At 34.7% G+C, this 129,446-nt stretch overlaps 20 protein-coding genes, 1 long non-coding RNA gene and 1 pseudogene across 44 annotated transcripts; 13 read left to right on the plus strand and 9 right to left on the minus strand.

Annotated features, from left to right (window-relative positions):
- The first annotated feature begins 188 nt into the window (after positions 1–188).
- Positions 189–1,479, plus strand: LOC140824460 (protein MIZU-KUSSEI 1-like). Its single transcript, XM_073186047.1, has 2 exons — positions 189–1,224; positions 1,265–1,479. The coding sequence occupies exon 1, from the start codon at positions 261–263 to the stop codon at positions 1,164–1,166; it is 906 nt and encodes a 301-aa protein (XP_073042148.1). The 5' UTR covers positions 189–260; the 3' UTR covers positions 1,167–1,224; positions 1,265–1,479.
- A 1,275-nt stretch (positions 1,480–2,754) lies between these two features.
- On the minus strand, positions 2,755–5,527 carry LOC140817969 (protein NRT1/ PTR FAMILY 5.6-like). The gene is made up of 4 exons (XM_073177764.1): positions 5,273–5,527; positions 4,403–4,620; positions 3,775–4,319; positions 2,755–3,688 (listed from the first exon to the last, which is right to left on the minus strand). Exons 1-4 carry the CDS (start codon positions 5,412–5,414, stop codon positions 2,824–2,826), a joined length of 1,770 nt encoding a protein of 589 aa, XP_073033865.1. The 5' UTR covers positions 5,415–5,527; the 3' UTR covers positions 2,755–2,823.
- A 13,778-nt stretch (positions 5,528–19,305) lies between these two features.
- Positions 19,306–21,197, plus strand: LOC140817976 (uncharacterized). Of its 7 annotated transcripts, none has more exons than XM_073177785.1 (6): positions 19,306–19,796; positions 19,892–20,194; positions 20,279–20,450; positions 20,502–20,567; positions 20,834–20,935; positions 21,022–21,197. In XM_073177785.1, exons 1-6 carry the CDS (start codon positions 19,521–19,523, stop codon positions 21,150–21,152), a joined length of 1,050 nt encoding a protein of 349 aa, XP_073033886.1. In that variant the 5' UTR covers positions 19,306–19,520; the 3' UTR covers positions 21,153–21,197. The 7 variants fall into 7 exon arrangements, with proteins under 7 accessions (XP_073033886.1, XP_073033892.1, XP_073033872.1 ...); XM_073177791.1 differs by having other exon boundaries at positions 20,837–20,935; XM_073177771.1 differs by having other exon boundaries at positions 20,279–20,567.
- Positions 21,198–22,866: 1,669 nt separating this feature from the next.
- Positions 22,867–31,548, plus strand: LOC140818003 (peptidyl-prolyl cis-trans isomerase PASTICCINO1-like). The gene is made up of 20 exons (XM_073177801.1): positions 22,867–23,164; positions 23,252–23,336; positions 23,544–23,613; positions 23,746–23,843; positions 24,492–24,614; positions 24,891–24,923; positions 25,310–25,368; positions 25,529–25,613; positions 25,882–26,040; positions 26,307–26,364; positions 26,686–26,834; positions 27,028–27,125; positions 27,291–27,360; positions 28,267–28,326; positions 28,930–28,986; positions 29,652–29,720; positions 29,878–29,955; positions 30,592–30,693; positions 30,830–30,901; positions 30,977–31,548. Exons 1-20 carry the CDS (start codon positions 23,091–23,093, stop codon positions 31,226–31,228), a joined length of 1,851 nt encoding a protein of 616 aa, XP_073033902.1. The 5' UTR covers positions 22,867–23,090; the 3' UTR covers positions 31,229–31,548.
- A 914-nt stretch (positions 31,549–32,462) lies between these two features.
- Positions 32,463–37,045, plus strand: LOC140818009 (uncharacterized). 9 transcript variants are annotated; one of them, XM_073177817.1, is made up of 5 exons: positions 32,463–32,733; positions 32,816–32,885; positions 33,164–33,421; positions 34,007–36,419; positions 36,506–37,045. In XM_073177817.1, the coding sequence occupies exons 4-5, from the start codon at positions 34,161–34,163 to the stop codon at positions 36,785–36,787; spliced, it is 2,541 nt and encodes an 846-aa protein (XP_073033918.1). In that variant the 5' UTR covers positions 32,463–32,733; positions 32,816–32,885; positions 33,164–33,421; positions 34,007–34,160; the 3' UTR covers positions 36,788–37,045. The 9 variants fall into 9 exon arrangements, with proteins under 9 accessions (XP_073033918.1, XP_073033926.1, XP_073033914.1 ...); XM_073177825.1 differs by having other exon boundaries at positions 32,816–32,877; XM_073177813.1 differs by having other exon boundaries at positions 32,463–32,885.
- Positions 37,046–39,124: 2,079 nt separating this feature from the next.
- Positions 39,125–41,416, plus strand: LOC140824462 (laccase-7-like). Its single transcript, XM_073186048.1, has 5 exons — positions 39,125–39,289; positions 39,415–39,566; positions 39,644–39,888; positions 39,962–40,090; positions 40,216–41,416. The coding sequence occupies exons 1-5, from the start codon at positions 39,188–39,190 to the stop codon at positions 41,301–41,303; spliced, it is 1,716 nt and encodes a 571-aa protein (XP_073042149.1). The 5' UTR covers positions 39,125–39,187; the 3' UTR covers positions 41,304–41,416.
- A 370-nt stretch (positions 41,417–41,786) lies between these two features.
- Positions 41,787–42,541, minus strand: LOC140824463 (uncharacterized). Of its 2 annotated transcripts, none has more exons than XM_073186050.1 (3): positions 42,453–42,541; positions 42,035–42,361; positions 41,787–41,947 (listed from the first exon to the last, which is right to left on the minus strand). In XM_073186050.1, the coding sequence occupies exons 1-3, from the start codon at positions 42,520–42,522 to the stop codon at positions 41,832–41,834; spliced, it is 513 nt and encodes a 170-aa protein (XP_073042151.1). In that variant the 5' UTR covers positions 42,523–42,541; the 3' UTR covers positions 41,787–41,831. The 2 variants fall into 2 exon arrangements, with proteins under 2 accessions (XP_073042151.1, XP_073042150.1); XM_073186049.1 differs by having other exon boundaries at positions 41,793–41,950.
- A 1,862-nt stretch (positions 42,542–44,403) lies between these two features.
- On the plus strand, positions 44,404–46,515 carry LOC140818050 (large ribosomal subunit protein eL33y-like). 4 transcript variants are annotated; one of them, XM_073177885.1, is made up of 5 exons: positions 44,404–44,548; positions 44,720–44,755; positions 44,854–45,082; positions 45,188–45,236; positions 46,304–46,515. In XM_073177885.1, the coding sequence occupies exons 1-4, from the start codon at positions 44,517–44,519 to the stop codon at positions 45,227–45,229; spliced, it is 339 nt and encodes a 112-aa protein (XP_073033986.1). In that variant the 5' UTR covers positions 44,404–44,516; the 3' UTR covers positions 45,230–45,236; positions 46,304–46,515. The 4 variants fall into 4 exon arrangements, with proteins under 4 accessions (XP_073033986.1, XP_073033977.1, XP_073033970.1 ...); XM_073177876.1 differs by having other exon boundaries at positions 45,188–45,230; XM_073177869.1 differs by having other exon boundaries at positions 45,188–45,230; positions 46,308–46,515.
- Positions 46,516–46,937: 422 nt separating this feature from the next.
- Positions 46,938–48,042, minus strand: LOC140818042 (steroid 5-alpha-reductase DET2). The gene has a single exon (XM_073177856.1). It carries the CDS (start codon positions 47,898–47,900, stop codon positions 47,118–47,120), a length of 783 nt encoding a protein of 260 aa, XP_073033957.1. The 5' UTR covers positions 47,901–48,042; the 3' UTR covers positions 46,938–47,117.
- A 1,021-nt stretch (positions 48,043–49,063) lies between these two features.
- On the minus strand, positions 49,064–51,499 carry LOC140823983 (E3 ubiquitin-protein ligase APD2-like; annotated as a pseudogene).
- Positions 51,500–61,645: 10,146 nt separating this feature from the next.
- On the plus strand, positions 61,646–66,356 carry LOC140818072 (LIMR family protein At5g01460). Its single transcript, XM_073177903.1, has 14 exons — positions 61,646–62,222; positions 62,320–62,405; positions 62,942–63,057; positions 63,136–63,246; positions 63,566–63,664; positions 63,793–63,915; positions 64,038–64,100; positions 64,218–64,282; positions 64,648–64,757; positions 64,839–64,953; positions 65,072–65,137; positions 65,587–65,697; positions 65,775–65,841; positions 65,924–66,356. The coding sequence occupies exons 1-14, from the start codon at positions 61,873–61,875 to the stop codon at positions 65,969–65,971; spliced, it is 1,530 nt and encodes a 509-aa protein (XP_073034004.1). The 5' UTR covers positions 61,646–61,872; the 3' UTR covers positions 65,972–66,356.
- An 838-nt stretch (positions 66,357–67,194) lies between these two features.
- Positions 67,195–69,208, minus strand: LOC140824464 (GDSL esterase/lipase CPRD49-like). The gene is made up of 5 exons (XM_073186051.1): positions 68,984–69,208; positions 68,673–68,750; positions 68,070–68,205; positions 67,553–67,702; positions 67,195–67,238 (listed from the first exon to the last, which is right to left on the minus strand). Exons 1-4 carry the CDS (start codon positions 69,038–69,040, stop codon positions 67,641–67,643), a joined length of 333 nt encoding a protein of 110 aa, XP_073042152.1. The 5' UTR covers positions 69,041–69,208; the 3' UTR covers positions 67,195–67,238; positions 67,553–67,640.
- A 4,298-nt stretch (positions 69,209–73,506) lies between these two features.
- LOC140818095 (vacuolar cation/proton exchanger 3-like) lies at positions 73,507–76,502 on the plus strand. 3 transcript variants are annotated; one of them, XM_073177941.1, is made up of 10 exons: positions 73,507–73,932; positions 74,111–74,178; positions 74,307–74,335; positions 74,820–75,010; positions 75,117–75,329; positions 75,404–75,541; positions 75,742–75,858; positions 75,938–75,991; positions 76,079–76,195; positions 76,300–76,502. In XM_073177941.1, exons 1-10 carry the CDS (start codon positions 73,729–73,731, stop codon positions 76,405–76,407), a joined length of 1,239 nt encoding a protein of 412 aa, XP_073034042.1. In that variant the 5' UTR covers positions 73,507–73,728; the 3' UTR covers positions 76,408–76,502. The 3 variants fall into 3 exon arrangements, with proteins under 3 accessions (XP_073034042.1, XP_073034050.1, XP_073034057.1); XM_073177949.1 differs by having other exon boundaries at positions 75,938–75,988; XM_073177956.1 differs by lacking the exon at positions 76,300–76,502 and having other exon boundaries at positions 76,064–76,221.
- A 1,439-nt stretch (positions 76,503–77,941) lies between these two features.
- Positions 77,942–80,031, plus strand: LOC140818080 (uncharacterized). Its single transcript, XM_073177916.1, has 4 exons — positions 77,942–78,252; positions 78,567–78,639; positions 79,278–79,443; positions 79,741–80,031. The coding sequence occupies exons 1-4, from the start codon at positions 78,087–78,089 to the stop codon at positions 79,858–79,860; spliced, it is 525 nt and encodes a 174-aa protein (XP_073034017.1). The 5' UTR covers positions 77,942–78,086; the 3' UTR covers positions 79,861–80,031.
- A 632-nt stretch (positions 80,032–80,663) lies between these two features.
- Positions 80,664–82,697, plus strand: LOC140818087 (pentatricopeptide repeat-containing protein At4g21065). Its single transcript, XM_073177928.1, has one exon. The coding sequence runs from the start codon at positions 80,871–80,873 to the stop codon at positions 82,653–82,655; it is 1,785 nt and encodes a 594-aa protein (XP_073034029.1). The 5' UTR covers positions 80,664–80,870; the 3' UTR covers positions 82,656–82,697.
- Positions 82,698–82,991: 294 nt separating this feature from the next.
- On the minus strand, positions 82,992–83,982 carry LOC140818108 (uncharacterized). Of its 2 annotated transcripts, XR_012114916.1 has the most exons (3): positions 83,742–83,982; positions 83,427–83,657; positions 82,992–83,331 (listed from the first exon to the last, which is right to left on the minus strand). It is a non-coding gene; the product is annotated as an uncharacterized lncRNA (long non-coding RNA). The 2 variants fall into 2 exon arrangements; XR_012114915.1 differs by having other exon boundaries at positions 82,992–83,657.
- A 3,414-nt stretch (positions 83,983–87,396) lies between these two features.
- LOC140818118 (glycerol-3-phosphate 2-O-acyltransferase 6-like) lies at positions 87,397–90,518 on the plus strand. Its single transcript, XM_073177977.1, has 2 exons — positions 87,397–88,094; positions 89,480–90,518. Exons 1-2 carry the CDS (start codon positions 87,474–87,476, stop codon positions 90,356–90,358), a joined length of 1,500 nt encoding a protein of 499 aa, XP_073034078.1. The 5' UTR covers positions 87,397–87,473; the 3' UTR covers positions 90,359–90,518.
- A 2,214-nt stretch (positions 90,519–92,732) lies between these two features.
- On the plus strand, positions 92,733–97,933 carry LOC140818127 (tRNA (cytidine(32)/guanosine(34)-2'-O)-methyltransferase-like). The gene is given in 12 exon segments (XM_073177989.1): positions 92,733–92,945; positions 93,024–93,117; positions 93,261–93,310; positions 93,663–93,712; positions 94,013–94,121; positions 94,193–94,253; positions 94,349–94,401; positions 94,629–94,736; positions 95,450–95,507; positions 96,198–96,257; positions 96,260–96,304; positions 96,855–97,933. Coding segments are annotated over 12 exon segments (957 nt in total). The 5' UTR covers positions 92,733–92,918; the 3' UTR covers positions 97,097–97,933.
- A 2,009-nt stretch (positions 97,934–99,942) lies between these two features.
- LOC140818138 (protein FLUORESCENT IN BLUE LIGHT, chloroplastic-like) lies at positions 99,943–102,674 on the minus strand. Of its 3 annotated transcripts, none has more exons than XM_073178009.1 (4): positions 102,392–102,674; positions 101,145–101,313; positions 100,504–100,824; positions 99,943–100,372 (listed from the first exon to the last, which is right to left on the minus strand). In XM_073178009.1, exons 1-4 carry the CDS (start codon positions 102,611–102,613, stop codon positions 100,170–100,172), a joined length of 915 nt encoding a protein of 304 aa, XP_073034110.1. In that variant the 5' UTR covers positions 102,614–102,674; the 3' UTR covers positions 99,943–100,169. The 3 variants fall into 3 exon arrangements, with proteins under 3 accessions (XP_073034110.1, XP_073034101.1, XP_073034118.1); XM_073178000.1 differs by having other exon boundaries at positions 101,145–101,358; XM_073178017.1 differs by having other exon boundaries at positions 100,234–100,372; positions 100,449–100,824; positions 101,145–101,358.
- Positions 102,675–104,522: 1,848 nt separating this feature from the next.
- On the plus strand, positions 104,523–109,065 carry LOC140818156 (sulfoquinovosyl transferase SQD2-like). The gene is made up of 11 exons (XM_073178030.1): positions 104,523–104,868; positions 105,821–105,887; positions 106,797–106,867; positions 107,051–107,168; positions 107,285–107,358; positions 107,444–107,499; positions 107,584–107,667; positions 107,844–107,931; positions 108,006–108,083; positions 108,203–108,259; positions 108,416–109,065. Exons 1-11 carry the CDS (start codon positions 104,750–104,752, stop codon positions 108,909–108,911), a joined length of 1,308 nt encoding a protein of 435 aa, XP_073034131.1. The 5' UTR covers positions 104,523–104,749; the 3' UTR covers positions 108,912–109,065.
- Positions 109,066–110,437: 1,372 nt separating this feature from the next.
- LOC140818160 (uncharacterized acetyltransferase At3g50280-like) lies at positions 110,438–112,000 on the minus strand. The gene has a single exon (XM_073178044.1). The coding sequence runs from the start codon at positions 111,957–111,959 to the stop codon at positions 110,535–110,537; it is 1,425 nt and encodes a 474-aa protein (XP_073034145.1). The 5' UTR covers positions 111,960–112,000; the 3' UTR covers positions 110,438–110,534.
- Positions 112,001–119,193: 7,193 nt separating this feature from the next.
- On the minus strand, positions 119,194–120,952 carry LOC140818167 (transcription factor DIVARICATA-like). Its single transcript, XM_073178058.1, has 2 exons — positions 119,945–120,952; positions 119,194–119,868 (listed from the first exon to the last, which is right to left on the minus strand). Exons 1-2 carry the CDS (start codon positions 120,361–120,363, stop codon positions 119,406–119,408), a joined length of 882 nt encoding a protein of 293 aa, XP_073034159.1. The 5' UTR covers positions 120,364–120,952; the 3' UTR covers positions 119,194–119,405.
- Positions 120,953–129,446: the final 8,494 nt, after the last annotated feature.

Below are 129,446 nucleotides of genomic sequence, written 5' to 3' on the forward strand. Positions count from 1 at the left end.
CCCATTCCCCGTAATTTTTCCACACGTTGTATCCCATATTGAATCAAACAATTTGGTCAACGGTCAAGTTCTGCATTTTCCTGTCACTGTGAAACCTGCACACAGAAAACCATAGCTTCGAATTTCTCCTAGTTATCCAGCTAATTTCGGATATTTGAAATTGTATTATTATTATTACAGAAAAAACCCATTTTTAACGGCTATTGCCGTTTCCCTCCATATTTCATGCGCATATTTCAAGCTTGGCCTATACATGGGCCATGCAGCAACTCCTCCTCCTTCACATTACCAAAATTCTCAACTTTAAAAATCAAAAAGAAAAAAAAAATCCTCTCTGCTCGGTTTCGTTCTTCCATTTCATCAAGAAAACAAAACAAAATCGAAAAATAATGACGAAAATCGACAACCTCCGTCGATTCCTTCTCTCATGCCTCAACCCATCTCCCACTTCCCCCACTCCACCACCTCCCTACTCCGCCGTTAAGAAACGCCTGAGCACCTCACTCCGGGACGACCTTGATGACAAGAAACCCTTCGCCAATCAAGAAACCACAGAACAAGAACGAGACCCCCAGGAAGAAGGTGATTCATCTTCCTCCGATCCTACCACCCCCACCCCCACCTCTGCAGCTATCTCCCATGCGCCGCCGCGTTGTTCCAGAACGATGGTTATTGGAACCATCTTCGGCAGCCGTAAAGGCGGGCACGTGCGGTTCTGCATACAACACAGCCGCCTCAATACTCGGCCCTCTCTCCTACTCGAGCTGTCGATCCCCACAACCACTCTTATCCAAGAAATGCAATGTGGGCTAGTGCGAATCGCTCTCGAGTTCAATGCCGCGGAATCAGCCGAATCTGAGCTGAATCGATGCCCCCTTCACTCAATCCCCCTGTGGACTCTCTGCTGCAACGGGCGAAAGCTCGGCTTTGCCGTCCGCCGCAAGGCCACACAGCAGAATAGGCTTATGCTGAAGACCATGAAGAATATCACATTCGGGGCGGGCGTAATCCCATGCGGGTATGGGTCGGGTTCAGAGGGAATCATGTACATGCGGGCTAACTATGAGTGTGTTGTTGGGAGTGCTGACTCTGAGTCTTTCCATTTGATCAACCTTGATGATGGCCCGGGTCAAGAACTCAGCGTTTTCTTGCTTAGGACGAGCTGACGCTTCTTTTACCCACCAAGTAAAAGATGGGGATTTTTGTGAAAGATCGGAAAATTGAGTTTTTTTTTTTAATATCCTCTGCGATTTCTGAGATTAAGTTTATCTTTTACTTTGTGAAAAAAGATCTGAAAAAATTGTGGGACTAGTGGGAACGTACTTGACTTCCTAGCATAGAGTGTTAGAAGTTACGAGTGAGTTTTTGTTGGCGATTTTTCATTAGAAATAGCTTCGAGTATAGCGTCTTTTGTTTACTTCCTTTCTTTGCTCATATTCTCTATGTTAAATTTTGATTTGCCCTTCAAGAACAGATCTTTGGCCCTATATGGCTATACTTAAATACCATCACTGCTTCGATAATGTGATCTAAAGTTCATTTGTTAGAGAAGATTCTTATATTTTTTCTATGTTACAGTTTGCTTGTTCTGTTACTTGCCTCGAGGAGTGCTTTTAATATCTACAAACTCCGATTTTAAATGATACTGATATCTCTATGTTAGGACCAATACAATCTGGATATCTCCACACTGGTATGATATTGTCCACTTTGGGTTTTAACCCTCATGGTTTTGCTTTTGGAACCACCAAAAAAGCCTCATAAGTCATATCAATGGAGATATCATTTCATCTTTATTAACTCATGATCTTTCTCTAGATCTTCCAATGTAGGACTTTAGTTACATCCCAGTAATCCTCCCCTCAAACGAAGTTCCACTATTATTCTCATGGTCCGAGCCTCCCCTCAAGCCGTATCCGTCCTCCAATCGAGGTTACTCCACTTCACTGCATTGGAGTGCACGCCTTACATGAATACTGAGAACATAAACCACCTCGAGAGTTTAATCAAGGATTTTTACCGAGAGTCCTCACCTCCTTCGTTTAGGTATCGAGGATTCAGCCCACATGGCTCGATCTAGACCATGACTCTGATAGCACTTGTTAGGACCAATGGAATCTGGATATCTCCACACTGATATGATATTGTCCACTTTGGGTTTTAACCCTCATGGTTTTGCTTTTGGAACCACCCAAAAGTCCTCATACCAATGGAGATATCTTTCCATCTTTATTAACCCATGATCTTTCTATAGATAGGACTTTGGTTGCATCCCAACATTCTAATGGGTTGAACCTTTTGCCTCTATTTTAACCATGTGGACAGTAGACACAATATTTTGATTAAGATACAGTTTTAGTATTGATGTTGGGTCGCTCTGTGTTATGCCAGGAGAAACATTATCCTGTGATGGTTCTTCATTAATACACGTGGGATCCAACGAGGTGTAGCATAGTCAAGACAAATTGGATATTATTTAAACCTGCATGATGTTACACAGAAATTGTGGATGCTGACCATATTCACAGCGTCTATGTTTTGGTATTGCGAGCCCTGAAATTTTTTAAATTTTCAAATGGTTGCACGATCTTGGCAGTCATGGGGTGAAACTTTGAAGCCCAATGAACACTTTTCTTGATCTTCCATATGTTTATATCTCTCATTCAAATACTTCGATATGATTCACTCCAGTATCATACTATTTCATTAACCACCCACAGCAAATATTCTTGTGGGGGTGTGAGATATGCCCAGTGAATTCGTAAATATGACAATGTTTACAAGGGAATCAATAGGTTATTCATCGAAGTCTTATTTTTAATCCTAAACAGAAACAACGCTACCTTCACGACCATTGGCCAATGCTAATGTTGTTACTCGTATATTCTTGTAAGAATATTGACTAGCAAGGAAGGTATAGGCACAAAGATTCAATGCTGTAATTCCTGCTAACAACCAGTAGAAATAGTCGAGCCGGCTGCTATTTAAATCTTTGCCGAACCAACTTTTTCCGTCCTGTTCTGTAACATGGTCCACTATAGTTATCAAAAGACTGCTGAGAAAGTTTGCAACACCGAGCACGCTGAGGTAAAATGCTATGCCTAAGCTTCTCATTGAATCAGGAACTTGATCATAAAAGTACTCTTGCAGTCCCACAAGTGTGAATCCATCTCCTATTCCGATTATAATAAATTGTGGTGCTAGCCAAAATACGCTCATCGAAACTGAACCCTCAAGTGGATTTTTCTCCACAATGTTTAGTCTTTTCCTCTCCACCAAGGCAGCTACAACCATAGTCGCAACTGAAAATATCATCCCTATACCAATTCTTTGGAGAATGTTGATTCCTCTCTCGTTGCCTGTTACTTTTCTTAAGAAGGGTACAAGGATTTTATCGTATATTGTGACAGAAAATATCATCCCAATGGCTGTCATAGCATATATTGAGGCTGGTGGGATTGTGAAATCTTGAGTGATTGTACGATTCATTGTTGCTCCTTGTTTGATGAAGAATGTAGCAGCCTGTGCTACACAAATACCAAATGGCAGGGTGGTTAACCAGATTGGCACCATGTTGACTATAAGCTTCATCTCCTCCACTTTGGTTACAGTTGCTAATCTCCACGGATTTTTTTCATTATCTGACAAGTTTTGTCTGTTACTAATTATTGCCGCTCTGTCGAGAAACCTGATACATGTGAAAAGATGATTAGTTTCTTAAAATCCGAACAAAGAATAAAACCACTAGTCTATGAAGGGAAATGATTATCCTACTTAAGCTTATTGGTATGCGAAACAAGCCTCCCCTGTTTCATGTCTGATTTAGGAACCTCATATAGTTGGTCCGATTCCGATGGATATGCAAGATTTCTCTTGGCAGTAGCTGCAACAAGTACTTGTAACATTGGCGTTAAGGGACTCCCCTTTGGCTTTTGAAAACGATAAAATGGTCGTCCCATACAAAATATCACCGTGCAGGAAGTTAAGACTGCTGCAAGAATAATATCTGCTGTGGCATAGCCAATGTGATCTTGGATGTAAACTATAATGGTCACCCCAAGTAGAAGACCACAGCAAAGCCCGAAATTCCACCAATTGAAAAAGGACATTTTCTTCTTTCTTTCTTCAGGATGATCATCATCGAATTGGTCAGCCCCAAAGCTTTCAAGTGACGGCTTATGCCCTCCAGTGCCTATTGAGATCAAGTAAATGGCAAGGAAGAAGAACACTTCATGGATTCTGCGAGGTTTTTGACAAAAACCCGTATCACAGGGCTTTAAATGCGGGATGGTTCCAGACATCGTCAAAAGTAGCAAGCCCTGTACGTAGCATCAAAAGTTGCTATATTTCAATTTCAAGATTTTGTTCTGACATCATTTGGAAGAAAAATATATTCAGTTACCAGGAGATAAACAATTGATGAGACTAGAACCGTGGAGAATCGACCAAGATACGCGTCAGCTAAAAACCCTCCAAGCAAAGGCATGATAGTCGTTAGACCAGACCAATAGTTGACATTCTTTGCTGCTGTCTTTAAGTCTTGATGGATCACCTTAGTGAGATATATGATCAAACTTGTAGCTATCCCAAAATAACTGAGCCTCTCACCGAACTCGATTGCTGCAAACAATACCCAAAATAAACGCATCATCAAACACTGTAACAAGGAACAAATGTCACGTTTAATCGGTAAAAATGGCATCTAGCAGTAAGAAAATAAGCCTGTCTTCCTTATACTTGTTATGATCTTATTGGCCTGAAAATTCTTATTTTCACTATCTCAAATGTTCTTTTTCATGCTATCTGAATACTTTCCCACTTTTTTATTATAGTATTATTACCATTTCCTAGGTCAAATCAACAGATTCTTGGCCTAGTAATTTATTGTGCTTCACTAACTTGGAAAGAGTGGAGAATCATCTAGTGCTTTGAAAAAGGCTCATATCCTTCGAGTGTGAACAGACAGAAATCCAGTTTCTGTTCAAATATGGTGAACATGTAATAGCATTATAGTAACAACTTCGTTCAGTTTCAGCCATTAATGAATAACACAGATCATCCTTGTAACACATGCTGTACAAGAATCTGTAAAGAAGTTAGGTGCATCAACCAGCATGCAATTTTTAAGAAATATGCACTCGTTTTCAAGACAAAGGGCCCGTAAGTTAGTCTAGTGGACACGACTATCCTAGTCACCCCTGTAATTTATGAATGAAAGCGTGCTTAAACTATATATATCCTAATGAAACATTTTGCCAATTAAATTCAATACCTATAATGAAAAGAGAGGCTTTCCAAGTGCCGGTGGAAGCTCGAAGAGGAACCCTTCCTTTATGATCTACAGAAACATCGAATACCCATTTTTCCTCATCTATTGCTTCTGATTCTTGTTTCTCGATTTGCTCTATGTGCATTTTTTCTTGGTAGTGTTATTATCTCTCAAGTAATCTTGTCGTGGGTTGGCAATCTTGCTTGCTTCTTCTTATATACTGGCATAATCTAGAATAGACTAGTATTCGTGTCAAACCATGATTCGACACAGGAACGGTCTCCGTTTTTTTTCAGAAAAATGTTTAGGTTGATTTATACTTTCATTTGGTTCGAACCCTGTTCATGTTATTATCTTATAATATAATCATTTTTCAAAATTAAATTAATTGACTTGACAGAACGAGTACTTCAAAAGCCACGATACAATTTTTTATTATTATTTATGGATCATTAATATTCATAAATGAATAAGTGGGTCTCATATGAGACCGTCTCACGGATCTTAATCTGTGAGATGTGTAAACCCTATCGATTCACAATAAAAAGTAATACCCTTTGCATAAAAAGTAATAATTTTTCATGGATGACCAAATAAGAGACTCGTCTCACAAATCTGTCTCACACAAGTTTTGTCTAAATAGATATTAAAATGATTTTGAATCGCATCCAAATTATCATTACTCAATATCTTGTCTAGTTTCACTATTTCAGTCTACTTTTTGTTGAAATTAGAACCGTTGATATGGAAAGTATAACGAGGTCTAGCAGGATTCTATGTTTGTGGACATAACACGGACACGATGTCCAAATTAATACAGAATTTGATAAAGTCGTGTGTTTGAGCTAAAAGAAAGAGAGATTCCATCCCCCGTAACCTTATTTGTTGGTATGGTCAAATTGAAGACAAATTTGGTTTCAAATATTCACATGCATGTGCACTGAATTTTTTTTATCCACGTTGTTAATCCATGCTCACAATAGAGAATAATACCCGACGTAAAAAGCCCTTAAAGAAAATAAAATCATTAAAGTGGATTTGACAAGTAACAAGCACCAATGGACTCAAAATATATATGATGCTTTTCTTGTAATCTTTGCATGGGGTTCACATTGATTCGTTCCTTTTTTTCAATCATTCTTGATTATACGGGTTTAATATTTATTATATATAATGTTATATATGGTCAACTCTTCAAAGGTGTTCGAGTTTGTAGAGTAGATAAACGTTTGATCAATGATTATAGATTCGATTATCTACCAACATTTTATCAGACGAATATGTCATACATGTTTGCTTGATTAATACTATTGCGTTAGTCTGGAGGTTTACCAAGTATCCACTCAAAGATAATGGTCATATGTTACATAGTAGTCCAAAAAAAAAATATGTCAAATGGAAAAAAAAATGTAAAAGTACTACACCTTAGGGCTTGTTCTTAATTAATTAATTTCATCATTTTATTTATTATATAAAAACTTTATAAAAAGTTGAGAGGCAACTAGCTCTACCTCGAGCTCCGTATTGATTATAAAAATCAATATTTAGATACATTGAGGAGTGATTTATTGTGTTTTTTTGAACAATAGTTATCACATATAAACAACGAAGGGGAAAATATATTTTTGGTATGGTAAAATGCAAGTTTTGTATTTTTTTTTTATATTGTAATAGTTTAATTTATGATTTTAATCCATTCTTTTTTGTTATTTCAATTTTAGTTATTTTTCATCAGAATGCTGACGTGACACTATAAAATAATGATATACCACGAGAAAACGATGTCACATCAACACTCCGAAGAAAAATATTTGAAATCGAGGAGAATCCAAGTTAATGGAAATAAGACCTTAACTTGATCGATAAAATGGTAAAAAAAATAAACGTGATATATCGAAAACATAATTTTCTCAAAAAAATCGACATATTTATATGATAAATAAATTTTTAGTTATATTTCGTATACGATTCGAAGCTCAAAATAGGAGTACTTCAAACAATTGGTGACATTCAAATATTTTTTTATGAATGAAAATTTTTCTAACACTTGACATATGAAATAGCCACAAAACAATTAAAATATATAATAACTCAAAGTATTCACAAAAAAAAAAAACCCCAATTGATTCTAATATCATTTTTATATTTTTCTTTTAAAAATGAAAAATTTGAAAAAATCTTAAATTTTTGGCTTTTATCAAAGACGACAATGGTGGAAGACAGTGAATTAAAAGATGAGTGCATGGCTGTGTTACGTCGATGTCATAAAATGCGATTTATGGGTCTCACACTAGCAACTTTTGTGTTATTATTAATCCACTTTAAAATCTTTTTTCTTTTTCTTTTTATTAAAACCATTATCCAAACGTTAAACACGTTTTTTTTTTCAAGTTAATCAGTTGTCTGACGCGCTTATAAATTATTAGAACATTTTATAAAAAGACCAAGCATTTATTATTTTTCCATGAAAAAATATGTTCATCATTTAATTCAATGCAACAAATATAAGTACAGGAAAATACATAGTTTTTCTTGTTTTGTCTGTTGAAATGAAAAAGAACATGACGGTCTTACGAATCTTTATTTGTGAGACTGGTCAACCTTACAGATAGTCACAATAAAAAGTAATATTTTTCATGAATGACCCAAATAAAATACATGTCTCATAAAATACGACTCGTGAGACCGTCTCACACAATTTTTTGCCAATGAAAAATGTGTATCTCTAATTTTCCAAAAATATTTACTCATAACAAGTTGCTAATTCTACATCTTCGTCTAAATGTCAACTCGTTAACCATGGTAAGCAGAAGCCAATTCAAATTGAACCAAACTAGAAAATCAGATCAAATAGTTTGTTTGGATCGGTTTTTAGTTAGTCACGGTTTAAATTTGCTTCAAATAATCAAATTAAAAAAATTGTCGCCGTTCAAAATTTTCAAACTAAACCGATTTGCAAGTGTAAAAATGATATGAAAGATTTTGTTAATTTTAATTTTTATGATGTTTCAGTGATAGAAATATTTTATATGATTTTAAATATTATTGTGCTTTTTTTTAATGTAATTATCGAGTCATATGATTGTTTAAATTTACTCTTATTTCCCGAACAAAAAATCTGTTCATGATGATAATTAAGATAAAATCGAAGCCCAAAAAATTTTTAAAAAATCTATTCATAATGATAATTAGTGATAATTAGTCAATGATAATGTTATTGCCATAAATTTAATTAAATTATATCGATATTTATTTATGAGTATGATTTCTATGATATGACACAGTATCAAGGATCTTTACATGTGAGGAATCAATAGGTTAATACTTACAATTAAGAATAGGCAAAAATTTGTGTGAGACGATATCACAGATCGCATTTTGTGATACAGATATTTTATTAGGGTCATCCATGAAAAACATTACTTTTTATGGTAAGAGTATTACTTTTTATTGTGAATATCGATAAGGTTAACCCGTCTCACAGATAAAGATTCATGAGAACGTCTGACAAGAGACCTACTCTTAAAATAATATTATTGAAAATATATTTCATCATAAAAAAAATATATTTTTCATAGGTCGAGTCGGGTTAGAGATTCGTCTCATAAAATTGATAATTGAGATGGTCTTATAAGAGTTTTTGTGTTTATTTATTTAAGTATGTTTCTTGTGAGACTGGTCGCATGGATTTCTATCCATGAATATGTGAAGCGAATCAACCCGGTCCATATATAAAATGAAAATAATAATTTTTTTTATTTGCAATTTCTTAAAACCAATAAACTTAGGTTGTTCAAAACCCAAACTAATCTGCGCTTGCTGGCCCTGGCCCCCTAAACACAACCACCAAATTACTTATTATAACAAGTTATTTATATATGTATCAATAATATCAATACCATATCCCTCAGAAATTTATAATATTAAGCCGACCTGAACTTTACTGCCGATGATTTGTTTTATGCCATAATTAAATAGTCGATGGCATCACAACTTTAAAATATATTAAGACATTGTCTGACAGCAAAGTTTAGCATAATTTAAAATATATTAAGACATTGTCTGACAGCAAAGTTTAGCATAATTAAAAAAATGACAATTTACTGTGCTTTCTCCCTCTCCAGTGTGTCTGAAATACATTTTGTTTCTCATGAGACGGCACGATTATCATTCAAATCAAGAAATTTAGCTAATATAGTTTGTTATACAGCAACTAGTCATTTCCTCCTCAATCATCAGAAGCTTCGTCTGTCTTTTATTTTCTAAGCACAAAATCATACTGGATTCCTGTTTCTTTCCTCACATATTTTGTTGTTATGGTTTGATGCATTAAAACAAGGCAGCGATTATTTTCACAACCTTGTTTTATCAAGACTTCTCATTTTGTTATCTTCATATTATATCACTTTATCATCTTATTTCACGAATTAACCAGCGGGTTGAAGGACTTTAATTTCTATTATTTTGTTAATTTTCAGAGCACCTTGTACTAATGTTTTGAGCTAAATGACTCTGACATGGAAATGAGTTCGTAGAAGCAAGAATAAAACATCAAGCCGCGGTATGAAAATAGCAAATTTTATGGGTCGAACAGTAATTATATGAGTGTTTGACCAATAATCAGATATTTAATTTCTCTTATTACATTAGTTCTGTGTTTACCGAGTATGTATAAAAAAGAGGTGGTTGTGGGTTCTATAACTTTAATTGGCAAGATAAAGAGTCGAGCAGTGTAAAATAATACTTATACACAGAAGTATAAATAAAGCAAAAATCCTTTTTGTGGAAAAATTCCTAAATATTTTCGTGAAAACAAAAACAATTTTCCGAGACTCAAAGGAGCATCGCCCCAACTTATTAACCTCTGCCTGCGAATACAAAAATGGAACGACATTATTGCATGCCAATTTACAAACAAACACAGCAGAGATCATGTTACCTTGTTTGAATATCAAGTTGTTTTCCGAATACATTAGTTACCCCACGTGTATCATTGTTGGTCTCCCCGAGACAACACCTCGCTGGGTAGCACATAAAGAATAGTGTAAATCCTAAGGAACAGAGTCCTATATATGCGCGAGGCCTTGTCTGAAAAAGTGTTAGATTCAAATTTCAGGAAGCCATCGGATATTACGTCAGCATATGCTAAAAATGATCCGATTTCTTGTTGGCTTCTTGATTCTTGCGAATGCCCATTCAATCACAGCAATGGCAGGTGACAAAGACCAGTATTTCATTGCGGAGGCACCAATGCCAGCGCGGAAGCTTGGAAAGCATGATAAGATTGCTGCATCATGGTCCAGTTCAATCCCGTCTGAATCACCAAAATCGGAAGAAAATGTAAAGAATTTAACAGAAGCAATCGTCTCCGGAGTGGTAGATGGAGCTTCATCAGTGCTGAAAATCAATCACCACCACGACCACCACCGTTGGATTGATGAACCAGTTGTTGGCGGTGTGGTGATTCTTGGTGGTTTAATGGCTGCTTTCTTGGTGACGGTTTTCTGGTACATTCGTGTTACTCGAAGAAGAAATGCAGTGCAGCCCAGTTCGCCTACTAATTTGTCGATTCTTATCCCCCAAAAAGAAAGATCATAGGAAACAATTGATCCAACTTTTTTTTTTGCTTGGATATCTGGCATTTAGAATTCATGTAAGGAATTGACTTTTTGACACAATGGCCTGCCTGCCCTTCGTTTTCAGCAAATATATCTTGTTCTATAAAAGAATTAAATACGCTTGGTTTATTTTTTGCTTTAATCATCAACTTACATAAGTAGATCCATCGAACACAATTAAAACACCGCGAACTCGAAAAATTGAGTAAATCCAATAAACTCGAGGACAAATAAAACAAGGATCTTACACAAACAAAATCTTCTAAAAAGTACAACATTGCAAAATCTTTTTTTTCCCGCTTCAGAAAAATATATACGGTGGGAAACGAAATATAGTTCTTCGTGCATGAAATCAGATAGCTATCACGTTGCTTCAAACTTTAAGACTGACAAATGCATAAAGGGGATTACGAAGTACTCGGCTCATGAAAATCTTGATATCAATGTACTAAAAAACATCATGGTCCATGGCATTTTTTAGAACTTAGCGACACTCTTTCTGCATATACAAACAAAGAATATAACTGAGTAACATAACTAAACAGAGAACAAATCGATCAAACATGTTCACTCTTCCACTGATGACTCATGCAGGTCTTGAGGACTAACGGCTACTTTTGAACATTCGACTGATAGAGACGCTGATATCTCTCTTCTCCTACTAGAAAATGGATCTGATTTCCTGATGCTGCTACTCGGTTCCTTCCCTTTTGCATCCATGCTCAGATAATCTGCCAATATTCTTTTCACGCCGAGCCCACGAAAGGAAAGGTTGCTACTTTCTATATATGGTGATTTTTCTATCTTAACAGGGCTAATTTGCTGCGAAGGAGAAAAGCTAGGCGTTGCAAAAGCTGTCCTGTATGGATTGCTAGATGCCACGAGGGGAACACCAATGCTTTCACAAAAGATCACGCCGACCTTGGAGATCGACACAACTTGAGTGTCCAATCACCTTACCTAGAAACACAAGACCCTCCCTCCCGCCTGATTTTTGGATCCTTCCCGCCCATGATCAGTCTTATAGAAATCTAACGGGTTCAATCCGAGTTTTTAGAATAAAATTGCATGTGTTTAGCCCTCTCATCAACTAAATTACTCCAAATCGAATGTCATGCAAGCAACTTGATTTAGATTGCAAGGGAACATTTTTCTAACAATAGAGCTGATTTTTTTCTCACAAGAACAAAAAACGAGATTCAAATTTGAATTTATTTTTTATATTTACACGCGAGTTTAAGTTCATTATGTTTGATATATTTTTTTATGTTTCCGAAGATACAATTCAATCGACTTTGGTGAGGTGATCCGGGTCCATGAGAAAAGACAGGAACCGAAAGCCGTCATGAAAATGGCAGCCGTTAAAACAAACGGAATGCAGTTCACAAAATATAGGCAGGTAGTTGAGCTGCCGTATCTGCGTTAACCCCTCCGTCTGCTATGTCGAACTGGACTATTATTAGGGATATAAATGAACCAAACGGTTTGTGAGCTATTCGAAGCTCAGCTCGATAAAAAGCTCGTTTGAGTTTGTTTGTTAATCATATCAAACCAAGCTCAAGCTCGATTTTTAGCTCGAAAATTTAATCAAACCAAGCTCAAGCCTAAGGATATTCGGCTCGTGAGTTCGCAAACATGTTTGATAATAGGCTCGCGAGCTCGAGCTCGAGCTCGGCTCGTTTAGGTGGCTCGCAAACATGATTTTGGAATATTCAATAATATACTTATTTATGTTTTTTTTTGCTCTTATTTGTGTCGTTTTGGTTATTTATGAATGAATTTACATTTTTATTTCTGATTTAAAATTAGTTTATAGATATATTTAATTTTTAACAAGCTCGATTCAAACTCAAACTCGAGCTCTATTCTATGTTTATCGAGCTCGAAAACGAGACGAGCTCCAGCCAGGCTTGTTAAACATGTTAAATCAGCTAATAATCAATCAAGCTCGAGTCTGGCTTGATTAACATGCTAAACGAGCTTTTAACGAGCCGAGCTCGAGCCTAGCTTGATTAACATGCTAAACGAGCTTTTAACGAGCCGAGCTCGAGCTTTTAACGAGCCGAGCTCGAGCTTTTAACGAGCTCAATAATTTCAATACAAACCAAGCTCGAGCCTGATAATAGAAGCTCGAGCTCGAGCCTCAAACAGTTTTAAACAAACCAAGCTCAAGCCTGATACTGTTTGGTTTGGTTTGGATCGTTTACATCCCTAACTATTATATGGATAGCAGTTATATTAGATATGAAACCTCATTTGTATAAAAAAGTTATATATTTTTTCAAAAAACTTTCATTAAAAAAATGGCAAAAACTTGTGTGAGACGGTCTCACGGGTCATATTTTGTGAGACGGATCTTTATTTGGATAATCCATGAAAAAGTATTACTTTTTATGCTAAGAGTATTACTTTTTATCGTGAATATGTGTAGGGTTGACCCGTCTCACAGATTGGGATCCGTGAGACGGTCTCACATGAGACCTACTCTAAAAAAATAGTTGGTCTCATGTAAGACCGTCTCACGGATCATAATCTGTGAAACGGGTCAACCCTATCCATATTCACAATAAAAGTAAAACTCTTAGCATAACAAATAATATTTTTCTATGGATAACCCAAATAAGAAATTCATCTCACAAATACAACTCGTGAGACCGTTTCACACAAGTTTTTACCTTAAAAAAAATCGATATCACTGCCACACTTGATTTCGATTTCTTGTGATTTTTTTGATTGATTTGACTACCACCGTTTTATAATAGACGATTAGAATATAGTCTTATTAATGACAAAAATCGTAGGGATATTTGATACATGTTGCATGTTTTTATAAAAAAAAATTATAATTAATTTGATTTGTATTAAATTGTATTATATATAATTGTGAAAATTAATTAGAGGTTGAACTATAATTTGGAATGAGATCGTGCCATAATTATGAAAATAGAGAGAAATTAAATTACAATGTTAAAATAATGAATTAAAAGTTCTCAATTTCATGAGTTCGATGTATAAGTAGACTGATAAAAATATCAAAAATATTATAAATAAATAAATATAAATTTAGGAGAGAGTTTTAGGGGGGAAAAAACATTCGGGAGGAAAAAAAATCAAAAGGTGGAGTAGGCAACTTTGAACGGTGGGATTGCCATTTCCGTGCTTATATGCAGAAAAAAAAAAATTGTTTCAGGTCCTTTTGCTGTATCAGATCATTCGTACACCGGTCTTTCACACCACCCCGGCGAATGGCGCCACGCCTATGCCTCCGGTTGGGCAAGAAGGCCACGCGCCACCTCCGCACTTGGCTTAGCCTACACGGCCCTTGGGGTTCGATCCCTCCCCCTTGCCACAATCACGGTTCGTTCGACGCTACCACTTGGGGCACTGCCCCAAGCCATTCATTGTGTGACACGTGGCATTAATATTATATATTTTGTTGAACGCAAAACTCAACCATGGTTCCGTTTCACAACATCAAGCAACCTCTCTTTCAGATTCCCCCGTGATATTTGAAATATTTGAAACAACCTCTCATACAATAAAGCAAGCCCTCTCTTAAAAAATCAAGCAACTCTTTCTCCACAAAAATCACGGCAGAGTCATAAAATCAAGCAAGCTGTCTGAAGACAAAATATTCTCACTTCCCGTTCATTTTTTCCAGTCGACGAATCAGGCAAGGTGAGGAATTTATTTGCCACTGTACAATTTTTTATATATATAATGTAGATAGTTGTGTTTGTTTCAAGAAATTAGGGATTTGTTTCTGCTTTAATTCGGGTATGTAAACGTTTATGTCTGCTTTAATTCGGGTGGAAAACCCGTGAAAGCCTCTCTTGTTTAGGGTTTATTCCTTCCTACCCCTGCAGGCACTGCCTGCAGGTGTACATCCAAGGACCAGAATTTTTTCTGGCCCAATTTTTATTTTTTTAAAAAAAAATTTTCCTAATGAGATTGAATCTCAGCCATTGATCCTGGGTGTGGGCACTGCCCCCACACCCAGGATCGAACTTACCTTTGTTTAGGATTCCTAAAATTTCTGTACGTGTTCGTTTGTTGAATATTTTTTTTTTTTTTTTTTTTTTTGCTATAGAGCTTTTTAAAAGTTTTGAAACTAGTTTTACATTTTCTTGAACTGACATTTCTTGTCGAATTGCTGGTCCAAATGAAATTAGCGGTAGATTGGAGAGAAGATCGTTAAATTAATGGTAAACTGCTTTCTTTCTGGGAAGTTCATTGCCACCATACAACCTAACTCGAGATTAATAATATTGGCCATATATTGGCGTAAGGTCGGTTTCTTTTTGAGAAAAATTTGATTCAATTTTTCATTTGAGAAATTAGTGAACAAAAGAAAATAAATATTAGTTTTATTCAAGGTCCGACTATATATATAGAAATTGAATTTCTTTGTATTATATATACTGATGTCACAGTTTATGCATCATGGTAGGAATTAGGGTATTTTTTTTCCCGAATGTTTTTAGTTATGTCAATTTTTAATAATTAGTTTGTGGAATAAGGGTACTTATTTTATAATTCGGGTGGAAAACCCGTGAATCTCGTCTGTTTCTGCATTTACATATGTGCGCGAAGCTTTTCTGTACGAGCATCCTTTTCTTGTGGTAAAGGAGATTTTCTGTAATGTTTTGACCTGATTTGTGGAAAATCTGGTTTTCTTTTTTTGAGTTAACAATTTCTTTGTTAAGTTGGGCACCTTTTCTCTTTAGTCATCGGTTTATCGAATTGTTCTACTTTGGTTTTGTTTTTTAATGTCTGAACGATGTTGATTGAGAGTGTCTTGCATATTGATTCTTTTTTGTTTTGGTTTTCTGGTGATTCTTTTTCCGGTGTATATTCTAAAAAGTGAAATTTTTTAGTTAATCTATAACACTGAAAGAAAATCTTGGCTCAAAATTTGGTGGGATTGAGTTGTTGTATGGTGATTCATATATTGAAAATTTCATTTTCTGAAACTGAATCGTGTATTTTGAAGAAAGATGAGAGATACATGGGCCCAATGGTGCTAAAGGTTTTGTGCTCCTCTGGAAATGTTCCTGAATATCTCGGTGGTTTAAAGGGGGTTTTGCTTGAATCCAATTCCAGTCATTACTAAAACAAGATGGTGGTTCAACCGATTTGCAATTCAATGAATTAACCATTTCAACTTCGAATAAATGATATATAGACATTGTATAAACATTAGAAGCATTGATCAACAATGGATGGTTTTTCAATATCTGTGAAGGATTACCATGGCGACAACGAGTATCTTCAGTCTTCTCCCTTTCCCGCCAGTTATTTTAAATCTTCTCATAATTCAGCACAAAGTCATACAAAGAACTCATTTTGTTACCTGCCTTTTTTAAAACCATATTCGTCACTTCACTTCTTGAGGTAGCCAAAAGTCCCGCACTAAACCTTCCGTTCATAAAAGCAGTAGACCATTTCTTCTTAAGCTTGTACATATCATTCAACCATTTATGACCAGCCAAATCATATGTTTCAATCATATACTTCCATGTGCTCTCAAATTCATCTTCACAATCACAATGACTCATGCATTTATACCACAATCCTTTAAAAACAGAATCACCATTTAAACTCCCAAAATGTGAAGGAGCATTTTGATTTATATGTCATTGACATAAACGATGATGTGATAGTGGAAAAATTGTTTCTATGGCATTCATCATGGCTTGACATTGGTCTGAAAAGATAGTTTGTGGTTGTCGTCCATTCATAGAATCAAGAAATGTTGCAAACAACTATTCAAAAGAACTTTGAGTTTCATCTGACATAAAGGCCAAGCCAAACAATACATTCTGCATATGGTGATTTAAACCAACAAATGGAGCACATATTAAATTATACTTATTTGTCCTATATGTTGTATCAATCGATAAGACATCACCAAAATATTCATAATCAACCTCGCATCTGTAGTCCCTAAAGAAAAAGTTCATCACTCTATCATCATCATCCAATTGAACATTCTAGTAAAAATAATTCTCCTTATTAGCCTTGTTTATAAAATATTGAATAAGTGCAGTGGCATCTCCATTCTCAACTTTGGTATGTTTTTTCAACCGACTCATATGGTCATATGCGTCATTTCTAATAAAATCTATATTTTGTGGCCTACATGCTTCATTTTCCATAAAAGAGACATCATTAGAGACGGATATTCCAGCATTTACCATAGCTTCTAGAGTAGACTTATTTGCATGTGATATATTACGTGCCGATCTTAGCAAATGAGTTTGATCAGGTGCAAACATCTCATGGTTATATGCTCTTCAAAAAATCTACTCACCCGCCATTCACACCCTTTTTCCCTTGTAATCTTCAATTTGGCTTTACATTGTGTTCTAACGACCGGCTTTTGATAAACTGGAATCCTTTTACTTGAACATTTCTCATCTTTTAAACCTTCACATGAACAATGAAATTCTTTTGATTGAAGTTCATTGGTTTGGGAAAAATATCGTTGATCACCTTTCCTCACACTAAATCCCTTGGCATGCACATATTGACAATACAATAAATAAGCATCTTCAACGCTGTTCACAACCTGACCCACTTCCAATTTACTCTCCAAAACATGGACAAAAGAGTTTTCATTCGGTACCTCAACATTTCCAGCTTCTTGATTGTTGTCTCCTCCCAGCTCTTCAAGTGACAGTTGATTGTTATCTTCCATTCTCAAGCAGCAAATGAACTTCATCAACTTGAGTCGTGTCATACCGCAATTCTTTCTACTGTTATGGAGAAATCTTTGCATACATATATATTTTAAATATTTAAAAAGTTGTATAATACGACATATTTTAACATTGGGGCAGCGGAGCAAGCAGATCCCAATTCCGCGGACAAAAAGAATCAACCCATTGGGGCAGCGGAGCAAACAGAAGATTCTACCATGGAGTTCATGGAAATTATTTCAACAAATGTATTTGTTAGATTGTTTCCGACTAGATAAGACAATGAATCATTCACCAATACCATTTGATGTCTCCAAGTCAAGTAATTAACACTGATGGAAAATATCAAAAGTACAAGAGTAATATGCGAATCGACAAGTCGTCCACTTAGAAAGTTCAACCCATGGCAAAATAAAATTAACAAATGTACTTCCTTGTGATACTGAACGACAATGCAAAACAAGTAGTAGGGGGTGGAATATAAATCTCTAATAGATCCACTGGACTCGATACATGCCCTAGATACCATTACCACTTCAAGAACATTAGATATGGTTCCAAACAGTCATATTACTAGTGTCAAAAAAGAGGGAAAAAATCGATGCAAAAAATTTGTACAGTGGCTTCTTGCTTAGGTTTATTTACATTTACATGAACCTACGCAATGCAATGAAGGATTAATTTAGAAAACATCTAAAGAAAACTCTCACCTTCAGGTTGTATCCGTCGACTGAGAAAAATGAACGGGAAGTGAGAGAGTAATGTGGAGAGACAGCTTGCTTTCTTTTGAAAAATAACGAGAAGTGAGAGGCACCTTTGTGGGGTTTATTTCACCCTACTTTGTGAGGCACTGTCCTCATGAGGTGATCAAAGGCCCAGATTTAATCACCATGTAAAATCAATGACTAAAATCTTGTGAAGACACTGCCCCCACAGAAAACATATGCTCTACCTCTTTGTGGGACCCGGATCCCCTACAGTGCACAGCAACATGCTGTGCACTTACATGGAATTTTTTTTATTTTTTTAAAATTTTTCTCTTTTTTTTTTTTTTTCCACTTTTTTCCCTTTCTTTATCTCTTTTATTTTCCCTCTATTTTTCTCCAAATGTATGAATTATTTATTTTTGATGAAAATATGATGTTGAATTTTAGTTTTTGATATTGCATGATGGAAATATTTTAAATTTTAATTTAAGTATTAATATATTAATAGTTTTATATTGTTAAAAATTTTGTTCATTGAAAAAAAAATTAATAGTACTCATCAAATTCGAAAAAAATGATACGGTTTTTCACATGTAAAAATTTAAAATTGTAATTTTTAATTGTAAAATTATTAATTCAACATCATATTTTCATCAAAAATAAATAATTCATACATTTGGAGGAAAACAGAGGGAAAATAAAAGAGATAAAGAAGGGAAAAAAGTGAAAAAAAAAAAAGAAAAATTTTAAAAAAATAAAAAAATTTCCATGTAAGTGCACAGCAACATGCTGTGCACTGTAGGGGATCCGGGTCCCTCTTTGTGGGGATAATTGGAGGAGAGAGGTTGCTTGTTGTGAAATGGAACCATGGTTGAGTTTTGCGTTCGAAAAAAAAAAAATAATATTAATGCCACGTGTCACACAATGAATGGCTTGGGCAGTGGTAGCATCGAACGAACCCACAATCACACGGAATGTGACATTATAAAAGCCACTAGAACCTACCAACTTGATTCTCTCTCACACGCTATCGTCTTTTCTGGTCTTCTCTGTTGTTGTGATTTGCTGGGTCCCTGGGATTTTTCTCCCGGTGGGGAACCAGCAAGCACTTTTCTGCATCTATAATTAACTACAGCAAACAGTCCCATTTATCCTGTTTCTTAGACGGACCACCAGGTAATTAATAAACTAGAGTTCGTGTTATACCCACCGATATCGTCTTCTCATGGCTCATATGGTGGACGAAGGGAAGTCCTGGCTGCCGTCGCAGTTTTTGACCGATGATGAAGTATTGATGGGTTTCAGAGCGAAAGGGTTAAATGATTCTCGTCACGGGTATGCCAACTCGTTTGGTTTTAGCTCTGATCTAAGTTCACCTGCTGAATCGATGTTGGGCTCAGCAGAGACTGAGAGCGATGAAGATGACTATGTCACAGCGTTAACCCAGAAGCTTGCTTACGCTACCTTTGGAGACTCGTACCTCTCTGCTGAAAACACCATGGTGGGATTGAGTACTTCGCAGCTTTTTTTTCCCTTTTTTCTTCTCTTTTATAAACTGTGTTCGTATTTGGTTTTTTCTTCATTTGTTTTTGGTAGGGTTGGAAGTTGTCCCGTTCACCTCAATCGACTCTCTGCAGTACCGTGTCTGGTTGCGGGTGCATGCCCGGCGTTTCTCTTGTTTCTCTTCCACTGGATGGCGCAAATGGTGCTGCATGGCATTCGTTGTTAGCGGCTGAGGAGAGGGGTGCGCGGATAAGATTAATCGAAGAAACCTCTGCCTTTTGTTCTGGAAATCCCTTTGCTCGTTCAAGAAAACCTGATACCACCAACCCGAGTCATGGTTCTGGGTCTTACCCGGATCAATCCCGCGCCTCCTATCAACAATTGCAAGCAGCACAAGTGAGAGCTTTCCTTTTTATGAAATTACGTTTTCACTGGAAGTTGCTTTATTTATTGTTTTGTATTGTTTTTTGTGGGCGGTAGTTTCAGCAGTTGAAACAGCAGCAACAGGCGGGTAGCTATCTGGAGCAAGGGAAAATAGCTCACCAACATATGGTTCAGAATGTGAAAAAGAACGGAGGTTCAGGAAATCAGAGCTTATCCGCGGCGTCTTGGCCGGATATACCGCATTGCCAACCACAACCGCAGCGTAGTTCTGGCATGATTGCCGTTTTTCTTGGAGAATGCGAGACCAACAGTAAGAGAACTGGAACTGGTGTTTTCTTGCCCAGAAACTTTGGAGCAACCTCGGTCGAAACTCGCAAGAAAACAGGTCTCTATCACTTCCTTACTCAAGATGCCCTCCATTAAATACCTGATTCCTCGAGCCTGTGCACGGATATTTGCTGAACCATTAAATTTTCTGGGGCCGAAATTTTGGGTGGCAATTAGTTCTCGGATTAGTCGATCCTTCTTGTGTGGGTTATATGTTTGAGCATATTTCGTATGGTCGGTCTGTCTTCTAGTCATTCATCGGTTTTGACATAAATTCCTTTGAATAATTTTGTCGTTTGTTCTGATTTGATTTGAAATTATAAGTAGGATGTCCTGTTTTAGTACCAGACACAGTGGTGCGAGCGTTGAACATCAATCTAAAATCCATGAATCTCCAGCAACCACAGAGCCTGACCAAAAGAAGTGGTAAATGTGAAATATCTCCCATCATTAACATTTGATAAAAAGTTTCTCAGCAACTTACACTGAATTGGAATTAATTTTTTTATCAGATCTCTTGGAGGCTAATGAAGCTTTAAAGCATGGAAATATGGTTTCAACAGCCGAACAGAGGAGAACTCTGCGACCAGTACCTCCAAGGATGAATCAAGCGCTCAAGCTCCCTCAAGAATGGACCTACTAACCCACCCACGAAATATTTTGAATGTTGTTTTGTCGAACCTGAAACCCAATCAAAAAGGTTATATGAAGTAACTTTGATTAGTGATGAATTGATCATTGAAAAGAAAAGAAGTTTTAGGTGAATGGGTTTTTGGCCGGGGTAAATAAGATTTTGTACATGGTGGTTAAAATCTATGGGAAATAAACCAAACTTTTAATTCTTATTTAGTTTTAATTTCGGAATGCGTAAATTTCATCAAAATTATTTCTGTAAAAATAGTTATTTCTATAATCGTGGAAAAATTGTGAAAATTAGTTCTTTACATAATTACTGGTACGTACGAAGCGCTGGACGTTTCTGTTCGCGTGTTAAATACTGTAATAATTATGATCATTATCGAGCTAATAAATGTGTGTGATCAATGCATGGGTAAGATCAAAAGCCTGCGCCGGATAACTTTTTCGACCATCGGGATTGCGCATTCATCCTGTTGCCTTTCCTAAAACATGATTCTCAAGGTTGCTCAACTACCATAAGGAATTCTCAACTATTCTTTGAGGTTGTTACACCAATAAGTTGAAGTTTTAATAGAAGGTGTCATATCCATCACTTGTGGCTTAATCAACTCATTTTTATTATTTTTTGAGCTTCATGAATTAAATTATATAGCTTTCAGCAGAATATAATTTATAATAAAGTACATGTAAATTCTAAAAAAAAAAAGAAAGTACACGTAAACCCAATTATTTATGTAGTTTTTGATTTTTGATTTATAGATTTATGTATCAAAAAAGGATCAATTAAAAAGAAACAAATTTAGCCAAGATATCCTCTCTTTTTAAACAAATTTAGTGGGGTATATTCAATTCAGAGTTTTGATGACTTTTAAAGACTTTTTTAAATGATAGACTTTTATGGATTTGATAAATTTTTATTGACTTTTATGGAATCTCACAGATTTATAAACAGATTTATGTGGATTTATGTAGATTTTTTTGCAAGATTTTTATAGACCTTTGTAGATTTTTTTTTAATAAAATTTTATAAATTTTGTACTTAACTATAACATGTGATTTTTTATTAATTTCTTTGAACCAATAATTAATTGACATATATAACATATTCAATTTGAAATTATTTTTACTATTTATATTAATAAATAAATTTACTTATTTAAAAGTTAAATCGTTTAATCCTTACATGTATATATGTGGGTTTATAACATATTTGTAAATTTTTTAAAATACATCAATTGATTAACATGTAATCTTATTTTTAAATTGATAATATAAATGTAAAAATAATATTATTTATTATTGTGTGAATATAATTTTGTATAAAAATATCATAACTTACATATTAATTAAAAATACGAAAATGAATTTAAAAAATCATTGTTGTTACGAAACTATTCAATTATTAAAAATTAAACAACATTTTTTTTATCGTCTTTTATCATTATTGAATATTACATTAATTTGTATAAATCATAAATTAAAAATCACAAAATCAATTTTATAATTCAAAATTTCCCCGTGTTTGATTTATAGATTTATGTATCAAAAAAGGATCAATTAAAAAGAAACAAATTTAGCCAAGATATCCTCTCAAAATTCTTGGGACTTGAAGGCCCATCATGTACTTATATTAGGCTGGGGTATATTTCGGCCCATACATTTTGATCCGGTTCAGTCGAACATGATTCGAGTAGTAAATTTCATAAAAAAAACACGGTTTAGAGACCGGTCGGCATTCACTTGGCATTGTCCCTAACGTCTTTCACCTAATTTATCAATGGCTTCTTCATCTTACACCACTTGATATTAATTTCTGCTAAATTATTGCCTTAGATTTTTTGCCATTGTTTGTACTTTAGTTCGGCTTTTGCATGTACTCGTGATTTGGCAGATAAATTGGAGCTCCGGAGCTGGTTGCCAGTTTTTGGAATTCCAGGAGAAAATGGCTGTTGTTGATGAATCAGAGCAAGAATTTAAACCCCAGAAGAAAAAAATAGATTCTGAAGATGACAAAAGGCTCGCTCGACCCTTTTTCATTTTTTCTCTCCATTTTCTCCTTTTAGTAGGTTCCGCGAGTTCTGACGTCTGAGTTATGTTATGTAGGAAGAAAAAGATTACACCTGGAAGTTTGATGAAAGCTTTGATAAGGCCTGGAAGCGGGGAAAAACATCCTACCGATGGTGATCAGGTTTGGTTGGTGCAATTCTTTGTCTTTGTTACTGTTCTTTGATAGTAAACAGCAAACTTCGGAGATAGTGTCTGTTAGTTTTTGTCAATGATATTGGGATTTTAACAATTTCCCAGTAGCAAAGTTTTATGGGAAATGATTTTTTCTCTTGAGGTAGAGAAGAAAGAGATCACATGAATAATTACGGCCTTGTTCAATATTTTGCAGGTTATATATCACTGCACAGTTCGGACTTTGGATGGGGTAGTTGTCGAGTCAACCCGTGCACAGATCGGAGGTGAGTTCATGCTACTGCATTTTTTTCCTTTATCTCTCACTTACTGTTGCTATAGTAAATTATTTTGGTGCTTCAAATTATATACCTGTATGGAATGAAATCACCTTACAAGTCATGTTTATTGTATGTCAGGCAACGGTATACCAAAGAGGCAGGTGTTGGGTAAAAGTAAGATGATATTGGGATTGTTAGAAGGCATTCCAACAATGTTGAATGGTGAAGTTGCAATGGTATGCTCTGGAACTTTTTATTGTCAATGAAGTAGCGTGCTTCCCGTTATTCTGTTAATGAGAGTTATGTTGGCATTTATAACTTGTATCGTCCATGTTTGAGGTGAATAAGCTCACTCTTGTGTATTTGTGGGTTTGGATATCTTCACTTCTTTTTGTCATTTTTACTGGTCCACATCGATAAAGATGCCTCTCTCATATACATTATAGATACAAATTTAAATTATGTGAATAAAAAAGAAATTCATATAATAAGGAGGGTTTGCACGATTAAAATGACAAAATTGATGAAATATCTAGTTTTCGGCCATACCTGTTGGGTGCTTTTCCAATAAATCCATTTTCCACTTCTTAAAAAACAAGTTTGCTATGTGCTTTTGTATTGGTGAAATTTGTCTTGGCAGTTAATTATTTTTCGCTGATGTTCACAGATGTATACAGCATACTCAGTTCTTGAGCCCTTTGAAAGCTTGTTTTATTTTCCTACATTTTCTGTAAGAATAAACATAATGGCCGTAAAAAGTTATTAGTATTTCTTAGGTTGTCAGATGAAATAGAGAGCGACCCTGAAATCTCTGATGTGCTCTTATAAATGGTGATACATATACGTCCTATTTCATTTTGACATTATGTAATCTCTGATGTCAGTTCAAGGTTAAACCTGAGCTGCATTATGACGAGGAGGATTGTCCAGTTTCATCTGCCGATGGCTTTCCGAAGGATGCCGAACTTCATTTTGAGATTGAGCTGATTGATTGCTGTAAAGTCAAGGCAAGGCTTTTAAATTTCCTCTCAAGTAGTGGCTGAAATTCATTCTAAGTTTTATCATGTGTGACATCTCACAATTTGTCTTCATGCTAATAAAATTTTCTATTAGCACTCTTTCTTTTCAACTCTATATAACCTAATAAAAAATCTTCTCAGGCGTCTGATCCTGTTGTTGCTTCTTATGATTTTCCAAAACACGATGTTTGGCCATTTTCTTGAAAATGCGAAAGTTCTATCTAATATTTATTGTATATTATGTTGTGCCTTCATTTTTTTCAGGTTATCACCGAAGATTTAGGTGTCATAAAAAAGGTAATGAGCGTAGAAACATCTTTTTTACTTCATAGAAACATCTTTTTTACTTCATACCATCTGTTCCTTTGATTAACTGGATTGAATGTGCTATGGCGAGTACTTTCATCAAATGCTTGGCAAAATACCCACTTCTTTCTTGTTACTTTATTCTTTCTTTAAGACTTAGAATGGAGTAGTTTACACTTATCTCCTTGCACATGAGCAGTTTCAAATTGAGTATTCAATTCTTCTACTAGAAAATATCAACCACATAAATAAATAATGCATCCCAAATTTGTAAACATGTTATGCTCTTTTGTCAAATTAGTGTGTGTAAGATTACGGCATGTCGTTCTGGATATTAATTGAAACATTAAGATGATTTATTTCATTTCTTTCAATAGGTAACACAGGAAGGACAAGGTTGGGAACAACCTAGAGAGCCCTATGAAATTAAAGCTTGGTATGAAATTTCTCGTGCTGTTTCTCATTTGCATCCATTTTGTATTCACCTGGAGAATATGGTGGAGGGTTTCTGGTTAATGTTCTTTATGCAGAGTACGATGCACTTTTATCTTTGTTTTTACACTCCACATGACTGAGCCTAATCAACATGATACTAGGATTTCAGCAAAGTCGGGAGATGGAAAATTGATTTTTAGTCATACTGAAGGAGAACCGTTTTTCTTTACATTTGGAAAATCTGAGGTACATTCCATGTGCTGTACTTCTAATTGATGCCATTTGTCGTAGATTGACATTACTTGGTCTTCTGTATGCATTCTCTGTATTTTCTCTTTTGTGAAATCTAACTGGTAATGTCTTCTTCAAATTTTTTTGGCTTTGATCTAGGTGAATTTTACTTTTGAGACTCCCAAGTTTTTTCGAAAGTTTTGGTTTATTATGACGTTATGTCTGAATTTTGAGGTATGAATGTGAATTCAAACTGTCATGTCCATTGTTGTTTCTTAGCTAGGTTACAAAAGGTCTTGAGATGGGAATCGGAACAATGTCAAGGGGAGAAAAAGCAGTAATATATGTCGACAAGCAGTATATCACTCAAGGCCCTCTGATTCCCTTGGTAGAAGGTCTTGCAGAAGTCCACTTTGAGGTCGAGCTGGTACACTTTGTGCAGGTAAACACATAATAATTTATGAAATTGTAGTTATCTTCCAGTCATTCATTAATGTGAGAAGAGAGATACTGCTTTGAGATTATAGCATGATACCTCAAAAGTTTCAAAGAATACTTTGTTTGTGTCGATAAATTCTGTAACAGATCATTATCTTTCAAAGATTTAGCACATTTCCATATTCATTTAACTTTGTTATTAGCCTGGGAAAGTTCATAGATACCTTCTAGTTTCAAGTTCCTTTGAGATGATTGAGTTTGGATTTATAGGTGCGGGATGTGCTTGGAGATGGACGCTTGATAAAACGCCGGATTCGTGATGGAAGAGGTGCTGCTTCAATATTTCTGAATTCTAGAACTAGAATGGTCCAACTGCTTGTTTCTTCAATTCCATTAGGAAAGTTAAGTTACTGCAAAAATCACCCATAAAGTAGTCATCCCTAAAGCTTTTCACGCATTTTTAGTCCCTAAAGCTCCCACTAACAATTGAGGTCTTCCGGTGCGGTGTGCCTTTGTAGTTGTTTGATTCATCTATCTGTTCCATTTATCTCTTTGCTTCCATTCACTGATTGTGTTCTTCAAGCTATTTAGATTGATTCCTGATTTCTCTATGATTAATTGGAATCTACTTTCCATTTTTATTGATCAGGTGAATTTCCTATGGATTGCCCACTTCAAGATAGTCTGCTTCACATTCACTACAAGGGAATGCTTCCAAATGAGGAAAAAACTGTTTTCTATGATACAAGAGTTGATAATAATGGGCATCCTTTGGAATTTAGATCAGGAGAAGGGCTTGTAAGCCACCTTTAAGATCTAGCATCATAACTTGGCCTATTTATGTACATATATGCCTCTTCTCGTTCTTTTGAAAGTAATTTTTCTGTGGTCATAAAGAGAGGCCAAATATACTGTCTAAAGCCCTCTATTACTTCTTTTTTACGGTCTTTTGACTTATTTGGGTGACTTATGACGTGCCTTTGAATGCTAGGTACCAGAAGGGTTTGAAATGTGCACCCGCCTGATGTTACCTGGAGAGATAGCTCTTGTGACGTGCCCCCCTGATTATGCTTATGACAAGTTTCATAGGTTAACTATGAGTAAACCAATACTGACTTGTTTATTTTGTAGTATGTTCGGAAATAGTGCTTAAAGCATAGCATGCTTTTTTTTCAAGTTCTCATATTAATTTTTTCCTTTTCTTTTATAAACTAAACCTTGTTTTTTAAACTTTTTTCCTTTTTACATTAAAAGGCCAGATAAAGTACCTCAGGGATCCTATATTCATTGGGAGATCGAGCTTCTTCATTACGAGAAGCAGAAGGTGTGGAAATTTAACTCCATCGAAATAAAACTATGAAGTGGACTAAGAGAAAAATCTATTCTATGCCCATGTGATTAATATTGATGCGAATGACATAAATTTGGTTTCTGTTTATTTAGACGTGCGATTTAAGTATAAATTGGTTTATATGAATACAAAAGCTTACACCGGTAAAAAAATGCCATAGATTTTTTCAATAGAAGCACATAATGCATGCGAAGTGTCAGTAATTGTAATGCCTTGGTCTTGGCTTGCCAGAGTGTGGTTGCATTGGGGCTTCTCTAGTAACTACTCTACATCTGTTATCATGCTATGAAAATGTTTAATTCAAGTTTGTAAATCATTTCAAGTATCCATTTTAACAATATGTGGGATAAGTATATTGCAATCACTTTTTCTTCGGAACATGACGCTATCGTTGTGGCTTCACCATCTATCCAGCAACGCTGGGAATCTATAGGTGGGTGACTCGAACACGTTTAAGAGATGACTTCTGTACACATAGCATTTTGCCCTATATAACAATTATCTCTCTGTGTTCTGTTGGCAACCGATCAAAATCTCTTAGACAATTCCGCCATGTCACTAGCGCCCGAACATTAATGACTACACATTGAGCTCCTTTAGCGACTTTTGTATCTCCATCATCACTATATGAAAATGATTGACCCAATTGTTATAGAAGTACTTTGTAATTCCTTGTATATAATTTCATGATAAGCGCATGAAGTTACAAAGAAAAATTGTAACCACAAACTCTTAGAATTTACTTGGAGAAATGACTGAACTAAAGCTGTATCTCGTGATTGAGGAATAAACTGTCTGGCAAATTATGCTGTCATTTTATGCTTTTTTGGCTGAAGTTGTCTCCAATTATGTCTTGTTTGTAATTAAACTTTGCCGCAGGACTGGACTGGCATGAACTTTAGACAAATAATGGACGAAGTTGAGAAGATTAAAGGCACGGTAAGTATTCTTCGGTTACATATCAAAACTGCTTTCTCGAGTCTTCAGAATTTTTATCCGATAGAGAAAGATTGGAGAAAGTCTTCCGTATATATCTATGAGCACTTCACCTTACACCTTGCAATAAATTTTATCCTTAATATATAATTTCAGGAACCCTAGTTTATAAAGGTATGCTTTAGGAAATGCGTTGTTTCACGCAAACAATAAAAAAAAATCACTTCGGGTAGTGTTTGTACAGAACTGAAGCACTAAGGATGCATGCATCTGTTAAGCATTTTCTAATCGGCAAAGCTTGTTATATCTAAACAGTCTATAGCAAGCTGATAGAATCACTAAACTTTTTAAGCAGAAGTTCCATGTAAAATGAGTTTGAGAACTAGTCAGTCACAGTGCACAAAACTCTGGTGAATTTATTGCCTTTGAGATATCTGTGCATTTGTTAATTGAGTACCTCCTTGGTAAATTCCCAAAGTTAAGACCATGTTCTGATGAATGACCTTACTTATTGAATCTGTTATCTTTTATTTGGAATCAAATGGTTGTATATTGGAGCTTTCTTACAGCGGAAATATAGTATTGAATGGCATCTGATCTTTTCAGGGTAACAGGCTATTCAAAGAAGGCAAATATGAACTTGCTAAGGCAAAATATGATCATGTATTTTTTCTCTCTCTCTCTTAACTTCAGTTGATGAAATATGTTGAACATTCTCGAGAAATTTCTTCTCCGTCTATTTGTTCTACGCTGATTGTAATTTCCTGTACATCTTAACTGAGTTTCTTTTGGTAACCACCAAAAATTTCCCTTCTCCTCATCCTACCAGTTACTTTGGTGGTTATGGTGATGCAATATGAGCATGTACCTTTTTCTGTTGCAGTTTTTATTACAATCTTCCAATTAGCCGAAGTCAATTTAGTGTTTCCGAAAGCTTATAGCTCAAAGTTTATCGTCCATTCCACTTAGTAATGACCATTTGTTGTGTGGTATGCGCTGAACTCCTATCACTACATGACAGGATGCGTTATTAGTATCTCGGTACTTCACTTTTTTAAGGCTATCATACCCAATGCTATTCATTTTAATTTTCATATTGAGAGTGCCTCACTTTCTATGCCTCAGCAATTCTATTCCTTCTGTTTGCTCTTAAGGTATCAAGAAAAATTGATTTGGGCAACATGTACTGTTTGTTAGAGTCCTTCTCACATCTAACCACCTTGTTATAACTCATAATCAGCATTTTATGAGTTTTTTTTATTTGGATATGCGTATTCTATTTCTGTTTTCTTTTTCTTTTCATAAATATCATGCCAGTACTTTTACAGGTGCTTCGAGAGTTTAATCACGTAAATCCTCAAGATGATGATGAGGGGAAAGAATTTTCTGAGACAAGAGTATGGTTTAGGATTTCTGAATAATTATTCTGTTCTCCATTGTATTTTTTAAAATCAAAATTTGTAAAGATTATATCTAGTTTCACGAAGTTAATTTGTTTATTTAGATGTATTGGATCATTGGTGATTTAATTTTCTCACTCAATATTTCTTGAAGAATTTGTTGAATCTCAATGTGGCTTCATGCTATCTGAAAATGGGTGAATCCAGGAAGTCACTTGAAGCATGCAATAAGGTAATATTACAGTCTTTACGCTTGAATTCCTTCTTCATGAGAAAGATCCATGCGCTTTCGCTGCAGGTTAATAACTTATTCTAGATTGGAATTATTATGGCCATCGTCCTCATTGCCCAAAAGTTTAGATTCTCAAGATAAGGTTTCTAATTTATGTTTTTGCATCCATTTCGTGTATCCTAGAGCGTTGAGTTAGGTGCTTTTGGTTGATTGCTTTGGATGAGATTCCAGAAAATGTTTTTCTCCTTGCATGTATTAGAAGCAGTGCGCACCAACCCGCGCTCCCCTCAATTTTTTAATTTCATTGACTAGAGCCTAAAATAATTATATTATTTTGTCTTCCCTATAATATTTGCTCTTGCCCCCCCCCCCCCCCCCCCCTTTATTTTTTTTAAAACATTTTGCTCCCCAACCTCAAGTTTTTGGTTTTGTCCCAGAATTTAGAAGCAAATTAAATTGGTTTTCATATCTTTTCTAGTTTGCATCATGTAGGGAATAAATGTGACCATTATCATTATCTGAGATGATGTTGCTGATCTCGTATTATTCTCTTCATAAGTGACCCTTTGAACATTAGTTGCTCCACTATAGAAAAGTATCACAGATCTTGATCTGCATTTCAAACATGTTTTACAGGTGTTGGATGCAAATCCTGTTCACGTCAAAGCTCTTTACCGCCGAGGAATGGCATACATGTCAGCTGGAGATTTTGAAGAAGCTAGAGCTGATTTCAACAAGGTAATACTGCAGCATGTATGTATTGGTCGAATTTCATCTTTCAATTGTGTAAGATGATTCATTCTTAACTTACTCAATTTTTTATCCTGATTTTAGTTGACACTCTGTTCTAAATTACCTTTCACGGCTCTTTCAGATGATGACCATCGATAAATCATCAGAATCAACTGTGAAGGCGGCCCTTCTCAAACTTAACAAAGAGGAGCAGGTTGGCCACTAGAACAACTTCTAATTCTATGGGGAAGCGATCCAGTTTAACTAATTTCTATCCCTATTTGAGCAGGAGGTTCACGTAAGGGCTCGTAGACAATTCAAGGGATTGTTTGACAAGAAACCTGGCATGATTGCTGATGCACAACAAATTTCTGGCGAAATGCCTGAGATTGATAATCGGGATGGTTTGGATGGTGATAGGGAGCCTCTTCTTCAGGCCAATGCTCCCCCCCCACCCCGTGCGAACTTGTGGTCTAGATTGTGGCCTACCAGCAGAAGGCTTTTTACAGCTCTTGGATTGGGTCGATGCACCATATTGTGAGTTGGTTTCTTGGTCTTAGTTCCTTTTATATGCACACGCCCGGTTGACTGAACCTAGTATTTTTCGCCCTCGTAGGCCACTTTCATCGAATTTTTCCCTCCTGGTATATATATATATTGTGGGATAGTTCTTCCGTTGAGTGTGATCAATAATTTTTTTGTTGTAAATTGTGATGAATCCTTTAGCAAGAATAAGGTAGAGACCCGCAAGTAGTGTTCAAGCGTCGATGAGACGCCGATGCATTAGAAGTTTGGAATAAATTAGCAAAGCAGAATAAAACCAAAAGGTAAAGATGATTAAAGTGGAGATTTATCATTTCATATGCGAAATTAGTGCCATATATTTAATGACTTTTGGTCCACTTTACTTTTAAGGCAGTGTAATTATAATCTTTTTCTGGGGAAAATTTCATGAGTTCGAACTTCAAAATATAAAATATTACATCCAAAGAAATCCTTGCAGTTCTGTTTTTTCCCTCCTAATTCAAAGTTTCCAAAAGTAAGAATTTTGTTTTCAAAATATCATTAAGTGTGATACTATTAGATTAATTAATACTAAAATATTTAATTCTATAATTACTCTTCTTACCCTATTAAAAATCTCTTCAACTCACTTCATTAGAAAAAAATCTAAACAAAACTTCTCTTTTAAATCGAACAACTTTTCTAAATTGAAAATAGTTTCGTGTTAATGTTTAGTATTATTTGAGTAAATTAAAAATAATAATAACAAATACAACATGTGTGTAATTTTTACTGGTGTTAATGAATTATTAGTTATATATATTGGAAAATATATAATTTAATCAAAAAACTTGAGTTAAAAATTTTGATATTTTTAAATTCAAGTCAAAAGTGTTTTTTTTTAAAAAAAAATTGTCAATAAATGGTATTTTAGGAACGGAAACGATGTATTTTAACATTTTTGGGTGTTAAAATTACAATGATGGGTGTTGGGACAAAATTACTTGCATATATGTTTGAAACTTAATCCAATTACGGAAAACAAAGATGAAATGTTCCATCCATTCGCGTGTTCTACGAATATCTAACATCATTTTTGTTATAAATTGGAAAATATTTTATGATACATGGTAATAAATATTAACTATAAGTGAATTTCTCACTGTATTACTCACAATGTTACATAAAATTATCTTTATCAATTTTCATATATAAGTCCACCATAAAAATTATGGAGTCAGCGCATACACACACATATTCACACGCCTCACGGCCCACGTAAAGTTGCCGGAAAAAATAAACAAGAAAATCCCGATTGATTTTGACCGCACATCTATTGTCACCTTTATTTTTAACCGTCCGATTCGCCGTTTAGGTGTCTGACTCACTCTTGCTATTCGCGGCAATTTTTTTTGGCTCTGTGTATGTGTCAATGTGTGTGAGATTTTTGTCCATGCAGATCGCTTTTTGTTTCATCTCCTGCGTCGTAGAATACGATGCGTGCAGTTCTTAGGAGATTTCTTGCTCTAGGGACTCCACTTCGTAATTCCTTTGTTTGCGTTCACTGTAAGTTCATTTGCTTATTCTGTTTTGTTTTCATTTTTTTGTGTTTTTTGCCGTGCAGGTTCTTAGCTTAATGGTCATGTTGCATATGGATTCGGGGTCGGAATTTTCCTTGTGGCACATGTAAAGTGGTGCAAGAACTTGATTTTCGTGGATTTATATAGGGTGTTTTCGCGGCTTTAGTTTGTTTGGATCTGTGTCTTTAGTGTACTTTTCTTGTGAATCATGATTTGGAGTTCCTGTAAAATACTTGGGGATTTTGCATGCTTGTTGGGAACCTTTTTTAGCTGACGACTTATGGATTTTGCCTGAGTAATTTGTTTGATTTCCGATTTGGAATTTGGAATTTTTCTAGACTTCTTGGGGGACGATGGTTCTGAACTAACACAAGTCTTGTTCTTTATGTTAGCGTTGTGTCAGTTATCGGTGAACATAAATTTCAACATGAAATACATGATGTGGAACTCGAAATCTGCAGGCTGCAGCATATGATGCCATGGTTCCGGGCCAAAAAGAAAAATTGGGAATTTCTACCTTCTCTGGTTTTACTTTTGGATCCTTGTGGAACACCTCGGACTTTCTGATTTACCTCTCTTGTCTTAACATCCGAGTGGCTCTCGCGGCGTTTGATTTGTTTCATTTGGATGCTCTTTGTTTGCTAAGAAAAGTACATCTTTCTTACTTTTCAGATTCCAATTCACTCATATGAAAAATAATGTCGTATACTCTATATCTACATTTTACACAGCCATTAATGAATTTCATTTTTATTAAAAAAAAAATTATGTAGCCACATAATATAACTCAAAATTATGACATGTAGAATTGGCGTGGCTGGCAAGATATCATAGTAAAAACCACCTTAGTAGCTACTTTAAACTGTATCGTTCCCACTACCAATTCATTGACAGCCAAAGCTTGAACATCAGCATTCTTTTCCTTGTGTTTGCTGTTGTTACTACTGATTTATATCACCTTTGCATTTTATATTACGCCTGCTTTCATGATGCTTGCAGTTGATGTATATTTATTTGTGTCCATTATTATGATTCCATTGCCTACTTCATTATTTGTTTCCATGTTTTGGTTACAAATGGATATATTTGCCACATAATTTGAATATTTGACTTCCAAAAGTTGAGTGAATCTACATAAATCCGGCTGTGGAATTTTATATGAATGACCGTGAATAATTTCTCATTGATGCTTTGTATTACTTAACTGACTTAGTTTTTATTATCAGGTGCAGGAGGACATATTCCAACGGAAAAGGACGTGATTGTAGTTTATGACGGGTGAGCCGTGAGCATGAGTGATGATGTAGTATAATGCTATCTGCTGTATAACTCAGTCCTCAAAGGGTAGAAAAAACTCGAATTTGAGTACAACTTAGAGTGAAGAGTTTAATGAGAGAGAAATCTTCCAACGTGGCTACAAACAAGATTTCATGTCCCAAAACAGGAAAAGGGTCATGGTTCCTGGACAAGCCGAAAGTTGAGAGTCCCATTGTTCTGCCATTACTCGATCCATATCGTGAATTTAGACAGAATACAAGTACTGAGCATGCCCAAATCAGACCGTTGGAGAATAACCGAAAGCCGTTCCATGGGAGTAAGGTGTGCAATGATGATGAGCTAGTCAGGCACATGTCAAATTTACCTGGTTTTCTCCAGAAAGTTGAGAAAGAAATAAGTGTTCAAGAAAAGGCATTAAATTTTGGAGTTCTTGATTGGAAGCAATTGGAAAAATGGAAGTTCAACGAACGCGTGCCTGCAAAATGTCACCATAAAGCATTTTCATCCAGCAGAGGTTATGCTTGTATGACAACTGGACCTACTAAAATGGGTCCCTATCTTCATCCCATTCCATATTCTCGTTTTAGTTCACCTCAAGAATATCAAGCTGCCCAGAGTGGCAGTATTGATTGGCATCAAAATTGTCATCAGAGAGTTGAGAACAACTATAGAAGTTGTTCTGTAACAACTGTGAACAACTGCCCAAGGAAGGATACAAAGCAAAAAATTGCACCAGAAAAGAAACCTCTTTCCGTAGAGCTGGAACACAAGTTGTCACTCCCTGAAAATGAGGTGGTCAACGGTGTGTTTAAAAAGAGTGAAATGAGCTTAATTGGAGTGGAATTTAATCCTCGATATGTCCATGTAGAACCTCTGCCGCATAATGTGCTCTTAACGCCTAAACATCTTCAGATGAAGAGTTGCTCGATGAGTTCTCAATTTACAGAATATGGTGCAAAAGGGAAGAGGATCTCCGATTTATCTTCGCCTCAGGAGTTTGGAGGGCTCTCAGTTGAATTTCCAAACTCATGTTCCCTTCCCGTTGATGCAGATGTTCATGCCGAGTCTTCCATAGAGCCACATAACATGTTGACTTCTCTGGCCAATGAAGTAGATATGTACACAGGTGCATGCCCTGAGCTGTATCCTGTTGCCTCGGTACCATCTGAAGGTCGCTGCAAGATTGCACATGAAAAAATTACAAGGTCTACATTTTCAGTTAAAGCTCCAAAGAGATCTCAAGCTGACACTGCAGTGCAGCCCACTATGAAAGGGAGACACCCTTCCCCTACTCGTTGGTTCAGTTTTGGTTTTGGAAAGATGAACAGGAGTTCTAGTTTTAAGGAAATGTCCATGGTTCCACAGTTGAGTTCTACATATATTTCTATAAAATCTGGCCCAGTAAAAGAGAGTTCTTCCGGCATGAACAAATTTAATCGAGACAAAGCAAATGCTAGTAACAGGGGTAGGTCAAGCCCTTTAAGGAGGTTGCTACACCCATTGATAAAGTATAAAGGATCTCAATCTACCAAGATTGTTCAGCCTCCTAATGGACCCTTATATTCGATGACTTCTGGAACCCCGAAAATCATGGAACCATCTCAAGGTAGAGAGCCTGAGGGGGTAACTGATCAGGGTCTTCTGCAGCTCACATTGAAGAACGGGCTTCCTTTCTTTAAACTCGTGGTTAAAAATAGTAGCAGCGACATGCTAGCAGCTGTTGTGAAGCGGCTACCATCAAATGACAAAAACAATCGCTGCATGATATATGCATTCTACTCTGTTCACAAGACGAGGAAAAAGAGCATGACCTGGACTCAGGGATCGAAAAATATAAGCTGTGGCCTTGACTACAAGATTGTAGGCCAGATGAAAATTTCAAGCTTTTATGTACCAAAATTACACGCTAAGGTTTCTAGTCATTGGGCCATTAGAGAATGTGTCTTGTATGGTGTTGATCGAGAGCAGGAGGACAAACAAGCACCTGAACTTTTATCTGACATGGAGATTGCAGCTGTTGTCTTGAAATGCTCTTGTAAAAATCTTAATGATGGAAACTTAAATGATGACCAAAAACAATACCGAGAAAGGGGGATTCCACAGTGTGTATTGGGAGCTACATTTGACGTGGGAGAAGATGAAAACTCTATCAGCACAGCAGTGATCCTTCCTGGCGGTGCCCATGGTAACCCAAGTAAAGGTGCAGCTTCGTCATTAATTAGCCGGTGGAGATCTGGTGGATCATGTGATTGTGGAGGATGGGATGTTGGTTGCAAGATACGGGTTCTTACCAACGATGACAAAAAAGGCATGATTGGTAAAGAGCCAATGTCTGGCTGTGCCATTGGTCTTGTTGATCTTTTTGTCCAGGTATTGTTTTTAATGGTCCATGTTTCTAGTAACCTCCTTTTACTTTGAATCGTTATCCATATTTATTGGGATCTATGCAATTACAGGGTGGTGAAAGAAAGAGCAAGCCTGTTCTCAACTTGGAGTCATTTGACAATGGATTATACTCACTTGGTTTGGATCCATCAATTCCCTTCTTAGAGGCATTTGCGACATGTGTAGCATTTATAACTAGTCAGAAATTTTCTGAAATTCTAGACAAGAGTAGCCAGGAAAAAGTTCTAGAGGCAATTGTTGGAAAGAATAAGTTGAAAACTGCCAACACATTCCAAGGACAAATCCCCGCAAAATATGTCTCATGCCCCCCTTCACCAGTCGGAAGGATTTGAATGTTGAAGTAAGATGTAGTTAGTCATCTAGATACTTGTTTTACGATCAACTGTCGCCATGTCAGTTTCTCAAAGAGAGCATATATCTGCTGGAACTTGAACGAAAACCATGGGTACCGGTTTATATTTTGATATCTAACAATATAACAAATTGTTGGAAATCTAATATCGGAGAACTCGTACAAGGCTTTTCCCTTATCTTAAATCATGTTCTTTATTTGTCGACATCCTGATTCCTTTACTATGTTATTTATAAAAGATTAAGAGTAAGTTTCTTGTGAGACAGTCTCATGAGACGAGTAACTCTACCGATATTCACAATAAAAAATAATATTCTTGATTTTGTATCGATAAACATGCTTATGAAACTTGCCAAAACAAGATAACAATGTGTCCGTCCGTCCTAGCCTTTGAAAATCATCACTAAATTAACTATATGCATTGTCCCATTTCAAATAATTATAGAATAAAAAACACTCCTCCCGTAAAAGATACTATAGCTTAGCTTGATAAAGATTAAGGTAATTGAGTAGGATTAATTTAACACCATTATGAATATGTCTAAGAAATTAGTTAGAACTTAATTTTCTAATATAATTAAGCTCACATTAACTGAAACATTGACCGCTAACCATTCAAAGTGCTATATCAACAGTATTCAGCGTCACGTAAACAATTTTCGGTATCATATCATATTCTATGATATCAAGTCATTACTTTCCGATGCTACATTAACACTCTGGTTAAAAAAAAAAAAACTAAAATTGAAAGAAAAAAATACAGATTATTGAACTAAAATCGTTGATTTTCCAATAACGATATCAAAAATAAAAACATGTTCAAGTTACATGACCAAAAAAATGTAATTTTTCCCACTTATAAAATATTAGAGAAAGAATGAAATTATAAAATTTTATCTTTTTAAACAAATAAAAAATAATATTTAAGTGTGAGCGGTATTTTTACTTGTATATATGGTGCGGACGTTGTTGGACTAGACTACAATCAAATTTAATCTAATAAATTATCATGCAAATCTTTTTCTTTTCTTCTTTTTTTTTTCCTTTTAAATTTATTCAGTGGTTGACAAATAAGGATGGGAGGACGTCTGATTGGTTGGATGATGATTATTGATCAAGCTTCAACTATAATTCAACTTCCCCTTAGGTCTAAAACATGAATCATAGTGCTAAATGTCTTGTTTGAACAAGTCATGTCTTAGTAATGCAACAAGACATTCTTAGATTATGGGATTTTTTATAAATTGGTTGTTCTCCATCTAACCATCAACCTCTGAATTTTAATTAAAAAGTGTATTTTATTCATTTAGGTTGCATTTGGATTGAATGATTTTGACGGCCATTTAATTTCAAATGTCTGTATGTAATCAATTGCATTTTTTTAGCTCAAAATCATAAGGAAAGATTTGAAATCTCTTCTTGTGTTGTTCAAGTATATTTCCGCTTTTTAATATGGTAATTTGAGACGATCATCCCACGAATCTATATCTTTCCATCAAAACACAACCTTACACTTTTGATGAGTCGAGGATTAAATCAAGACACAAATTAATTAACTATCGGATCTACATCTTGTCGATCGATCCAAGCAAGAAATCGAGTGTGAAAATAAATCATAATTAAGTATTTGTGTGTGTATAATAATATATACACGTACTAGGTGGGTGAACAAGTTTGTTTACTTTTTTTTGTTTATTTCATGGCTGACAATTCTGACTAATACGTACATAAATTATTTCCATATTAAAATTAACAAAAACAAATATCCACATCAGTTTCCACATCGTAAGTTTTATTAATATTATTTCCATATTATTTAAAAAAAATTTAATTCATTAAAATAATTTTCTAAAAAATATTATATATGCGTGTTCAGCATTTAACTTTTAAAATATATGAATAGAATTCGACATATATTACAGCTTAATTTCATGCTTTAATGGTGATCAATATTGAGCTTTTGATCGAACATTTTATAAGAATTAAATAAAATATAAAATTGATTTTATGATTAAAAAAATATTAAAGAAATAAAAATAATAAGCTAAATTTGGTTCACGCTGGGAACGAACGTAACTCTCAAAAAAGATTTGAAACTAAATATTTGATGGCCAACTCCGAAGTCCGATCCAAACAGTTAGGTAACGAAATTTCCTCTACCACCAGCTTTCAGTTCTCCCTTAACATTTCTTCGGAGTATCCTTTCACGCAATCGCAGGAAATTATAATAATTTTATTGGGAGAAAATGCATGCATGTATAAATATATACCATATGCGAACCAATTTCCTATATTGCTATCTTTTATAATATTTCTCCAAAAAGGGTGTTCTTGTCTTGACTCTTGAGGGAAAGTGATCAGGATTCACAAATAAATATCAATGGCGAATCATCTTGTTCTCTTGTTTGCATGCGCTTTGGCTTTGTTGGCTTATTCGTTTTCTTCATTTGCTTCGGCCGCCATCGTCGAACATTCTTTTCATGTAAAGTTTCTTGGCTTGCTTTGATATATGATCTGCATGTATACTATGTGCAGTGCAAAACTTGTGAGTGTATTTCCCCAAGATTTGGATACTGACTTTTACTTATAACGTGAATGCATGCACAGGTGCAAAATTTAACTGTCAATCGGCTCTGCAGAAACCAAGTGATCACTGCTGTGAATGGCAGTCTTCCGGGGCCAACTCTCCACGTGCAAGAGGGTGACACTCTGATCGTCTACGTTTTCAATAAGTCGCCCTATAACCTATCCATTCATTGGTATGTAATCAACAATATCATTCTCGTCACTCCAAGAATGAAATAAAATTAATAATTGGTATTCATTTGATGTGCAGGCATGGGATTTTCCAGTTGCTTAGCGGCTGGGCAGATGGACCTGAATTCGCCACCCAATGCCCGATCCGTCCAGGCCAAAGTTACGCCTACCGGTTCACCATCACCCGTCAAGTGGGTACCCTATGGTGGCACGCACACGTTCAATGGCTTCGAGCCACTGTTCATGGTGCCCTGATCATCCGGCCTAAATCAGGTCAATCATATCCATTCCCTAAGCCACACAGGGAAGTCCCAATAATTCTTGGTAAGTCTAGAGTTGCTGTGAGAATAAACTCCTTTTGAAAAGACATTTCAACCCAATTTCGTAATGACTGTAGGAGAGTGGTGGAATGCTAATGTGATCGACGTGGAGAATCAGGCGCTAGCCACCGGAGCTGCCCCGAATCAGTCTGATGCCTATACTATAAACGGCAGGCCCGGTGATCTGTATCCATGCTCCTCCAACCGTAAGTGTCAAACAAAAAATATACAAATTTCTAGCACAAATTTGCTTTTGATCATTTTAACGTTTATATATATACAAATTTATAAATAGAATGGGCTGTGATTATCATTGTTATCTTAAATGTAGACACCTTTAAGTTACAAGTGGAGCATGGAAAAAAATATCTCCTTCAGATAATCAATGCTGCACTCAATAACCAACTATTCTTCAAGATCGCCAATCACAATATGGATGTCGTAGCGGTTGATGCTTCGTACACAAACCCCTATACAACCGATGTGGTCGTGCTAGCACCAGGACAAACCACAGATGTATTATTAACCGCCGATCAGACGTCAGGCCGATACTACATGGCCGCAAGTCCTTACGCTAGTGCGGCTGGGGTTCCCTTCGACAACACCACCACAACCGGTATCATAGAGTACAAAGGAGCGACACCGTCTAAACCTGTCATGCTTATTCTTCCTGCATTTAACGACACCCCCACAGCCCACAAATTTTTCACCAACTTAACTGGGCTGGTTACCGGGCCCTTTTGGAGCCCGGTCCCCCGCAATATAGATGAACATATGTTCATAACATTTGGGTTGGGCCTGTCCGCTTGCGGTGCCCCTGGTAATTCCTCATGCTCGGGCCCATTTGGCCAAAGACTGGCAGCAAGCATGAACAATGCATCTTTCCAATTCCCCGCCAAGTTGTCAATGCTCGAGGCATTTTTCAGAAACGTCGGGGGAATTTACACGACCGATTTTCCTGATAACCCGCCGTTGCAATTCGACTATACTAACCCAAATAACAGCTTAAATCGAGCGCTTGTAATGACTACAAAATCCACCAAGGTCAAGAAAGTGAAATACAACGCAACCGTAGAGATAGTGCTACAAAACACGGCCTTAATCGGGATCGAGAATCACCCCATCCACCTACACGGGTTCAACTTCTTTGTGCTGGCTCAAGGATTTGGGAACTTCAACCGTACAATCGATAGCAAAATGTTCAATTTCTTCAATCCACAAGAGCGAAACACCATCGCGGTTCCAGTTGGAGGATGGGCGGTGATTAGGTTCCGAGCGAATAATCCAGGTGTTTGGTTGTTGCATTGTCATTTGGATGTACACTTGCCTTGGGGCTTAGCGACAGCCTTCGAGGTCGAAAACGGACCGACGCCTTCGACTAGGCTGCCCCCGCCACCACCAGATTTTCCCAGATGCTAATTGTCAATAGGGAATACCATCATTTTTACATCATTAATGTTGGTTGCAATTTAGTTATTATTATTATTTGAAATCAAATTATCTTGTTTTTTCTTTGAATAATTAGCTTGTAAAAGGTTGTCATAAAGTCAGCCGATTGTGTACATTTCCTATATTGTTCACAATTTATAAATGAATTTTTCTCCAAGTCAAATTCGTGTTTCTCCTTGATTCTTGAAAAAGTGACATTTAGTGCTCATGGGTATTTTTATTTTTTTATAATATGCATACTCACATATTTACAAAATAGTAAACACTTGATTTATATTCAGAGTAGTCAATAACAATCTTTTCAAGCATGCCAAATATTATTCAGGAGGCGTACAAATTAAACTCCGATAAATTTTTTTTTTTGATAAACTCAATTTAAAGAAATTGAACTTCACTAAAAAAACATAGACCAATCGAATCCTAATCAACCCGAATCTTTCTTCAATGCAGTTCGAAAAATAGGCGCTGGAAAACCCATTGGCCATGATTCAGAATCAATTAGAAAGGGGAAGGAGCAGGGGCATCACCGGCGGCGTAACCGTTGCTGAAAATCCCATGCATGCCGCGGAGGGAGCTGCGCTTCTGTTTCGCACATAGCTCCGGTAAAAAAACGCCTGCTAATTAAAACATAAACAAATACTGAATAACCCATAATGCATAAATGATGGATAGAGCTCTAAAATTACTCGAATCTGCATTACCTTCTCCTGCGGCGAGATTGTAATACAGGTCGACAATGTTGGGGCAATTCTCGTAACATTCCGGTGAGCAGAGGCTAGCGGCGAATCCCGGCCTCAGGAAGGCGTCAGAGGATATCCCGACGGATTCCCTGTCAAGGCCACACGCATCTACGCACTGATCGTTCTCTATGTAGCCAGACAATTTTTCGGCCAACACTTCCGATGTCTTGCACGTGTACTTCTTGATACCTGCTTCGTTGATGTAGGTTTCCAGCACACATCTCTTCCCCGATGATGCGATCGACAGGGCACACAGTTCCGTAGGCAAGTCCTCGCAGATCAACTCAGCTGTAAGCAAGCCATGCACACAAAATTTGATATATTTATATACAAACAGAGAAAAAAAAAGTTCACAACTCACAAGGATGAGTAAATATACCTATTATCCCATGGATCAAGAGAGAGCAAGCCAAAAAGAGAACCAATGCCAACTTCATCGAGGAATGCATGGCTTTATTTGACGATGATTTGGTTCAATGCATTTGAGAATAGCCTTGCCTTTATATAAGGTGATGATGTATAAACGAAAATTATATGGAAATTATTAATTTGGGGAGTAATCGGAGCTTAATTTTGGCCTTTGATTTTTTAATTTTCTTTTTTTTAACAAATGACAGAATTTTCAAAGTTCGTATACTATTTTATTTATTCATAATACATTATATAATAATTTTTCATGAGAATTAGTTTATTGACTAGTATCATTTATTTTAAGCAAAGTCTAATCACAGACTTATAATAAGAACGTTGGTTCAGCAAATTAAGACTTAATCACCGACTTAATTGTGTGACTGCCGAAATTGCCGACTTAATTGCAAGTCTCTCACCACGAACTTCTTTGTTAATTTGTGTGAACGCCCATCTGTCAGTTTATTTTTTTAAAAAAAAATTGGACAATTAACGACGGTTTTTGAAAACCCGTCACTAATTTATTGTGTTTGCTTATTTTAATTTTGTTTTAAATTTTTAAATTTTGACGTTTTTTTTTAAAAAAAAATCATTTGTAAACCGTTGTATATATTTTATTTTTTATTCAAAATATTTAATTAATGAGTTTAATTGTTAAAAGAAACGTGGATAAAAAAAGATATGTTGTTATAATGAGTATGTGGCAGTGAGACCCATAAATAATGAGTTTGAATGTTAAAAAGAATGTGGGTAAAAGAGATATGTTGTTATAATGAGTATGTGGCAGTGGATCCCACATTTTTGATGAGTTGATTGGCGTTATAACACACGGCAAAAACTTGTGTGAGACGGTCTCATGGGTCATATTTGTGAGACGGATCTCTTATTTGGATCATCCATGAAAAAATATTATTTTTTATGCTAAGAGTATTACTTTTTATTATGAATATGAGTATGGTTGATCCGTTCCGTGAGACGGTCTCACATGACACCTATTCATAACACACACCCATTGTGGATGTTCTTATGTAAAACAACGCAAATGGCTCCAAATCCGGGAAGTGAACGGGGAATCCAGTTGTTGCCACTCGGATGTTCATCATAATGCAAGTGATGTTTTTGTTGTTCGGAAATATGTTATGTCGTACCATTAATCCAGATTAACGGAGAAGAAGTGAGATTTAGATATATGTCAAAAGTGATGTGTACCAACCAGAGCATTTGGTGATGTGGATATTTAATGGGCTTTTTTATTTGGACTTCTTCTCCTTTTTTTTTTGTTACTTTTTTTTCTCTCTTTTTCTCTTTTATTTTCCCTCTATTTTCCTCCTCCACGAACATTAACGGAAAATTTATATAAAATAATATAAACATTTTAATTTTTTTATGGTAAATTAATAATTTTATAATTAAATATTACTATATTATATTTTTACATATGAAAAAACATATCATATTCTTTGGATTTGATGAGTATTATTAAATTTTTTTTTCAATGAATAAAAATTTTAACAATATAAAACAATTAACATGTCTATAAAAAAATAAAGAAAAATTCATAATTTAAAATCCCGATACATTCTTTAATATTTTTTTATAATTATTGATTAAATATATAAATATAATCTATTAATTTAATAGAGATCAGAACCATATATTTTCTTTTTTAAAAAAATTAAAATAATATTGAAACAAAGCCACAAGCATGATAGCCAAGAAAAATCCATCATTTTTACCAATAATTACTGAATATCATGAGCTAATCTAATCTTATATGGTTATACACTTATACATGCATACATATATAGAAAAAAAAATAACATGGGCCGGGCCGAAACGACCTTTAAATAAGTAGATGTCCACAACGAAATCAGGCAGGGCAGGTTAGTAAATGGGCTGAATTTTAATAGCCCTAATTATGTAAGCATTAGCCCAAAATTTGTTCGATAAGCTTTATATGTTCCTTTGCGGAGGCTGCTAGGGTTTAGTTCCTCCGTTTTGACTTTCCGCCAGCTGAAGCTTCAGAACGTCAACAATGGTGAAGGGTCGTCAAGGAGAACGCGTTAGGTCAGCTGTTGATCTAATTCGTGTTACTTGAGACCATTTTTCGTCCGGAATATTCGCTGGCATATATGACTGCTGCGTTTTAGTTTTTTTGCATTTTTTGTTGTTTGGGCCGATCACAGCTAGTTGGGAGAAATGATTGTTTGATGGATCTTTTTCTTGTCATTTTTGCAGGCTTTATGTCCGGGGAACCATACTTGGGTACAAAAGGTAAAAAAAACCTGATTTATTTGTTGGCTTGGAGCTGTGTTTTGTTTACGAGGGTAGGTTTCGTTGGATCGTTTGAAAATTGATGATAATGGCTGTAGGTCGAAGTCAAACCAGTACCCAAACACGTCCTTGATACAGATAGAAGGAGTGAACACGCAAGAGGAGGTTGCGTGGTACCTCGGTAAGCGGATGGCGTACATTTATAAGGCCAAGGTTAAGAAGAACGGCTCTCACTACCGTTGCATTTGGGGTAAGGTCACTCGACCTCACGGGAACAGTGGTGTTGTTCGTGCGAAGTTCAAATCTAATCTTCCCCCAAAATCCATGGTATATCGGCTCTTTCAACTAAAATTTCCATGAATGAATGGATCATTCTTACGAGAATGCTCGAAATTACTCTTCACTGATGCTTTGTCATTGTTTTTCAAACAGGGTGCTAGAGTCAGGGTATTCATGTACCCTAGCAACATATGAGGTAAAAGTTTACATATTTTTTCTAAATGGCTCTACATTGATCTAGATCTCATGTGATTAGATGGACAATAGTGTGTGATGGTGTATTTGTGCTATCATTTTGCATTAGGTTCATTAATTGGCAAGCTCGGTCACTGGGAAAACTTACTAGAACTCCATAAATTCGTTGGTGTCCTGTGTGTCATTGTCTTGTCTGCTATGTTTTCAAGCCTAAATCTGAAGTTTGTCTGCTATGTTTTCCAGCCTAAATCTGAAGTTATGTGTCTGTTTCTGCATCCTTCTGTTCATCATTAGTCTTAAAATGAATGGGTGGAAGTATATAAACAATTTTGGTTAATTTCATCTAGTTTCGGTGTGGTTAGCCCACTGATTTGAAATACTTGCCAAGCCGAAATTAGATGACGTATACCCATTTCTGTTTCCTCTCTGTTCATCAGTCTTATAATGAATTTGCAAAAGAATTTTGGAAATTGGGTTGACTTCCTCTTGTTTGGGTGTGGTGAGCACATCAATTTATCGACAAACATGATAACATATAGTTTAATGATCCTGATATAAATGTTTAAAGTTAAAGTGATGTCAACGAAGTAACATTATATCTTGCTACTTTGCTGTGAGGTTGATTTCCTAACGAGTAATGGAAAATACATGAAGCGAAACTCTTTGGTGTTATAAATTTGTGGGTTAAAGAAACCTAAACAGTTGACTGTCATATAACTGTTTGTTGTGATCTAGAAACTCATCAAATCTTGGACTAGCGTAACTTGAAAAATATCACAGGATAAATTTATGTACCCAAAAGTTAGATCCTACCATAGTTGATAGGAATGCTCAATCCGCTTGATGAATTGAAGTGACAAGATATGGGCAGAAATATTGTTCGCATATGCTTCAATTGGCTTTTGCGTTCTTCAAATTTGTAGGGGTTGTTTCGTGTAGATTCATAGAAACTTTTCACCCCGAGACACCACTGTACACAAATTCGCAAATTATATTTTATTCGGACGCATTTACTTTTAATTAGTTTGTTAACACCCTTTTCTTGATAACGTTCCTCTTGATAATCATTTGCAGTTAGTTACCTGGCTTCGTAGATTCTGATTTCGGGAGTACACCGAGGCGGAAGTATCATTAGGATGTAGCTTTTGAGTGTTGTTCAGAGTTCGGAATAGTTTTGATTTGTGATTTGATATCATTGGTGTATCCCTTATTCCTTTGCGATTCTCTATGAAGACACATATTACTACCTCTTTTTACCTTTAATTTTAGATTTTCGATCTGTTTTATCTATTTTGAGCTGGTTATGACGAATTTCAACTGCATAGAAATAAATCAAGACACTGCAAGAATTCGCCGATAACCTTTTATTCAGCACCTAATTACTCCAGTCCGAGATACAAGCTTGATACATCAAAAGACAGCTACCAAAAATTTGAAATGTCACAAAGAAAAGCACCGCCCGCACAGGTTAATTGAAATTGTAAGTCAACAAGAGATTGAACGAACTTGTGGATCGACCTGCTCTCTATGGCACAAGTCTAAGACGCTGCTGACTGAGAACTCAAACTCGAGTTGTCAGATAGTAGTTCAAATCGGCAACATGAAGAACAAGTTACACAGATGGCTAAAGAGTTGGATGCAGAATTGATCTCTATTCTTGGATCCGTGGGTTCAATCAAAGGGCAAAAAACAAACCGTCAAACAAAGATGGATTCTAGTAAAGGAGTGATTGTGAAAATGTGATCGTAACAGCATTGTCCGCTTGAGAGACATTATATATTATTTAATACATAAACGATCCCATCACTTGATAGGAAGCAATAAAACTTGAAGTATTTGGGATTTGACAGTAGCACACACTTGATTTGGATAACGAGACATAAAAATATCAATACACCAACGGAATAACAGCTTTCCTATTCTTAGGATAATCCTCCCCAAACTTTTCCAAGTACCATCTGTGATTCGCCCCAGCTCTGGGTACCAAATTAGCACATGTGTAGACAAAAAAGCCCAATCCCGCCCAAGACCAAGTCATCAAGGCCCAGCCCAACCATTCCAAAATCTCTCCTAAATAATTTGGACAACTAACCCACTCAAACAGCCCACCTTTCGGTATCTTATACCCTCCACCACTATTCTTCAGGCCCGTCAGCAAATTATCCGACCAAATATTCGCCGCCATGCCGCCACCAAACACAACGATCCCGGCGACGAACCGCCACCAGAACCACCGATCTCCGTGGAAATCAGCGTATTCGGACACCCATCTGGCCTGCAAGTAAGTATTCAAGAGATTGAACCCGAACGCCATCAGGGCCACGCTCACCGGGAACCCTCCGACTGTTTTTTTCTGGATAGGTGATGTGAACAGAAGTTTGAGTGGGTATATGACCGTGCGATGGAGGTAGTGGAGGAGGAATACGGAGATGAGGACGATTGCACGAGGGTCGCGGTGGTTTTGTCCGCGGGGGAAGAGGAGGAGGCTGAGCCACACGGTGGGGCTCTCCATCAAGAACCAGGCTAATGGAGGCGGGATTGTGGGGCCCCATCCGACACGGTGGTGCCTGCCATATGGAGCGGTGAGGAAGAGGAGGGATATGATGGTTGGTGGTGTGATGAAGAAGAGGGTCAGGAGGCTGTAGTGAAACAAATCTTGATCTGCGGCCATTTTCTACTACTGCTGGTGTGGAGAGACAGAGCATACTGGTTTAATTTATTTGTTTAAATCTATCGAAGGGTTAACTCCCAACAATAATTTTGTATCGAAGAAATTTGTTCCCTAACTCAGCTTAATTTGATGAATGAACACTTCGAGAAACTAAACTACTGTGAGTTAGTCTCACTCTGTGAGACGGGTCAACAATATCCATAATCACAATAAAAAATAATACTCTTAGCATAAAAAGTAATACTTTTTTATGGGTGACCCAAATAAGAGATTCGTCTCACAAATAATATCCGTGAGACCGTCTCACATAAATTTTTGCCAACTACTATTACTACGGTTTATTTATTTTTGAATAACTTAAAAATATAAACGGATAAGATACAGCCAAATTCTATTTGCCATTAATGTTGGTAAACAATGCCCATTAAAATTTTCTCCAAAAGCAACTGACAGATGGCTAACGTGACAAGTAATCATGTGTGTATTTTTATTTAAAGTAGCTATTTATACACGACAATATTTTTATAATACTTTATTTTATTTATATTAAAATAATAATTAAAATATAATTATAAAAAATACTGAATGACTTCATTGTAATTTTTGATATATAAATTTAAAAAATAAATAAATAAAGAAAAAATTTATATTAGTGTGTGTTGATTTTAGATTAAATGTTTATTTAGTTTTTTGCTTTGAGGAAGTTTTAAAAATAATGGAAATCGTAAGAAGTAGTTGGGAAGTTGAGAATTGTGAGTGAGATGATTTGGTTAAAGATATTAGATGTGGAGAGATATTTTAGAGGTATAAAAGAAAAATTTGGTGAAAAATCACCATGACACCAAAAAAAGTTTGTATATGTTACTCAAACTTGATAAGATAATAAAAGATAAAAAAAACTTGCGATTTAAATGATTTGTTAAAAGGAAAGAGAGGACAATATCCATTCGGATCCGGACACAGTAATATTATTACTAATTTGCAACTGTTTTCTAGGAAATATTGGGTAAAATAACCTTAAAATCTATCGTACTATGGGAAGTTCAGCTATATCTCATCGAGGATTTACGGGTTTTGTTGCGTTTGTTTGTCTATAGCTGCCATAATAATTTGCACATTCTATCCATGTAAACCTTCTTATAAAATGGAAACTCAAGACAATATTATTTCAACAATTCAGTGTATATGTCAGGCAAGCTGTTACATTTACATGTGATATTCTCAAGGATCATTTGTAACTGGAACAAATACAACCACTCGACTATGCATTGCAACCACTCGACTATGCATAGCTTTCTTACCTTTTTTATGCATCTAAGACAAATAGAGCAGGTTCCAGAAGCCTCAGCTATCCTGTAAAGTAAAGATCATACTATGCTCAGTCACTTATGATCAAGAATTGGTTCCTAGAGAGTTTGCTGACCTACCATGAAGTTACTCAAGCTCGACCTTATGAAACTTGATTTTTTAAATCACCAATTAAATTTGCACATAAAAGTCTTTAAACCCCGTCGAAACATAGCTGTGGTCGAGCTTTGACCAAACTATCACTCCTCCCCCCTACAATAGATTAGGATGAGTATGGTGGTCGAAAATTACCTTGTGGCACATCCAGAGCAAGCACCACAATGTGCACATGGAAGGAAGAAAGAAACAATCCCTGGGAGCATCAAAGCATATTGCACAGAGACGGCTGTTGTTCTCACCATCTTTAACATGCTTCCCATCCCGTGCATCTTTGAGAGACTCGTCCTCTGAGCCAGACGCATATGAGTAGGAACCCCAACTCGAAAGATCATCATTTTTCTGTATGAGCAAAGGGCTTCTCTCAGGTCCCCTGTCACCCACATGTTCCCTTCACTATTCCCGATCCATGCTCTTGCAATGGTTCGAGGTTTGATTAATGAAGTAGCACAAGAACAGTTACTCCACCAGTATTTATAAGATATTGAATTAATAGTAGAATTTGAATGATAGAGATCCTATAAGAGTGAATTTAGCGGGAAGTAACTAGGCCCACAATATAAGTTAACCATCGGAGTTCATATGAGATTTTAACATACCAGGCATCATTATCCAAGCCCTATAGACATAGAGAAGAATCCTCAGTGTATATGACCTCCGAGCACAACACAGACACACGCATATTGTACTTGTTCGCTTATGAGGAAGTGCTTGAACATTTTCTAATGAAAAGCAAGGTGATGAACAGGAGAATGACTCGGTAGTTTTATAGAGGAACAGTGGAAAATTTACTCGTCGCCGAAAATATTCAGCCAAGAAAGACTCACAGATTTTCGACCAGGAGTGGTAAGAAGAACAGCACTTTCACTTGGGATATACAGTTACTACATTGGCCTTGATCAAGCATACACTGGAAACTTGCTTCCGTTGTATTGTAGAGAAAAGCCTTTATTTTGAACTGAAGTTGACCTCTTGAGCGCATCCAATATCAGTAAGCAATGTAAACAAAGTCAGAAGTCACAAGAAATTCTAAATATGAAAATTTTAATCTATTAGCACCTCCAAGAAAATTCAATTGGTGGATATTTAATATAGAAAATAGGAATTTTTGTGCCTATTCTTAAAACAGATGAGGGACTCCATGACCAGTAACTTAAAGCAAATAAGTATTACCGAGATCAAATGATCCAAATTGAAGCACTTCATGCACAGGATTACAACCAAAGTGACAAGAGTGTAATTTCATTTTACGTTCCAATCGTTAAAAGAGTTACTATACCACAAATTCATTCAAGAACACTTGCCTTTTCTACTTCAGAATTCAAGTTACCCACAACAATGTAGTTAGAAGAAGATTTGGACACCTTTAGCTGAACTGAGCCATTTCCTGTGGACAGTAAACCGATGAGATTCAACCCCTGACATAAACACTCAAACTTGCCCTTATTTTACCTCACCGCGAATGATATTCCAAGATAAGGTTGTATTTGGATACAATGGATCCTCAAGCCACACATCTAGATCTTCATTTCCTGGAATGGTGCAGCATGCAGGAAAATCTCACAGGGTATCCAAAGAATAAGAAACCCTCATTCTCAAAATATACCACCAATACGAGTTGCTAAAACACAAAAAAACAAGCATCCTAACAGTGTGTCTTAAACAACTCTGTTAGTAATGGCTACTGTTAAACATGCCATTAACAAATTGTTGTCCAAATATGATTGGCATCTAATCATTACCGTCTAGGTAAAACACTTCCCCACTGGCTCTGGTAAAATACTTCTCCACCTAAGCTCTAATCAAATGATAATGTATTTGAATAGATAAAGAACCAAAAGATCAGCATCACTTTAGATCAAAGTTCAGGAAATCTACTGTTGATCGAGCAATTAAAATACACACACAAAACTATTATGTAACTCCTTGATTTTTTCCATCATCATAACTACTGGTGTCTGTAGCCACCTACCAAAGTTATTTAGCTCAAACAATATAGCTTTTAAATAAGACAAACATGAAAAGGCAAATAAACTAATCTACCACATGCTACAAGACTTTTGCATGTCTGTCAAAGACTCAAGTTCTCATTCTGTGAGTTCTAACTTACATCTGCAGCAATCGGCAATATACATGTCCTCCTGGGTTAGGGTGTCAATCGGGTGGGTTGGGTCGGGTTTCGGGTCAACTCGCGAATTTTTTTTAACTTTTTTTTCAACCCGAACCCAACCCGAACCCGAAACAACCCGAAAACCCCCAACCCGAACACGAACCCGTATAACCCAATTCAACCCGTCTAACATGCCTAACCCGAATTTCATTATTTTTTTTAAAAAAAATTAATGAAAAAAATTCAAAAAAATAAAAAATAATAATAATATTTTAATTTAAACACATAATAACAAAATTTTCGATTTAAATTTGAAAGTTTAATCGTAGAAAATTAAAAGTATATTTACTAAATCAAATAAAAAATTGTTAAAAAAATAAAAATATGTAAAATAAATATCAAATGATGAAAATTTAGCACATAAATATACAATAAATTTTGTTCAAGCATACAATATATAAAACTAGGGCAACTTAGGATTCAGTACCCCTTTTCTTTCAATTTTGGTTTTGATACCCCATTTCCCAAAATACCCCTCAAGCGTTGGTTTTAGCTAATTGATTTTATTTTCAAGTAATGGCCCATCATGCTTCCGTAAAATAAATTTAAATTTTATACCTTTTTGACCGGAGTACCACCGGGTTATATCCACCGTATTTTACAGACTGCTCCTCACAGCCTAACCACGCGATCGCAACCGATGGTTACCGACGCAGATTCCTTCAGCGGCACTTGGCACAACTCTAATTCGTTTCCTACCTTAGAGCGTACAGTATAAAATAAAATTTTGAAATTAATGCATGAGAGGGGCTGGAGCAAAGATTTCTTTTATTCAAACACAAATATTTATTTATTACATAGTAACCTCCTGTAGAGGAGGAGAAACTTGTTTAGCTACTTATCGTAGCTGAACTCTTAACACTCATAAAACTTGAAAGAAAATATTACAACCTTGTATGAAAGAAATGGAGAAAATATTTGATGATCTTCACTTCCTTCTTCCTGCCTTATTTATAGAAGGCTTCTTCGGATTTGAACTTCGGATTTCAAATCTTCATAAGCCTTTACAGCTTGCATTGGGGACCATTTGGTGGTTGAGGGGTCCCTGTCTAGATTATTAATCTTGATATCAACTTCTCATCCTCCTTTATCTCTCTTAGATACCATTGACGATGAGTTTCCAGGATATCGGCAGTAATTTCATCTTTTTTATACTCTTTGAAATGATTTACTAACCATTTAAGAGCTTCTGCCTCTTTCCTCTTGTATGTTATCCTTCTTTTCAAAACTTTCAAATATACTCGATACATTTTTAAGTTTTGATCCTGGTGTGTTAACTGGTTTCCTTTCTGTCCTTATTTATGGATGAATTTTCGGGACCAGTTAATTTACTTTTATTCATTGGATTCCTTTTAGATTGGTATCCAATACTTGCTGAGTCATCCACCATTTGTTATTGGTGGTCTATTTGTCCTTTACCACTAATTAGTGGTTGTCTTGTTTCTACCACTCACATGGTAGTGGTCCTGCTTTGGTAATGGAGGGTCACATGTCCCCTTTAATTTTGTCGAGGAATCTTCGGTTTTTTGTATCCTCGAGGAAAATGTGCATGTGGTCCTTCCCCACTTGTGCTTGTATCGGTAAATTTTTTCCGATCAGATCTCGGCTTGAATCCTTTACCGAATTCTGGCTCCTTCTGGTTCTGGCATTCCAGGCAGATGTTTTCTGACCATCTTCCTATGTGTGCCATGTTACAGAATTTTCGGCGAGTCTCTTTACTAGCCGGCAGCTTGCTGTTCCACAAAAGATTTCTCTTTTTCTCAAACAATTCTTCTGCAAAACTTGTAGTTTTTCCTGTCATGGTATTTAACAGGAATGATCCGTTCACTGAATGATTGTAGAATTTGAACGGAAACTTGACTTTATCCATCTCAGTGAGACAGACCCAAATACCCCAAGCTCTTCTGGTAAAAATGTCATCTTCAGTAATTGAAGACACTAGGGGTGTTTCTTCTGTCGGAGGGTCCTTGATAAATTTCTGGACATTCAAATCTGGCCTCCTTAGCTTGATGAAATGGAAGGCTTCGTGAGAACCTTTTCCTGCTGGTTCTGGTGCTGTACTAAAGAAGTATAGCTCCAGAACATCTCCCCTGGACAAATAATCATTGTTTGCCCAAGTCTCGTGAACAGCGTCCTGGATCCATTTTGGTAGACCTGAAATTTCTGGAAAGCTGGGTGATGTAGTATAAACTGAGGCAAGAGCCCCAAATTCATACCATGCTTTAACTTCCTTTGGATATGAATTTTGTTTCATCCATACCCTTGGATATTTTCCTGAAACGTCAACCCTGCTTGTAGCTGGGTTGATGCCAATTCGTGTTTTTAATTTCTCCCAATTCTGCTGATAAACCTGAAATGGAGAAATTACACTTTCATTAGTATCAACCTTAGTTTTGCCTTTGTCAATACGAGGCCTAAGGTTAATCTCTCCCTCTTCAATCCCCGAGGTGAAGGGTTGACTTGAAGACTCAAGATAAGGATCAGGAGTCTCAATTTTTGTTTTGGCCGACTCATCTGATGATGATCCCGACTTAACACTTGTGCAAGGGGTATTTGAATCCCCCGCTACAGGTATAGAGTCCTGTACTCGAAAACTCTCCATTTGAGAAACCAGTGGTCTCTCAATGCCCTGGAGGATAGGCCTTTGCGTTACAGATCATAACTGAGTATATGCCTGTAGACATCCTGTAATTCGATCAGAGACAATTCTCTTATCAGCTTGTTGTAGCCTTCCCGCAACTTCTGCGTTAACAGCTAACTTGTTGAACTCGGTTTGAAGCATTTCAAGGTGTTCCCTCAAATGCCTCTGCATCTTGATAATAGCATCAATGTCAATGCTGTCCATCTCTCGTTAAAAAATCTGCAAGAATATTTTCATGAGATTTTATTATCATAATATCAAAAATATAATTTTGACATAAAGCTTGCCATTGTAATAATCTAGCCTTCTCGGGTTTAGACTCAATTCTATTCCTTAAAAAGGCTTTAACTTGAGTGTTATCAACTTTCAAAGTGAATTTCTTTGCAAGTAAAAATAACGGCCATTTTTCAAAAGCCCTTTTTACTGCATAGAATTCTTTTTCGTTGATATGCCATCTTATGGCTTCTGCATCTGAGAATAACCCACTACAATATCTGCATGGTTGTTCTCCATCTGGTGTGAGCTTGGTTAGTACTGCAGCCCACCAATGATCACTGGCATCGGTATATAATACCAGATCATCCTTGTCTTGAGGAATAGCCATCTTTGGAAGATTTTTGCAAACCTTCTTTAAATGGATAAGTCCTTTTGTGTGTTCTTCTGTCCATATAAATCTAGCATCTTTTTTCAACAATGGACTGAATACTTTCCTGTGTTTTGCTAGGTTTTTGATAAACATCCCAGCAAAATTAACAACCCCTAAAAAACTTTGAAGTTGCTTCTTGTCTTTGAGATTTTCTGGAAAATTCTGCACCTTTTCCACTATGTGTTCTTGTAGAATTATTCCTGACTCATCGATTTCAATTCCGAGGAATTCAATCTTTCTTGTAGCAATGACTGCTTTCTTTTCCGATAAAACCAGTCCTTCTTTTTTACAAACATTAGAGAAAATCTCCAAATGTTTAACATGTTCATTCATATCTTTAGATGCTATCAAAACATCGTCGATGTAAACAAACATAAACTTAAAATAATCTTTAAAAAGATTATCCATTTTTCTTTGGAATATCTGTGGTGAATTAGCCAATCCCATTGGTAATACCTCCCAGATATAATGTCCTTGTGGTGTGGAGAAAGCTGTGAATTTCTTGCTTTCTTCCTGCATCCGAATCTGATAGAATCCGGACTTGCAATCAAACTTAGAGAATATCTTGGCGTTGCGTATGCAACTAATCAAGTGTTCTCTACTAGGTATAAAATATCCATCAAACTCCAGAATCTTATTAATTTCTTGATAATTAATAACCAATCTGGGTTTCCCTCGTTTAATCTCACCATGATTTCTTATCAGAAAACCTGGACTGCTATATGGTGACATTCCTGCTTTGATCAATCCAAGGTCCAAATGTTCCTTGATTATAATCTGCATATCCCTCTGATCAATGATGTTCATTGGGATGGGTTTACAACGGACAAATTCATACTCTTTGCCTTCCTTAATCTTAAGGCAAGCCCTGAGTTGATTTCTGTCCCACCATGCCAAAGGATCTTCGTTGTAATTTTCTTTGATCCTCTTCTTGACATCTTCCAATGATACCTTAGATTCGAACTCTATTTCATTTGTTTGCAGAGTTATCTTAAGGCATTCTATATCTTCTGGTTGAAGTTCTTTATATGCTCTTAACTGGAGCATTGTTTCTCCAAACCGTCTTGAATCCTTCATTTTTGGGTTCAAAAGTTTTCCTGAATCACCACGCTTGCTGCGAAACTGGATCGGCAATTTTTTGTAAAACGCCTCTCGAAGTCGCTGGACTATGATCTTGTGAGCACATGGTGTTGTGAACACTAATCTTCTAGTCTCATTTTCTTGTGTATAGGACTTGAACATTTGTAGGAAATTATTTCCTAACAATATGTCAGCTCCTGTATCATGAAAATAAATTGGTGGTGTCTTTACCTTGTACCAAGGTGTTTGTCCCGCACCGCCAATCATGATTTCAGTCATCTTAATCCCTTTACATAGGATTAAGATTCTCCTGGAAAAGTCTCTTCCAGCAATCTTGGGTAACTCTTCTTCCAAATTACTTGGAAAAACTCCTCGTTTTGCTGTACATATTCCAGCACCTGAATCAATATAAGCAGCAAAATATTCTGTCTTATATTGTTCATACAACATTCCTACTGGAATGTATATGGAGAATGGACTTGTGGTCATTGGATTTTCCACATCTTCTCTTCTGCCATAAACTCCATTCCATACTCTAGACGTTTCCAAGGTTTGTGTTCCTCAAGAAACTCTAGTCCAAGAATCAGTCGATCTGATTCTTTCCCTGGAATCCCTTGGATATGGACTTCCAATTCTCCGATATTAATCAATCCTTGGTAAGTTCCTATCGTAGGTTGTTCCAAATAGTATATGGTATTACAAGGAAATTGATTCCTTTGTTTTGTAATATCAAATACTATTTCTATTTCCTTCCAACCTTCTGGGCATCTAAGTTTTCCTATTGTAGAAAAACTTTTTGGCTCCTGTTGGGTTTCTATGACAGGTGTTTTTCCCCACCTGTAACTTGTAATTCTATCTCCTTGAAAAGATAGTCTTCTCGATTCCAATCTAAGACTTTGATTCCTTTGTAGAATCGGTTTGTCTTGGATCTGGATATCTGTTTCCTGTATTAAAGGAAACTCGACTCTTTCTGGATAAATTGCCTGAGCAACTTTTCCAAATATCTCAGGGATTTCAATAAACTCATTTCTAATAAACAGTTCAGAATGATGTGTATTAGATATAGCATATGAAATTTGATAGGTAATAGAATATGGCCTATTACCTTCTTTCATCAGCCTTTTTTCCTTGAAGTTTTGATGCAATGTCAAGGCTCGGCTGAAATCTCGATCTGCCAGGTTGTAGGCTATCCTTGGATAGATTACTCCTACAATCTTTCCTGCACAGAGATTTCCTGAGATTGTTCCCAGTACTGAATCTTGTAGATTCCCCATTCTTTTATCGCATATAGCAATATCAATTGGTGAATCTATTCCTTCTTTGAAAGTAGCCTTTATCATAATCTGGATTGCTCCGATATGAATCCAGGACATAGTCCTTGCTACTTCTATCTTTAGTTTTTGTAATTCCTCCTTAATTTCTTCGGAAGGAATTAACTGCATCTCCATTCTGTTTCCTGTAAGTTCCATTGGGATTGCCATTTCCCTTCTGGAAACTTTATAGATTAGATGATGCTTTCTGTTTCTTAGGCCAAGACTTCCTAAGAACTTTTCTACCTGTCCTGCGGAGAATCCTTGATATCTCTGTAGACTTGGATTTTCTCTCATGATTCTTTGAACCATGTTATGAGATATAGTTGTCTGGCTGAAAAACCCAGACAAATCTTCATGTGTTTCGTGTCGAAACACCTCGTCTTCAGTCAGATTCCGATTCTGTTCCATCAGATTCTTCCTGACTTAAGACTTCCTCTTCTTCATATATAATTTCATCTGAGGCAATGTCCTCAAATCGGTATACTTGAATGAGATCTTGGTAATAAACTGCATCTTCTATATCCGGAGTCGGGTCGAAGCGTTTAATACCTCTTTTTTCATTTTCTGGACAGTTGGTCGATATATGACCTCTTGCTCCACATGTCCAGCAATTACAATCCTTGAAACTTTCATTGGCTCTAGTATGAGCTCTTCTGAAAGTTTTCTTTGTAGGTGTTCTTCCTGTGCTTCGAGTTGAACTCGATGCTTGGGATGATATCCTACTTCTCGATGGTCCGCTTCTTTGTCCAGATTTATAAGATCTGGCTTTCTGTCTAGACCATATGGTTCTTGGTTTCCAAGAACTTCTCCCACTTCGTGCATAAGGATGAGTCCTAAAGCTTTTCCTTTTATGCTTCTGTGGTTTACTTCCAATAATTGTTGGAAGATCATTTTCCTTACAACATAAAGGAGTTCTTTTGTTGATACCCCTTAAGCGTTTGTAATTCTTTTGTAATGCTGCCATATGGCACCATTCTGCCAATTTTCCTTTAAGGAAAGAGGCTCTTCTTGCCAACGTATCTGGATTACCAGGTACGTATTCCCTTATGAGCATTTCTCTCCAAGGGCTCGGCATTTTTGCGAAGAAAAGCTGCATAGCTATATCCTCTTCGACTCTTGAATTCCATCTATATTTAGTGAATAACATAATGTATTCATCCACCAAACATATGTCATGTAATTCAAGACTATACAGAGCTTGAGTGTATCTCTTCTTCTTCTCTGTATCTTGACTGTTGAAATAGTCTACCCCTATAAAGTGTGCTTTAAATAGGGTAGCCATTTTTCCCGCGATCTCACTAAGAGATTCTCCAACTAGGACTGACTCTTTCATGTCTGATGAAGTCATGTCCCAAGCAATTTTTACTGATCCCATAAGACTCATTTCCAAAAGTTTAATGAATCCTTCTTTGTTGAGATCAAGGGTTCCTGCTGCAATTCTCATAGCAGATGTCCAATCGTCTATGAGGTCTTCTCTGTTTTTGAAGTCTAATACATCAAGGTTAAGCATAACCCCGTAAGGATGTATAGGATCTAAAACAGTTTTTCCATAGGGTGTTTGGTGCAAGGGAATTTGACTTCTCCTTACCCTTGTCCCTGCTGGGTGTGATCCTCCACCAGTATGGAAATCAGTTTGAGATTCTCTCATATTTACATTATGAGATCCCATACTTTCCCTTGGTTCCTGAGAAGATGACCAGGTTATTGCAGGTGGTGTTTCACCTACTGCTGTGTTCATTTTTAGATCTACTACCTTGAGATTTGCGAAAGATTCCGCAAGTTCTTGTAGATCCTCCAAACCAATCCTTTCTAAAGTTGTCATCAGATGAATTTCTTTTCTGAGACAGACTTGATTAGATTGATCATCTTTTCTTCTTCAGTCAAAGGTTTTGACACCACTCTGGCCTTCCCTTGTTGATGTAACAAAGGTTCAGTGCCAAAAGATGGTGGTAACCATCCTCCTGAAGTTCTTCTACTAGAACTTGGTTGTTGTTCTAGTTTCTGAATTCTTGTTTGAATATCATTTATTAATCCCAGAATTTCTTCTTGGGTTTCAAGGATTTTCTCAACTCGTTGTGGTACAAAATACAGCATATTGCCATAATTTTGGACTGTCTTTTGAATTTCTCTAAGATCTAAAGAGAGCTTAGAGGAGTCTGGAACTATCTCCAGAAACTTATTATTTTGTATCATAAGTTTACCTGAGATTTTACCTGAGGGTGCAGTAGCTTCCCTTCGTAAATCTGCTGTCTATACAGATCCATTGTTCTCTGAAGAATTTCTTCTGAGTAGATTTTGAAGTATGTTTTTACGGTTCTTTAGACCTTGTAAACGTATACCTTTTGTGCTGAGTTCAGTGAAGCATGTACTTCGCTGTAATTCTTGCTCTAATTGAATTATTTCTAGCGAAATAAGTTCAATTTCGAACTGGATGGTAGTTCCTGGCATATTTAACAGATCAATGAAGATCTGGTCTTTTTGGCCTGTAAGAGTCTACCTTTTGTGTATGCAACGTTTTGCAAACACTGCTTTCTTTTATCAGGAGATGAGGTTTTCTGTTCCCCCGTTTCTGATCTCTAACAATAGTTAGATAAACTTGTGTATATTCCAAAATATTGGAATAGTTCTTGTAAATTATTTTTCTCGAACTAAAGTTCGGATTCATAATTTTCGAAATTCTCCTTCTCATACATTTAGTTGCTAGTAATAAAAAAAATTTTTGTGTTTGAAATAAATTAACCATGCTCTGATACCATTTTCGGGAGCGCGGGGATCAATTAAATCAATTAAACTTAAATAGGAAAAGAAGGGCAATTTTGGCATTTTGAAACTTATTTTCTCTCTCCAGGTACCTAAACCAAAGTTGGTTTTCAAAGTGTACTGATACATAATTTACCCATAAAAATAAAAATATAGGTAATATTTTCAAAAAAAAAGTTTGTGGGTTAACCCGCGACCCAACCCGACCCAACCCGAAACCCGCCTAACATGACACTAACCCGAACCCACCCAACCCGAACCCAACCCGAACCCGAAAAACCTCAACCCGAACCTGATTTTTTTCATGTTGGGTCGTGTCGGGTTGACGGGTCGTGTCGCATTTTGACACCCCTATCCTGGGTACTTCTATTCTCCAACTTTTTCAATAATCTACGTCATTTGTATCAGGCCTCTAACTGCTAAAAGTAGTACACGTTAGAAATTAATTATTACCTTCAGCGATCACCAGGGCGACAGAGGATGGATGAGCTTAGGGAGTTCGTTCATGGAATAAGATATGTTTATCTGAAACCCTTTATTCAAAAAGAAATTCCATTCCTGTGATAAAAAGAAGTAAAAAGTATATGCATTAACTTTACAGTCACCTAGTAGAAATCAAAACGTATGCTCCCTTATCTAGAAACAAATGAACTACTTGAAATCACATTCAGCATAAAATCAATTCCTAAAAAACTCACCTTGTGGGTTCTGGAAGGGAGAATAGTTCCACCACCAGGCAAAAATCAATATTAACTTTAATTTCGCTATTTCGGGTGCTAAAATGTAGCAATGTTTAAACGAATGTGAAGGCATTTCATTTCAAGAAAGTGAACAGTTAACTAGAAAAACAAATTAAAATTGCAAGTTAACTGTAGTTACCTTTACAGACTCCACAAATAATAAATGTTTGGGATTGATTAATATCAAAGAATGTGGTCCAAGCAGTACATTTTCAGGTGCATACACCCCAAAATAGCAGTGTCATAGAACCTGAATCCAGAAACGGAATAGACAAACACACCATAGTTGGACGAATCAACCCAATCGATATTCACAATAAAAAGTAATACTATTAACATAAAAAGTAATAATTTTTCATGGATGACCCAAATAAAGATCTGTCTCACGAAATACGACCCGTGACACCGTCTCACACAAGTTTTTGTTTAGTTGCAAAATCTTTATGTTATCAATTATCACAATAAAAGAAATCTCCAAAGTTCTTGAAACTTGTTTTATCCAATTAATTTGACAACTTTAATTTTATACAATACGTCGTTCTATTTCGCCTAGATATTAATCGAATAATGTAAACTTTCACCGCAAAAAGAAATAAATTTTACCAAATTTGCGTAGCCGGGGAACCCTCATTTTCTGTCGCAGTCAAGTGATCTCTGAGGTGAGAGTCGCCGGAATGTTCGAGATTCCTTTGCAAAACCATTTTCTTAAATTAATTATTAATTAATATATCAAATAAGGCCAAATTAATTTTTCAGCAGACGAGTGGAAATATATTTAATTAGCATTTTTCAAACATTGTCTAAAATCGAAATCTGCAAAGGCCAAGAGACAATCGACAAATTGTATTTTCCAGCTAATCACATAAAATACCCAAAAAGCCAAATGAGATCCACAGAACCAACGGTTTGAGAGGGCTACAACGGTACTTTCATACCTCGCGTCAAACTCATCTTGTTCGATAATCGTAATCCCACCTTCACCCGTTAAGCATAATCATCGGGGCGAGTCGCCGTTTTCACTTTATTCCCAGCGAAATTGTGAGAAATTCGTGAGAGATTTAAATAATTTCTGTGAAGTCCCAAATTCCTAAACCCTAATCGAAGGAAATTGTTATCGGATCGCGAGAAAGTGGCCTCATTGTTCTTATCCCACCAGAAATGGGGGATTTCAATCTGGCCCTGGTGATCGTGGCGATTGTTGTTTGTGTATTGGTTTTTCTGTTCAACGTGTACCTCCTGGTTAATTATCAGCACCCTGACGATGTTAACCAAGCGTATTTCCCCAAATTCGTCGTCGTTTTGGGGCTCTCGATCGCCGCTATCTCGATTCTCATGCTTCCAGCTGACGTGGCTAATCGTCAGGCCTGTCGCCACGCGATTTATAACGGAGCGTGCAGTCTCACTCTACCCATGAAGGATTTGTGGCTCGCTGTTTATATTGTGGACGCTATCCTTGTTTTCTTCGTCATCCCTTTCGCTATGTTCTACTACGAAGGAGATCAGGACAAGTTAGAGTTTTTCTATTCGTGGTTTTAAATTTGATGTTTTGATTTTTGTATGTGAATTTGGTCCTAAGTGGTTGCGGCATTCGTGTTTTTTCTTCAGGAGTGTGTGGAAGAGGATGAAAAGTGCACTGCTGTGGGTGATTGTGACAGCTGTCGTCTGTGCTCTCGCTCTTGGGATTTTGTACGGTGAGTTATTGAGAGATTTTTGTTACTCTTTTGTGATTTTGTGGGTTTGAAGGTGCATGGTAAATGAGCTATGAATTAAGGAATTCGCTACTAACTCACTCATATTGGGAAACTTAAACCCTTCAGTTCCAACTTTATTAGTTACCGAGTGACTGGGGACGAATTAATACTTTGCAAATATATCAGTGTGAGGATTTTATGTTATTGCCTGTGCAAAATATCATGTAAATCATGCATATTAAAATCTCTGCGTGCTTGTTTTGTATTAAGTAGTTTGATGTTGGTTATTTGTGCTGGATATTATGTCATTTTCATCAAAGAGCCGATTGAATATTTGACATATGAAATTGGGGAGGGAATCTGTTCTATAAGTCAGGTTTTTTGTAAGGATCAAGGATGAACAGGTTATTTTTTAGACGACGAAATAAAAATGGCAATGCATGAACTTGGAAGTGGGAAGGATTTTTGGAAATATGGACCCATCAATTACCTGAAGGACCCTGTTTTTGTTTACATTTTTTTTGTTTGTGTCCCAGGTCTTTTGGGGAAGGTGGATTTCACAGTTAGGCATCTATCCTCATCCACTGAATCTTTCCCATCACCGTTGACCTTCTCCAGTGGTCAACAATGTGTTGGAAGTGGGGCAAGACAGGTCGGGGAACACATAATCAATCTAAGTACTTACAGTTTCACTTCTTGATTCTTTCAATAATTATTTTTCTTCTTTCAGTGCTCCGCATATTCTGCCAATGCTTCATCTGAGACCACATGGACCATGCGCGCTACCTTCCCAGAATATGTTGTTGCACTAGCGACAATTGTTGGATCTGTCCTTTTCACTGTAAGATCAGCTACTAAATTTCTTCTAAAAAAGGTCCTTGGATATAACAAATATCCAATTTCCCATGACTTACTGTTGTATTTACTTGTGCAAGCTATATGTTATGTTGGATATGAGAAATTCTATCTCTTTAGCATGCTTTGGAGTTCGGTATCTTTGGATGCTTGTTTTCTACTGTCTTCAGCTGTAGTGTAACTCTTGAATTGTCACTTTTACCAAAAAAAAATGCTGAGGTCTCATAACAAGTAAAAATAATATATTTGTACATCACTTCCATATTTGATACATCATGTCAAGTTTTTATGTGCTGAAATCCCAGATCTTTGGTGGTGTTGGCATTGCCTGCCTTCCATTGGGAATGATATCCTCATTTATCCACCGCCCAAAGGCTGTTATCACCCGTTCGCAGTATATCAAGGTACTCATAATCATGTTTCTAATGGACTTCATTCTTTTCCGCATCGACCTTGGGAAAAAAATCATTTTTCAGAAGTGTGAGTCAACGCGTACAATTTTCATGCGAGGCTTGTATCTCATGGCCTGCAGGAAGCAACTGAACTGGGGAAAAAAGCAAGAGAATTGAAAAAAGCGGCTGATGCTCTTCATCAGGAAGAAAGAAGTGGCAGCAAGGGTAGAAAATGGCGCAAAAATGTGAAAAATGTAGAAAAGGTTTGTGTGTTGTGTTTGTCTTTTTCCTGTTCTTGTTATCATTTGTGTGTGTCATTTGGCCCTTTACGTTCTTTCAAGATACGGTTTCTTTACTGTATGTTCGTCACATTTTAACTATGCAGGAACTACTACTTTTGGAAGAGGACGTGAAATCTTTGGAAGAAATGTACCCTCAAGGAGAAAAGGTGATTAAATGAAACAGATAAATTACACCTTCCCTTCTAAAGTGAAAGTATTAAAAAAAAGAACAGAAAAGGAAGGTAATACGAAAAAAACCTAATGAAGGTGTCTTATCTATTCAGGCTGAGACATCTTGGGCTATGACCGTGCTTGGTTACCTTGCGAAACTGGTGTTTGGAGTTATAGGGTATGTCCTTTCTGGTGACTTTTCTGATGCATTCTTGAATTTCCATTCTTGATTATCTATGCAAAAATGGTACTCTTGGGCTGTGGATCATATTTGGTTGGTCTTTTTCATGTCCAAGTCTATTTGTCCTTGCTGTGGACAATAGAATTGGGGAAGGGTGGTTATATGTTCAAATGCAGATTGCATGGGGTTTCTGGGTGCAAGAAATTATTGTTGGATGGTTTGTAGGTAAATTTCCATTTCTGCAGCCTGCATTGACCCATTCAGAAGTTTTTTTTTTTGTTTTTTGGTTTTCTGCCCATGTTTTGATGCTTTTACTTAGTTGAGTTTTTAATATATTGAACAAGTAATGTTGCCTTGTACAGGTTAATCGTTTCAGTGGCTTGGATTGTGCATATTGTTATATATTTGCTGATCGACCCTCCTCTTTCTCCTTTTCTCAATGAGGTGTTCATCAAGTTGGATGACATTTGGGGTAATTTTTGTGTCATTTGTGTCTTTATCTTCCTTTAAATTTTACACATGTGATTGGAATAGCAGTGGCTTCTACTTTTAGGTCTGCTCGGTACTGTAGCATTTGCATTCTTCTGCTTCTATCTCCTTCTGGCTGTGATTGCTGGGGAAATGATGCTTGGCATGAAATTGGTTTTCATTACGATCCATCCTATGAAGTATGTATTAGCAGTGTCGATTTTCTTCTCTCTGTTTACATGTTTTGTTATCACTCATTTGTGGTCTTGACTTTTGTTTTCGATGATTATTGCTTGACATTAGTACCTATACTTGCAGGTGGGGAGCTACACTTATGAACTCGTTTCTTTTTAATGTGGGTCTTATCCTTCTTTGTTCAATCAGGTAATTCCTTATTATCGGCATATGATCACAAACCAATCTTGAAACATTTTATTGAATTTTTAAGAACTCTGTCAAGGGTAGCATCGTAACATATCTTCGGACAATATACATTTTTACACACTGTTCACACCATTACTTTTAAACACTTTATTGTCGATCAATATATGATTAAGTCAGTAATTTTCTGTTTATACATCATCAACTGATCCGTTAATAAAAGGATCCAGATTTTTGTAGTTCCCACACTTTAAGATGTCCAAGTTATTAAAACTTTTGCAGAAGCTGCAATGAAAAAATGATGGAAAGATCCTTCACTTTATCAAGAAACTAATTGAATGCAACTTTGTAACCTCTGCTTCAACTAATCATTATCTACTCTGGTGGTGCATTTTGTATTTAACTTTCACTTGTGCTTATTGTGAACTTCTATTGCGGTTGCTGTTCTGCAGTGTGATTCAGTTCTGTGCTACTGCATTCGGATATTATGCACAAGCTACAGCAGCTCAAGAAATATTCGGTCATACACTGCAATCGCTTCGGGGAATCAAATATCTGTACAAGTTAGTTTGCATCTCATGCTCTTATAAATTTATGTGCTCTAAACTTCGTGGTATTATAAATCCATTTGTTGCTGCAGGTACAATGTGTTTCAAATTGCATTCATTGTTCTAGCAGGGCTGACATTTGTATATTATGCAGCTTTTGTAAGTTTTTATAACCAGCACTGTACCTTTTTCTTTATTCACGTGAATGCTAAGCTCAAATATGCAATAACCTGCTTTCTAGGGATGGAGAAGAAAAAAGCCGAGCGGCAGGTTCCAGCTTTCCACGTGACCAAAATTTAACACATGAATCTTCTGTACTTCTTGATTTATCATTTATCGAGTGATTTCAATCTCGGATTTGTGGTTCGGTTTTGTGTGACTTGCTGCAGTAGAAGACTAGCACCATCAAGAACCGATTACTGGGACAACGGAATTTGTATTTGTATGTTTGTAGTGTGCTGCACCGGGAGTAGCTTCATTGCCTTTTCATTACCCTGTGTATGCATTGAATTTTTTTTTATTTGAGTTGTGAACCATCATTTCATGTATTTATCTGTACTGTGAAGGATTGGTTTGAGAATTGTTCTTGGTGTAACATTAGAATCAGTGAGAACAAAAATGATTGTCGTGTACCCGTTTGCAATTTGGCCTCTACTTCCTGAAGCTTTGGTCTAGTGCTTTCTTTTCTTATTTTAATGAAACTGTTACTCTATAAATTCAATTTCAGTTGTTGTCAAGCATTCATCAATGGTTAGTTTATAGTGGTTTGATTTTCTTATATCAACTTTGGGTTCTAATTACACTGTTCCGGGGACATATCTCTAAAATATTAAGAAAAAACACATTAAGTAAATCGATTCTGTGTCGTGTAGAGTGCAGTAAAAATATTTGAACTTTCACATAGGGAACACCATTAGTTCCTTTTCTCCTAATGTAGCTAACGATTCGAATCATTTACCTGTTAAATTAAATTAGATCAAGGTATAGAATGAAATGATTCGATGAAATTGAATTTCATGTCCTTAATCCAAATAGATCCATTGTGTTAGGATGATTTCTTTAATTCATAATGATGGATTTTAATCAATCATCCCGTTCAATCAGAACCTCAAAAGAAACAGTGGCGAACAGTTTTGGTCTGAAAATGGAAATATTCCGTTGGTCAAGCAAAACCAACTGTCAATTATGCAACTAAAATTCCATGATAAAACACATTTGGTACAATAACTAAAAAGAAACACCTTCAGGGAGAAGAAACATAAGAATCAAATCGACAAATATACAGCAAAAAGTTGTTTTGAAATACGACGCCTCGAGTTCTTTCAAGTTTCAACTACTCAATGTTGAGCAAGTGTCTTTGCCAGGTACAAATATGACCAGAAACATTAAACGTGGTCTTGCCATCCGGACCTACAGCATACTAAGGTGCATCCACTGAAAATTCAGGCGTCATTGCCAACCAATATAGACTCGGTTCCCAGTCGACCCTTTTCAAAACCTTGAGTAACTCCCCCGATACAACTTGGGACCCATCAGAAGACAAATGGATTCCGTCTCTGCGCAAGAAAATACAAAACCATTAGTTTGAAGACCAAATTCAAGAATTGGGGCACAGCAAAAGAGCATGACAAACAGGGATAAAAAATTTGATAGATCCTTAACATTAGCAGACAGCAAGACTTTGAAACATAACAAGAACATTATCGTGGATAATACAATTCTTCCCTCTGTTCCTTTTCCATCCCCGAGTTGGCTCAAGGAATTGGCTAAATGGCAAACAGTTATTTCTCTTATTTAAAAGGAAAAAAGGTTTGGAGTTGTATTGGACAATCAGGAAACAAGAAGATAAATAATCAAAAGTTAAACTCACATAAAGCAATATTCTGCCCAGACGTCTTTTCGCTGAATTGCAGTAAACAGATCAATAGCCTTAACATCCATTTCTTCACATAACTCTGTTAAAGCTTTATTATATTTGCATAAACCTTCATTCGTACGAGCTTGATCATCAAATGCAGTCCTGGTTACAAGGGATAATCAAGATTGAAATAGTGAGATGAAGAAACTTCAATGCCGAAAGAAAACTAGTAACTAAAATTTATCGTCAGGCTCGCCCATAAATTTCACTAATTTTTGCCTCGTTAACCGGAGGAGAACTGAGACATATTATCCCTGGAATTGGTTGAGAGTATTGTCTGTCAGTGCACAGAGTAGACTCGTGTAATTTCCCAAGAACAAAATGATTGAAAACAAAGTTTATGTAATCCTTTTAACAGCAATTCCCTTTAAAAACCAAATAGAATTCAGATATGGTTGCTCCTTCACAACAGGCAGTAGCATAAACATGGAGAAGAAAAAGTACGAGGCATGATATAAATGTATCAAACCTTGATAGGCACGATATCTTTTTTTCATGTTTTCGACGGGAAGAGGTACATGACCACCTAAACCACTTGGATGAGGATTTGTTGTATCGTTACCACCAAAATATAATATAACAAGAGAAGGCTGAACAGCTGCATCCTGGACTCAGAGAATAAAAGAAAGATCTCCCGGTTATATAGTGAAAGGTGGGAAAAAAGAAGGAATTTTTCAAAATAAAATTCTAGTTTCCAGTAGCCTAGGACCAAGAGACCCGTTGTTGCTAAGAGTCACGTCGAATGGGTTAAGTTATTGGGAGTTATATATATGGATCTTTGAGCTTACTTTTGAACAATCTTAATACGGTATTAGAGTCTAGAACCACTGTTACATGTTGGACCGACCTTATAGGCCACTTGTTAAAATGCATTGTAAGCTCCATATATTCGTCTAGACGTGAATAGGATGTTTCATATGAGATGCAATTACTCGTGTAAATTTGTATATATCGATTTGGACAATCTCTATATTCACCTAGCCTGGGGCAGAGTTTGGACCAATTCTATAATCTTGACAGAATTCAACATAATCAAGCTACACATTAGCAGGATTCAGTATCAACCATGTACCTTGGGAAAAACTTGATCTAGGATTTGAAGAGCCATCCTTGAATTCCAGCCCGAGTATCCCCGTAGTAGTACATCCGCCTTCAAAGATTGGGCACAGGAATCAATACTTACTGAAAGTGTGTCACGTGTTGACTAATATTAGAGGCGAAAAAGGATGCATCACATTACATGAACTCGCAAACAGCGAGATGTGGGGATTACAAGCCATTTAGAATGAAATGTCACCAAATATTCTCGGGGTATTCAAAATTCTAGAATCAAACAGCATTCAAGAAACGGTAAATAGCGCGCAAGGAAGAAGGCAGTATTACCTTGCGAGCGTAAAGATCGGCAAGCATAGCACCCCAGCCCCCAACTTTGTAGCACATCTGTACTATGGATGATCCGAATTAACAACACGAACAGCGGCCTATTCGGACCCACCATCTTCTTCTCTTCCACTTCTTCGCTTGTGCAAATGTGGGAAGGAAGAGTTGATGCTGATGAATACAGCAGCGACAGGCTACAGGATCATGAGTAGGTGGACCTCGCGTTCATCTCCGTCATAAACGGATGTGCGTGGGAGATGTTTTTATGTCAACGTTGTTGGTTTCAAATTTTTTATGTCATCTTATGTTTTAGAGGAACACTCTTATAATATACAGTCTTTGTATCTCGATGACAAAAAGATAGTTTCTCATAGTTTCAACAAAAATAATAATTGAATATAATGACAATAAAAATTATATATAACACAAATATGATATAATGTTAGAGGTTACATTTATTATGTCTTCTAACTAAAACAAGAATACAATAAGTTGCCTATGAGAGATTTCGAGTCGATGGAGTGGGTGAGCGCCTGATTTTCCATGCAAATACCTTTTGAAGCGAGCGTCGCACATGACTTACCTAATACGGTTTAGTTGACTAGCATGGTTTGTCGGTTATTACGTTAACTCGAAGATTTATCTAATGGACACTAAACGCAGCAGTTCGTTTTCACGTCATAACAAAATAATATTACAAAAAGTTGTATCGTCTAGCTACTTTAAACTCAATTATTTTGAAATCATAAAACTAATTTTTTTGAAATAAACTAATTAGTAGTTTTTGTTTTTTAGCTTCTATTTATATTTTCAAATATTTCATTGACTTGAAGTATGTAAGCACTTAAAATAATCTCTTACACACACTACCTTAAAATAAAAAAAAAACAAAAAAAAAACACAATCTTTGTGCAAAACATATACAATAAATCAAACTTAAACCTAATAATAATCTATAAAATAAACATAATAAATCAAAGGTTACTTTTTTTTTTATAAATCCCCGAACTCTAACTCAAATTTGCATCAAGTCTTTATCAGAGAAAATATCTGTTTGCACACCTTGATCTCTAAAAAATATTTCTGCACTTCCTAAGCTCACGTTTCTTTTCACGGTTAAAAATCGAAACAAACATAAAAAAATATGATACTAATGTATGATATTTGAGCATTAAATAATTTAAAATTGGTAAAAAAATTATAGATTTTTAGTATAATTTTAAACAATTTTATTGATATCAATATTTGTAATATATGTTTTGGTTCTGAAAAATCATCTAGCATTGATATAAGATATAAAACATTTGGTGCTCAAATAGTCAAATATTATATATTAGTATCATGTTTTCAATTTTTTGTACTGATATTTATCCAAAAAACAATTGTGTCATTAATATCAATATTTGCATACATGTTCGAGAACTCAAAAATCAATTATTAATAATATATCTGAAATAATTGATACTAAAATATCATATATTAGTATCATATTACTAATGTTCTGTATCAAATTTAATTCGAGAAAAATAATGTGGACTCAAGAAGTGTAGAAACATTTTTTTGTCGATCAGATAGAACAAACATATATTTTTATGAGAGCGATTGAATATAAAGTTAAGTTTGGATTTGAGGATTTATATGATATTTACCCATAAATCAAACACTTGAATACAAATTTAAAACACACAATAAATCAAACACAAAGTAAACAACAATTTAAGACAATAAATTAGAACACAAAGATAATTTGCACAATACACAACTCATAAATAGTTTATAAATATTAAAGATAATATTAAAACAATAAATTAAACACAAAATAAACATAATAAATTAAAACTAATAATAATTTTAAAAAATAAACACAATATATCAAACTTAAACTAATAATAATTTAAAAAGAACGAGACCCACGAGTGAACGCATGCATATACGGTGAATGAGATTTGCACGTGTTTTCAATTATTAGACAACTGGACAATTAATATTTCTGTCCCTATTTTGAATATTATATTTCCCACCAAAATAAAGCAAAAAATTTTCCGGTCTCAACCCTACCCAAAGTGGGGCCCAAAGTAATCAATAAGTAAACGCATACTTCGAAATACATATTAACTAGTATTTCTCTCGTGCGATGCACGGACATTTATTTTTCTAATTAATGATTAAAATTAATAAGTATGATAATTTGTTTCTCTTTCTACATAAAATGACGGTTTAACAAATTGAAATGTCTATTGTTTTCATATACATATAGATCTTAACAATAAAAATGAATAAAAGAGACATTTTTATATTTCGGCTGAAAAATAATATCACATTTGTGATCTGACTGTTGTGTGCGATGAAACGATTATATATGTATTTATAGATTAAAAAAACATCGATTGTAAATGAAACGATATCAAACGGAGCAAAAATTTTGGGACATGTGTCAAAATTCAAAATTCAAATGTAAATTTAGATTTATATTTCGTTTTTAATTCCAACATGTATTAGGTTTATAATTCCCAGAAAGAAATTGAATTTTTGTATTGGAAAATTGAAATGTAATTTAATTTTGTTTGTTATTCCAAGAAGATATTCGATTTTCAAGTATTATACATACACATACATTAATATGTAGTTTTAATAATGAATTAAATAACTTTAGTCATTTATTATAATAACATGTTTCGATTATTTCCCTTTATAGAATGTTTATTTAGGCGGGAAATTACTAAAAAAAGCAGACAACTCTGCTTTTATAAATATATATATAGATTTTTGTGCTCTCTTATTAGAATTTTTAAGAAGACAATTCAAGATATACTATATACATATAGTTTTGGAAGAAAATTACAACATATTAATTCTTTCAAATTAAGGTAATTTCGAAATAATATGTATTTGAGATAAAAAAAATTATGATTATTAAATGGTAAATTAATGTTGGAAAACCTTGTTGTAGAGATAACTTTTAACACTCAACCAATTTTATTTTTAGAAAAATTAAATAAACTAATTAAATATTGTATTTCTTTTTTAGTAAATAATTTGGGCAGAAATTACTTAAAATAGAAAAATTTATTTTTGAATGATTTACTTAATGAGTGATATTGAACATTGCAATCATTTGTATTTTAAATTTATTTATACTGTTTTTAATTAAACTGATTGATATAATCAATACAAAATTTTAATATAATTTATGTTTTCAATAGAGTTTAGTTTTAATTTGAGTAAAAAAATTAAAAACATATAATATATAAATTAACTTTGAATTAATATAAAATTAATTAAATTCAAAATTGAATTAAATGAATTGATATAATCAATGCAAACAATAATTGAAGTGATCATTTATTGCAGTACACATATATCAATAATCATAATAAATCTTTCCTTTTTTAGAAATGACATATTGGCGGGAAATTACTATTTTTGGCAAAAACTCTGCTTTTATATATATATATATATATATATATATATATATATATATATATATATATATATATATATATAGATGTTGTAATAATTTTATGAGATGGTCTCGCGAATTTTTATTTATGAGATTAGTCAATCTTATCGATATTCACAATAAAAAAATAATACTCTTAGCATAAAATTAATGTTTTTTTATGTATGATTCAAATAAGAGATTCGGCCCAAGAAATTTACCCGTGAGACCGTCTCACAAGAGTTTTTATGTACAATTAATGCTAAATATAATATAATATATATAATAATTTTATCAAAGAATTGCATAGTTATGATTTTAGACTCAACTGAATTTCAAGATTATAAGTTATAATACAAAAATAATAATATTTAATATAATTAAAAAAAATTCTTTCCATCGATTATATCATAAAGATTAATATTTCTTTAGATACCAAGTAAAAACATATTACTAACGGTAAGGGAGTGTTTGGTAGAGGTTATAAGGTGTGTTTATTTTTTTAACACACCTTATCCCTTGTTTGGTACGCGTGATTATTTAACTAATTCAATTCCTTCTATAAATGTTTAGGTTATATTATTTATCATACTCTTAAACCTCCATATTTTTTCAATTTTACTCTTCTCCTAAATCTAAAATCACCACCACTTCCCTCCACCGACCGCCGACCGACCACCACCGTCTCGGCCGCCAACCGCCGACCATCTCCGCCAGCCGACCATCGGTCGTCCCTCGACGCCGACCACCGCCGGCCGTCCTCGGCGCCGTCGCTGCCGACCACCCCCTCCTCCTTTTGGCCGACCGTCGGCCGCCATCGCCGCCGACCACCCCCTCCTCCTGCCGCCGCCGACCGGTAATCACACCGCTGGCCGACCACCACCGTCGCAAAAATAGAAAGACAATTTCGTCAATTCATCAAAATATTATTATTTATCTCATTCTTAATAATCCTACCAAACATAATATTATTTTATCATTATCTACTACAATAAATTTTTTTATCATTTATGTATTAATCATTCCGTAATCATTTCATTCAAACCAAATATAACATAACAAAAAATTAATGGGATAAAGCCATGTGTATTCCACGCGCTCGTAACAAACAGAAGGAAACCTCGGCCATTGGTGGAAAATTCACAGTGAGCTGCATTTATTTTCCTGTTCAGATTTCTAGCTTCTTCCCCACCGTGCTGCGTGTTGCCTCTTGGTCTTTAGTTTTGCAGGCTTCCATTGCCACCTATACTCTGCCATTCTGGGTATTTTTTCAATAAACGGTGGGATTTCGGATTGCAAAGGACTGGAAATGGAGGCAGAACCGTTGCTTATGGAAGATGCGGGTTTAAATTTGAGCAGACACGATAATTCACCTTCTCTTCAGAAGAGATCGGATCCGTTCGTGAGAATTTTTTTGGCGAATATTCAAGAGGTTCTTCTGGGAACGAAGCTGTCGATTTTGTTCTCGGCCATACCAGTCGCCATTGTTGCTGACCAGCGTAATTACGGAAGAGTTAGTTCTCTTGCATGTGATTTCGATCGATATAACAACAACTTTAACATTAAATTTCTCTCTTTTAATCGTATTCTTTCTTTGATTTGTTTGGTTAAATTAAAGAAAGGGCTTCCATATAGAGGTAGAACTTAATTTCTTGGTACATTAACGTAATTGTTGCTGTTTCTATGAACAGGCGTGGGTCTTCGCTTTGAGCCTGATTGGTCTCACTCCGCTAGCCGAGAGACTCAGCTTTCTGACCGAGTGAGCATTTATGATTTATTAGATTTGTTATAATTGGTATATTTTTAATTTTATGTTTATTTATCCAATAATAGAGGTCGGGTTACTCACAATGTATTGCCAAAATCTTATTCAATATATAACTGCAGGCAAATTGCTTTCTACACAAATCCAACAGGTTAGTAGATTCTTCTGTCTTATTTTAAATTTTTTTTTATTTGTCTACACATTTATTTATCAATGATTTTTTTTATATAGATGTAATAACGTTTATTTACTTTGGCCCTTTTTATTTCGTGGTTATTTTTCATTCTTAAATGATTAGTACCTTGAGGGAAATTAGTTTTTTCTGTCCATTGTCCACTAAGTTTAGTTATGATACACTTAGATTTTAATTTTTGGCTATTTTGGTCTAAATGGTGATGTGCATATGTCATGCTAACTTTTCTGATTTTTGGTTATTTTGGTTTAAATGCTGACGTAGATATGTCATGCTAGCTATTTCTGAGATCACATCAAAATATTACTCACCAAAATCAAACCTTAAGGCCAATACCCAAAATATTTGTAACTATAGTTAAAAGATTTAGTTTTTTTAATAAAAAATAATAACTGAAGACAATACTTGTTGTTGAAAAGAGTTGGCTCGTCTTGCACTGCAGTGGGAGGGATTCTGAATGCAACATGTGGAAATGTGACCGAGCTTGTAATATCCTTAGTTGCTCTTATTCATCACAAAGTAGATGTGGTGAAGTACTCTCTATTGGGTTCCATACTATCTAATCTTCTGCTAGTCCTCGGAACTGCTCTCTTTTGTGGTGGAATCGCTAAAAGAGAACAAAAATTTGACACGGTAACATATGGTTAAATTCAAAATATACAATATACTGATTGCACCATTCTGATTATTCAATTCCCAATGTTGGTTTCTCGAGTAAATATATTGCAAATCGTGATAGAGACAAACGGGCATGAACTCGATGCTGCTGTTGTTGGGGTTGTTGTGCCACTTATTGCCTTTGATGCTAAAGCTTTCCGGAACGCCCACGGAGTTGGTAGCAGCTGGCGAGCTGCAGTTGTCGAGGGCGAGTTGTGTTGTGATGCTCATCGGGTACATTGTTTATCTTCTTTTCCAGTTATGGACTCATCGGCAACTATTCGAAGATGGAGAGGTGAGTGTTCGATTGGTTTGAGAATCAAGAAATAGATGCTAGTGATTCTACAAATTCATACGTGTGATTAGCAGGGTGAAGATGACGACGGCGAGTCGATATCAAATGAGAAACCGGGCCCAGTTATCGGGTTCTGGAGTGCGTGTTTCTGGCTAGTTCTAATGACCGGAATCATTGCTCCCTTGTCCGAATACATTGTTACATCCATCGAAGTAAGTGTGTTTACACTTAGCTGACGTTTATCTGACCAAGGATTTCAAGGGTGGGGTGAAATGAAGAAACAGAGGTCTCAATGGAAGAAAGAAATCAAATCGAAAATTTAAAAATTACACACAAAATTTCACTCTTTTTTTTCTCGCTCGAAGAGGTGATTCACCATTGAAGGATCGGAGTTGATGATGATGATCAACAGGTTGCTTCGGATGCTTGGGGGTTGTCTGTGAGCTTCATAAGTGTGATCTTACTGCCAATAGTTGGAAATGCAGCAGAACATGCTGGAGCCATCATTTTTGCTTTCAAGAACAAATTGGTATATTCTTCAAACAATGCAATTAATGTGGAAACGTTAGCAATCATATAATTAATGATGATCTGGGAAATTGATGCAGGATATATCTATAGGCCTTGCTTTGGGTTCAGCTACTCAAATTGCCATGTTCGTGGTAAAAAATTCTGGATCTACAAGTTTTCTCAACTCTTAGATATTTTGATTGATTGAAAATATCCATTTTTAGATGTTATGTTTGTAGATACCATTAAGTGTACTCATGTCATGGATAATGGGTATGGACATGGACCTTGACCTCAATCTCCTCGAAACTAGCTGTCTTGCTCTATCGATACTAGTCACAGCATTCACATTGCAGGTAGAGCGATCGATTCCGAAACCCGAATTCGATATATTCGAATAACTTTATTATCTTCATTGAGAATGTGTTTTCGCTGAGTTTTTGCAAGAAATTGATTACAGGATGGAACATCTCATTACTTGAAGGGAGTGGTTCTTGTGCTGTGTTACTTTGTCATGGGGGCTTGTTTTTATGTGTTTAGGGGGCCAATTCCAAATATTAAGCTGTGATTATTATTTTTATTGATGAACTTGTAAATTCTTTTTTTATTTTCATTTTATATTTTTTAAATTTTGAACGTTAAATGGAAACCCATAGCCATTCGCTTTAGGAGTAACGAAATAATTTTTGAAATTTGGTTCGGTTAACTGGAAAATTCGATAAATTTCGGATTGTTGTTAATAAAAAAAAAATGGGACAAATCAAATCAAGTTTACGGATTTATTTTCTGGGCAGAATATTTAAATTAAGTATACTGTTAGATTGGCTTTGTTCATCATATATATTATATCTATACTATATTATTAAGTATCAATATCATTTTATGAAAAGTAAATAAATAAAGCGTAAACTTGTAGAACAACTATATCGATCTTTTCTTTCTTTCAATAAAAATGAATATAGAACCCATTTTATATTTTTCATTTTCAAAATTTTCATTCAATAAAAATTATGATAAAACAAATTTTATATTTTTCATTTTCTTACATGTTCAAATTCTCAAAAATTGTTATAAAACCCGTTTTATATTTTACAATTTTCAAATTCTCGAGATTCAACTTTGTTACGAATTTGTGATGAACGGTAAGCTATTGATGTTATATTTGTAATTTTGTTCCAAATTTCTGATCTTAATGCGTTTTATTTTTTTGGCAAAAAAAATTTGGAAAATGATAGCGCTTTTTTTCTTTAATAAAACAGGGATTTGTAACTATTGAATATTTAATTTGAGATCTAGTTCTAAATTTCATCTTCTGATATCATATATGTTTGAGATCTAGTTTGTAACTTCAGCTTTTGACAATATATGTGACATGCATTTAGTTTGTTTGTTTTTTTTTTTTTTTAATAAAGGAGATATTTGTTACAATTCAATCTCTGATTTGAGAATAGTTCTCTTGTTAAAAGATTTCACGAATTTTTATCTATGAGACGGGTCAATTCTACCTATATTCACAATAAAAAGTAATACTCTTAGCATAAAAAGTAATATTTTTTCATGGATAACCCAAATAAGAGACCTGCCTCACAAAATACGACCCGTGAGACCGTCTCACACAAGTTTTTGCCTTGATTTGAGATCTAGTTCCAAACTTCAGCTATTGATATTTGATATGTAAAGAATCGTCTAGTTCCAAACTCCAGCTATTGATATTTGATATGTAAAGAATCGTCTAGTTCCAAACTCCAGTTCTTGATTTCGAGACCATTAAACCCCCTCTCCCGATATAAGTGAAAAAAATAAATTAATAGAAGTTATGTTTCGAGCAATAAATTTCAACTTTATTTTTGTTGTTTGAAGTAATATCATAAACATTAAAGTCACCCTTCACATGTTTATATAATCAATAATGAGGCAAGATTATTAATTTACTCGAGATATGAAATCATTTAATTTTTTAAATTGAACCATCCAAATTAAAATCAAATTGATCCAAAATCATCCAAATTAATCATATATAAAACAAATTGAGTCACGTGGATGAATTTCAAGTTTATTGAAAATAATAAAGATGTAATTAAAATTCCATTGTATTATTGTATAAATAAGTGACGATGGAATTGAGGATTTTTTTCCCAATAAGCAACCGTACAACAGCGGATGGACGGCGACGGCAGAAGTGTCTATTCGATAGAGTGATTTCCATTTTCACTCGCCTCATCTACTCCTTTACAGGTCAACATAGATATGGCGAATCGAAGTTTCCTCTGGGATTTAGCTAAAAAATACTTCACCGCAGGGATCATTGGCCTCACAGTGTCGGACCGTTATGTCAGTGTTACTGCAGTTCGCGGTTCTTCGATGTATCCAACTCTCAACCCCCACAGAAAATACTCCGATGGATTTGTAATTGGTAAAGTTGATTTTTTTGTTTTGTTTTTTTTTTCCCCTTCGACATGTTATTTGTTTTGGTTTAATTGAAAATCAACAAATTTGATTATGATGTGACGTCAGTTTAGATATTTATGTTATTTTATTATGTGGTGATAGGCGGCTGCATCCAGAGAGTAATCGATATTCAATATTAACTACTCGTTAGGAAAATGTGATGAAAATTGATTGTCCGTGCCTTTTGATTTCTTTCCTGCACTTGGTTGTTTCTCAACGGAGCCTTAGTTCATACCCTACTGCTAAAGAGTTGTGATTAATTCTCTGTTTGATTTGCAGATGACTATGTATTGGTTGAGAAATTATGCCTAGAAAAGTACAAATTCTCACGGGGAGATGTAGTTGTTTTTCGGTAATTCAAGATTTCCAGATTATTCTTTCAGCGCAAGTTTTTTCTTGGTACTCAGTACATATGTTTGATCGAAAAGGTTGTCTTTACATTTCAGTGTCTATGCTTTTGTTTGATGTTGACGATTCCCATTACCATAAGTTAAAGGAAGGTTTTGGATTTTGGTTGTAATTGGTGTAAACTCATTTAGAAGTTGTTACGTTTCCAATGTCTTCAAAAATAATCTTCAACATAAGACGCGCTAATTGATTATTTTGTGTCTTTGTGTATGGCGTACATATCGGGGGCCTGGGGCAGCATGCTTTATCATGCCTTTTTCGGCTAAGTTCCCATTGCCGTCAACTTGTTGCTGAATGACTAAATGAAAATAAAAAAATGAGTTATCTGCTTAATGTGGCCATTGATGATTAGAAGAACAATGATATTAAAAAGTGATTTCATGGTAGCTTTGTGAATCTTCCCTGATAAGCAATAAGTATAGGTATTCTCATGAGGCTGGGGGTTGTGGAACATGAGGCTGCCTGTCTACCCTTTTGGATGAGCTGTATCTACAAAATATATTGATTTTCTGCTTAAAAATTATCTTTCTTGCTCTCAACTCGTGGAAAATATTGTTGAAATGTATTCAATTTCCGATGCAGTTCTCCGGGTAATTTTAAAGAGAAACACATAAAGAGAATCACAGCCCTCTCGGGTGACTGGGTTGATCTTTCTTTCTCATCTGATGCTGTGAGGATCCCTGAAGGGCATTGTTGGGTTGAGGGAGACAATGTATCATGCAGCATGGACTCGAGGTTAATTGGCCCGGTATGTTCCAAATCACTGCAGTTATATACTTTTGCGAAGTTAAACTGGTACTGGTTTAATCCCTTCTTCAATAACATTGACAGAAATAAACAGAACATTTTTAGAAATTCTGGGTACAGGTTTTGTTTTGTTTCAAAATGATCTGCACGATCATTTATGAAGTAAAGGTACCTGTTACAAAGTTAAAAACATGGTTACTTCCGTGCCACGGAGTTGTAGGTCATGCATGTTAATGAAGTCGTTAAAAACCAGTATTTGTTTGCAACTTTCTTGACTCAGAAATACTTTCATTGGCAGATTCCTCTCGGTTTGATCTGTGGACGGATTACCCATGTTGTCTGGCCGCCTCAAAGAATCGGTAGAATTAGCCGCGGGCCAAGAAATGGGATTGAGTGGAGTGAACAGGGGGCATTTTAATGTCATATTCATGGGAAAACTTTTATTTCCCGAGAAATTAGACATGATATTTATTTGAGAACATATTTTCTGTGTCTTAAAATAAGTGCTGATTCATGTTCCAGAAGTTTTGGGGACATGGATAACTACCGTAAACTGCATTTAACAAGCTCTTCTGGCGGTCCCTCATCTCATGATTGTGCCTAAAATAAGTCTTGGGGGTGGAAGAAGATGACTGCTTCTTCTTCTCTTATGTGCTCGAAGATTTTTGTTTTTTTCATTTTCTTCACAAGTCTATCGAAAATATCACGATTTTATATATATGAGCTAAAATGACATCAAATTCTTATTCATTGATAATTTTTGTTCAAATGGGTTTATTATTATATTTTGGATCATATTTGTATTCAAGCCATCCTCATTTTTCCTTTTTGAATATTTAAAAAACATAATATTTATTGTAGGCAACCGAAACGCTCCGGCCAAAAACCAAAAGATGTTATGAAAGACTCAATTAACCAGGCGCGATGGAGCATTAACATTTAAAATTTTGAAAGGTAGGGATTTATGTCATTTTTAGTTTTTACAAAAACACGATTTTGGTATGCATGTCAAATAACATAAAATTTTGTTTGAGAAATATTTAGATGATATTTATGTGGATGATGGTTAGGATTTAGGAATGAATTATTTAAAATTTGATATAATTTAATGGATGACTATTTTTGAATTTTGGTGAAAAGTTAAATTAAATGGAATTATTATATATGTATAGAAATGGGCAAGTATATACATACTTTTAGTAATACTACTTGCCTATCAAATCTTACACAGCGAGGGTTTTGTGCTCACCACCTCATTCTCAGAGATCTAAACGAGCCGCCGCCGCCGATCCCAATATCCAACGTCCGCGGCAGAATCAATCACTACCCTAGAACTGAACAACTCCATAAATCCGTGACTGGATTTTAGAGTTTCCTTCTTTTTTCCTGATACCCAAAATATTCGACTTTATTGCGTGCGAATGATTTATGATTGATCGCTCCTCAACCAAAATTCTTGACAACGGCTATAAGAAACCTTACATTCTCAAGCAATGCATCGCTCTTTTGTTGTCATGCGCCTCCTCTGTCGCCAAACTGAAGCAAGTTCACGCCTTTTCCATAAGGCATGGCGTCCCTCTTTCAAGCCCAGACATGGGAAAACACTTGATATTCACGTTGGTTTCGCTCTCAGGACCCATGTCGTATGCCCGTGTTTTGTTCGACCAAATCTCCCTTCCAAATATCTTCACTTGGGATACAATGATCAGAGGCTATGCTGAGAGTGAAAACCCATCTTTAGCTTTGGATATATTCCGACAGATGCGTGTCAGATTGATGGATCCCGACACCCATACGTATCCTTTTCTTCTTAAAGCCATTGCTAAAATGATGCTCCTTAGAGAGGGTGAGAAGGTACATTGCTGTGCAGTGAAAGATGGGTTCGAGTCATTGGTATTTGTGCAGAATTCTTTGGTTCATTTCTATGGTGCCTGTGGACGAGCAGACAGTGCCTTCCAGCTGTTCGAAACTATGCCTGACAAGAATCTTGTAGCTTGGAATTCAGTTGTCAACGGGTACGCTTTGAATGGCAGACCTAATGAGACATTAACCCTTTACAAGAAAATGGTGTTGGATGGTGTAAAACCAGATGGGTTTACTTTGGTTAGTTTGCTTACTGCTTGTGCTGAACTCGGTGCTTTGGCTTTGAGTAGAAGGGCCCATGTTTACATGATGAAGGTGGGTCTGGACAAAAATTTACATGCTGCAAATGCACTTCTGGTTCTTTATGCCAAGTGTGGGAACATTAGGGAGGCAAAAATGGTCTTTGATGTGTTAGAGGAGAGGAGTGTGGTGTCGTGGACGTCGTTGATTGTGGGACTGGCTGTCAATGGATTTGGCAATGAAGCACTTGATATTTTCAAGGAAATGGAGATGCACGGGTTTCTTCCTAGTGAAATTACTTTTGTTGGAGTATTATATGCTTGTAGCCATTGTGGAATGCTAAATGAGGGATTTGCTTACTTTGAGAGGATGAAACACGAATTTGGAATTGTTCCAAAAATTGAACATTATGGTTGTATGGTTGATTTGCTTGGCCGGGCAGGCTTAGTAAAACAAGCTTATAAATATATTCTTGAAATGCCTGTGGAACCTAACGCTGTAATCTGGAGAACGTTACTAGGTGCATGCGCATTACGAGGGAATTTAGAAATAGCTGAAGTTGCAACAGATGAGTTAAAAAAGTTGGAGCCTAAACACTGTGGAGATTTTGTGCTTCTTTCGAACCTTTATGCATCAGAAAGACGGTGGTCGGACGTTCACAATGTCAGAACGACAATGCTTAATGAAGGTGTAAGCAAAGTGCCTGGTTATAGTCTTGTTGAGTTAGGAAATCGCATGCATGAGTTTGTCATGGGGGATGAGTCTCATCCTCAAACCAAGGCTATTTATGCGATGCTTTTGGAGATGACAAGGTTACTGAAACTGGAAGGCTATGCACCTCATACATCGAATGTGCTTGCTGACATAGAAGAAGAAGAGAAGGAGACAGCATTATCGTATCATAGCGAGAAGATTGCTATTGCATTTATGTTGATTAATACTCCACCAGGGACTCCAATTAGAATCTTGAAGAACCTGAGGATTTGTGCAGATTGCCACCTTGCAATAAAACTAATATCAAAGATTTTTGATCGGGAGATTGTCGTTAGAGATCGGAGCCGTTTTCATCATTTTGAAGATGGAGTTTGTTCTTGTAAAGATTACTGGTAGATCCGTTGACACCAAGGGTTTGATTCCCGAACCCTTTTTTTTTTTGAAAAATACCCTACACGATCGGGTCGGATCGGATACCCGATACCCGAGAATAAACACCCATCCCTAGCTATATCCACAATTTCAATGGAAAATGGCTTCTTTAATATTTGTTTCTTATTCACTCTCTCAAATAATTGTTGGAAAAAAAATTCTAGATGTGTTATTATTGGTTCACTTCATTTGGAGGTTCTTCATCTGTTAACATTGGAATGAAGCCCGGCAATAAAACAGGACTTACAGGAGCCTCTTGCTCTAAAACTGACCTTCATGTTTCATGCAATTTATGTTTGCATTTGAATCTTGGTTCACCTTTTCATCAAGACTAGAATGCTCATTAGTGCCAACAAGTTGATTTTCCGCATCAGTCTCTTCATCTTGTGTTGTCTTGCTTGAATTACCGGAAACTGTAGTCAATTCTGAATTGATCAAAGAGTTCTCATCATTTAGATAAGCTGTGAATTCTTCCTCTGCGACATCTGGAAGTCGGGATGATCCCAGTCTTCGAAAACAATTATAGTTTTTTTTTCTCCCATGTTTCAAGAATTCTATCAGGCCCCGGTTGCCACGAAATAGTATTATCGTTTACTTTCAGTATGAATTTGTACTTGGTCACTTTGCCACAGGATACATCCTGTTAAGTGTTAACACACAAAGAAAGAGATATGAAGTACTCAATTGATCACCAAATCTTCATGTGCCATAGCAATAGCCATTGCTATGGTTAACCTGATCGTGAGAGAATCATTTGTTAAATTTTATAAACCATTCCAAACATATCGCAGGTAGATTCTCTCTCCTTACCAATTCTGCAGTCCATACATGCCCATCAATCAAACCGCACTCCATTGGACGGCTACCACAACCCCAAGCATGGATCATCACCTACTATCAGAAAGTGTTGGCCAAATGCACATTCCTTGGTTAATTTAAATCGGGCATGGGCTGTTTTGGGCTGGTCTGCATGGCAAAATAAACGAGGCTTTAACAAGAAATTAAAGCATGTTCTGTAGAAGTACAAGAAACCCCGGGGAAAAAAATTACCAGCAATTAGCAGCTGATCAGTTTCTTCACTTTCAACTAGTGTCTGCAAAATGGGTATATTTATTCGCACTGAGATAACTCTGTTTGCCATCAATCAAGAATTCAAAATTTCTACACAGACAGTGCCTACAAATTTTGGCCCAATCGCTTTACGCATTTAATACGCAATGCTTGGTTTTTGTGCATATACTAGCTTCGAACTTAATTTATAACAAATTGATAACCAATAGAGTAGACTCTCAATCCCAAACTTTTAATGCGATGGAACAAATTTATCCAAAATTAAGCTATTCGATGGATCACATAAATCTGTAATAACCTGTCTTGTTCCCTCGTTTGGTACGCGTGCTTATTTAACCAAGTCAATATCTCCTATGAATGATTAGGTCATATTAGGTAGGTTAAAATAATACATCATCACCCCTAAGATTATTTATCCAACTCTTAATCCTTCCTATTTTACACTTCTCCTATATCCAAACTCACGGTTAATGAGATCCTGCCCATGTGGGCATTGCCTCCATGAGAGGATGGATGACCAAGATCTTGTCAAACATACCATTTCAAAAAAAAAAAGTGGGTCCTACATATGCATGGACAAATCTTGACCATCCATCCTATCATGAGGGCAATGCCCGCATAGGTAGGATAAAATAAACCCAAACTCACCACCACTTCCCACAACGACCGCCGCCACCGATCGCTGACTGTCGCTGACTGCAGGCCGATCGCCGTCGGCAGCCGCCGAGAACCAGTCGACGCCGGACCACCGACCGATAACTTCCGACCGGCCGGCAGTCGTCGACGCCGCTGACTGCTGGCCACACCGACGTTGCCGGAACGTCGTCGCCGCCGGAGTGGAAAAAGAAAAAAAAGAAGAAAGGGCAATTTTGTCATTTCATCAAAAAATTCAAAATTATCCTACACTTAAAAATCATACCAAACATAACACCATATATTAAATTCTTACAACAATAATTTTCTTTATCATTTACTTACTGATCATTAGTTTATTTTATCCTCCAAACCAAACGCAGCCTTTGATTTTATTTTATTCTTGATGAGCTTTAATATAATAATAATAATAATAATAATAATAATAATAATAATAATTACTACTACATAACACTCCATTAAACAATGGAATTTGTAGAAACATGACATATATATTGATGTTGACAAATACATTCATATATAAAACATAATGGCATATTTGAGCTCTAATACAAAATTAAGATCATAGACTTGAACATAACTATATTCCAAAAACTAACTAAAGAAGTATGAGTGTTCAAGTCCATATATATCTCTCAAAAACTTAATTTAGTAGATCCGAAACATTTAACATACTACGTCATGCATATGAATGAACAAATAGAGTGTGAAGTTTAAATGACTTTATAATGGATGGCCAATAAGGACTTTTGGAATGTAGTTAGATCCAAGTCCACTACTAACATAGTATCAAAGTTCAGACCCACCATTACGTATTAGACCGCCCTTATGGGTCATTCGTTAAAATGTTTTTTTTTAAATTTCACGTTCTAGATATTCGTTCTCGGGTGCATATTTGTTAAATGTTTCACATCGAATGAAATAAGTTGCTGAGAGTTTTGTGTGTGTGATTGTGTGTATATATATAAGGTGTGTGTGGACTTAGATAATCATATCTCATCAATCTAACTTTTGGGATATAGTTATATCTAAGTCCATAATATTAATAGATATCTTACATCGGCTTAATTAAGTTATTGTGAGTTTTATTTATGAATTTGGAAATTTCTCCTCCCTCGAGCTAGCTTCCGGAGTGAAGTTAGACCCAAATCTATAATATTAACATGACATCATAGCACATGTCAACCGTTATGTGTTGTATTGTCCTTATGGGACACTCGCTAATATCTTTCAAACATATCTCTTGAGAGTTGATATAATATTAAGATCGTATATTTATACCCAGCTCCACTCGAAAAATTAGCTTCAAGGATGAAGTTAGGTCCAATTACATATGCCAAGAGGCAAGAGTATAAGATAGTAGTCGCAAGCACGACGAGTTGATTTTTTTTTAATAAAATCAATATGATAACATTACTTGATTTTTATCAATATTTATAATTTTTTTATCGACTTTAAATAAAAAATAATATTTTTTTACGTAGGATTCACATAAAAGATATATCTCATAAATTTGATCTATACAAAACTATATCACATGGATTTTTTTATTAATTAATATCTCTTATCATATCCTCCATGAGCCATTTTAATGGCATTTATCACAGTCCCATTCATTTGCTTATTTCAACATAAATGTGTAGCATATATTTGTGAAAACTGGTTAAATTACGCACCAAATTTAAAATTTATTTAAACTTCCTTTTCCATTTCTCACGTTCGATCGATATGTTTTAAACTGAAAATTATTAGTTATTGAAATAGGTCTCTTGTGAAACGGTTTCACGAATTTTTATCTGTGAGACGGGTCAATCTTACCGATATTCACAATAAAAAGTAATACTCTTAATATAAACAATAATAATTTTTCATGGATGACCCAAATAAGAGATCCGTTTCACAAAATACGACTCGTGAGGCAGTCTCACATAAGTTTTTGCCTAGTTGTTGACTCATTTACAGCTTTCTTTTTCTTTTTTTAATTAAAGAAAAAAAAGAGAAAGTATATGTGAATAATAATCACATGAGAGGTAGTTGGAAAAACTTGAAGAGCGATTGAATACTGTACTCCATCTTATTATTTATTTATCTCTCTTTTTTTTAAATTAATAAAGTTTCCAAAATTAATTTGTAGCCAGTCCTCCAAACTAGCTTTCGTGCGAATGAGGCCGCCCGGGTTGTCAGAATTGACACTCTTTTGGCAACCCACAAATTAATTTTCTACTCATAATTTTGGGTAAAGAAATTACATATCATATTAAATTACATTTACATATAGCCAACCAAATTTAATGAAGGAAAAAACATCAAAAAATAAAATATAGTCTATTAGCTTATAAAAAATGATGGACTAAATATATTAGTATACATAACTCCAAATTTAATTAATAACATAGAAGTATCGAGGCTAAAAAGAGCCAAGGCGAAAAATTGCAGCACAATTATTTTTATATAAATTTGTTCTTATTGCATATTCTGAGAACAATAATTTAAATTATTTATTTCGTTTTTAAATCTTCCCTTTGTCAGATTTGAGAATCCTCGAATTGTACACACACATAATATACCAGCTGGCATACAATTAAAATTTAAACACGAGAAACAATATTGTACAGCACAAATTACTTCCCTGCCTAAATCATATAATTGATTGTCTATTATGACCAGATTGTCGATGACTTGTATGAAATCAAGATTTCGAGTAAAAAAAAAACTCGGGTTCAAGGCTCGATTGTAAAAATATTTATAGATTTTAATCAAATAAGTACATTGGATCCGTAGGAGAAGTATAAAAATTGGTATATACCCATGCATAATGGCCTAGTGTGGGGCAATATCCAAACCTAAAAATGCAGGCTGGCTAATTCAATGTTAATCGGTATTCAACTACCTGGGATAGAGTTGGACCCCTTTTCCTCACAACTGTTTCATTTTGAACCTCATGCCCATGTTGCTTATTCCTTTTTAAACCCAAGAATCCATTATATATATTTTTTTCTAACTTAAAACTTGACCATATCCCCGATCCCCTCCATTTTATTCTAGTCCCTCCACAAAATGGTTGCTGTTCGGGATTTCGATCCGATAACGAAATGTAGCACGGAGGGACGTTCCACTCAGACAGTGGCAGCCGACCTCGATGGAACACTCTTGGTCTCCAGGAGTGCATTCCCTTATTTCCTGCTCATGGCCCTCGAGGCGGGCAACATTTTTCGAGCACTGATCCTTTTGGCATTTGTTCCGTTTGGGTACTTTATCTACCTATTCGTGTCCGAAGCTTTTGCTATACAAACTTTCATCTTTGTCACATTCTCGGGGCTCAAGGTTTGTGACATAGAGATCGTGTCGAGGTCCGTGTTGCCTAAATTCTACGCCAAGGACGTTCATCCGGGGACATGGAAAGTGTTCAATTCCTTCGGGAGGAGGTATATAATCACTGCCAACCCTAGGATTATGGTGGAACATTTTGCTAAAACTTACTTGGGGGCGGACAAGGTTCTGGGGACGGAATTGGAAGTGACGAAATCGGGACGTGCCACGGGATTCGTCAAGAAGCCTGGGACTGTACTTGTCGGAGAACACAAACGAATGGCGATTTCGAAAGAATTTGGGACGAATGTGCCTGATTTGGGTCTTGGAGATAGGGAAACTGATCATGATTTCATGTCCATCTGCAAGGTGAGTCGATCAATATTGTTATTTTATATAAATTTTTCCTCTAATTAATATCAAACCCTACATGTATATGTAACTACTACCCATTAGCATTTCATTTTAGTAGTTGAGAGGAGAGCAAATTTTATCACCACAAATGCCTTCTTCATGAACATTTTTTTTGCTACTTTTTTAATTATTAAATTCCACCAAGTACACGTTGATATCTTGAGTTTGTTACATATCATTCTTTTAATATTTTCGGGTTAGTCTATCTTCTCTTAATATCATTAGATCATATTTTCGGGTTAGTCTATCTTCTGTCTCCCTATTTTAATATCATATTTTAATATCATTAGATCACACGAGTACTTCAAATATATAGCATAGCCCTAACCATAGAAGACTTGGAATGTTACTTATCATCATCAAATATTTACGACCAGTCGATTTCGAATTATCTCACATTTTTAAATCAGATTTAAAAAATATTTACTTACTAACGTTAGACCAATCAGGGCATGCCATCGTATATCACTCGTTTAAGTATAAAAGGCCGACAATGTTAAAATTGGAAAATTAGAATCCTTGCTTCTCTGTCATAATCATGCATAGAAGTCGCACGTTAGAAGGTTTCTTTGTTCCCGTTTCTACGCAGCAAGTTTCCCAATCTCTCCGTAAAAAAGTTACGGCTCAGCCCTTCCACAAATGTTAGCCAACATAAATAATTTTTTTTATTTTTTATTTTATGAGTATCCACTCCGGAGACTTATGTCAACAACGGTTGAGATGGTATCCCAAATGTAATGAAATTATAAATCCAATACATGAATATAATCTCAACGGTCCTCATATAAGTATTCATAAACAAAAAATTGTGTGAGACGGTCTCACGGATCGTATTTTATGAGACATATATCTTATTTGGGTCATATATGAGAAAATATTATTTTTTATGCTAAGAGTATAAAATTTTATTGTGAATATCGGTAGGTTTGACTCGTCTCACAGATAAAAATTCGTGAGACCGTCTCACAAGAGACCTACTCGTAATCATAATAAATTTCATCAAATCTATGTATATATGTATGATCATGAATGTATTAAATCCCTAACTACCTTAATTAATTAAGTTAGGTGCTTCATTTACTTCACTTCTCTACTCAATTTGATAAGCCTGTCGTCTTTTTGTCTACTCTCCATCAAGAAGAGGAGCCTGTATATTAAAAATGTCCACAAATCGGTAGAGGAAATTGGTTGCACTATCAATTATAACTTGACGAGTAAAAATTGAAATTTCAGCATTAATTGTATTGATTATTTAATTTGAATAATATGTTCTTATTTTTTTAATTAAATAATATGTTCTTATTTTTATATATATATAAAAAAATGTAAATTAAATGCAGGAAGGTTACATGGTGCCGAGAACAAGAACCAAACCACTGCCAAGAAACAAGCTTCTATCCCCAGTCATCTTTCACGAGGGCCGTCTAGTACAAAGGCCAACCCCGCTTGTGGCTTTGGTGACCTTTCTATGGATGCCAATCGGCTTCATTTTATCGATCATCAGAATCTACGGGACAATCCCTTTGCCTGAAAAAATCGTGCGTTACCTCTACGTTGCCCTGGGCATCAAACTCATCGTCAAGGGGACACCTCCGCCACCTCCGAGCTCTGGAAAAGGCGGCGTTCTCTTCGTATGCAACCACCGGACCGTACTGGACCCTGTTGTCACCGCTGTGGCACTCGGCCGGAAGATCAGCTGCGTCACCTACAGCATAAGCAAATTCTCCGAACTAATATCCCCGATCAAAGCTGTTGCGTTGTGCAGAGAAAGGGAGAAAGACGCGGCCAACATAAAGCGGTTGCTTGAAGAAGGCGATCTAGTGATATGCCCAGAGGGGACCACTTGCCGGGAGCCGTTCTTGCTGCGGTTCAGCGCTCTTTTCGCAGAATTGAGCGACAGAATCGTGCCGGTGGCGATCAACACAAAACAAAGCGTGTTTTATGGGACGACGGCCCGAGGGTACAAGTCGATGGACCCGTATTTCGGGTACATGAACCCAAGACCAACTTTTGAAATCACGTTCTTGAATAAACTCCCACCTGAGCTGACGATGAGAGGAGGGAAATCCGCCATTGAAGTCGCGAATTACATCCAGAGGGTATTGGCTGGGACGTTGGGCTTCGAGTGCACGAACTTGACTCGGAAAGACAAGTATGCCGTGATGGCCGGAACAGATGGTCGTGTTAAGGAGAACGGCATGGAAGGAAATAGTCAATGAAATCAATTATTTACGGATTCAATTAAAACGTTTTAAAAAATGAAACTTTATTGCTATAAATTTGTCTGCTCGATCCGTTGAGTTTGATGGGCTAAAGAAAAACCATTGCGATTTGCAGTATGTAAATACTGCATGCATGTTGCTCCCAAAATCCCTTCTAAATTTGAATCATTGCCTCGTGCATTTTTAGATACATAATGTTTGCAAACACTTATTTTATGTGTAATTTCTTTAACTCTTCCATATAATTTTCAAAAATTTCATCGACTAAAAAAAGCTTAGAAATACTTAAATATACTATCCAAACGCTAAAATATTATTTGATACAACATTATTTTTTATATATAATATTATACAACAAAGAAATAATCAATTGTGTGGGTTTATCTAATAATAAATTGATTAATTTGTGATATATATTGATGAAAATGACTCCACGGTCTTGAAGATCGTGGTGGAAAATCGATGTGCAGAGTTTTATTGGTGCGTCGCAAGGCACTCACTTATAGTGGCTGCATGCATGGGACCATAACCAGCTTACTTAAACTGGGCACATATATTTATGAGATTCACTCTCATACTTTCAGCCACTCAATTTTTCTACGAACTCGACCAAGAGATGTTGACGTTCTTACACCGTACTTATTTCATTTTGGACGGACTAAAAAATACTCCATTTTTCTTCTCACAATATAAAATAATTTTGAAGTAACTAATGAGTGAAATGAACCAAACCCAGGTACAAAAAGATTTCCGACCCTCCTAAAAAATGTCCGAGTTGGTGGAATAAGATGAACACTTGATGAAAGGTCATAAAAGCGATTCCTCGTATCAATGTCTTTTCAAACGAGTTTGGTACATAAAACTTGACCAACCTAGTTTATTTGGTTACTGTAGTTTTGAGACTTATATTGTGTTATCTCAAGGTTTAATCAATAGTTTCTTTCTTACCAAATTAATTTGGGTGGGTTACTTTTATAATTAAAAATCTTTCTCCATATAGAGGCTTAATCCTCACATACACATGTTTTGGGAATGTTACGGTTATTTCATTGTTTTGACTTCATTAATTCGATTTTTGTGTTAATTACGGTTCGATTAGCTGGCTTTTTTTTTTGGTAATGGAAATTTGTTGGTTTAAATACCACAGCATAGATTTAGGTTGTCAGATGATCCTTATAAATTTTAAAAAAAAAAAACTAAAAATGATGCATTATTGTGTCTTATTATAGAAAAGGTAAAGATTTACTTTTCGGCAAAACTTATGTGAGACGGTCACACAGGTCGTATTTTGTGAGATGGATCTTTATTTGGGTCATCCATGAAAAATATTACTTTTTATGCTAAGAGTATAACTTTTTATTGTGTGAGACGATCTCAAATGAGACCCACTCTACTTATTTCGAATGACTAACTAAATGTCGACTCGAAATTGAAATGGCTTTGTTTCATATATATCTATTCTATATATTATATTTTATTAAAGTTGAGGACATGATAGTAACCATCTAGGAAGGACACCAACTTTTTCTTCCAACTTCACCCTTATATGATACTAATATTACAATTTTTTTTGTTTTTGTTTTTAAAAAAAAAATCAACACACACTTTTATTTTTATATTTTTTATTTCAATAATTCAAATAACAATTTAGTCCATCTATAATTTGTCAAATTTCACTTTAATCAATCTATAATGATAAAAAAAAACTATATACACATGTATCGCGTGTGCAGAATAACTAGCCGTTAATTGTGCTTGTGCAGCGACTTCGAAAACAACGTGCCATGGTGGAATGGGCTTTTTTTGGTGATATACACACTTTTTTAAGTTGGACTGGGTCTATGAGAGGACAAAGCCCAGTTATATAGAAGATCATTCCAATCCACTCTTTGAATATAAGATAAATGAGGGCAAATGAAAACAGTAGCAGAAAAGTGAAAAGGAAAGCCCAATAAAAGTGTGGCTCGTTTTGCTTCCAACCAACCCCATTGTATATTAATTTTGAAAGAATAAAACATAAAAAATTATTGAATATCGAAGTCTTTTTTTCAACTAAAAAATATCATTCAAGCGATTTTCGTTCTCTCTCGAACTCATAAAGAAAAACTATCCCAAGACAAAGTAGAATATGACATTTAGTTTTATTTTGATGAATAAAATAAATATAGCAAGTAAAATTTAATTTGTATCCTAAGAATTATTTGGGATGAAAAATAAATATAGCAAGTAAAATTTAATTTGTATCCTAAGAATTATTTTTCGCCACCACGTAGCCCAATTTCATCTTGAGCCCATCAAGAAGCCCAAAATCTCAACCCATTCGTGTTCATCCGCTGCAAGTCAATATATGCTTCGTCCCCTTGATTACATATATATATAATAAAATGGCAAGCATTTGTATAAGTACTGGGGATTCAAAGACCGTAAGGCGCAAGCTAGCCGTTCGAAGTAATTACTGAGTTGATACGAGTTTGCTTTTACGGAAAACAAAGCTTGAATTTTTAAAGTTCATATTGTTGACGAGTGGGTAAGAAAGCGGTGACTTTGACAAAGATAAATGGGAAAAGCATCAAGAGATAAAAGAGTAATCCCTCTTCGGGCATTTTGCGTTAAATTCTGTTGTTTCGATCTGGGAAATTTGGTCTATTGATTGATACTGTAGGATATCTACTATAGAAAAGCAAAAGAGGAAGGATGGCGGGCTCGAAGTGCCTTCAAATTACTTCAAATCGACGAGGAGTTCAACATATTTGATGGTGCGAGACGACTAATTTTTATTAATATATCTTTAAATCTTGCAAAATGGTTATTGCTACATACGTTTTCTTTTCGCTTTATCATCTATGTTTATCATAGACTGTTATCTACGATTGTAGTGAGTTACTGTGGATTTACTCAGGTGTTAAGCGTGTGGTGGATTTATGTGCTGCACCTGGTAGCTGGAGTCAGGTATTTGAAGTCTTGTAAATTTAAATATTTAGTTGATAAGTAAGGATACGTGTGTTGGGGGAAACGTTGCAAATACATGGTTATCATGAGCTTGTAGTTGTTAAAGAAGAAAAAATCGGTTTACACCGATCATATATTTGGACATTGTTGCTGGATCTTGAAAATGTCCGCATGAAAAGTCACATTGCAGTGTCAACTTCTACAATGTGAGATACTATAACATCACAGAGTTATTAGCATCAACTTCGTGCATCATGCAACAAAGTTACTAATTCACTTTCATTTCAGTTTAACTCTTCTAGGTTGTCTTATTACTATACTTTTCTGATTTGATATGCCATCATTCATGTAGGTTTTGAGTCGGAAGCTTTATCTCCCGGCAAAGCTATCTTCTGATTCCAAGTATGTCTGCCTGGTGCATCTATTGTTCTTTTTATGAGGATATACTGATTTATTTCCCCTGAACTGCTGGTTTCTAACTATCATTAATTTGAAACATTTGAAATAAGGGTCAGCAGCATATAGATCCACTTACTTTAAAAGAATAACAGTGTGAAGCATTGGAATTGGGATAGTTTACAGTTCCTTTTCTGACCATGGATCTTCATGTATTAGTCTGTTAAATACTCAAATCCAAAAGTTATTTAATCATCTTTGTAACTTTATCAGCGCGAGTCTAGAATTCTTTTTATAATTTTGCAGGGATTGTGATTTACCACTTATTGTGGCTATTGATTTGCAACCCATGGCTCCTATTGAAGGCGTTATTCAAGTTCAAGGGGATATAACAAATGCCCGGACAGCTGAAGTGGTACGAAGCTTCTCTTCTATTCCCCTTGTCTATCCATCTATCTATGTGTCTGATATCTTCTGCTTCCTCAGGTCATTCGACATTTTGATGGAGGCAAAGCTGATCTTGTTGTATGTGATGGTGCTCCTGATGGTGAGTGACAGGAATGTTAAATTGGACTATAATCTCTATTATGCTTATGACTGTATATCCATGTATAAACCTGATTTCTGTTCTTTTTATTTCAGTAACTGGCTTACATGACATGGATGAATTTGTTCAGTCCCAACTCATTTTGGCGGTTAGTATTTATAGTCGTTTGTAGCCTATCAGTGATGTTTTTGTAAGATTTTATTCTTATGATGGCATCACTCTTATATGCGCATGCCGTATCTGCTATAACATTTTGTGTTTTCCTGTTTTTCATTATGACTGATGTATTCGTTGTATCCTTAGAATAGGCTTGAATGTCAAGAGCTATATATCCTTGGGTGTCTCTGATTTTTGACAGGGATAATAATATTTCAGGGTTTAACAATAGTTACACACATTCTAAAGGTTGGTGGAAAGTTTATAGCAAAGATATTTCGAGGAAAAGATGCTGGTCTTCTTTACTCTCAGGTGTGTCATACTTCTGTAGCTCGCTCTTTTTATATTTCTTTAATATGATTTGCAGTTATGATGGTCTTGTTTGAGTCGCAGAACCAAATTCCCGCTGTTTTTATATGTTGATAACTAGAATTGGTGTAGACCACCCCATTCGAGGAAAAGAAGGCCAAACTTTGTTGCAGTTTTCTTCTTAAAACATGCAAATAAATTCAGAGTACATGATTATATCGTTTTCTTTGGTTTGGGGGTTGATCAAAGTGTGATAAAACACCAAAGTCCAAAAGTAATGTAAAGTCGAACAGACATTTACTCAATTACAAAATCCTAGGAAATTTTATTGTTTAGTTGGAGATAACTTCATTCCTTGAAATTTTTTGAAATGTAAGTGTTATAAATTGGAATGGGTAAAGTATTATGGACCCAGTGAACTTATGTATATGGCTATATGCTAATTATGTAATTTGGTTTGCTTCTCCTTTTCTTTTCTCCATGGTGATATTCTGCCAAATTGCTACCACACGTCATGACTTACTAAGTTAATCGATAATGTTGGTATCTCCTCTCTCTGTGTTTTCATTCATGCGATTCATCGAACTATGAAGTTTCTGGTTTGCTGGCTACATTTATGCCTTTAATAATCATCAAGTTCGGAAAACTTTTGCCTTATCATCAATTATAATGGCAAGGTAGGTTGGAACTTATGGAATTACTAATATTTTGCCAATGCTTTGCTGCTTAAGTTATTTTTCACAGAAGTGACATTTGCTAAACCAAAAAGCAGCCGCAATTCAAGCATAGGTAAATTATTAATTTGTTTAATATTTTCTCTACATTCTCCAGTAACTATTGAATTACATTCTCATCTTCACTTATCCAAAATTGAAATCATATTGAAGCTCAACCAGTCGACCTCTCCCTCATCTATCTCATATAGCTCCATAAACAGTAAGAATATCTTATATTCTAATTTATTGTTGGCACATGCCTGAATACCCTTACTGGCATCATGTCATGGCTCGTAATCAATGATATTTAAGGTCATTGGCCAAACTTTCTCTACATCTGTAAACTAGTAGAGTCAAATGTAATAATAGTTTGCAATATTCTTAATTTCATACTCATTTTGAAAGTTTGGAGTTATTTTTCTCAGCTATCGTGAACATATATTTTGCATTTAGCAAATCTTTAGTGGTGAAAGTAACAAAAGGTATAAGGGGTAATATTACAACAAAATAAACATGTTGTTTTCTCCCAAAAAAACACCGCCTTCATCTTGTTATTTCTAAAGGAAGTCTAAGCACTTGACTTATGCTCGGTGAAAACACTATTTTGCTAAAATCGAGTGGATGAAGGAGCGCCTGATATAAATGAAGTATAGTTAATTAGAATGTATGTATATGGTGTTTATGCATTTGAATAAATTTTAACGTATCCGACATAACAGAAGCCTTTATTTTTCTTTGTTCAAAACCATTACTGAAAATCTAGAGGCATTTGTGGTATGTGAGAATTACTCTCCCCCAGAAGGCTTTAATGCGAAAGATCTGCACGTCTCCTGGAGAAAATTGGAAGCCCGTCTGGTGCTGATGACATAGGTACCTTTCATACTAATAGTACTTGTTCTGGGATATTTGTTTATGTGCTCTTCTAATTCAAGAAATCTCTTCATGCATTCATGGAAACATTTATTTCTCGTTCATCATATCAATCTCTGCTACCACAAAGACTTCTGGCCTCACATTAGATATCATCACACCACCGTCCTCCAGAGTCCAGGGGAAGAAATGTATTCAAAGAAAGATATTGGTCATTTGCTAGTTTTTATTTTTTTGATGTTGAAATTGTTCTGAAGGAACTCACGATCTCTTATCTGGTGAGGATCCTGGAGATGATATCCTTTTACTGGTCCCTCCTGCCATGTCAAAACCTAGATTCTTGTGCTCGTTTTTAACAATATATCATCTCAAACTTCACATTTCACCAAAATTTGTCATATCACTTTCTGAACAATATCTATGCGCAATCATCATATCTATATTGTTATGCAGTCGGACAGTTGTTTACGGAAATCTGAAAAAAATATTTTACATGTGAAAGTTTTCTGATTTTTTTGCTGCATTATTATAACACATCATCATTCGACAGATTGCAGCAGTGGGTGGCTAGAAGGACCAAATAAGGTTTATATCCCATTTCTGGCCTGTGGGGACCTTAACGGGTTTGACTCGGATCGTTCATATCCACTTCCTAAAGTTTCAGATGGAACTTACAAGAGCTTAGATCCTATACAACCTCCTATTGCACCGCCATACAAGCGAGCTCTTGAATTGAAGAAAGCTTTGAATAATGGAAGCCGAGCTTTAGAAAAGCTCTCCCTTGATCCATGAGCATGGTTATCAAGCAGGCACCATTCAAATTGTCTGAAGAAAGCTTTGAATAATGGAAGCCGAGCCTTAGAAAAGCTCTCCCTTGATCCATGAGCATGGTTATCAAGTAGGCACCATTCAAGTTCAGAACCATTCAAATTGTCTGACTTGAATCGTGTTTATGTCTGTCTACATTTACAGATGAGCACTGAGTCAAGCAACTGGACAATTCCTTGTACATCTTCTTAAACATAAATTGACACATAACTATGTATTACTTAAAACAGCAGTTTCTATTTCATTCACAACTTCTTTTCTAACAAGAACTTGCGACTGAGTTTGATCTTTGTAAAGTGGAAGATGAATTCAAGAAATCAATGCAATCCTCGATGGCTTCAGCCCTCTGAGAATCGAGAGTGTCAGCATATGACCGCGACCTTGTAAAACTAGCAGAAGAAACCTTCCGTGAACGTCGACTCCGAGACGACACGTATTGCAAGGCTACTTCCACCTTTGTTCCAATGTGCCTCAGGAACCTGGCCGGTGAAAATCCTGAGCCATTTGGAAGTTTGAATGTCCATATTTGGAAGAATCTTTTCTTGTTTTCACCAACTTTTGCACCACCACCACCACCACCACCATGTTTGGACTTGAAGGTTTGGTTAGGAACGAAGCTCACTCTTCCGTTCATTTCCCTTTCTCAGCATTACCTGTGGGAGAGAGATGGAAGTATGGTAGTTGGGGGAATTGAGAGTGGTATTTATGAAAGAGTTGCAAGTGAGATAAAAAGACTAAAGTGTGTTTTGCAAAAGATGAAAGCAGGTTTAAGCTTCTTAAATAATTATTGCTCCATGAATACGGTCAACAATATCTGATATAATGCATAAATAACATATAATTTAATGGTTATATGCTTAGTTCCTATCCCTTGTAGCATATTTCATTACCTCTATTACTTTCTTTTAATAAATTTTTCTAAAGTATAAAAAGATTGGTTCGGTGTTTCCAAAACCATGATCAAGCACTCACAATTTTTTTTTATCATCTTGAGCTAAAGATTGATTACAAAATAAGAGATTATTCTATAACAAATGTGCTGGTTTCCAGCCAATATTCGGGTTTCAAATTTCTAGTTTTAGGAAATTGTCCTTTGTTCAAACTTGCAACAATGGCAAATAAATGTGATGAATTGTCATAAAAGAGTAAAACAGTCTCATAGAAAAGACATTTGGTCAAAAGAAAAGAATGTGGGGGGGACCCCCGAGAGTAATAGGAGCAGAGTTGGTAAATACAATGCTACCTTTAATTAATCACAGCTTACGTTACTGCTACAAAGTTTAAGTTATTTTAAAACTACAAAGGTCCCACAAGTTCTATTTTAAATAAATAATTTTATGGCAATCAACAATCCCACTGCCACTTACTTATTTTATGGAAGTGTGTTTCGAATGGTGATGTGCTGCCACACCATCTTTCTTTTGCTCCCTCCATTTTTCTTCTGATTTCTTAGTCATGGAGTCTGTTTATGCTTCTCTCTTTAATGTCTATCTTTTTGAATCATGGTGGGGGATAGCAATCATACCATGAATATTTTGTATTTATGCAAATTTCAAATCTTTGGCTTTATTTTTCCCTTGTGATGAAAAGTTTGGTGCGAACCAGAAAAAGTTTGGTCTGGAGAGCACAGTGTGTAAGTAAAATTTTGAATTAAATGGTAGGGGAACTTTATTCACCGCTTACAAACTACCAAAAAAAAAAGAAGTTGTACGTACGCTACTATAAAATAGATGTGGATCCTATGTCTATTTATCGTTATGAGGCCATCTCCAACCCAAAACTCTAGTTTAAAGCAACTCCACTTTAAAATAGTGTAGTTTCTGCACCAAATACAATATTCATCTCCAACTCATCTACTTCAAATCTTACTCTAAAAAAGAATATTCTCGAAATATTCTTTTTTATTTTATTTATTTCATTTTTTTATAAGTTATTAAATATATATTTTTTATACTTAAATATTTGATTTTATATTTAATTATTAAAATTATATAATAAATATTATCTAATTATTAAAATAAGATAATAAATTTTATACTATTATTTAAATATATCTAATTATTAAATTAATATAATAATATCATATTATTATATAAAAAATATTTATAATTCTTAATATAAATACTTATAATTAAAAAAAAAAAAGAAAAAAAAATAAAAAACAACTCTGCGCCACATTTGGCGCAGAGCTTCTCTCTGCGTCAAATGTGGCGCAGAGAAGAATGGAGCTGCGCTACTCCATTGGAGAATCCCAAGCAGCAAACGCTATTTTGCTGCTTGGGTTGGAAATGTTACTGAAGATATCAACATATGAAACTGTGACTTAATGGTTAGTGTAGTCTTATGTGAACTACAGCTCTAGGGTAGGTACTTTGGGTTTGGAGTCTGAAGCGTAAAGTGAAGTGCACGGATTTGATATAAATTTTTAAATCCAGTATATATGATGTTATAAATATATAATATTACATAAATTTAATATTTTTGACAAAGATAACAAATACTATAAATAAAAATTCATTAATACATCATATAAATCATCGAATTTTTTTTCATCTTCCTCAACTGTATCATCGTCATAGAGGGAAGATGACATTAAAAGTTTGCATATAAGACATGTTGAACTCGAGTTAATTTTTATTTACTTACAAAATATTAGTCCACTTCTTTAAAGCACATGCTTCTGCGCCTCTCGGATGTCTCACACCTAGGCAGATGCACACACTTTATGCGCGCTTGTTTCAAATGTTGCGTCTGGTTGGGCATGTTGTCTTGGCGCACACTTTTAATAACTATGAGAGTAGCATAGAATATACCAAGCCGCTTAGTGGATCAACAGTATTCACAATCATAGAATGATTCAAAATACCTACAAGATTACTTGTACTCAAAATTCCCACAAAATCCCGCAATCTTGAATATATAAATACAAAAGATTTAGCTCTGCCCTAAATTTATCATCCCCATACCATGTAAATGAACCCTACTAAAACATGGCAACCTCAACCACTATGACGGAGGTATTCTGGAAAGAGAAAGATCAGTCAGATTGTAACCTTGCAATATACTGGTCATAGTATTTAGCAGCTCGTTCCAGATCCCCAAGTTCGGTGTAACAATCAGCTATAGCTCCATAAGCTTCGGTATTTCCAGATTCCTCTCCTTCTCTTTGTGAAATTTCGAGAACCATCAAGTGATATTTGATGGCATCACGGAATTTGCCTTGCCTTTGAAGAGATGCTCCTAGACGTATATTAATTTAATTAGTCACAAAACAAACGAGACATTCAATTACACAGAGTATCGATAGGAATCTTACTTTTAAGGAACCAATATTACTGAGAAGTACAAAAATACGTGCAAAGCATGAGTACCTAAGCCCCTTGCAGCTTTCTTTTCCTCGATAGGATCTTCTAGCTTCTGAGCAAGCTCAAGTGCCGATTTAAACTCGAAAAACGCGTTCTCTAGATCTTGATTGCGAAGAAAATTTTTCCCATTTTTCAGACGAGAAATTAGATCTTGCTTTCTCTCATCAACAATTATTTCATTTTCTGGTATTCTTCCACTAACTGGAACATAACTCAAACTGGGAGCATAAGATTCAATCTTAGCTTGCCTTCTTAAAGCTGCATTGATCTGGCGCAGCTGCTCATTAAGCCGCCTCAATTCTCCTCTCCGCTGCCGTGCAAGTAGTCCTGCATCATGGTGCGTTAACATCAACCAAACCCTTGGTTAAACTAACTAGAACCAAGAATAATAAGCACGAACAAGCATGGTAGAAAATGTTCAGGTTTTCCAAAATTCGAACTGCTCATATGTTGCAAACTAAGAATTCTCTAAACCAGCATTGGTTTCAAATCTTACAAATGAGACAGAATATCATCAACTAGATCCAAGCAGGAAGATCAAAACCTTGCTTTTAAGGAATTCAAAGAGCATCCCTAAAAGTATGAACAAAAAATTAAAAGAAATAAGAATATTAAGAAGAAGAACTACGAAGGAACTTATACATTACCTCCGACAGTGGCACCTATAAGAGCAACAAAAAGCAACAATGGCATATTCATACTGAAAACTGAATTGTTAGCTTCACATGTTTCTGCGAGTGCTTCAAAAGGTTTGGCAAACATTAATCCATTTACAACTAAGAGAGCCGTAGCTGGGAGTCTGGATGGTGAAGTTGCCTGCCAATGAGAGCATAACAAAATGCAAGCTAGATATGACCCATCCTAGATAAAATCGAGATAAAACTAAAGAATCCAAAATAAAGACACAGATTGAGGGAAAATGAAACCAAAATCTACATTCAGATATTGAAGCATGTCTCATAAGGTACAACTATGTTAATAATAATCTGAAAACTTTGATTCGAATAAAAGTCGCAATGTCAAGTCTCTCTCTCTCTTGGTTGGATTGGATAACTAATGGAGAAGAGCATCAGAGAAAGCAGAACAAAAATCGAAACAGGAATGAAAGAAACTACATGCACCAGAAATTATAAAGGTTCTTATTCTGTAATGCATTTGACGCAATGAAACAAACTTGCATTCAGACTTGATAGCCGAATAATGAGTATTTACCGAAAGAGAACTAGTTTAGCACTTGATTCACAATAAAATCTAGGAAACAGCAACAGTGATACTAAATTATGCTTTTTAAATCAGCACAAGTTTTTTTTTTGGATTCTTAAGATTACAGTTTTTATATGCGACCACAGCACTGACAATCACTCATCATCTCCAAGATAAATTATACAAATTATTCAATTTTCTGGATATTCTTTTGAGTCCACAATATAAATTCAGTTCTGGGAGAATATCTCTAGTTATATAATTCAGAGAAGCATTCATGTAAAAACCAACAATCTAGAATGAAATCACATCCTAGTCTACAGGCCAGTATACTTCAAGTCTATTTGGATAATTGGATGGTAATCACCTTCTCCATCCTCATAAAAGTAAAAATCAACTACGCCCTTATATAATCAACAATCTGACAACTCCATGAACACAAAAAATCGAAAGCTAATAAAACTACGCGAGGCCCAAACCAAAACGAATTTCGCAGCAGGCCATGAAGCAAAATGAAACCCGATGGGAAAGACGTTGCAGCTCTTAGATCACTTAACGAACAAAACTTCGACCATTACCAGATTAACCGGAGACGAATAACACAAATTCCACGATTCACCTGAGATTCAATTTTCCGCAAGCCCGTCGACCGAAATTCAACAGGGAAATCTTCATCTCATAAAAAAATTACCTTGGAATCTACAGCGGAGAGCATTTCCTGCAGAGAACCCTTGCATTTACACACATATCTAGCATGACTGGTACAACAAGTGGCAGTGAAACGGGTTGTTGCACAGGTGAAAGAAGAACAGGGAAGGAGAGGTTTCAGCGCTCCAGAAGATGAAGAAAACCTGGAGAAAATTCGAGGGTGATTAGGGCAACAGGCCAGGAGCCCTTCCTTCAGCAACATCATCTTTCGTTATCTTCTGCTTTCTACGCTCTCCCAGCTTTCTGCTCTTACGGCTCAACATCAATGATTATTACTATTATTATATTTGAAATTAATTTCACATTTATGTAATTTTATTTTATTTCTTTTTTAAAAAAATATTTTAGATTATTAAAAAAAACATAAATTATTGTAATTGTAATATATGTATATTATTACAAATCTGTATTTCCAACCCAATTTGGGCTTAAAAAAACTCAATTGGGACAACTGTTTACTAAACAACCCAATGTGGGCTAAAGCTTTTAAGGGCCCATATGCCAGAGAGTTTCCTTATTACTCCGGGATGGGTTTGAATAAATAAACAAGCCCATGGGCTTAGATGGAATAAAGTCAACCCATCTTATCAGGCCCAATTATGAGTCTTGATTTCACTCACCAAATTAATGACTGCGTTGCGTCTCCATCCATAAATGCATTATTGGGTGCTAAAAAAAATTTAATCGTAAAGTCTAACTCTAATTTTGATATGTCAATATGACATTAAATTTTTAATTTTACATTTAAACCCTTCATGATATTTGTTAGTTTTTTTTTTTTTTCGCTAGTGTGACTTTATTAATAATTTTTTGCATATCTTTATTTATTTTCGATTTTTTTCTCCAAGTTATCACTAATTTATCTAAAAGGTCAAATTATCTTAGTAAATCTTATATAATCATTAATCTATAAATATCTCAGTAAATATTTTTTATATCAAATAATACTTAAAATATTTCTCTGTGACGACATAATCTAATAAAAAAATTGATTTATTTTGAATTAGCCTAAAAACTCACATCATGTAAACTCTCAAAATGCGACTATTTGATACTTAATAATATAGTATAGATTACCATCTGAAATATATTGAGTTACTTACCTCTCATACTCTTTGCTCAACCACAGCTTTGGCCAGCTTTATTTTTTATTTTTTTTTTGGGCCACCACAGTATAAGATGGATAATATATAATGAAGTGAGACATCAAAAGAGACAGAAATAATGTCCAAAGTCACTGTTTTAGTATAAAATCTTAGTAATCGAAAGAAAATATCATGTGTTCGGAACATCGCTTTTTTTAAAATTTTAAAAACATTTTTTAAAAAAAAATTCGATGGTAAATTATTTTAAAATTTTAATGTTATATTAATTACGAATGAACAAGTTGATGAAAAATATCGAGATTTAATATTATATCGACACCTGCAATGGATAACAAAACAATACACCTGAGTCTCAAGTTTTGAGACAAGGTTCGTGAATAGTGACAAACTCACTCTACACTAAAAAAGCACACACTAAATCGTCTATTAATTGTGTCTATTTATGTGTCTATTTCGTCCCTAAGTGTTACTTGATATTAGTGCACCGACGCACACGTTACATGCTTGTATAATATTTTTTTTATAATTCATTTGATTTATATTTAAATTAGGAACGAAATATAATTTTAAGAAATAATGAGGGACTACACTGAAATTTTGATATATAAATTTAAAAATAAATTGAAAATTAAAAGAGTAAAAAAAATTACCTAAATAAAATTGAACTTATAAACTAAACCCCAATAAACAATAACTCTATCCATTGATCTATATATAACTTTCATTAAAATTTTAACATTTTATTAATATATATAATTATAAAAACAGACCAGACACCAAAATATATGTATTATATAATTTATATCAGAGAGGGCATATACTATATATTTATTTATTTATTTATATCTGAGATGGCATATACTTTGTCATCCTCCAATTATTCCCCGCCACCTTTCTTGAAGAAGAATATCCAGTTGGACAGATCCATCGCTTCCGTGGCCCATCTTCTCTATCTTCCAACTCCGCAATTGTACGCCACTGATCCAAAAGAATCATAATAGACCCAAGACCCAGGACAAAAGGCTGTCTTTATTTGATTTGAGCACATTTTACACACTAATAGCAACTCATCAAAGCAGCACCTCTCCTTTTGTTTTCCCCTCACAGCTCTCTCATTTAATTTTGAGTCAAACTGTTTCTTGCTCTTGGGCATCAAGAATTAGAAAACCCATTAGTTTAATTGGTTAAAGACTCTATTTTTGCAGCTTGTAGGGTACAAAAAGTGGAAAATTCAAATGACCATTATTACCGAGCAAAGGGAAGATGAGGAGGAGAACCCTCCTCCAATGTTTGAATCTGAGATGATTTCCAAGACTAGGCGTATTGCTCTTTTTGTGGAGCCATCTCCCTTTGCGTGAGTGTTTAATTCTGAGCATTTGCTCCATTTCATTTTGTGCACTTCATGTGTATTTCGTTGGCAAGATTTTGGGATCTTCTTTTTTGGCATTTAATTTCTGGTGGTTGATCCGTCTTTGGTAGGGAATTGAACTGATGATTTTGCGGTCATGTACTTGGTATCGTACAAGTCTAGATGTAGTATCTTGATGCAAATTATAAGATCACAATATCTATTAAATTGGACTAACAAATTTGCTTGTACACGAATTTCAAATTTATGTTTGAATAGATCATAAATCATTGAAGTTGTAGTCTGTAACCAATAGTGTAAAAGTTTCCTTTTATGATTCCTGTTAGAATTGAAAAGCAAAGTTGTTGTCTCTATTGCTCAAGGTATTTGCTGCAAGCTGGCATTGGCATGTGCAAAAAGACCGCCTCATTTTTTGTTGTTTCTTCTCTGTTTTTTGGTTTTTATACCTATCAAACTAGCTTATAACTGTGATTCCATGATACACTATTTGATAGTCCGTGATGAAATATGGCTAGTCATTTTAAATCATGACTTTAAAAGCAATCAATTTTAATTGGTGTGCATCATTTTCACTCATCTAAGACAGGGATTAACATTGTTTGTGTATTGTCCCTTATGTATGTTGTTTTGAAATATTTTAACTTATTCTTTGTATGATTGTATTTCTCTATGTTATATTTGTCCCTAGCTGTTACCTACATTTGCCATTTGCTTCAATCAGCTTAATCAAGATTATTATCTGCTGCTCAATATCTCTTCGAGTTAATCTACTCAAGGACCATCAAATATTCAAGTTATTCAATTTCAGTTTTTGATTTTATTAATTATTCTATTTTGCATTATTCGAGTACCCATGCACTCCTTTTGCATGATTTGTCCTTCTACATTCAGATAAATCTTCATTCGTTGACTTCAAATATTTTGGAATTATACGCAGTTATGTCTCTGGATACAAAAACAGGTTCCAAAATTTTATTAAATATCTACGGGAGATGGGAGACGAGGTAAATTTTCACACTGATAGTTGTTTACACTTGTAAATTAGAGATATTCACGACTGTTTATGTTTTGCTTTATGAGGCTGCACAATAATACTAGGTTTATGCTACATGATTTCATTTGGTGGACAATGATCATTCAAATCATGAAACACAACTTTATTTCCCATTTCATGGTAGAAAACTGTTCCATTTAAAGTTTTTTTCTCTCTTTTTGTGTGTGTGTGTGTGTCTGTGATCCCGATGTGTCCCAATCCTAACCATGAATCAAAGTTCCTTGGTTATGAGTTTAATCATTTTAGTAAATTTTATTAGGAGCCTGATTATATCTATTCTGGACCTCAACATTTAATTTCATATTTTTTTTTGTAGGCCATTTTTTGTGCTAACTTAAACTTTGTTTTAAGTCCGTTTTGAATTGTTAGCATGCACAAACTTGTTTTTTAAAATATCAATAAAAATTGCGAGTTTTCTCTAACTCTTGTTAATTATTCTTCAAGTCTTGTAAACATTCAAATTTCAAACTTATCTCGAGTTATGGCTTTTGTTTTTCAAAGGACTAGTTTCCAAAACAATTCAAATCTTGGTAAAATCTGATCTTTGATTGATAGTTTAGTTGATTCTTGCTTCCATGATTTGAGCTTAGTATCGTGGCAGTTGTCTTTAAGTCGTTAAAAATATTTATACGGGCCTTCAGTAAATTGTTGGGATTTTCGTTTCTTTCTTGGGTTTGATTCCTAAATTCCTTTTTTTTTTCTCACTTGAACCAAAATAATTTATTTCGTTCATGTCTTTGTTATCACAATGACCTCATTTAGAAATATTTCTTAAGAGCGTAACAATTGAAAGCATTAGCATTTTTTTGTATTCCGGTCATTTTATCTCTGAAAGGTAGTCTTTGGATGTGGGATTCAGGTCATGGTTGTAACAACTCACGAAGGAGTGCCACAGGAATTTTATGGAGCACAATTGATTGGTTCAAGAAGGTTAGTGCTGGTATTTTGGTCTAATGTTGAATCAAAGACATTGCACTTCATGTGTTTTTTCTTAACCCGAAAAAATCTTGTAGAAGGACCATGGTTTCAAGTTACAAAATCTGTATCCTTTTGCTTCTGTCAATATGCACTGTCTTGTTCTGATGGAATCGTGGTTTTGAATTCTCTTTACAGCTTCCCTTGTCCCTGTTACCAAAAGGTACCCCTATCACTAGCACTTAGCCCCAGGATAATCTCTGCAGTTGCACAATTCAAGCCTGACATTATACATGCATCGTCACCCGGTATCATGGTATGGTGTATCTAACTAATCTGTGTCCTTATTACTTTTTCTGCTACCACTCACAAAACATGGGAACATAAGTATTAGCTTGGGTTTCTTCATTGACGTATTTGCATCTTTTGTAGGTGTTTGGAGCTCTCTTTATCGCAAAAATGTTAAGTGTACCACTAGTGATGTCGTATCACACTCACGTTCCTCTGTACGTCTGAACTCCCAGTTCACATTTTTTTCCTCAAATAAATCATGTTTGGATATGGTGCTGATGCTATATTGCTATTTTGCAGATACATACCTAGATATACCTTCAGTTGGCTTGTTGAGCCGATGTGGTTAGTTATAAGTATGTCATTTGTAATCATGCTCTTGAATTTGAGTTTTTATTTTTTTAGGATAACACATTGAAGATTGAGTTATCTGTGGACAGAATTTTTGCATAGAGCTGCTGATCTTACCATTGTCCCTTCTACTGCCATTGGAAAGGATTTAGAAGATGCTAAGGTGACAGCAGGTGAAGTTTTATGTCTTGAATCTTGTTGATTAGTCTCCGCTGCAGTTTCAAAACTTCTATAATCTTTATCACCCAATTTCTGCATATGTCCATCTATTTTGGTAATAAAATAGTGTAACTTTCGTGCCAGTGGACCGTTCTTGAAACTGTGTCTTGGTCATTTTGCAAAATTTCAGCTAACAGGATACGGCTCTGGAATAAGGGTGTTGATTCTGAGAGCTTCCATCCCCGGTTCCATTCTCATGAAATGAGAGAACGTTTAAGGTAAGAAACTCTAATCAAATCATCTTGAAATACGATTTCCCTAGTTTTTTTGACAATACCCATTCCAACATCAGCAAGGGAGAGCCGGACAGACCATTGATAGTTCATGTGGGACGACTTGGACTTGAGAAGAGCTTAGATTTTCTCAAAAGGTCTTTTTCATTTATCCAAATGGAGAAACTATATTTGTAGAATGCCATATTGACATAAATATACACTTGAGAGCAATGTTTATCAAGCACTTACTGGTGAGATGGCAAATCCTGAACAGGGTCATGGAAAGACTTCCAGATGCTCGAATAGCTTTTGTTGGAGATGGTCCATACAGGTGACATTTTATTTGGTTCATATTATCTATTAATTGAGGTGCCTGAAAACTTTAGTCTATGTGTAAGGGCGAATAGAAATTTCACAAAAAATGTGCCTGGTAGGTTCTATCACTGCCACCAAATAAACTCGTCTTGCTTTGTTTCTTTTTGGGCAGGGAGGAACTAGAGAAGATGTTTTCCGGCATGCCAGCAGTATTCACTGGTATGTTACAAGGAGAAGAGCTCTCACAGGCATACGCCTGTGGAGATATATTTATCATGCCTTCAGAATCTGAGACACTCGGACAAGTTGTTATGGAGGCAATGTCTTCTGGACTTCCTGTTGTTGCTGCTCGTGCAGGAGGAATCCCAGACATCATCTCTGAAGATCAACAGGGTAAAACTGGCTATCTCTTTAATCCTGGAGATTTAGATGACTGCTTGAGCAAAGTAAAACCTCTTCTGCACGACCAAGAACTTAGAGAAACCATAGGAAAAGCGGCGCGTGCGGAAATGGAGAAATATGATTGGAGGGCAGCGACTCGCAAGATACGTAATGAACAGTATAATGCTGCTATTTGGTTTTGGAGGAAGAAAAGGGCTGAGTTCTTGAGGCCCTTCTTTTGGTTGTTCCGATGTATTTTTCATGTGCAGGAACCTCTCGAAATGTAATGCTGGATTGTTTGTGGGATTTGAAAGATAAGATGTATTTAGTGATTGGCCTGAAGAATTGTCTGTTTTGTTATTAGCCTGTGTATTGATTTATGTGTGAACAGATGAAGTTAAAGTTTGATTGTATATATATATATATATATATATATATATATATATATTTTTTTTTTTTTCCTTTTTTTGCATGTGCCTATGTTTTTCTTATCTTTGTTTTTTCCTTCAGCAGAAAAATGCGTGGCATTGTTTTCCACGGGGGAAAAAAGTTAAAATAGAAATTAATTTATCTATCATGCTTTCAAAAGTACGAGTCTTTTCAAACATGAGTCTGAAGATACATTTCAAGTTTTGTCCTATTTTTTTTCAACGGTGATAGGAAACTTCGGAGCCAACTAAGAAGTGTGTCTCGGGTATATCTTTTTGTTTGGCTAGACATAATAGTCTACATGTTACTCAATCGGGATAATTGCATCATGTGTCAAACTCGATCGAGAAAGTATTGGTAAGAATAACAGGATTTGTGACCATATAACTCTGCACTTTCTGCGTGAAAATATTGAAAAAGGCTACCCGGCACCTGGTCATATGACTCTGTGTTCACCTACTTTATGTTTGGATGATTGTGTGATCGTGTAATTCAACATTTGACAGAATGTAGCGCCATGAATAGGATGGTGAATTGTGAGTTAATTGTAAACTGTTTAATTTTAAAATGGGGAGCCTAAATAACAAGTATATGAGCAAAATGAGTAAATTATGGGCAGACCGGAAGTGAGGTTAATGGATTGAATGATTAAATATTAATTATTATGTCATAAGGAAAGAAATAGATAATTGTAATTAAAATGGAACCTTTTAAGCATTATTACCCAAATACCAACTGCTTAAATATTATTCATACGCTCTTCCACAAACAAATGTTATGTCTATGTTATTATATAATTAAGAGTTAGCATTTAAAGTAATTATTTTAAAAGAGTTCAAAATATGTAATTTCATAATTATCCATCTTATCTTAGTAAAAATCTTCTCAAATCACTCTATATTTTACATAAAAAAATTCTAAACAAACTGTCCTTTTAAACCAAACAATTCTTTTAAATTGATAATAATTTGATGTTAATTATTTAGTATTATTTGATTAAATTAAAAATAATAATAACATATACAACGTGTGTATCTTTACTAGTAATGTAATATTCCTTGTCTAATTTTATAAGATATTGTTTTGGTCAAAAATTTGTGTGAGACGGTTTCACGGTCGTATTTATGAAATTGATCTATTATATGGATCATCCATAAAAAAAATATTACTTTTTATGCTAAAAGTATTATTTTTATTGTTAATATGGATAAAGTTGACCCGTCTCACAGATTAAAATCCGTGAGACGATCTCATATGAAACTCACTCGTTTGTTTTAATCTTTAAAATGTACAAAAAAAAAAAAAAAAAAAAAAACTCTCTTCATGTTTCGTGACAAATTTAGTTTATATTATTAATAACTATTTTGCCACAGTTGCTCTGGAATTCCTACGATGGTGTTTGGTTAAATTTTATTGAAAACATGCATGGATCCTAGTATTTAGTCGGGATTCTTAATTGATAATGGAAACCAATGTTTGATTTAGGAAACATATTGCATAAATTCCAAATCATTCTCCAGTCCAGCCATGGTCTCCGGCGCAAGAACAACCTCAAGATCAACGCTCCCATTTCCTTCTCTCCCCGGAAAAGCCGAGATCTTACCGTCGAATTTATTAGCCTTACCGCTTCTCACTGCCAACGGCCGCCCCCACCCGAAATCATTGTCGTACATCGGAAACCTGGGGGAGCTTCCCATGGTGATCATCGCACCGTCGAAATTCCCTAGCGGGAACAGTCTCGGATTGCTCTCCCAGTCCTTCACACCCCGCCGGACTGTAGCGTCGTCGTGGGCCACTACGTTATCGTGCAGCTGATCAGCTCCCCAGCTCAAGTCGTTGGCTAACAGCTCGCCGGATGTGGCAACGGTTGGTATGCTTTGGATTGCGTTTCCGAAATATAGTGGGGCGAGCCGCGGTTCGATCCGATGTCTGCAGTTCACCGCCATTCGGAATGTTGTCGTTTTGGTGGGGGCGAGGTTTCTGGCGCGTGTCACGGATCTCCACAGCTGGGCGCATAGGGACTGGAACGATGAGATCTCAGCCGTTGGCAGGTTGGCTTCCATGACGGACGTTAACTTTCCGTTACTTTTGCGGTTATGTGCAACTGCCCAATTGTCGTTACTTTGTTTGCTCATAATCTCCGCCGAGGAAACTTGAGGCTTTTGAGTAGGATTAGCATTGTTAGCCCTAGATTTCAGTCTTAGGATCGCTTCTCTGCTGAAATGGAAGATCTTCTCCCGTAGAGGCTCGTCGCCGGAAAATGTAACCGACGGTCCCCCGGCGGGGAACCGCAGCACAGCTGGGGAATCAAAAACGGTGTCACGGCAGAAGTCGGGCGCCCTCGAGATCTTACTCTCACCTCTCGCGATTTCCGCGAAGGTGTTGAAGAAGTTCCAGAAGGACGTGCCGTCGACCACGGCGTGATTCATGGTGCATCCGACGAAAACGGCATCGGCTAGTTCCGTGATCTGAATAGTAACAAGTGGCTTATGATGGCCTGCGTAGCTAAGAGTGTCGTCGAGCTGGAAGAACCTCCGGTACGCGGCGGGTATGTCCTGGTCGGGCGGAGGAATCAATGTCGTGGAAGAGAGGTGCGACGCCTTGGCATGGTAAAGATCTACACCAGCGTTGTTGCAAAGAATATACACATGGCCGGTGGCATCGTCGGTGCCGAGCCTGCCCGCGAGTGGTGGGAAGTGAGAGAGGGTTTTAGACAGTGAAAGCTTGAAAAAAGAGATAAGAGAAGCCGAGGAAAGCAGCGGAGCTGGAAGTAAAACGCCTTTCTGAATATATTGACATGAAAGCATGGGAAGATCAGATACGGAGAGCTTCAGAGATTCGACGGCGGAGTTGTTTTGAGGATACACAGTTTGTTTGGAGACAATTACCATGGAAGAAGAGGGCATGATTAATATTCTTGGGTTTTCTTGACAAGTTTACGAATTGTTCGTTACAACTGAGAATATATATAGGAGAAATGTTCATGCACCTTGGTAGTTAAGAGCGATTGATTGATTGATTGGGGGTTTTGGATAAAAAGGTGGGTATCACATCACTCACGTACCTCTCACATGGAAGTGGTGGACACTTGTCAGCTACCCATTGTTATTTCTATCATTCTATGCAACCTTTGCCCATTACATTTTTTCTACCTTAGGTCTATTATCAGAATCCATATCTAGACACCCTTTGAGACAAGTTACATGTAACATGAAAAATTCAATTCCCACAACCTACGATCCATGTCTTATATGTCCCTTGAAAAACCCATCAAGGTATAAATTATGGGCAAATGTTGCGCTCACATGCATACGATGGCAAGAGTGACTCGTTCATCAGATGTTTATTCATATCCAGAAACCCCGGTCCGAAGCAAAACAAAAACAAAAAGAGAAAGCAAGTTTCACAAGCTATGGATTTAATAAGCCAGCGGTCCGGCAGCACTCCGACTGTTTTTAAAACTTTAGATTGAACTCACGAAATTTAATTAATATTTTTTTTTATAAAAATATTATTTTTCAGTATAAAATATGCATTGTTTCACAAAACTTATTCTTTAAATTTTTAAAAAATTAATGAGGTAAACGATAATACAAATAATAACGTGTCGGAAAAAAGTGAGAGCAGTGATCTTAATGGGCCATGAAAGAGTCGATTTGGTGTCGAGTGGTGGGCCGCGGGATCCACGTTTTGAGTTTACATGTGTGGACGACTTAAGACTTCCGGACAATTTAGACGTCCGGACATTTGAAAATTATTCACATTTGACATTATTTCTTTCTTTCTTAGGTTTAGTTTCCTTTTTTTTTCTTTTTTATTAAAAAAAGTTGTAATAGCGACGTATTTCAAGAAATATGGTTATAAACACGTCTGGAAATATGGAATCCTTGGTGCCGTCCATGGTTTTACGGACGAGGAGGCTGTCGTATTAGTGGAAGACTCGTAAATTAGCACGTGAAACACAACTACATTGCCATTTTTGTCCATAACCTCATCTCTTATTCACGACTCGTTCTTAAATTTCTAGATAATTGCGACCATTATCTAATATTATTTTCTTGGTTTAATATATATATTCATTACATTAATTTGATTCGTTATTGATTTAGATGAAAACTATCAATTCACCATGAGAGTTGATTTGTGTAAGTGATAAGTCGAATCGAATAAGTAAAAGAATAGGTCTCTTGTGAGACAGTCTCACGAATTTTTATCTGTATAACGGGTCAACCCTACCGATATTCACAATAAAAAATAATACAATTAGCATAAAAAATAATATTATTTTATGGATGACCCAAATAAGATATATGTCTTATAAAATACGATTCGTGAGATCGTCATACACAAGTTTTTGCTTAAATAAAAATATATCGATCCAAATATTATAAGTGGTTATTAATATTATATATAATTATATTAATAATGGATAGTGATAGGATGTATCCTCCTCTCCTCAAGGTGACGTCACTATTAAAAAAACAATGTCTTCGTTCATGTACCTACTGATTACAAGGGGCTTCATTACCATTATTAAATTAATGATTTCAGTCCCATTATGGCGGAGAGAGATACCAACCGAATTATTATCGGTTTTTTAAAATAAATTTTTTATATTATATATGATCATATATCATGACTTTTTTTAATGACAAAAACTTGTGTGATATGGTTTCATGTATCGTATTTTGTGAGACATATCTCTTATTAAGTCATCCATGAAAAAATATTACGTTTCATGACAAGTTTATTACTTTTTATTGTGAATATCGTTAGGGTTGACCCGTCTCATATATAAAAATTCGTGAGACCGCAATTTTTTTTAATTATATAATTATAAAATTTAACAATGATATTAATCATTTAATAACATTATTTAAGCCCGACCGATTCCTAAACACACCCGATTATGTGGAAGTATATCTAAGTAATAAAGTGTTTTGGGCCATATCTAGGTTGTCACAACCTCGATATATGGCCATGATTAAGTTTGTGAAAAGAAAGGCGAGAGGGAGATGGCCTATGTGTTTATTGTCCAAAGAATGGAGGGAAAAAAAAAACCCAACTTGCGAATCCGACAAATTTAGGTGCGTAACACACAACACCACAGTTGGTTCAGTGTTTTTGTGTGGTTTTGGTTGAAAAGGCTGTGTTTTGCGGATAAGGTAGCTAGTCTTCGTGTTCATGTATTATATTATTGTCCAAGATTTAGATACAATGAATATAGTTCCGAGTACATACATCATAGTGTGCTATAGAAAATGAGGTGTAACAACACGTAATATGTTATTATGTATTACGTGCAACCATCTTTGATCCAGCAAGTCTCCGACTAACAGAGACCTGAAACAACATTTGGAGTTGCTATATGAGTCGATGAAGTAGGTGATCGCGACGCGATCTTTCATATATGAATGTTTGTGTTTCATCTTACTGGTTGTTGGTGTTTCGGCTGTCCTATTGATGACAACATTTGGTTTTTTGTATGGATGCTATCAGCTTGTATAAATAGAGGATTTGTCAAGCTTGAAAACAAACAAGAAATCCACTTTCACCCTCGTTCCTGCATTTTGCCTCCTGCTTGCTCCCTGCGCATACTGCTTATGTTTCTGCGTGTTCCATGGATAAAGTTCAGATAATCTTTTGTCCGACAGTGTGGTGATTTGTGCAACATCACTACAAGTCTGTCCGTTGTATTCTGAAAAACAGTCGTCCGTTTAAATCCTCAACATCACTACAAGGCTGTCCGTTGTATTCTGAAAATCAGTCGTCCGGTTAAATCCTCGAAACATGTACAAAGGTGACGAATCTGTTTTAAAAAAACTTGTACTTATTATATGTATCTGTTTGGTTTTATTTTTATATACACAATATTCATATTGTCTACAATATACTTATTTCGTTACTGTTTTGTCTTTACAAGTTTACTTCCACAATTTTATTATTAGCAATTTCTCTAACAAAATATATATATTATTACATGGAAAATATGCAATATACACTAATCTAACACAAAACTCATACATCAATTGAATGGTCGAATTTAGAATGTCTACAAAGACAAAAAGTTCGATGAAAAACATTGTATTGTACTATTATATATCAAAGAAAAATGTGAATCAATTAAACACATTTTTTGTTTTGTTTTGTTTTGTTTTGTTGGAATGTAAGAGAAAAACCAATTTTGAGTGGCTGCTTTTAAACTAAAGTACGTTTGATGTAATCTTAAATAATCAAACTTGGAATAAATTAGTCAGGCACATTGAACCTCACTCGATAACAGTCCATTCCACGGGAGTATTCAAATTGACAATTTCCTTGTCACATCCTGTGAAAAACAAATTTTGAAAACGGCAGGAAATTTAATTACTACTCTATTTTGAAATTTAAAAATGATCCCAATGTTTTTTGAAAAAAAAAATCTTTTGAGTTGTAGTTGAAATTTTTTTAAGAAATTGATTTTATTTTAAAAATATTTTCGAGACTACGAATAGTAAACAAAAGAGTATGTGTCATGTGCTACGACTTATGAGATATAAAAATGTGAGACGAGTCGGTTCAATCTATGCTTACAGTAGAAAATTATACATTTGATATAAAAACTAATAATATCTTTCACTCAAATAATCATATATTATACAATATTATTTCATAACATAACTGATAAAAAATAATATTTTTGATATCAAAAATTAATTTTAACATAAAAGTGATATTTTAATAAATCGGATCGAATATATGTCTATCACAAGATGATCTCACGAGTCGAGGGTGAAATTTATTTAATTTTTTTATTTTTTGTGGAAAGAAAGACAGAATAAAAGGGAACGTGGAGGAGACGTGATAAAAGAATTAACCCTTTTGTTTGAATGCTAGCCTTAGATGCATTTTGGACGTGGAATAATTATTTATTTTAGTCTATTTGATCAAATCTGAAAATTAGATAACCTCGTATATAAAATTAATGATGTTTTAAAATCCTATATTTTAAAAAATTAGAAGTGAAATCTTTTGCAAATGGGATAAATATGCCTGATTTTTTATACATAGAGTTGAAAAATATTTTTATAGCATTTTTTAATATTTCTCACGGAAGATAAATCAATTTGAATTTAATTTCTTTATGAGTGAATGAATTTCCCATAATAAAGATTTTTATAATATCAATTAACAAAATTTGTGATCATTTCCAGGAAACCTAAGAATTTCAACATGCCGTCGTCCTTCTCTGACTAGTTTTTGGTGTACTTTTTTTCTAAAAAAAAATTCCAAATTTCCCAACATCTTTGGCTTTAGTGTAAATATTTTTTTTTTTAAAATTGAATTTGACTCTTTAGAAAATGAAAAATATCTTGTTTTGTTTATTAAACTATTATTTATTTATACTTTGATTTATTTTAAATATAATCTGCTTAAATTTTCATAATTATAGAAAAATCATCTTACTAAATATAATCTAATACTTAATTTTAAAAATATCATAACAAAAGGAAGACTTGATAAATAAAGCATATAAAATACATAATATTCATATATTATATTAAATATTACGTGCTTCCTCGATATTGTATATAAAACTAGATTAAAACCAAATGGGCCCAAACCGGGTGGACTCTAAATGATCCATATTTCTGTGCATATGGGCCGGATTTACATAATTGAAATTTTCACTGTCCGTTTAATTGTTTGTGGGCCGTGTGAGGTGTCATAATGATCTCCTCATTTATTCGCAATAATTGTAAACGATAATAATCGATTCAGTTCCACGCAATGTATGGAACAAAAACATGCACTATGGTGATTCACTTCTATTTTTAGAACTCACAACGTCTATATTTCGAATTTTGAACTAACGCAATAATATGTAAATCACGTTAATCAGATAAATTGTACCGATGAAAACGTCATCCACTCCACCAACTCGATATTGCTGAGTGGCTCGACTCGACTCGATTACATCTCTAGGTGTGAATTTAACTGCACAAATATATATCTTTATTTTGCTCATCAAGTCAAACTTCCCAAAGTTGACACGTATAAATATATGAATCTTGATTTCACCTTTAAAGAAAGAGTCATTTTTCATGTTAACGATAATACATGATTTTGCATGTTCTTTCTATTCTACCTTTCCTTAGATATGTTTCACAAGCTTCCACTAAATTTATTCGTGTGCATATTTTGGTGGGCCATACAAGGAAAGCACCATAGACAAGTATTACTTTATGCCACAAGGATTTAGTCGGCCATCCCTTAATTCTCTCATCCCTCTTTTTTTTTTTCTTTCTTTCTTTCACATGAAATTAATATTACTTTTCAGTTCTTCAACGTGTTGTGCAAAATTATAGATTTTTTGTTTTAAAAAAAGTATGTATATTTGTGTGGATTTAGTTTTGATTGATTGTAAAAATAGCTTATTTCATGCAACTTAGCATGAGTGGCGGAGTCACATGAACATTTACCTGGGCTGACCCAATTTTTTTTTTTACAAAATTTTATGTGTAGATCTTGTATAATTTTGAAATGATATGATATTAGCCCGGGTAGATCAATTTAAAATATTAAAAGATTTTAGAGTTTAAAATTCTAACTCAGACAGAACTATGTTTCTGGCTCCGCCACTGCTTAGCATGCAAACCATCAAAAATTTATGATGTTCCATGGTATTAGAAAATGCGAGTTGAAAAAAAGGGTACGAGAATCTAGTGAGAATAAGAATAAAGATCACAGACATAAAATTATTTTAGGTTGTAAGATAAGGTATATGGTCTAAATATACTTAAGGGGGAATATCATGATCATTAAGAATAAAGTAGTAAAGTTCTTCAAATGGGGCAACTTGCAAGGAAAAAAAAGGAGGGGGGGCTCCATTTGGAAAAAGAAAAATAGAGAGTGGGGTTGGTTTGTCATTTCCCGAAAGAGGTCGTTTTCATGAGAATTTTGCTCATGTTCCTAGTGGCTGCGGTGGGAGCTAAAACAGTAAATAAGAACTTCAAGATTTAGTTTTGATTGTGTCCGATCAAATAGAGATAGATTTCAAATTTTATGATTGTCTTCTTTGTTCTAAAATTTGTAATAAATTTTTATAGGTTTCTTGTTAGGATCAATCCTAGAGTTATTACCATTAGTTAGCAAATAAGAAAAGAAAGTAGTGTGGGAAAAAAGAGCGAGTCTCTTGTGAGTCCGTATCACGGATCTTAATCTTTGAGATTGTTCAATCCTACTGATATTCAAAATAAAAAGTAATACTCTTAGCATAAAAAGTAATATTTTTTCATGGATGCCCCAAGTAAAAGATCTGTTTCACAAATACAATCCGTGAGACCATCATACACAAGTTTTTGTCGCGGGAAAAATAGCAAATAAGAGCATGCAATCTACGAATGCCGTTTGACTTATAATTTGGTTCGGAGCCCTTATTATTGGGAGATCAGGAATAATGGGGTTTGACTTCCCTCTTTAGATTCATATCTAAAGGTTAAATGACTATTAGTTCTCCCAACTTTTTAAGATGTTAACTCTCTCTTCGGGCCAAGGATTTTTTGCCATTGTGGTAAGAGTGAGACCTCAAACTTTGGGTTCAAATCTTACATAATTAGATTAGATGTAGACAAATCTTACACCCTCATTTTATCCAATACAAAAAAAAAAAAGTAAAAAACTATATCCTCTCGGAGGACTTAGGTGTCACTTGTATTTTTAAATTCAAGAATTGTTTGAATTTCAAGCAATATGTTTTTACATATAATTTCCATGACCATTAAATCAACTAGAATAAATGAAAAAAATTCAAATTTTAAATACACTTGAAGGAAAAAAATACGGTCGAAATGCTTGGAGAATTACTTATCAGTATCAATATTCTATGAAAGATATTGTGCATGTGGATTGTCAGAACACATCGAACACTAGATTTGATCCCGGGTTAGACTCACCCATTGGTTAATTTTTATCATAAATGTGATTCAAAACCCGCCCAAAAGCACGGAGACAGAGAGATTCGATCGAAGAAATGTAACAAAGTAAAGATAGTAGGATCAGAGCATGAGATGCTTGCGTTTGTTTTAATCATCAAATCATGGAAAAGATTACATTCGGTCAAGTTGGAATCATAGGACAACCAGAGAGTAAGAATCTAAGTTCAACCGGGGGAAGTTATGTTTCGGTTTTGATTTATTTTTTGCTGATAATATTTACATTCGTAAGTTGACTGACAATTTCTCATCGTGAACAGCTGAAAATTAAAACCATAATTTCCTTATAATCCAAGGTTGATGAAATCTTGCTGACATGACATGTATGGAGTACTAGTTAAGTCTCCTAGCAAAATCAGCTTTTCAGGGCTGTAAATATCAATTTTGGTGCGCTCGTTGCACCTGGAAAGTTGCACTATTATAAAGGTTGAATCCAAATGAAGAATTCCCAGGTAAATGAGTGATGATCAAGCCGCTGTTTCCAGGAACGAAGCCCATCATCGACTCTGGATCTTGCAGAACATTAGACTCGTACATTTCCGGCACAAAACCTGTGATTTCGTCTGGGTTTTGTTGGGATTTCAAGACTAAGGCTGATTTATGCGGCGAATCAGGCCTGTTTAGATCTTTATCAGGAGAAGAAGAATCGGTTTCGATGAAATTCAGAGTCGTGATATCATGTATGCTCGATCTTCTCTTGTCTTTGCCCCCGGAAACCTGCCTGATAAAGTACTTCTGAGCATGACTCGCGACCTGAGTCGGGGTCCTCGTTGTCACGAAGTTGCGCGAAATGTTCCTCCAATCCCCTTTCCCGTACTTTTTCAGGCCCAACAGAAATTGCCTGACGCCTTGAAAAAATAAGTAAGGTCTTACAAGAAGAAATCAAAAATCAAGAAAAGTAAAATCAATTTAGTCACCTGTGTTCCTCCTCGGTCCAGGGCACCCCTTTTTTCCGTTCGTGATTCGAACCCCGAAGAATCGAAGAGCTCCGTTTCCCGCCTGGATCATGCGATGGTTTCAATCCCTGACAGGGGTGACTACTCACCCACTCCAAGGTGAAAGTGTTGTTCGCGTAACCTGGAATTGGGATTAGCCCTGCTTCTATATCACTAACATCCTCTACCAATTCTCTATACTGGTTCATCACATCACTTACCGTCTTTCCAGGAATCATGGCCGCCACATTGTACCACCTGTCCGGGGTATCTTTATCGAAGAACGCCAGTGCATTTTCAAATCTTTTATTTTCCTCGGGTGTCCATTTCGTCATCACCTTATTTTCCTCGAACAACCAGTCTGATGTCCTGATCCATGGCTGCAGCGTTTCTCTATTCATTGTCTGTACGTATCTCACCACCTAGTGAGTTGAATTTCCTAAAACAAAAAATCCCACCTGGAATTGAAGCAAAGGAATTTGCAGCCAATACAAGAGTAGATATAGATAAGTGGAGATTTGCTAGCTAGTGCATTAAGTCAAAAAATAGGAATCTGAATACTACTTTTTTTTTCACACACATGGTGAGGAATCTTGGAAAGGCCACTCGACTTTCCTGTGCCCAAGGAAAATTTCAAGAAACTGTTGAAAAAATGTGGATGCAGAAAATACAATAGGCGGACAAAGGAAGAGGACAAAGTGAAGAAAGATACAGTGAACCTGTGACAGAAAACAGTATAGAGCCGTCATGTGATGGACAAAACTACAGTATTCACAGATTAAAACTCCATTAAACAGGGAAAAATTCTTCACGAGTTAAAATCAAAATCACGAAAAATGGTTGTTTCTTTCGTTTAAAGTATTCGAAGCTGATTACTGGGTTCGAAGAAGTGAATCAATGTTCAAATTATATTCGTACTTGTAAGTTGTATGTTAAGAGTAGAGGGAACGATGGTTTAGAGTAGAACAACGCAGAAAATTTGTGTTATAAAAGAAGAGATGGAGACTGACATATGAAGGGTGCTTATCAATGATTGGATGGTAGAAGCCTGTTGGGTGTGGACTGTGGTGTGGGGCTTTTTTTATATATATATATAAAATTTGTTTAGAAAAACATATAAAAATATTTAAATTATTTTGTGATTTTAAAAAAATATGTTTTCGCTCTGTGTAAATATTACCGCATTATATTATGATTCAAAACATTATATTTCTTGTAGTCAAAAAATATTATATTTTTAAAAAATTTAAATACTTTTTTTTATTAAGAATTAAAAAATCTAATATATTGAGATGATATAACATACTCAATAGACTATAATTTTTTCCAAAAACATAAAAATATAATACATACATTGTATTTCCAATCTAACTTTCATACCAATTACAAATTAAAGAGATTTTTGTATTCATTTCTCTTTCTATTATTTTGTTTTGTAAATATGAAATATAATTAAAAAAAAGGGATCTATACAAAGAACTTATCATTTAGCAAACAATCTGGATTAGGTATCTTGTGAGACGGTCTCGAAAATCTTTATCTGTGAGACGAATCAACCGTACCGCTTTTCACAATAAAAAGTAATACTCTTAGCATAAAAAGTAATACTTCTTCATGGGTGACTCAAAATAAGATATCTGTCTCACAAAATACGACCCGTGAGACCGTCTAACATAAGTTTTTGCCAACAAATCTGTTAATTTTCATGCCAAGATGCCTGTTCTATTTGTGTATTATGAACAATCTTATTTTAAACATGAAATATATATATATATATATATATATATATATATATATATATAGTTGATTTTTGTAAAATAATAATAATAAATAAATATAATATCTTTAAAAATTATAAATTTTACTTTCTATATTATACTCAAGTGGGTCGGGTCATATATAACGGGTTCTTCCTCAGTATAACGTACATTAAAATTGTGCCATACCCTGTCTCCAGCTGTGAAGCTTGGGGATGTTTCATAACTGAGTTTATTTTTAAAGATTATTTAAATAGTCACTCAATATTTGGTGTTTATTTTTTTAAAAAAAAATAAACACTTCCAAAAAAAAAATCAATAGTAATGAAATAATGTACTTTACGCTATGATTTAGAAGGATGTCATTCTTGAATTCAATTCGAGCTACAATAAAAATTTAAATTTACATAAATGTTATTCAAATGAACGAGCTCCACTCGAGTTGAATATATAAATAATTTAATTAATTAAGTTCTAAATATTACCTATATTTGTTTATCATGGTGGACATCAAGATTACATGTCTTTAAAAGATTTTAAATTGACACTTTTAGAGTTTGGGACGAAATATTAAGTTCGAGAACAATAACGAAAAATCGCCCCAACTAAAAAAATGTTAAATTGATAAATCTGAAAATTACTTTTAAATATCCTTAACTATTGTTACTGCCGGTATTAATGTTCTCCACAAGGGATATATCTGTATTATCATAAGTACAAATTATTAGTGATTTCGCACTGTACTTATAACCTAAAAAAATGAAAAAAAAAAATTGTTTACTAGTCTTCTTCGTTCGAGGTTCTCTAGCTCTGTGTTTCTTGAAAATTTCTATGCACAATATATTATATTATATTATATTATATAAATAATGTAAATTATTATTCAAACTTTATCAATTATTGGTCGATGATTGATTGCATTGAATTTATTGTATTAAATAAATAAATTTACCAAAAAAGAAGACGAAATTTACCTAAAAATAAACAGAAGTTGTTGGCTCTGGAATTAGCAGCTTTTGCATTTAGGGACCGCAAGCCTGTCTTTCTTCGGGGACAAATTTTTTTTATATATATTTCTCCATCTTCCACGTAACGATTACCGATACACAATTTATGATGATTGTGAACCATCGTAATAATTTCGATATATATTTTTTTCCCTGAAAGAATCAAGGGTAATTTGTAGAAAAATACTTCTGTCCAAGATTTCTTTAAGATTCAGTACCCAATAGATTTTTTTTATATTTTAGTACCTGACAAAACATCAACTTAGGTTTTACTACATATTTCATGTATTTTTACATTTTTACCCTTTTAATTAATAAAAAAATATATAAATACTTATTTTTGTTGGACATCTACTATATCCACTCATCAATCCCAATGTATTTGGATGACATGTATATTTAATTTAAATATTTTTTTATTAAAAAAAACAAATTCACAGCTAATTGAATTTTTTGAAATACTTAGTTTTACTTGTGAAATACTTAATTTCAATTTTAAAATACTTGATTCAGTAAATGAAATACTTAGAATATTTATTAAAAACTGGATATTCGAATATGCATTTAAAAAAAAATTCGCAACTAATTGAATTTTTTGAAATACTTAGTTTTACTTGTAAAATACTTAATTTAAATTTTAAAATACTTGATTTAGTAAATGAAATACTCAAAATGTGTATTAAAAAACTGGATATTAGAGTATGCATTTTAAAAAAAAATTCGCAACTAATTGAATTTTTTGAAATACGTAGTTTTACTTTTGAAATACTTAATTTAAATTTTAAAATATTTGATTTAGTAAATGAAATACTCAAAATGTGTATTAAAAAGCTGGATATTCAAATATGCATTTTAAAAAAAAAACAAATTCGTAACTAACTGAATTTTTTTAAATATTTAGTTTTACTTGTGAAATACTTAATTTTAATTTTAAAACTACTAGATTTAGTAAATGAAATACTCAGAATGTGTATTAAAAACTGGATATTCGAATATGCATTAAAAAAACAAATTCGCAACTAATTGAATTTTTTGAAATACTTAGTTTTACCTGTAAAATACTTAATTTTAAATTTAAAATACTTGATTTAGTAAATGAAATACTCAGAATGTGTATTTAAAAGCTGGATATTCGAATAAGAATTTAAAAAAAATAAATTCGCAACTAATTGAATTTTTTGAAATACTTAGTTTTACATGTGAAATATATAATTTTAATTTTAAAATACTTGATTTAGTAAATGAAATACTAAGAATGTGTATTAAAAAACTGGATATTCGAATATGCATTTTAAAAAAAATTCTTAACTAATTGAATTTTTTGAAATACTTAGTTTTACTTATGAAATACATAATTTAAATTTTAAAATACTTGATTTAGTAAATAAAATACTCATAATGTGTATTAAAAAGCTGGATATTCGAATATACATTAAAAAAAAAATTCGTAACTAACTCAATTTTTTGAAATATTTAGTTTTACTTGTGAAATACTTAATTTTAATTTTAAAACTACCTGATTTAGTAAATGAAATACTCAGAATGTGTATTAAAAACTGGATATTCGAATATGCATTAAAAAAAAAAATTTGCAACTAATTGAATTTTTGAAATACTTAGTTTTATTTGTGAAATACTTAATTTTAATTTTAAAATACTTGATTTAGTAAATGAAATACTCAGAATGTGTATTAAAAAGCTGGATATTCGAATATGCATTTAAAAAAAAATTCGCAACTAATTGAATTTTTTGAAATACTTAGTTTTACTTGTGAAATACTTAATTTTAATTTTAACACACTTGATTTAGTAAATGAAATACTCAGAATGTGTAATAAAAAACTGGATATTCGAATATGTATTTTAAAAAAAATTCACAACTAATTGAATTTTTTGAAATACTTTGTTTTACTTGTGAAATACTTAATTTTAATTTTAAAATACTTGATTTAGTAAATGAAATACTCAGAATGTGTATTAAAAACTGGATATTCGAATATGCATTAAAAAAAAAACAAATTCGCAACTAATTGAATTTTTTGAAATACTTAGTTTTACTTGTGAAATAATTAATTTCAATTTTAAAATACTTGATTTTATAAATGAAATACTCAGAATGTGTATTAAAAAACTGGATATTCGAATATGCATTAAAAAAAATAAATTCGCAACTAATTGAATTTTATCCAAGATGCATTTGGATGACATGTTCATTTTATTTAGATATTTTCTTTATTTTTTTAAAAAAAATTTACAATTAAGCATTGAACTTTTTTAAGTACTTAGTTTTACTTGCGAAATAATTAATTTCAGTTTAAGGTAAATGAGATACTTGTAATGAGTATTAAAATACTGGATATTCGAATATGTAGCATAAGTTCACCAAGTGTTCACGTTTCCATCCAAGATACATTTGGATGACATGTTCAAGAACTTTTCAGCAGCCACAAAACTTTGAAAAAGAAATAAGGCTTAGCGCGAAGATTTGAAGATTTCTGGACAATGTTCTTCGAGATAATATCTCGTGATAGGAACAAGTAATTTAATCCGTGGATTTAAAATTTACAGATAAATATGAAGTCGGATATACTTCGATGGTCATAGTTCAGTAGGTCGAAAGCTAGTGGATTTAATAAAACGACATGCAATTCACCCTTGATAAATAATTAAAGAGATTTAATTACTTCACTGAGTTGAATTAGTTTGGTATAGCTTGAGAGGGCGTGTTCAATTGGATATGAAATCTCGTGGAAATCATAGATCATTGTCGAACGAATTAAGTAGATTAGCGAGGGGTAAATGAAATACTTAGAATGTTGTATTAAAATACTATATATTCGAATATGTAACTTAAGTTCACTAAATGCTCGCATTTACTTCCAAGATGCATTTAGATGACATGTTCATTTCATTTTAAAATACTTGATTTAGTAAATGAAATACTCAGAATTTGTATTAAAAAACTGGATATTCGAATATGCATTTAAAAAAAACAACAAATTCACAACTAATTGAATTTTTTGAAATACTTAGTTTAACTTGTGAAATACTTAATTTAAATTTTAAAATACTTGATTTAGTAAATTAAATACTCATAATGTGTATTAAAAACTGGATATTCGAATATGCATTTAAAAAAACAAATTCGCAACTAATTGAATTTTTTGAAATACTTAGTTTTACTTGTGAAATACTTAATTTTAATTTTAAAATACTTGATTTAGTAAATGAAATACTCATAATGTGTATTAAAAACTGGATATTCGAATATGCATTTAAAAAAAAAAACAAATTCGCAACTAATTGAATTTTTTGAAATACATAGTTTTACTTGTGAAATACTTAACTTTAATTTTAAAATACTTGATTTAGCAAATGAAATACTCATAATGTGTATTAAAAACTGGATATTCGAATATGCATTTAAAAAAAAAACAAATTCGCAACTAATTGAATTTTTTGAAATACTTAGTTTTACTTGTGAAATAATTAATTTCAATTTTAAAATACTTGATTTTGTAAATGAAATACTCAGAATGTGTATTAAAAACTGGATATTCGAATATGCATTAAAAAAAACAAATTCGCAACTAATTGAATTTTTTGAAATACTTAGTTTTACTTGTGAAATACTTAATTTTAATTTGAAATACTTGATTTAGTAAATGAAATACTCATAATGTGTATTAAAAACTGGATATTCGAATAATCATTTAAAAAAAATCGCAACTAATTGAATTTTTTGAAATACTTAGTTTTACTTATGAAATACTTAATTTAAATTTTAAAATACTTGATTTAGTAAATGAAATATTCAGAATGTGTATAAAAAAACTGGATATTCGAATATACAACGCAAGTTCACCAAATGCTCGTATTTCCATCCAAGATCCATTTGGATGACATGTTCATTTCATTTAATTATTTTTTTTATTGTTAAAAAAACAAATTCGCAACTAAGCATTGAACTTTTTCAAGTACTTAGTTTTACTTGCGAAATACCTAATTTCAATTTTAAAATACTTGATTTCTTAAATGAGATACTCAGAATGAGTATTAAAATACTGAAAATTCGAATATGCAACGTAAGTTCACCAAATGCTCGCATTCTGAGTATTTCATTTACTTCAGAGTTTTGGAAGAGTTTGCACAGAGCCTTGGGTACACGGTTAGCATTCAGTACAACATATCATCCCCAGAGCGACGGTCAATCAGAGAAAGTTATTCAGATTTTAGAGGATATGCTCAGAGCTTGTACTATCGATTATCCTGGTAGCTGGGATTCCAAATTTCCTCTTGTTGAGTTCACGTACAATAACAGCTATCAAGCGACGATTGGCATGGCGCCATATGAAGCACTTTATGGCAAGAAATGTAGATCACCCTTATATTGGGACGAGAGTTGGTCCAACAGACAGCTGATGTTGTTGCTGATATTCGAGAGAGGATGAAGACAGCACAGTCGAGACAGAAGAGTTATGCTGATGTGAGACATAGGCCGTTGAATTTTGATGTTGGCGATCACGTGTTCTTGAAGATATCACTTACTTTTAACAAAAATATAGTAGCATACTTGTCCCGGAGTAAAAGTAAGTTCTTTATTTGTATACCGAAATAAATTGTTATTTTTATTTCATGAGAAGTGATGAGCAATATATTTGTTAAAATTTCATTTGCATTGAAATTGCATCATAATCATATTCGAATATCCAGTATTTTATTATCTATTTTAAGTATCTCATTTATGAAATCAAGTATTTTGAAACTAAAATTAGGTACTTATCCAGTATTTTAATACACATTCTGAGTATCTCATTTACCAAATCAAGTATTTTAAAATGAAATGAACATGTTATTTAAATGCATCTTGGAAGAAAATGCGAGCATTTGATGAAATTACGTTACATATTCGAATATCCAGTATTTTAATACAACATTCTAAGTATTTCATTTACTAAATCAAATATTTTAAAATTAAAATTAAGTATTTCATAAGTAAACCTAAGTATTTTAAAAAATTCAATTAGTTGTAATTTTTTTTAAATGCATATTCGAATATCCAGTTTTTTAATACACATTCTGAGTATTTTATTTACAAAATCAAGTATTTTAAAATTGAAATTAATTATTTCACAAGTAAAACTAAATATTTTAAAAAATTCAATTAGTTGCAAATTTGGTTTTTTTTTTTTAAAATGCATATTCGAATATAAAATTTTTAATACACATTTTGAGTATTGCATTTACTAAATCAAGTATTTTAAAATTAAATTTAAGTATTTCACAAGTAAAACTAAGTATTTCAAAAAATTCAATTAGTTGCGATTTTTTTTAAATGCATATTCGAATATCCAATTTTTTAATACACATTCTCAGTATTTCATTTAATAAATCAAGTATTTTAAAATTAAAATTAAGTATTTCACAAGTAAAACTAAGTATTTCAAATAATTCAATTAGTTGCGAATTTGTTTTTTTTAAATGCATATTCGAATATCCAGCTTTTTAATACTCATTCTGATTATTTCATTTACTAAATCAAGTATTTTAAAATTAAAATAAAGTATTTCACAAGTAAAACTAAGTATTTCAAAAATTCAAATAGTTGCGAATTTGTTTTTTTTTTTATATGCATATTCAAATATCCAGTTTTTAATACACATTCTGAGTATTTCATTTACTAAATCAAGTTAAAATTAAAATTAAGTATTTCACAAGTAAAACTAAATATTTCAAAAAATTCAGTTAGTTACGAATTTGTTTTTTTTTTTAAATGCATATTCGAATATCCAGCTTTTTAATACACATTCTGAGTATTTCATTTACTAAATCAAGTATTTTAAAATTTAAATTAAATATTTCACAAGTAAAACTAAGTATTTCAAAAAAATTAATTAGTTGCGAATTTGTTTTTTTTTTTTTAAATGCATACTCGAATATCCAGGTTTTTAATACACATTCTGAGTATTTCATTACTAAATCAAGTATTTTAAAATTGAAATTAACTATTTTACAAGTAAAACTAAGTATTTCAAAAAATTCAATTAGTTGCGAATTTGTTTTTTTTAAATGCATCTTCGAATATCCAGTTTTTAATAAACATTCTGAGTATTTCATTTACTGAATCAAGTATTTTAAAATTGAAATTAAGTATTTCATAAGTAAAACTAAGTATTTCAAAAAATTCAATTAGTTGTGAATTTGTTTTTTTAATAAAAAATATTTAAATTAAATATACATGTCATCCAAATGCATTGGGATTGATGAGTGGATATAGTAGATGTCCAACAAAAATAAGTATTTATATATTTTTTTTATTAATTAAAAGGGTAAAAATGTAAAAATACATGAAATATGTAGTAAAACCTAAGTTGGTGTTTTGTCAGGTACTAAAATACAAAAAAAATCTGTTGGGTACTGAATATTAAAGAAATCTTGGACAGAGGTATTTTTCTATAAATTACCCAAGAATCAATTCGAGATTTATATATTATTATTTTTCGCTGATAATTAATGATGACAGGACAAAACCAGGACTAGCTAGGTTTAATGGTTGATGTTAGAAAAATGAAGCAATAATTTATGTATTAAATATCGAACTGCGATATATCAATATATACGTGGTTGTGGTAAGAAACAAACGTGGGATATCTTTATACAGCTTAAATTTCTGTTAGATGTATAATGTGATTATTATTATTAAATAATCTGATAGAAAAT

Source organism: Primulina eburnea, chromosome 2, assembly GCF_022965805.1.
Source record: "Primulina eburnea isolate SZY01 chromosome 2, ASM2296580v1, whole genome shotgun sequence".
Lineage (NCBI taxonomy): Eukaryota > Viridiplantae > Streptophyta > Magnoliopsida > Lamiales > Gesneriaceae > Primulina > Primulina eburnea.

Excerpts from the sequence above, each read along its gene's own strand:
- LOC140824460 (XM_073186047.1), top strand. The coding sequence starts at position 261 with ATGCAGCAACTCCTCCTCCTTCACATTACCAAAATTCTCAACTTTAAA.
- LOC140817969 (XM_073177764.1), bottom strand. The coding sequence starts at position 5,414 with ATGCACATAGAGCAAATCGAGAAACAAGAATCAGAAGCAATAGATGAG. Across the intron at positions 4,621-5,272 it reads AGCCTCTCTTTTCATTATAG|CAATCGAGTTCGGTGAGAGG; the intron begins GTATTGAATTTA and ends TATTGTTTGCAG. Across the intron at positions 3,689-3,774 it reads TCGCATACCAATAAGCTTAA|GTTTCTCGACAGAGCGGCAA; the intron begins GTAGGATAATCA and ends CACATGTATCAG.
- LOC140817976 (XM_073177771.1), top strand. The coding sequence starts at position 19,521 with ATGGCTCATATGGTGGACGAAGGGAAGTCCTGGCTGCCGTCGCAGTTT. Across the intron at positions 19,797-19,891 it reads TCTCTGCTGAAAACACCATG|GGTTGGAAGTTGTCCCGTTC; the intron begins GTGGGATTGAGT and ends TGTTTTTGGTAG. Across the intron at positions 20,936-21,021 it reads GAGCCTGACCAAAAGAAGTG|ATCTCTTGGAGGCTAATGAA; the intron begins GTAAATGTGAAA and ends TTTTTTTATCAG.
- LOC140818003 (XM_073177801.1), top strand. The coding sequence starts at position 23,091 with ATGGCTGTTGTTGATGAATCAGAGCAAGAATTTAAACCCCAGAAGAAA. Across the intron at positions 25,614-25,881 it reads TTACATTTGGAAAATCTGAG|GTTACAAAAGGTCTTGAGAT; the intron begins GTACATTCCATG and ends TTTCTTAGCTAG. Across the intron at positions 27,361-28,266 it reads TTCATTACGAGAAGCAGAAG|GACTGGACTGGCATGAACTT; the intron begins GTGTGGAAATTT and ends ACTTTGCCGCAG.
- LOC140818009 (XM_073177810.1), top strand. The coding sequence starts at position 34,161 with ATGAGAGAGAAATCTTCCAACGTGGCTACAAACAAGATTTCATGTCCC. Across the intron at positions 36,420-36,505 it reads TTGTTGATCTTTTTGTCCAG|GGTGGTGAAAGAAAGAGCAA; the intron begins GTATTGTTTTTA and ends ATGCAATTACAG.
- LOC140824462 (XM_073186048.1), top strand. The coding sequence starts at position 39,188 with ATGGCGAATCATCTTGTTCTCTTGTTTGCATGCGCTTTGGCTTTGTTG. Across the intron at positions 39,290-39,414 it reads TCGTCGAACATTCTTTTCAT|GTGCAAAATTTAACTGTCAA; the intron begins GTAAAGTTTCTT and ends ATGCATGCACAG. Across the intron at positions 40,091-40,215 it reads GTATCCATGCTCCTCCAACC|ACACCTTTAAGTTACAAGTG; the intron begins GTAAGTGTCAAA and ends TCTTAAATGTAG.
- LOC140824463 (XM_073186049.1), bottom strand. The coding sequence starts at position 42,522 with ATGCATTCCTCGATGAAGTTGGCATTGGTTCTCTTTTTGGCTTGCTCT. Across the intron at positions 42,362-42,452 it reads CTTGATCCATGGGATAATAG|CTGAGTTGATCTGCGAGGAC; the intron begins GTATATTTACTC and ends GCTTGCTTACAG. Across the intron at positions 41,951-42,034 it reads CAATCTCGCCGCAGGAGAAG|CAGGCGTTTTTTTACCGGAG; the intron begins GTAATGCAGATT and ends TGTTTTAATTAG.
- LOC140818050 (XM_073177885.1), top strand. The coding sequence starts at position 44,517 with ATGGTGAAGGGTCGTCAAGGAGAACGCGTTAG. Across the intron at positions 44,549-44,719 it reads CGTCAAGGAGAACGCGTTAG|GCTTTATGTCCGGGGAACCA; the intron begins GTCAGCTGTTGA and ends TCATTTTTGCAG. Across the intron at positions 45,083-45,187 it reads ATCTTCCCCCAAAATCCATG|GGTGCTAGAGTCAGGGTATT; the intron begins GTATATCGGCTC and ends TTTTTCAAACAG.
- LOC140818042 (XM_073177856.1), bottom strand. The coding sequence starts at position 47,900 with ATGGCCGCAGATCAAGATTTGTTTCACTACAGCCTCCTGACCCTCTTC.
- LOC140818072 (XM_073177903.1), top strand. The coding sequence starts at position 61,873 with ATGGGGGATTTCAATCTGGCCCTGGTGATCGTGGCGATTGTTGTTTGT. Across the intron at positions 63,916-64,037 it reads ATGTGAAAAATGTAGAAAAG|GAACTACTACTTTTGGAAGA; the intron begins GTTTGTGTGTTG and ends TTAACTATGCAG. Across the intron at positions 65,698-65,774 it reads GGAATCAAATATCTGTACAA|GTACAATGTGTTTCAAATTG; the intron begins GTTAGTTTGCAT and ends TTGTTGCTGCAG.
- LOC140824464 (XM_073186051.1), bottom strand. The coding sequence starts at position 69,040 with ATGTGCTACAAAGTTGGGGGCTGGGGTGCTATGCTTGCCGATCTTTAC. Across the intron at positions 68,751-68,983 it reads CCGATCTTTACGCTCGCAAG|GCGGATGTACTACTACGGGG; the intron begins GTAATACTGCCT and ends CAATCTTTGAAG. Across the intron at positions 68,206-68,672 it reads TAGATCAAGTTTTTCCCAAG|GATGCAGCTGTTCAGCCTTC; the intron begins GTACATGGTTGA and ends CTCTGAGTCCAG.
- LOC140818095 (XM_073177941.1), top strand. The coding sequence starts at position 73,729 with ATGGAGGCAGAACCGTTGCTTATGGAAGATGCGGGTTTAAATTTGAGC. Across the intron at positions 74,179-74,306 it reads AGACTCAGCTTTCTGACCGA|GCAAATTGCTTTCTACACAA; the intron begins GTGAGCATTTAT and ends ATATAACTGCAG. Across the intron at positions 75,859-75,937 it reads TTGCTTTCAAGAACAAATTG|GATATATCTATAGGCCTTGC; the intron begins GTATATTCTTCA and ends AAATTGATGCAG.
- LOC140818080 (XM_073177916.1), top strand. The coding sequence starts at position 78,087 with ATGGCGAATCGAAGTTTCCTCTGGGATTTAGCTAAAAAATACTTCACC. Across the intron at positions 78,640-79,277 it reads GGAGATGTAGTTGTTTTTCG|TTCTCCGGGTAATTTTAAAG; the intron begins GTAATTCAAGAT and ends TTTCCGATGCAG. Across the intron at positions 79,444-79,740 it reads ACTCGAGGTTAATTGGCCCG|ATTCCTCTCGGTTTGATCTG; the intron begins GTATGTTCCAAA and ends TTTCATTGGCAG.
- LOC140818087 (XM_073177928.1), top strand. The coding sequence starts at position 80,871 with ATGATTGATCGCTCCTCAACCAAAATTCTTGACAACGGCTATAAGAAA.
- LOC140818118 (XM_073177977.1), top strand. The coding sequence starts at position 87,474 with ATGGTTGCTGTTCGGGATTTCGATCCGATAACGAAATGTAGCACGGAG. Across the intron at positions 88,095-89,479 it reads ATTTCATGTCCATCTGCAAG|GAAGGTTACATGGTGCCGAG; the intron begins GTGAGTCGATCA and ends AATTAAATGCAG.
- LOC140818138 (XM_073178000.1), bottom strand. The coding sequence starts at position 102,613 with ATGATGTTGCTGAAGGAAGGGCTCCTGGCCTGTTGCCCTAATCACCCT. Across the intron at positions 101,359-102,391 it reads TCTCCGCTGTAGATTCCAAG|GATGGGTCATATCTAGCTTG; the intron begins GTAATTTTTTTA and ends GATTTTATCTAG. Across the intron at positions 100,373-100,503 it reads GAAAGCTGCAAGGGGCTTAG|GAGCATCTCTTCAAAGGCAA; the intron begins GTACTCATGCTT and ends ATATACGTCTAG.
- LOC140818156 (XM_073178030.1), top strand. The coding sequence starts at position 104,750 with ATGACCATTATTACCGAGCAAAGGGAAGATGAGGAGGAGAACCCTCCT. Across the intron at positions 106,868-107,050 it reads CAATTGATTGGTTCAAGAAG|CTTCCCTTGTCCCTGTTACC; the intron begins GTTAGTGCTGGT and ends TTCTCTTTACAG. Across the intron at positions 107,169-107,284 it reads CATCGTCACCCGGTATCATG|GTGTTTGGAGCTCTCTTTAT; the intron begins GTATGGTGTATC and ends CATCTTTTGTAG.
- LOC140818160 (XM_073178044.1), bottom strand. The coding sequence starts at position 111,959 with ATGCCCTCTTCTTCCATGGTAATTGTCTCCAAACAAACTGTGTATCCT.
- LOC140818167 (XM_073178058.1), bottom strand. The coding sequence starts at position 120,363 with ATGAATAGAGAAACGCTGCAGCCATGGATCAGGACATCAGACTGGTTG. Across the intron at positions 119,869-119,944 it reads TGGACCGAGGAGGAACACAG|GCAATTTCTGTTGGGCCTGA; the intron begins GTGACTAAATTG and ends TCAAGGCGTCAG.